General features: G+C 36.5%; 7 protein-coding genes and 1 long non-coding RNA gene across 8 annotated transcripts; all 8 read right to left on the bottom strand.

The window, feature by feature from the left end:
• Window positions 1-9,229: 9,229 nt before the first annotated feature.
• chga (chromogranin A) lies at window positions 9,230-22,039 on the bottom strand. Its single transcript, XM_023278806.3, has 8 exons — window positions 21,811-22,039; window positions 21,572-21,621; window positions 19,353-19,446; window positions 17,247-17,315; window positions 17,083-17,163; window positions 14,874-15,044; window positions 13,856-14,226; window positions 9,230-10,049 (listed from the first exon to the last, which is right to left on the bottom strand). Exons 1-8 carry the CDS (start codon window positions 21,863-21,865, stop codon window positions 9,966-9,968), a joined length of 975 nt encoding a protein of 324 aa, XP_023134574.2. The 5' UTR covers window positions 21,866-22,039; the 3' UTR covers window positions 9,230-9,965.
• Window positions 22,040-27,878: 5,839 nt separating this feature from the next.
• si:dkey-177p2.18 (phospholipase B1, membrane-associated) lies at window positions 27,879-39,468 on the bottom strand. Its single transcript, XM_035952165.2, has 16 exons — window positions 39,265-39,468; window positions 38,926-38,990; window positions 37,916-38,006; window positions 37,738-37,796; window positions 37,334-37,401; window positions 36,044-36,087; window positions 35,824-35,944; window positions 35,594-35,645; window positions 35,416-35,496; window positions 35,281-35,346; window positions 35,100-35,191; window positions 33,851-33,932; window positions 32,286-32,387; window positions 32,061-32,156; window positions 31,731-31,802; window positions 27,879-30,895 (listed from the first exon to the last, which is right to left on the bottom strand). The coding sequence occupies exons 1-16, from the start codon at window positions 39,320-39,322 to the stop codon at window positions 30,773-30,775; spliced, it is 1,272 nt and encodes a 423-aa protein (XP_035808058.1). The 5' UTR covers window positions 39,323-39,468; the 3' UTR covers window positions 27,879-30,772.
• A 59-nt stretch (window positions 39,469-39,527) lies between these two features.
• Window positions 39,528-58,394, bottom strand: sel1l (SEL1L adaptor subunit of ERAD E3 ubiquitin ligase). The gene is made up of 22 exons (XM_055016108.1): window positions 58,265-58,394; window positions 57,842-58,018; window positions 56,886-56,923; window positions 55,104-55,299; window positions 54,020-54,187; window positions 52,047-52,152; window positions 51,416-51,578; window positions 50,656-50,709; window positions 50,304-50,363; window positions 50,102-50,183; window positions 49,871-50,025; window positions 47,816-47,872; window positions 47,663-47,731; window positions 46,904-46,981; window positions 46,731-46,793; window positions 46,139-46,226; window positions 45,870-46,018; window positions 44,843-45,008; window positions 44,679-44,753; window positions 42,827-42,999; window positions 42,586-42,714; window positions 39,528-41,463 (listed from the first exon to the last, which is right to left on the bottom strand). The coding sequence occupies exons 2-22, from the start codon at window positions 57,927-57,929 to the stop codon at window positions 41,188-41,190; spliced, it is 2,433 nt and encodes an 810-aa protein (XP_054872083.1). The 5' UTR covers window positions 57,930-58,018; window positions 58,265-58,394; the 3' UTR covers window positions 39,528-41,187.
• Window positions 58,395-60,217: 1,823 nt separating this feature from the next.
• On the bottom strand, window positions 60,218-77,263 carry arhgap18 (Rho GTPase activating protein 18). The gene is made up of 17 exons (XM_055016087.1): window positions 77,012-77,263; window positions 75,253-75,391; window positions 72,965-73,047; window positions 72,661-72,801; window positions 71,652-71,715; window positions 69,457-69,575; window positions 67,657-67,728; window positions 67,469-67,562; window positions 67,214-67,305; window positions 66,635-66,712; window positions 65,630-65,789; window positions 65,474-65,556; window positions 65,186-65,392; window positions 64,089-64,223; window positions 62,440-62,561; window positions 62,287-62,342; window positions 60,218-61,400 (listed from the first exon to the last, which is right to left on the bottom strand). The coding sequence occupies exons 1-17, from the start codon at window positions 77,246-77,248 to the stop codon at window positions 61,309-61,311; spliced, it is 1,974 nt and encodes a 657-aa protein (XP_054872062.1). The 5' UTR covers window positions 77,249-77,263; the 3' UTR covers window positions 60,218-61,308.
• Window positions 77,264-80,703: 3,440 nt separating this feature from the next.
• LOC129350217 (rho GTPase-activating protein 18-like) lies at window positions 80,704-102,086 on the bottom strand. Its single transcript, XM_055016088.1, has 4 exons — window positions 101,779-102,086; window positions 89,049-89,256; window positions 87,999-88,137; window positions 80,704-80,803 (listed from the first exon to the last, which is right to left on the bottom strand). The coding sequence occupies exons 1-4, from the start codon at window positions 101,913-101,915 to the stop codon at window positions 80,715-80,717; spliced, it is 573 nt and encodes a 190-aa protein (XP_054872063.1). The 5' UTR covers window positions 101,916-102,086; the 3' UTR covers window positions 80,704-80,714.
• Window positions 85,796-87,984, bottom strand: LOC129350218 (uncharacterized). The gene is made up of 2 exons (XR_008603568.1): window positions 86,133-87,984; window positions 85,796-86,018 (listed from the first exon to the last, which is right to left on the bottom strand). It is a non-coding gene; the product is annotated as an uncharacterized LOC129350218 (long non-coding RNA).
• A 2,573-nt stretch (window positions 102,087-104,659) lies between the features above and the next one.
• Window positions 104,660-110,857, bottom strand: fkbp6 (FKBP prolyl isomerase 6). Its single transcript, XM_023278808.3, has 9 exons — window positions 110,617-110,857; window positions 109,138-109,255; window positions 108,967-109,056; window positions 108,680-108,882; window positions 106,396-106,515; window positions 106,106-106,303; window positions 105,872-105,981; window positions 105,670-105,760; window positions 104,660-104,879 (listed from the first exon to the last, which is right to left on the bottom strand). Exons 1-8 carry the CDS (start codon window positions 110,689-110,691, stop codon window positions 105,694-105,696), a joined length of 981 nt encoding a protein of 326 aa, XP_023134576.2. The 5' UTR covers window positions 110,692-110,857; the 3' UTR covers window positions 104,660-104,879; window positions 105,670-105,693.
• A 1,434-nt stretch (window positions 110,858-112,291) lies between these two features.
• tmem244 (transmembrane protein 244) lies at window positions 112,292-125,207 on the bottom strand. Its single transcript, XM_023278824.3, has 6 exons — window positions 125,080-125,207; window positions 117,926-118,011; window positions 117,746-117,822; window positions 115,725-115,850; window positions 115,406-115,450; window positions 112,292-112,898 (listed from the first exon to the last, which is right to left on the bottom strand). Exons 1-6 carry the CDS (start codon window positions 125,170-125,172, stop codon window positions 112,801-112,803), a joined length of 525 nt encoding a protein of 174 aa, XP_023134592.1. The 5' UTR covers window positions 125,173-125,207; the 3' UTR covers window positions 112,292-112,800.
• Window positions 125,208-129,259: the final 4,052 nt, after the last annotated feature.

A 129,259-nucleotide genomic window follows, 5' to 3' on the forward strand; every position in this document is an offset into this window, starting at 1 on the left:
ATTGTATCTTGAATTATCTAATTCAATATTTTGTCTGTTCAATATAATTTAATTGTATTTAATGTTTAACTCTATTAAACAGACAAAATATTGAATTAGATAATTCAACAAGATACAATACATGTCATTATGAAATTAAACAAAATTTTTAAAATACAAATATTAAAAATTACAGATAAAATATTTTCCATAGTTAAACATTTAAAAAATACAATTAAACAAGAAGAATATTAAACATTTTAAAAAATGCAAAACATTTAATTAGATTATTAAACCTTTAAAAAGACAAAACATTTAATTAAGAAATTTAATGTTTAATTAGAAAATTACATCTTAAAGACAATAAAACTTCAAATAGGAATAAAACAGAAAATACAATGAAGCATTTAAAAAGAAAATTAAACATTAAAAGGTGGTAAAACATTTAAAAAGAAAAACCTTAAAGATTTAATCGAAACATTAAATATTGGGAAAGAAAAAAAAACTCAAACAAGCCGACAAAACATTTGAAAAAACAAACATTAAAAAGACAAAACATTTGGAAATCAAATCAGACATTAGAAAAGAATAAAAGGTGAGAAAAGAGCAAAAGTAAACGTTTAAGAAGAATCAAACTAAAGACAAAACATTTGAAAAGACACCAGTTAGACTTTGGAAGATCAAATTAAACAGAAGAGACAATAAAACGATCAAAAAGAGCAAAAACAGATAAAGTTCTTAAAGCGTTTTCTAGTCTGAAACGAAAACATTAAGTTGTTTCTTCAAACATTTCCTCTTTCTATGTTCTTGGTTTGATTGTGGACAGATTAACTAAGAACTCATTTCAGAAAACTGCTTTCCAGATAAAGTCTACTAGTAGTTGAAGGCATTGATCAAACTAATGTTACCTTCTGATCTCCACAAACTTTACTGTTCAGTGAAGAGAATCAAAGTTTGTTGAGGATTTCTAAAAAACCCACAGGTGAAGGTCTGAGAAGAACTCAGATGGATGGTCTAAATGTGAAATCAAGACTCATGGTCACAAGTTTTAAGGCTTCTGTTAACCAGAAAGTTCAAACTAACAGAGAAGTACTGAGAAACTTTTAAAACTTCAGTCCTCAGACTGTCTGAAGGTTCAAACTAACAGAGAACTACTCAAGAACTTAGAAGATATCAGTCCTTGGGCTGTCTGAAAGTTAAATCTAACAGAGAACTACTGTGGGACTTAGAAAATTTCAGCCCTCAGACTGTCTGAAGGTTCAAACTAACAGAGAAGTACTCAGGAAATTAGAAGATATCAGTCCTTGGACTCTCTGAAAGTTCAATCTAACAGAGAACTACTGTGGGACTTAGAAAATTTCAGCCCTCAGACTGTGTGAAAGCTCAGGTCCTGAGGACTCGGGAGGTGTGGAGGCTTTGGAAAGTCTTGGAACTGAGGGTTCAACCCTCCAGCACAAAGGCTGAAGTCCAACCTCCTGAGAAAAACGGTCGAGTTGAGACCCGAGTTAAAAAAAAAACTCGAAAACGACAAAAAATAGATGATAAATGCGCAAAAAAAAGAAGAATTAGTATCTGAGCGAATAGCTCAGGGGAAAAGAAGACTGACTACCAAGTGGAAGGTCGCAGGTTCAAGACCCGCCAGCGGCAGTTTTCTTTCTTTGTCTTTGTCAGGATTTTGAGAAAATTTAAGAAGTGTCTGGTCTTGAACCAGCGACCTGCAGCTCCATAGGCAAATCCTTAACTCACTGAGCTACAGATCAGATAAAAAGAAATAAATTCGTCGTCCCTTTGACATCGTAGTTCCTGAAGTGACCACATGGGCAGGGCCAAGGCGGAGTCTGGGTGGAGTCAGGGCGGAGAGTAGGCGGGAAGGTGGGTGGCGGCCTCCCCCCTCTAGTCCCCCACCTCCCCCCACCACCCACCACACCTTCCCCCGCCCGACGAGTTCTTCGAGTCGCCACGAGTTCTTCGAGTCTCGACAGGTTTTCCCGAGTTTCTTGAGTTTCCACCAGGTCGGAGGCAGGACAGGTTGTCATGAAGAGGTGTTGAAGTCGATCAGGATGGAGTGACCTTTTACAGCAACTAGAAGGAAGACGACTAGAAGAGCAGGTCTTTAACCACCATCCATAAAATCCATGGAGTCGGCTCCAGAAAAATGAAGGGAGGTCAACTTTTATCAACCTCCATCCAGATGTTCAACTTGATATCTTTAGACATTTTTAGCACCACAAACCTTTAGTATCACACTTTTTTTTAAATCATTTATTAGGACTTTAATGGAATCCACCAGCAGATTTTCTTTTTGTTGACAAACTTTATTCTTGTCGTCGTGGGACTGCAGTATTTAAAACTGTTCCTTCTATTTGACCTCATGTTTATTAGTTTTAGTGGAGAAGGTTTTAATTGTCAATTAGTCTCTTAAAAACTAAATAATAAATTGGATTAGTCAAGAGGTTTAAATTTCTTACTTTGTCATATTTTAAATATGACAAAAAATATAAAAATAAAGTCTTGAGACAATTTGACCTGTAATTGGCGTTATATAAATAAAATTGAATTAAAATTGTATGTATCTTGTAATGTTGGAGTAATTCAGCCATATATGTTGGAAAATACATTTTCTTTGTCCATTAATCTGTTGTTTTCTCCAGTAATTCATTTCTTGTTTTGGTTTATAAAATGTCAAGCCCAAATATATTCAGTTTACTGTCATAAAAACCAAAAAGATTTACATTCATGATGCAGGAATCAGACAGTTTTTCACTTTTTATTTTAGTTTAGTCAGAAAGATAGTTGATAATGTGTGAATTGTTGCAGCTTGTGAGCCATAGAAGGTTTTAATCTTTGGGGCCGAGTGTCAAAAAACATTTAGAAACCAACATCAACAAAACACTCAACAAAGATTTGAACATCATTAAAGGGAAATCCAACTTTTGCATGACAATGTCTAATTAAAGGACATTTATTTCCAACGTAAATGTGTGATATTCATCCTCTGGAGCTTTCTCTTCACATCGTCTTCCACCTGGACTGGTTTGGTCGGGAGCATGTGCAACAAACATTTGAAAAACTGCACTTTAACATCAATGAATGACACTGAAGTTTAATCTCTACATAAATGAGACTGAGTCTGGATGTGCTGCTCTGTCATTAACTCCTAAGTTTAGGCAAAGTTCAAACAAAAGAGGACAGTTCAGATAAGACTTGAGAATGAGCTTATTTTGAACAAACATCTCAGACTTTCTGAGCTTCAGCACCTATAGCAAGATATTTTAACAACAAGCAACTCAAGAGATCCAGAAGTTGGAGAGAGTTAGCTTTAGCTGAGCCAAAGAACATGTGGGATGCTAACCTAGCAAACATTTCAGACTTTTCTCTGTGAATTCTGAGAAATAATTTCCTATTTAACGACAGAGCTACACATCTTAACTCAGTCTCATTAAAACAGACTCTAATTCAGTGTCATCCATCCATATTAAAGTGCAGTTACCCAAAATGTTTGTTGCATGAGCTCCAACAAAACCTGTCCAGGTAGAAGGCCACTTTGACAAACAGGAAGTGGAAGATTCCAAGCAGATTTATAGAAGGGGGAACCGGACTGTACTAAGTTTGGTTGAGTATAGAGGGGTGTTTTGTGGGTTTTTAAGGCTGATAATGATTATTAGTGAGACATTTGGAGTAGATATTCATTTGCAGTAAATGAAAGTATTTAAAAGCTTGGAGTTAAACTTAGAAGAACACAAACTCTAACAGAAAACTTTGTTGACAAGTTTTTGTTTTGTTTACAGATGTTAAAGGAGTTTTATTCGTGACGTATAACCAATCAAATCACTCCAGAAGACAGAGTGACCACAGGTAGATAAAGGTTCAGAGCCAAAGCAGCACCATTTTTAAATGTATTTATTACCGTAAATCAGTAAAAAATAAAATACTGATAATCAGTAAATCAGTCAGCCCACAATTACTACAATTCTACAATGTATGTCTCTTTGCTTTGACTTGTTATTTGTACAATATATGATGTATATTATGCCGTTTTTTCATCCCAAAGGCTGTACTATGATGTTTTCTAAGAGACATAATGTGCTACTCTGTTTGTTCTGGTCCTGCACTCCTCCTCTGTTGTTTTCTGTATTGTACTCAGCTGCATGCCTTCGTCCACCCGGCCTCCATTGACTCGTCCCGCCTGCCGTCTCTGGAGCTGAAGCTGGATTGGAACAGACCAAAGTACAGTCCAATCACGATGCCAGCTGCCTCTCAAAAGGCTCCTTCATCTGGCAGGTGGCAGCACTTCTTCTGAGGGGAAGCTGAGCTGGCCCGGCAGAACTTTGGAGATGTGTTCCAGTGGTTGGTGGATGTGTAGGGAGACAGAGAGGGACCTTTGAATTGTTCACAAAGGAAAACAGGGAACCCATTGGTAGTTTTAGTTTTGGGTGCTACTGCGGTGTGTTTTTGGGCTTGAAGAGGTGAACAGGAAGAGTTTTTTTTTCGTATTGATTATTTTTTACTTTGTTCCTGGTTGGAATGCCCATCAATGTCAACATGAAGTTCACTTTTAGTTCTGTTTATTTATTTTATTGTACTAACACCCATTTGTTTTTAACCCCCTCACATGTTGTGTTGTTGTAAACTTACTCTTTCAAATAAATTCTCGTCTAACCCTCTGGAAACCAGCGTTTGGACTGTTTTTGTGTTGCTCCTCACCTACTGACAGCTGTGGACTAAAGGCTATACTGTGACGTTTTTAGAGCGACATGCTATACTATGATGTTTGTTGGGCGACACGCTATGCTATAGGCTTTTTTAATTGACATATTACTGACCTTTTTTTGTTTTAGTTTTTTTTGTTGTTTTTTAGCAACATATTCTAAGAATTTGAACAGTTTTAAAACTTACTATACTTTTACTTGTGCAATGAAATATTATTCTATGGCATTTTTTAGATGACATATTATACTCTGATGTTTTCTTGAATTACATACTATTTTGACAATATACTGCACTATGACATTTTTTGAACCACATATCATACATGACAATTTTAGGCAACATCCTATCATTTTGCGCTTTTTGAACCACATAATAATCTATGTGTTTTTTTCTTGCCAACATGCTGTACTATGAACTACAGGCCATACTATGTTATTCTTGAGTAAAGCATACTATACTTTGACATTTTCTGAACTACATCCTATACTATGGCGTTATACACAGAGTGCTTTGGTTACATGTTGATTTATAATCTAGATTTTTTTCTGTTTTGTTTTTTGACGGGATTACCACAGACCTGACTGTGAACACCGTTGACACCCACCTCAGGGAGACGCTGCCTAAGATCTCAAGGCTGCTTGGTCGTGGTCTTTCTGGCACGTACTCTTCCAAGATGAGCCGGGAAGTTTAACACTGATGGAATGACACCAGGTCTAAGCCGACAAACTTCCAATTCCTCCTCAACCCATAGTCTCTGGGAAACCTACATGGAGTAAGAAAAGTAGACAGAGAAGTAAGTAAGTCTGTACACAACATATTAAAAAAGAAATCATGCTAATAAATTAAGTACAAATAACCGAATTCGCCAATATACTGGAGACCAGAGCTATTTAATTTGATAAATATAACCTTGTTTAGTAACATTTCAATTATTTGAGAGCAGTCCTAAAGAACTGCCTGTAATCCCAATCATAAAATGGGGTTGGTGAAAGAACATAGATGGTAATCTGGATATTTGAGTTAGGCTTTATAACTACTATTGGTAGTATTGGTGGTAGTAATAGCAATGTGACTACTACTAGTAGTAGTGGTGGTAGTAAACTACTGTTGCTGATACTGGCACTGCTACTACAACTTCTGATACTATTACAAATGCTGATACTACTTCTACGACTCTAACAGCTGTTTATACTACTACTGCTGCTTGTACTTTTAGTATTACTACTACTGCTTGTACAACTATACTACAGCTACTATTAATCGTCTGGTATTTGTTTGTCAAGCTGCTAGCTCGCCTTAGCGTTTTGCTAGTGGCTAACTAGTTAGCTCTCATAGACTGGAAGCTCTCAACAAGATTTCATAATGAAAAAAGAGCCAAAAACTATTCTTACCTACGAAAAGTCATTCCAAGTTTCCTTGTCTCAATCGTACGACGCAGTGTGTAACTGTATGCAGCACAGTGAGCCGGCATACTTGTTTCCGTTTTCACACCGTCTACATCAACGGAATGCACTGAAACTTTTCCCCCACTAGCTTAGCCTCGCTGTAGCACGCAGCTCAAAGGGGCGTGTCCTATCTACTCATTCATATCTATGAGAACAACGGTGGTGGCTGCACATAATGACGCCTGACATTGATTAGCTGTGTAAATACCATTATATACAGTCTATGGTAAATACGTATGTGAATCGCATCATTGGCTGCAGCAGCCAGTCACTGGTCACTCACTGACTCACATTGAAAAATAGCACAGAATGAATTGCTACGTGTTTATTTTATTTACAATTTAGGTTGGATTTTTTTTGTGTGTGCGCAGCGCAGATTCGCTGTGCGCGGAGACCGTGTCAGCAGTGTGCAATTGCGCACGCGCGCAGCTTAGAGGGAACAGTGGTTGCATCATTTTACACCTAAAAGCAGACATTTGAGGGCTTATTGTACGTGAAACCTGCATCATTTGTCCATGTTTTACTTCTTGCATCACCTAAATATGAACTAAAACATGCTTTCCATGAAGAAATCAGCCTCATTCAGTCATTACATCAGATCTGCAGCAGCTGGAGTGAATAAAACGGGATTTCTTATGCTTAAAACTTGCTTTAAAATGTTTGACAACCACAGTAGATTAACATGCAGTCCAATGACACTGCAGTCATATGATGGTCTTAAACATGTGGTTTGGTTCTTTTGCTTTGTTCTGAGGGTTTATGTAACATGATTTACTGCGACTGACTGGAAGCAGTAAAGAAAATCCTGACTTCTTATGCACATGTACACATGGGCGGAGAATTCCGAAGGGGTAAGACACAGGGGATACTCTTGCATTTGTTCTTTGCAATAGAAACAGAGAACTTTTTATGAAAACCTGCTGTAGCTCTACTTATAGACCTAACAGTACAGATACATGTAGGGAAAGCACAAATCAGTGCATAACAATCCACCAAAATACAGGAAATTTAGTGTTAAGGAGCACAGAATCCCTGCTTAATGTTCAGGGATTATGCAAAGTTCAAATTCTAAAGCCATGCTTGTATAACAGATGAATGACACATAAACCAAGAGTCTTTTTACAAAATATCTGTGATCTGAAAGAAGTTAATTTAAATTTAGTATTGTCCTAAAGCAGTTTTAATCAATTTTCTGCTATTTTTACATAAGACATTATGTGCTCATTAAAAAATGAGCACATAATGTCCCAAAATGAAAACTAAAAGCTGAAAGGGCCATAAATCATTGCTTTTAAACACATTTCTTTTTAAAATACCATAAAACATGGCGTACTCACTGTCAGGAAACAGTTTTTGACACCATGGATGGTTAAAAAGCGAAACTTTTTTAGCCAGTTTACTAGCAACAGAAAGAAATAGGTTTTACATGGTCATTATGTTGTCCTTGTTTGACAATAAACCTTGGAAAATAAAGCAGCGTTTTCGTAAATGGTAATTGTCCATGTGATTTGTTTTTCACAGACACAGAATTTGAACATTAGAGTAATTCATAACCAATGTCCTTTACTAAGTTTCCCTTTCTAAAGTGCTTTGAATTGTCGCATCTGCAGTACAAACTTATGTATGAATATATATTTGTCTTGAGTAATTCCTAGTGTTACATTTTGTTTATCAAAAAATGCTTTAGACATGATCTCATGAGTTGATGCTTCGCAAGAACAAACCACACATATGACTTGAAAAGGATGTTCAGTGCATTATATCATCCATAATGAACCATTTTAGTAAGTTTAGTTTAATTTTATGTTTGTGGGGTTTAAGGAAGTACAGTTGAAGTAAACTCCAGTTCAGCAATTGATAGAATAACTGGATATAGACAGTAAACTGCTGCTGAAGTCTGAATAAAATCATGAAATTAATCATTTGTTTCTATAGTAAAGCGCAAAACCTGAGAAAATGTGTTTTAAAGTACATTTTTTAACATCATTCTATAACTCCCTATGTAAAATGACATGATCAAAACAAATATCACATTAACTTTTTAACTGTTTCCAGTAATCACACATAGGAAAACTGTCAGAATTTAGTCTGGTGCAACTTCAGCACATTTAAAAATGTGTTTCAAATACTTGTAAATCAAAAATACTCTGTATATTGTCATTTTTTCTACATATAGAAAGATTTTGTGCTAAATTTGTATCTTAAGTTATCTTAAAGCACTGCTTCATAGGATTGAATTGGATTAGCTTAAGTAAAACCTACTTTACTTTATTTGTTTCATGGCACTTTTGGTTTTCCATACTTGAGTCTTTGAATTTACGCACCTTTGGGAGGAAGGTCTGAGTCTGTCTAATGCCGCCATCTGGTGCCCTTTACATTTCATCACGAGAAATATTTTACACACATTTCCATCATTAAAGTGCATTTCTCTCTTCTTTAAGTCCAGAATACAAATAATAAGTGAGTTAAAGCATCTACACAACCTCAAAATCCTCTGTGACCCAGAGTTATAACAGGTGGTTGAACTACATAAAGTTTTTCTGCACAATAAACATAATATATCCAGAATTAGAGCCCTTTAATGATGGTTAATAGCGTTTTTTCAAATCCTGAGCTGAATCTTCTGTTTGCAATTAACATGCAAAACAAAACAACCTCCACATAATTGGGATTTTTACCCATAATTTGCTTATTATTATGATCAGCAGTTTGAAACCCTCCCAGGATTCGGGTTGTATTTGCATTTGTTGCCGCCTGATTGCAGAGACTCTTCAGCTTTTAGCTCCTGCAGCTATATTTACTGAAGATGCCAAACAAAGAGGAATTTTTTGCATCTCAGTTCCTCCTCTGCCCACATTGTGTTCCTGCTGCACTGGGTGATTCAAATCCTTCTTCTTCTAGTAGTAACAAGCAGAGAATTTTAAAGCCAGTGCCAAAAAGCTGAGGTTTACAATGTGTGTTGGAAGTGAATATATTATGTTTCATGCTGAGCTTGTTTCACCCACGAACAAGTTTAATCTGCTTCGAGATGCTGATTCACTATTGAATATGTGAGTAAATCTAGACAGCGCATGAATAAGTCTTCACTCCTGAAATTCACTTTTTAACTGGATTATATTTAATTTGACATGAAAGTGACACACATAGAAATCTGTTAGTACAGTTAGTTACATGAAATATTTGATTTTACTGAAAGAAATCCCCCCCCCAGAAAACCTTTATTTTCGGATAAATGAATGTATTTTCTTACATAAACTCAGTATAGATTTAGATTACAATCCAGCCTCTTATCTGCTAAAAATGTTCACTTATTGCCTTGGCTTGATTAGCATCAACTGGTTTCTATGACAACAGATAAGCATCTACAGGAAATCTTTTCTCTTGAGAGCTTCTATACATGCCGTTACAACTGTACAACCTCGCCTTGTTGGTGTGTTTTTGCACCCGGATTTGCTCCAAACGTTTCACATGAAATAATCTAGAAAAAAGGCAAGAAACGAGGAGGCGATTGTCAGAGAAAATGAGAGAAGGAATCTGCGTTGTCAATGTTAAATGCATGTCTGGATGCGCAGTACTTTGTGCATTTGTGTGGTGTTAGTGTGCATGCCTGGCTGCAGTGTGTGTCTAATGTATGCTATTCTATGTGAGGGACGGGGAGGCTGCAGCAGCATGGCATCCGCAGGAGAAAGGAGGAAAAAAAAAAAGATAAAACCCTTGCCGCACATTCACTTCACTTGCTCTATGTGTGGAAACCAGGCAGCTGGTGAAGCGGAGGAGGAAGAGGACGAGGAGGCAGGAGGAGGTTCGCGGTGTCACACTTGTGTTCCAATCTCAGCCTCGTCGCAGCTCGTGGAGTTTCTGGGCGACGTTTTCCAGCTCCGACTCGATGGCCGCCAGACTCTCAATCTCAGGATCCTGCAGGTGATAATGAGAGGAGGCGACGTGAGGAAAGAACACAATCAGGAGGCCTGCTGCTCAGGCGATTAGAAAGAACACATCGCATCCAGAGCATCGTCTCGCAGCTTCACCTTTGCAACTACAAGAACAGTTTGCAGGCTTTCACACAGTAAATCGCCTGCTTTGAACATGCTGAGTGTTTTGTATCTTCACAGGAGTCAAGCTGGAGGAAGAATTTTTGTCTCACATAGTAAGACACATAAAAGACACTCCGTTTTGTGGTCTTGAGCTGCCAAAAAACAGTACTTGCATAAAAAAAATTACATAATCTGATAGTTCAACGTCTTTAATTCACTTTCTTGCATGGAGAATTAAATAAAAAGATTATTTTTTTCCTTACATCTAAATACGAAGCTAGCTTTGCTTAGCTTAGTGTAAAGATCTGGAGAAACAGCAGCCAACTATTGTCTAAATCATGTGCATTAGTAGCTCTTCTGTGTTCCTAGTAAAACACAGAAGAAATACTCCAGTGCTTAACATCTTGGGAAACCCTCTGTAATTCTCTGTCTTGCTGAGGATTAGATTAAAAGATAAATATCACTCTTATATTTAAACATTAAACTTGTTTAGCTTTGCGAGGAAAACCGCAGCTGGCTTCTGTCCAATGTAAGTCCACTAGCAGCTCTAAAACTGACCAGTTAGCAACTTAAATATTGTTTCTAAAAGACCTGACAACATTCAGTTTTAAGGAAGATTATGATCCATATTATTTCTTGTCTATAACTGTAACGATAAGTAAGAAAAAATATCTATCTTCACAGGAGTCAAGCTGCAGGAAGAATTCTGCTTTTTAAATTTCTCACATAGTGAAACAGAAAAAAATATCATTTTTTTGGGTCTTCAGTAGCGAAAAACAGCACTTGCATAAACAGTTACATAATGAGATAGTTTAACATCTTAGAAAAACCCTCTATGATTATCTTTCTTGCTGAAAGATAAGAAGATGAATTTTATTCTTATATTAAAATATGAAGGTAGCTTTGCTTAGCCGAGTGTAAAGATGTGGGGAAACAGCAGCCAATTTTTGCTCAAATTATGTCCACTAGCAGCTCTAAAACTCCCCAATTACCAAGTTAAATATTGTTTTTTTTTTTTTTTTTTAAAAACCTTGCAATATGCATTTTTAGGGAGAACTATGTTCCACATCATTTCTTGTCTTTACCACTAACAGTAAGTACTATATGGTATCCATCTTTACCAGAGTCAAGATAGTAAAACACAGAAAAACACTATTTTGGCCTTGAGCTGCCAAAAACCAATACTTGCATGAAATAACTGCATAATGCAATAGCTTAACAGCTTAGAAAAATGCTGTATAATTCTTCTTCTTGCTGAGAGTTAGATAAGAAAATGAATTTATTCTGATTTTTAAATATTAGCAAAACCACAGCCAGTTTCTATCCGATTTAAGTCCACTAGCAGCTGTACAACTCACCAATTAGCAAGTAAAATATTGTCTTTAAAAACCTTGCAATATGCAGTTTTAAGGAGGAATATGTTTTACATTATCTTTTGTCTTCACCAGCAGCAGTAAGAAAAAAATAAATTGCATGTATCTTCACAGGAGTCAAGCTGGAGGACGATTTTTTTGGTCTCACAGTGAAACAGAAAAATACTCTTTTAATACTTGTTTGGCCTTGAGCTGCGAAAAAAAACCCTGTGTTTTCAAAAAGTTATTACATAATAATTTAACATCTTAGAAAACCCTCTATAATTATCTTTCTTGCTGAGAATTAGATAAGAAGAATATCATCTTCTTTCTATAAATATGAAGCTAGTTTAGCTTAGCTTAGGAACAGCAGCTAGCATCAGTCCAATTAAAGTCCACTATCAGTTCTAAAGTTGTTTGTTCAATCTCTAGAGTTTGCAGTTTGAAGGGAGATTATGGCCTCCACTTTTTCTTGTTTTTTCACAGTAACAGTAAATAGGATACGGCATGCTAATTAAAGAGCTGTAGAGGTGCTGGTTGGTCGACTTTATGCAGTTTTGAGAATGTTCTGACTGCAAATATGTCCTTGTGGAACCTCCTTAAGGGCTGTTTTTAAGGGAGAAAGAGCACCTATTCCAGGGCAGGTAATGTTGAAAACTAGTTGGTTAAAGTCATAGAGGACAAAAATTATCATTAAAGGTCTTCACATCACCATCAGCAATGTAAAATTCACCATATATTCTTCACCTTCGTCCAGTATCTGCTATTTGCCTATGTGTTTTGAACGTTTTCAGCCAATTAAATTGCTTTTATCATCAGATATCAGTCCGATATGTATTGCATGAGCCTTTAGAGACCTTCTCCCCCTTCTAGTAGCTGAGTAGGCTGCTATCAACTCATTTAATGCTAGCAGAGCTGTGATTGTGCATTTACAAAGAGAGACAAATGTCCATATTTGGAAGTCAGAGAGGTTGGTGGTGAGGTAAGTCAGCAGACGTTCACCTAGAAGATCAAGAATCCTGACTTTTATGCTATTATGTTTGACTTAAAGCTCATTTTGACCTACACTTTGGTTGTTTTTAATTTACTGTTGGATTGTGTTTTCAGTTGATGTTTGGTTAAGTATAGGCACTACTTGATTAGACTTACAAATGCTATATAAGAAAAAAAAGGAAGAACATGTACAAAATAACATGCAAGGTAACGGGCCAAATGAGGTGCAAAATTCTGCTGGTATTTTACAATGAGGTTTTTTTAATTAAAAAGTCTAAATACAGTATAACAATAAAACAATATTAAGCATACAGTAGGGGTGCTTGGGTCCCAGTGGACTCAGGATTATTGGGTTTATGGGGTTTAAATGCACCCTGTAACTACACCGAGATGTAGGATCTTTGTTAATTTCACAGTCGTTTCCTGGTCTGAACTCCAAATATCTCCTACAAGTCTCTGTCCCAGAGTTAGTTTACTAGTTAAACTCTCACAACGCTCAGTAAGAACAATTGGGTACTCCAGCTAATTTAGAATACCTGAAGTGTGTGTTATCAAAGAAAATGGTAGTCGATATTAGCAGATACTAGATATTCAAAGAGCCAGGTCAGATCGAGATACTGATTTTCTGAGTTTATTCTCCTGCCCAAAATGTCAGCAAAGTGTAAAACATTCCTTTCAGCAATCAGATGTTTGAAAATTTATTCCGCAGTTCTTGTTAAACAAAAGTCTAAATCCCACTAGGTTGGTACTGGCACAAGCCTAAGCCTGATTCTTTGTTTACATCTTGGAAATTTTTAAAAAAGTTGTAAAATAGCTATGAGACATTTTACAAGGATATAGAATCATTGTCTTACTAACTGAATAATTTCACAGTGGTTTTTAGCTAGTCTGAAGTCAATAAGCCTCATTGAAGTCTCTGTCACAGTGCTCCTTTACCTGAGGAGCTAAACTCCCACAATGCTCAGTAAGAGTAGAATTAAATGGTATGAGGCTCCAACTGGTGGTGTAACCAGACACTACAGCTAATCTACTATACTTGAGGTGTGTATTATGTAGGAAAACAATATCAGCAATTACTAAATATTAAGTGACGTATTGGATACGGAACCAAAATAAATTTGAGCAGGACATCCCTTGTTTGGACAGAGCCATGCTAGCTGTTTCCGCTTATTACAGCTTTTATGCTAAGCTAAGCTAGCTGTATCTTGTTTGTAGCTTCTTTTTTCACAAATAGATATGATAGCAGCATCAATCCCGCCAAAAAACTGGAAATACTCCTTTAAGCATTCCGATGTTTGAAAATGTATTCCTCAGTTCTCGTTAAAAGACGTCTAAGTCTCACCTCTGACTTCCTGCTGGCGCTGCCCTCCTCCTCCATCGCCCTCCTCTCCTCTGGCGGCCTCCTAGCAATCATCTGCAGCTCCTTCTCTTCCGGACTCTTGTGATTTACTCCTCTTTTCTTCTTCTTCTGCTCCTCCTCCTCCTCTTCCTCTGTGAGCTCTTTGGAATGATGAGGCACCTCATGCTGCTGCACCGTCTTCTTCTTCACCTGTAACGCCTTCGTCCTCTTCGTCCACCTCCTCGGACTCTCTTCTCCCTTCTCTTGTTGTTTATGTGAGAAAACATCAGATCTCTTATTTTCCTCCTCCTCGTGTTCTTCATTAACCCTCTTTTCTTTTGATTTGTTTCTGGGTGCGTCTCTCCTTTCACCACCTGGGAGCATTAAAAACAAAGAATTTTTTTTATTATTTTCCTCCTGAAACACCTCCACATCCACTCCACGACCCTCAGCCTCCTCCATCAGCAAGATTCCACTTCTCGTAATGAAATAGTCCTTGCCAGCTGGCAGCGCTGCCCCCAGTGCTGCTAGTCGAGCTTTTATGGGAATTGACAGCATCAGATGACTTGGCCGAAGCTGCTTCTTGCAAGGAACGGATTCAATTCTTGTCAGAGATAAATAATGTTTTAAATGCAGCCGTGATGGAAGCATGATTTCAGAGATGATGCTGCATGATTCTGTGCACAGCAGCTCATTTCAGAAATCATTTCCATGCAGCCGAGTTGGCCTCGCTCCCCTGTGCTGGTGGGGGGGAGGCTGAAACTCATCATGTAGATGGAAGTGCTTTCATCAATCAGGAAGCTGAGTGGTGGCAGCGCTTTCATTTACAATGCTGTTCCTGCAGTTCTCAACCTTCAGTCTGCGTTACATTCTTTAATTTTCTTTATTTCTCGAGCAAAAAAAATAAATCTGACTCCACAGAGCCCTTGAAATGTCAGGTTGTTTCCTGTCGTATGTGTTCCCTTTCTTTTTTAGTATCAAACAGATGAATTACACGCAAAAGACAGAAATATCTGCTCGCCTTTGCTCTCCTCTTCCTCTGAAGCCTCCCCTGAGTTTGCTCGCTTCTCGTCAGATTCTTCTTCCATCCTCTTCACGTCATCTTCAGCCTCTTCCAGGCTCTCATCATTCTTCTTCTGGGCCAGGATGGATCTTTCGCCGGGGCCTCCCAAAGCCTCCAACATGGATCGATCTGGAAACAGGGCGGGGAAGGGATTTAATTTACGAGAGGGGATTGATTTTGCAGTGATGTTAAAAGGCGGCACTCGCAGTCAGAAGCACTGCAGTTTATCACAGGGGTCATTCTGTGTTGTAGCTGGTAAATTTGTGTGTTTTTGATTGATGGACTGGGTCAGTATGTCTACCATGCTGTGCCAACACGCCATAATCGATATCTTTCTGCTTGATATTACTGATATTTCTGATATTACTGTGCTTGTTCTTTCTTTGCCACAGGGGAGTCTGGTGCCGAGTTAGAGAAGCAACGTATGCCCCGATTCTGTCCAGACAAAGATTTACCAGACTTTAACCTCCTGAACACCAAAACTCAGGCTTGAAAAGCATGTTTTCGCTGGAAAAAATGCTAAAATTACACCATTTATCAACCAGAAACTGCAAAAAATAAAGAGAAACAATCTGCAGTATCTCTAGCTGGAGCTCTGACAATTTGGCTTTCAAATAGTAACTCGAATACCAGATTTTTTTCCTGCATACAGGATTTTTTGTTGCTTCCTAAGAGGTTTTAGTTGGGGAAAAAAATGATAAGAGTTTCGAATTTTATTCTCTGAGCCACAAAACCAGCTGGTGAATTTGAAAGGCATGTTTTCTTTCACACAAAACTGCCAAAATACATAATTTATCAAAGCCAGAAACTGTAAAACTGTTTGGATTTGCCAAATTTCAACTGTGTATGAAAGAATTAAATATGACTATGCTTTAGTTAAAAAAAAACAGACAAATCTAATCTCAAAATCGTCATATTTCCTCAAATACCTTCATTTTATGTGAATATATATAATATATATATATATATATATATATATATATATATATATATATATATATATATATATATATATATATATACTTGAATTTCCCGCTAGATTAATAAAGTATCTATCTATCTATCTATCTATCTATCTATCTATCTATCTATCTATCTATCTATCTATCTATCTATCTATCTATCTATCTATCTATCTATCTATCTATCTATCTATCTATCTATCTATCTATCTATCTATCTATCTATCTATATTATTTGAAAATTTGACAAAAATAGGCTGTATGCATTAAACAGACTCTGTAAAAAATGAAAAATTCTGCCCTCCTAAGATTAACTTTGAAGCCATGACTGACTCAGCTGTGACCAAAAATAATACGAAAAAAAAAGTTGAAAAGTCATAGAATTTTCAACTTTTCAACTTTCTTGATTGAATCCTGCATTTATGTCTGGAAAAACAACCAAAAATCCACTTGAAATTGTGACATTTTTATCAAAATAATATCATCCTTTATATTATCATTCGAAAACTCATCATAAATAAACATTTTGCAACAGATTCTGCAAAAAAAAACTATATTCTGCACTCCTCAGCTCAACCGTGAAGCCATGACTGACTGAGCTATAATTAAAAACTATGCAACAAAAATTCATGGACTTTCCGGTAGAACTGCAGGCAGTGTTTCCACAGACACAGTTAAACATATTGGATCTATAAAATAAATGCAGCATGGCTCAAAAACAGTGAACAGAGGAGCAAATTGTTGGAAGATACATTCAGGATGGTGAAACATCTTTCTATAGCTCATGTACAGTCATTTTTTGATATTTGCAAAAATAATTTGAAAAAATTTTAATTTTATTTTTGTCTTTTTTTATGATTTCTGTCATTCTAACTGTGTCCTACTGCATATAAAACATTTCTAAGCTCTCTGTACTTCTAGACAAGGTTGCTCTGTTTCCAAAAAGGTGTAGGACTTTATATTGCAATGGACAAAAAAAAGACCACAGCGAGTAGAAAAGTGTCAGGAGCAATAAAAACTGTTGAAGGTCAGAGGTTTAAGTGCACCTCTGCATCTTTTTTTTTTTTTAACCAGCTCTACTTTGCTGACCATATATAATGGGAAATAATGGAGGTAATGCATCATTTTGACAGCTTGAAGAGTTGATTCCTTGTTGAACTGTGATAAGGAACAAAAAAAACTCAGTATTCAGGACAGAAACTCACCAGCAGCTTCATCTGTGGTTTGCAAGCTTTGTGCTGTTGGTGTTTCGTCGTCTTTCTGCAGCTGAGCTCTCTCCTGATCACCTGGAATTGAGAAATTGTTCTTGTTTTCATGTGCACAGAAGCATATTTAATGCATGAACATATAACAGTAATGTGAGACTCACCTTGGACGGCGATCTCCTGCAGCTCCTTCAGGAAGTTGTGATGCCGGAGGATCGTAACCAGCCTGTCGTCTGCACAAAAACGGAAAGAAAAGGAGCCGTTTAAGAGGAGAATCCTGCGGGGTTTAAAACACAAGTGCATGTCATTCCCCTTCACTTTTTTTTTTTTTTTTTTTTTTTACAGGATTCAGCGATTTGCTTCATCAGAGTTAATTGCCCTGAAATTTAGTGCTTTCAATGCAGGAGCACAATTAATCATTTGGCCCAGAGAGACTCTCCCCAGTGAGTTACAGCAGCAGCAGTACGAGCTGCTGGACTTTCTGCTGACCCACAAACAGCAGCACTTCACTGCTCCACTGTTCTGTTGTATCATTCTGTGATCTTTTTTCCTCCCCCTCTTCCATCCCTCCAGTGGGGTACAGTTTCCCTTCCTCAGTAGCTCCATGAGTAATGCTCGGATTGATTTTTTTTCTTTTCTTTTCTTTTTACAAGGACGGCATCAAGGTAACTGGATGTAACCGAATAGTGCCGGTGACTCTGTTTGTATCTGCAGCAGCTCCTGCATCAATCCATTGACTTTACCACGAGGACGTCGTGCTCTTGTGGTGAAACAGACACAAGAGTGTGTGGTGTTTTTTTCTTGCAGAAATACTGCAGTGTGTGTTGTAGTTTCCATAGAAGAGTGGCAGAAGAAACACTGAGATGTTTTACGTGAGTGAAAATACAAGTACAGCACAGCAAGTTGTTTACATCATCAGCCTTGAGCATTCTCACGAGATTCATTTGCACATTTCTGCACATTTGAAGTATTTCTATTTCTTTATGTGACTCATTACTTATGTGATTGGATTACATTTTTTTAAAAAATTTGTCTTCTAACACTTACTGCCTCTGTTTGTTGCTGTTTTATGTAATGCACTAAAACATAAAGTCAAATTCCTATATGTGCAAACCTATGTGGCAAAAAAAACTTTCAGATCTGATTCTGTAAAATCCTGCTGAATAAAAAATCCTATTAGAAGTTAAAGTTTTGCAGTAAAAGTCCTGGTGTGGTCCCTCTGACTGATACATTATTATTAATATTATTAAAATTGAAGCATCAGTGTGTCAGCAGCAGGTTACTGTTGGAGCTGTTGCAGATTTGAACTACTTTATATCCAGTTTTACATTCAAGCTGATGCTCCAAACAGCAACAGGAAATTTATTTTAACCTGTAAGACCCAAACATAGAAAAAACAATGGGGAAAAATGCATAAAAATGTGAAAAAATTAAAAATGATGAAAAAATGAAAAAATGGGGAAAAAATTAATACAACAAAAAAACATTTTTTTTATATATATATATATAATCTTTTATGTTATATATGTAATCTTTTATATTATATATATAAATCTTTTATATTATATATATACACAAACAATATATGTATATAATAGAAAAGTCTATTAAAAAATAAAACAGAAAGAAATTTAAAAAATGTCAATTAGTTTTTAAATGTTTGTTGTTGCATATGTATGTGCAATTTTTGTAATTTTATTGTTGAAATCTTTAAAATAAAAATGTAAGTTTCATCCCCTCCAATATTGTGTTAATACATTATATATATTTATTATTATTATCACTCTACACTGTTGCCAGACTGACTGCAGCTCAGCACACCAGCTCACCTGCAGCTGTCCTCAAACATTAACTGCGGTTTCAATATGGACGCTGGCATTGGTGGTTAATTTCATCCATGGTGTCTCTTCTGGCACATAAAAAAACACCGTATTTACATGCTAACAAGGTCATAAACATGAATTTTCACCAGAGAGGGTCTTCAAGAAAATAGATTTTGATCATTATATTAAATTTGCTACCATAAATGCCTAAATAAACAGGCTGCATGACTCAGTGGAATTTATTGTTTGCAGGTTTTGCTGGTTTGCATTTGATTTTTGTTGAGCTTTGTGCTTTTGCTGCCACTTGTCCCCATAAAATTGAACATTAGATTAACATAAATACATTTTTAATCAAAATGCATGGTTAGTCACATTTATAAATCCATAAACTGTATGTAAATATGATTGAAATTAAATTATTTTGTCAAAATATGCAGCATTTCTTACCTGTTTTCAGTGTTTCCAAACAGTCCTGACTCACAGGAACGTGCTGTTGCCTCGACAGAACATCTGCCAGAGCTTCCACAATGCATTTCATCACCTGCAGACACAAAAACAGGCTTAAAAACCTTCAAAATGACCAAGTTGGAGACTAAATAAAAAACATAATGACTTCAACTGTTAGCCTGTATGATCAAGTGCTGCTGCTGCTGCTGCAATCAAACTGAATATTCATTACAGTCTCATAAATGCAAATTATCCTGCCTCTAATTCAAAGACTCTTTAGACGAGAGATCAAAATCATTTCAGCCTCCAGCGTCGAGCCAATAAAAGTTCATTTCACTCATTTTCCTTCTGCCTGCCAGACCTTTAAATTACTCCGTTATTTAATTTTCACAAATCTCTGGGTCTCACATCTGTGCTTTGTATTCTGTTTCTCTCCAGATTTAATTCCAGAAACGACTCTTTCTCTCTGAAATGGATCCTGCAGCTTCAGACTCTGGAGGTCAAGACTCTCCCTTACCCTCAAATTGGTATCTATTGATTTTAGCAAAGTCACAGTGAGGATGGCTTCAGTGCAGAAGCTGCTTACATGTTTTACATTGTCTGGATAAAGTATTCTCTACTCACTGTTTAGTAGAAGGATAGACATTTAACCGTAAAATTACAGTAAAATACAAGCATTTTACTGTAGTAAAATCTAAATTAAGTTAGTTTATTAGCAATTAGTTAGAAAGTAGAAAATAATGTTTACTGTTTAAAACTGTCTATAATTCACAATAATTTACGCTATTTATAGAGCTACCACTGTAATCAACATTAAGTATAACATTTTCTTCTTCCAAAATGTATAAACACTGATGTAAATATAGACAAATACCATAAATAACAATGCCAATGCAATGTTTATGATCCAGAATTGAGTTCTACCAACTTTGTTTAATAATTAAAAATCCAAATCACAACAACAAACCTAAAACAACACTGTAAAAAAAGATGTTAAAAAATGGGCGAAAACCTGAAAAAGGGGGAATATTTCAATGTTCACAATTTTTTAAAAAAAACAAAAATAACAGCTAATATAGGTGAATTTATAATTTCTTTGCATTGTCACTATTAAAAAATAGATTATGTGCAACTGTACAAATCCTTAGTGTTTTTAAAATAATTTTCTAAATAATTTTTTTTTAAATCCTTAAAATATGCATTTTTTCTCCTTTGAAATAAAAATAAATATATGCAAAATACAAATGAAATAAAAGTGTATAATTTTATGGTCAAACATTATTTAAAAAAATCCTATCCCTACAAATTTTGATACAGGCATTATGTACAGTTTCTTTTTTTTTTTTAAACCATCAACATATAAAAATTGATACATTTTCTGTGATTTTACTCAATATTATTTGTAATTTAACTAAGGAAAAAATCTGTAAAATAACAATTTTCAATAAATGATACTAAATAATTTTCCTTTCAAATAACAGTAAGTTTAAAAACATTTTTTTTTAAAAAAAGTGCTGTAAAAGAACAAAACACCATTTTTAAACAATACAGAATTTTTCATATTACGCTTTGGCCTGGATTTTTCATTTATTTTTCACAGTCAACATGTACATCAACACATTTTTCTGTGATTTGTCTGAGTTATTTGTATTTTCTTAGTAAAACTAACAATAAATTCTTCATTGGTTACCTGTAACTTACTACATTTTCTATATTTTCAATACATACAAACTGTGAATTGCAGACACATATACCATATATAGATAACAAGGTGTCTTTAACCTTTATGATCAATAAAGAGCTTTATTTAATATTTAAAAATGCATATGCAACTAAATAAACCTAAAAGATTTACAGATAAAGGATAAAGAAAGTTACATTTTTGATGATTATTTATTCAAAGTAAGCAATGTCTGACAAATTGTAGTCTAATAACTGTATTTTACAAACCAAGGAAAAATAACTGGACTGAAAATATTAATTAAAAATTACATATCTATAATAATCTTCTTTAGCTGCCTTAATCAAGTCTCTTTGTAAACTGCTGTGAGAAAGAAAAACTTCATTCACTTTTAAAGAATAAATGAATCAAATCAATAAAAGCAGCAAATGTGACCGTTTTTAACCATATTTTAGGAAAACAGAGCACCGATGTTAGAATTCCTGCTTTATTTTGCCAGTCATTCATTGCAGTGAATAGAATAAATCAGGCTCTTTACCTTTACGTCTTCATTCTCCAGCTGACTGGGAGTCACTGGCAATGACAGAACTGCAGGAGAAACAGGAAAAGACAAACATTTACCTTTCATTTCTCTATTAAATCCTCCATCTGTGCTGTTTAACCTCAGACTAAACCTCAGATTAAATCTGATTCATTCTGTCCTCGGTGCTGATTCTCCTCTGACTGCAGCTTTATTTATTTATTTTTTTTTTTCCTGCCATGACAATAACTTCTCACCGCAGCTGCTCAGCGCTGTGAGCATCATCAGTCCTCCGATCATGTTTGGAGACATTGAAGCTTTCCAGGAATAAAAACAAGAGTTTATCGACCGGAAGCTGTTTTCTTCTCCTCCAGGCGGAGATTCTACCGGAGCATCCTGACCCGAACCTGCCGGTGTTTCTGGAGAGCTCTCTGCGCCTCCTCCGTCCTTTCCCGTATCTCTCCGGTATCTCCGGTGTCTCTCCGCAGCAGCAGCACCATCGGCCCGTTTATAGGACGAGGGGGCGGGGCCAGCAGATGACGTCAGCCTTGAAGCAAATAACGAGTGCTGCACCTGAACGCACCTTCAGCGGTTGTTAGGGAGGAGACAGGTTTAGGTGCTCAGGTGTTTTTAAACTGTATTTATACAGATCAAAACTGAAGCTACACCGTCTCATGTCACTTTTTAATTACTGTCAGAGATCCATCTTCAAAAACAAAAGAAAAATAAAATCAAATAATTGACACACACACACACACACACGCACGCACGCACACACACACACACACACACACACACACACACACACACACACACACACACACACACACACACACACACACACACACACACACACACACAATTTTTCTTTCGTTTGTCATATTTGTGATGATAATTAAATAGGTGCAATGAAAACTTTTATTTTGACAGACTACCAGAACTTAATAATATTATAAACGGATGAAAACACGCTCAAATAACATTTTTGTTATAAAACGTTTGTAATTATACAAACTTTACTTTACAATTTTAGAAATATATACAACTTGAATTTCACAGTTCCACATACTAAATATAAAATAATACTTTAGAAACTATGGTAAATTATCTAACATTTTCTTAGTGTTTTTTTGTAAATAAAAATCTTTTTTTACTTTACAAAAATAGCAATTTGATGGTTATTCACAGTTTCAGTTTGTTTATTGGTTTTAAATTTTAAATTACATTAATTTTAAAAAGTCTGCTTTTGTAAATATTGTGATATTTTTCAGGAATTTTGTCAGTTTTTTGTTTTTTTTGATAATTTTTGTGAAATAAAAATGAAAATATGTAAAATAAACATTTAAAAAATTCTTAAATTACAGATTGTGTTTCCAGTATGAGGTTAATTCTCTACAATATTCTTTATCATGACCTGAATAGTTCAAATATTACATTTAAGATCCCTCATTATCACACAGAAAAGCCAACAAAGCCAAACCCCAGTGGAAAAAGTCTTTGTAATGTGACATAAAGGCTGATAGTGAATAAACACAGACTGAGTCTCTGACTGTAAAGAAAAGAGCTGCTTCATCATTATCATCATCATCATGTGTATTTACTGATCGTCTCTCCTGGATACCTGAATGTGTTGCTAGGTGACGGTTTATTGGAAATTACTGCTGTCATTGTGACACAGTGTTCGATTTAAACATGTCAGCAGGTTGAGAGAAAAGAAGATTAAACAGGAACAACACAGAATTTCCCCTCTTTATGGTGACAAAATTAAATATAGCATGTAAAATATTTAACAAATACCTGATACTGAGTTGGGAATAATTTAACTTCTTATGAAGAACAATTATTTCTCTGAGTGTACAAAATATAAAAATTAATCCATTATGATGCAATATTACAGATTGAGACAAAACTTTATTGAAACTTATAAACTTCTCTTGCAACACTGACCTGACAAACACATTAAAGCATCAATGATTATAATCCAGTTACATAATATAATAATATATCATTATTCTGAAGTAATCCATCCTCCATAATTAGTGCTTTTAAGTTAATATTTTTGTACTTAAGTGAAAATTTGAATGCAGGACTCTTAGTTGTAATGGATTATTTCTACACTGTGGTACAAGTATTTTTACTTTGGTATGTCAGTTCTTCCACTGTTGGTCCTGACGTCTCCCAATAAAGTCAAAACAGTTGATTTGACAAGTATAGCAATTTAAACTTTTCTAGAATCATCCAAACTGTTGATCAGTTGCTGCTGTTTAAAACAGTTTTGTTCTTTTCTTTTGTTTTCATCATGCAGTACAATTTTCAGTAACTTGTACTTTAATTTTTTTCAATATATAAGTTATTGGTGCAATAAAACCAGGGAAGGCCCCAGGACTGGATGGTTTGACTTTGGACCTCTGGACACTTCCAAAAGGAAGAATGGTCTTAAGGACATTCTGCATCCAGACATACGAGGGACAAAGACCAGATGAGTGGGAAATGTCAGTGACTGTTCCAGTTCCAAAGAAACCTTACTATATGTGACGACTACAGGGTTAGCCTCACCCAGGCTGTTGCAAAGAGCTGTAATGGAATGATCCTCAACAGAATTAGACCAGTCATTGATGATCTACTCCACCCTGGTCAAAATGGATTTAGGCAATCTCGCTCAACTACTGCGCACATCCTAGCTCTTAGAAGAATTGTTGAGGAGGTATTAAACCACAAGAACAAAGCAATACTGGTTTTCATTGACTTCAAGAAGGCATTCAACTCAACTGACAGAAACAAAATGCTCCAAATTCTACTGGCATATGGAATCCCTCCTCCTATTGTTGAAACAATTAAAGTTATTTTTGTCAACACTTCTGTGGGAGTCAAGACTCCTGAGGGCAACACAGATCTCTTCTCCATAGACACCACAGTAATTCAAGGAGACCCCCTAGCACCTTTCCTCTTCATCATCTGCTCAGACTATGCACTGAGGAACGCAGTCTTGCCCTCTGACTCTAAAAGGTCATCAAAGTAGAAGACACCCTGAAGAAGTCCTCCCAGAACTTTCCTTTGCAGACGACTTTGCCCTCATGGAAAACACCCTCAGTGAAGCAGAAGACCTTCTGCATTGGGTAAAGCGAGAAACAAGACAGATCGGACTCTTCCTGAATGCTGGAAAGATGACGTTCATGCACCTTAACCCAACATCTGAAGAGACGGTGCATGCACTCCTATATCTTGGAGGCTACACCAACAAAGAACATGATATAGAAACACAAACTGGTAAAGCTTGGGGAGCATTGCACTCTCTGTCCACAATATGGGTATCTCCAATTAAAACGGTAACCAAAGTGAGAGCATTCAAGGCGTCAGAGGAATCCATCTTACTTTATAGATCTGACTCCTGGTCACTGACGACGACACACTCAAAAAGAATTGATGGGACTTATACCAGAATACTACAGATGGTACAAAACATCTCCTGGAACTCACACCTCACCAACAAGTCACTATGTAGCTCACATCCATGCTTGTCAACCATTATTAGGCAACGTAGACTAGCCCTGGCTGGACACAATGAAGCAGCTGGTCGTTGTTATGGAAACCAGATACTATCAGAAGGGCTGGCAGGCCTGGCACAACGTTAAGGAAGGTGATAGAAGAAGACACTGGTATGGAAGGCAAAGAACTTTTGACTGCAATGCTGGACAGAAGGAGCTGGATGAAGAACTTTATGCATGTCGCTGATTCCGTCAGATACAATTGACTGACTGATTGTACTTTTCATTTTCTGCTACTTTATATTTTCACTACATTTATTCAATAACTAGTTTCTCTCAATATGTAAATTAATAACACGACATACAACCAACAAGTAAATTATGATGTATAATTATTAGATTAAATTAAACCTTTAACGATCTCCAGGGAGAAAATTTACAAACCAGCCAGCAGAAAATAAAGTCATTAAATCTGCTTTATCTGTACCAGCTGCAATGTTCAAGAGATGATTCATATTTTCAGCAATTATATTATATTATATTCAATAATAATATTATAATATTCAATAATGGATTATTCTATCTGATCATAATAAAAAATATATAATTATATTTTTAAAACTAGTTGAGTTAAACTATCTAAAAACTTGCTTGTTTTTGTGTTACAGCTTGTCATATCTGTTCAATCAATTTTAAAATTCCACAGAAAAATAAGGTTTTATTCATTTTTCTGACCAGGTATTTCCTATTAAAATTATTCTTTACGCTTAGTTTTGTATTAATGTGACATGCAGGTACACGTGGTTCCGAAAATATCACTAGTTTACGTCTTCTTTAACTGTTACTTTTCATTTCTTATGCCACTGAATCAACAATATTGACAAGTAGATCAAATAATCTCTGAGTGTGGATGAGCTGAATTATGAAAACAAATTGAAGCTGTCATAAAAAATTCTATCTTTGACTTAAAAAAAAACATAATACAGACAACACAGTCAACTAGTGATATTTTCTGAATCATACATAGTTGCACGTCACAATAATACAACAAAGTTGAATTTAAGAAACAAATTCACAACTTGAACTGAATAACTTCACTTATTGAATGAAAAAGAAATATTTGGGAAATTATGATACATTTTCAATGAAAAATAATGATTTTTTAAACATTAGATACATCGATTTTTGTATTCTTTTAAATACTTTTGTGTATTTTGACTGCCTGACATATAGAATACTTTTTAATATGAAATATTTAGTCACAAAAATGAAAAAATAAATTGTTCAGTTTAAATAAGTGAAAAACAAATCCATATTTTATAAAAGTTTCAGGCAAATCAAAGATGGCCGAGCATGAATTGTTCTAAAAATGTGATTATTTAAAATGGAGTGACTCTGATATAATTTATAAAACATGTCATATTTGCATTGCATTTGCAAACAAACCCACAGTTTGTTTTTTTGTCACATTTATGTTGAATCTGCAAACCTCAAGGAGAGAACAGCAGCAATTTAAAGTGTTATTTTATAATTTATATGTGTTCTGTGTCTTTATCATGAGCAAATATCAGGCTACAGTTTCATTAAAGCAAACATACTACTGTATTATAGCATCATTGTGTAAGAGTTTGTGTGTTTATGAGCAGCAGATGTTCACTCTGTTTGCTCTCTTAGATCTTCCAGGTGAACATGAGCCCATGGGGTCAGTTTCTCTTTTGTTTGGGACACATTCATTAAAACCAGCAGCAGAAAGGTTTCCAAGACCTCATTATGGTTCCAGAGGAACAAAAAAGGCTGATCTGCGTCAGAGATGATCCATATTTGAGCTGCTCAAACTGGCGGCGGCGGATTTGTTTAAACATGAGGAGGGTTTTTCTTTGAAAGCACTAATAAGGTCATTATGAAATCTGACGGCTACAAGGGCTAATTGAAATTCAGCCTCAAGGGACGGAAGGAAAAGATATTCAAAGTGGATGACAAAATTAATTCACTGTAAAAAAAAAAAAAAAAAAAAGTTAAACAGTTTTTGACTGTGATTTATTTTAATTGAAGAAATGTAAAATCGGAGAGAAAAAAAATCTAAGTTTACAGAGTTTTTTCAATCAGTTTATAAAAAAACAGACATTTGCTGTTTTTTGAAATAGAGTTATATATTTTTTGTATTGAAAAAGTATTTTTCTGCATCTTAACATTATGAAAATAAATAAATAGATAGATAAATAAATATGTCCACATCAAAAGCGTTCAATATTTTGTTCCTGTACAACATTCAACTGTAAAATTATTTTGAAATATATAAAATATAAAAAATATTTCATGAGATATTGTCTGCATATATATATATGTGTGTGTGTGTGTGTGTGTGTGTGTGTGTGTGTGTGTGTGTGTGTGTGTGTGTGTGTGTATTACACATTGAAAATAGTCAGTCATTTTTGAAATTGTTATTCTGCAGACAGTATCTCATGAAATCCACAAGGTGTTAATCTACATGTTAAGCATAAAATAAATCTAAACTTGAACAATGTCCACAATAAAATCTGCATTCCTATGAAAGAAACTGTGAAACTTTTTCTTTTCTTATTGTCTGTATACTGTATTTACATTTTTAATATATAGACATTTGCTGTTTTTTGGAAGATAGTTATATATATTTTAAGTATTATTAAATATTTTATACTTGAAATTCTTATTGTTTTTTTTTTTAAATGATGGTAATTTTACATTTTTTGTCCATTTTGTGAAATTATAGCTAACAGTAGTAAAATCACTTTTAAAAAGTCTTTTTCTGCATCTTAACTGCACAAAAAACTAAAAATTAAAAAACATATCCACATCAAAAATCTTGATTTTTTGAAAAATTATATTGTTCCTTCACAACATTCAATTGTAAAATGTGACCATTTTACTGCATGAAAATCAGCCAAAATATTCTTATTATACACATCTTATATATTATCATTATATTTCATAGAGTATATTATAAGGTATGAAAATGGTCAATCATTTTTACAATTGTTATTCTACAGAAAATATATAATAAAATCACTAAGGCTTTTACAATAAAAAATAATCGAAGTTGTCAATAATGTCCACATCAAAAATCAGTATTTCCCCAAATGGTAATTTGTTCTAGTACAATGTAGGACCACAGAATTACACAATTTTATTGTATTTAAATCAGAAAAAAAGATATATACATATAATATAATATAGCATAATATGTCATAATAGATATTTTTTTATTTGAAAGAAAAAAGGAGAAAAAAACAGCATTTAATTGTTAATTTCAAAGGTCTTCTTTGATTTATAAAATGTAGATAATATCTAGTAAAATCCCAGAAAAAGTAATAAATGCAAAAAAAAACTCTGCAAAAAGAAAAAGAGGAAAAAAACAGCTAAAACTATACATAATGTCTGCATGAATTAAAAGTCCGTATTTTAACAATTGATAATTCATTCTTTTGCATTGTTTCCTGAAATTTTTGCTTTTTAAAATTATTTTTATTTTTGCTCAAAATGTCATTATTATATTATTATATAGATTTCCTTTTTCACAGTTTCCCACAGTTTGGTTGTTTTTTTCAAAGCAAACTTTTTCTGTCAGATTTAATGCCAGATTTCACTGTATCTTTAAAATAATCTATTTTACAGTGCGGCTAATGAAATTTTCAGATACCGCTATGTTCATACTCATCTGGTCAGTGTGTTTATCTTAAAAACACATTAGAAAGAGGCCTCATTCATTTAAAGGCTCCACTTATGTTCTTTGAGTTTTTGTAAATCCCCTCATTCTGCTCAGTTGAACCGTGCTGAGAACAAACTACCTGCTTTTATCTGCCGTTTCTGAACAAACTCATGAAACCCGAGTCGAGCTTTAAATAGCCTCCACCTGCCGTCCAGTTAGACCAATTAAACAGAGTCAATACATTCTGAGCTGAATGCTGTTTAACCCGAGAGCTCGTGAATAGGAGCTGATTATACATCCTCATACAACAATGCTCAGCAGCTTGTACAATATTCAGTGTTTTCTTTCTTTCAATTTCCATCTGTGCAGAATAATGCAGGACGGAGCAGTAAACTGGGCCAACAGAACCGACAGAAGCACCATCAAACATTCTGAGTCTTCAGGGCCGTCGAGGGAAAGTCTGTGCTGGAGAGTCTGAATGACAAATTTCCATTTTTAAATCAGTGCTGATCAAAGCTCCACCAGCTGCTCTCAAACTGCATTTAGCTGCAAATCAGACGGCAAACTGAGCCTCAAAACTTTATCTGAATGGCTGAAACAATTAGTTTGTTAATTAACAGAAGATTAACTGGCAGCAATTTTGATAATTATTGTAGTAATTTCTAAAGTGAAAACATTTCATAGTTCCAGTTTCACAGAAGTGATGGTTTTCTGCTTTTAGTTTAATGAATTTGATCATTTTGAAGGTTTTTTAATTTGAATAATTTTGAGGTTTGGACAAAACAAGCACTGTGAAGGTGTCTCTGAGCTGTTCTTTAGTTATTTGAACAGCATTTTCCCCTGTTTTCAGATATTTTTACAAACCAAACAATCAGTTGATTAATGTACAAAGTAATCAGTAGAATAATCCATATTAAAAAAAATAACCATTAGCTAACAGTTTAAAATGAGCTCCACATCAATCAACTTCAACATGAGTAATAATAATCCAATAATTTTATATTTGACAGTAAAATATTTCCAGGAGATATTTTCTGCACCTTTACTTTTAATCCTGTAAGTACATTTTACAAAATAATGTTTAATTAAACTCCTCGACAGTTTATACAACTAAAATTAAAAGGTTAATTAATTACTCAAAAATAAATGGCCAACTTTTTTGATAATCATTTTATGTAAAAACTTTTCATGGTTCTAGTTTTGCAAATATGAAGATCTGCTGCTTTTCCTTTCAATCATTTTAATAATTTGAATGCATTTTTAATATTTTTGATGTATGGACAAAAAAAAATTCTAGTATATCTCACTATTTACTTTTTTTTTTTAAACAAATGACAATCATTTGATTAATCAGCAGACTGATCCAGAAAGAAAATAACCATTAGTTGCAGCCAATAGTTCCAGCTTAACCAGCTTCACCAATAAAATCCTGCTTTTACATTAATGCACGAGTAATAATAATGTTATAATATCATATCTAACAGTCTAACAGTCACAGGGGACATCTTTATGCACTGTACATCTACTTTTAAGACTTTAAGTACATTTTTCTGACTACCCCAACATACTTTTACTTAAGTCGGACTGTTCCTGTTACTACAGCCGACTTTAAATTAGTAGTTTTACTTGAGTAAAAGGACCCGAATACTTCCTCAGACTACACAAGAGAACAATGGTAGTTTAACAAACATCCACTGAGCTTCTGGGCAAAGTGTGAATACTTTAATATTTTATGTATGAATGTATAAATGTGATCTTCATGCTCGGCTAATTACAACATGTGCAGTTTGCATAAAGCAGCAGAGTTGCATTAAAAATGCATTTGGTGTTTGCTGTTAGCCTGAATCCCTGGAACATAAAGGATCGTCCCGTTGCTGCCAGTGTGGAGGGAAACTTAATTAAATCCCAGAAGATAAATACGAAACTTTCTGCTAAAGTGCAGCAGCCATGTTGTCACTGTCACTTTATCTCTGTGATGAAACTGCAGTCATTTCCTCCATTTTGGGGTCTCAGACAGTCAGAGTTGCAAAGTATCACCTGCTACATAAGCTATATGAATCCAAGACGAGCAAAACCCACGATGAGCAGCAGGAAGATGGTTTGAGAGTCCGTCTGAGGTTTAGGCTGCTTGGATCTGGCTGCAATCGGTCGGGTGAAGATGTACGGATGTTCCTGCAGAAGAAGGAAGGATGCAGGTAATGAGCGATTATCACAAAATACACGTAATGTATGCAACACTGCACAACATTTTCATGTAGTTTGATTTTAAACTTTTCAGACAGCTCCATCTGTTAAAGAAAACATGTTAAAGAGCCCATAATAAAAATGAGCACAATATTTTTCTTATTTTGTCCATTACTGCAGCATCAAAAAAAAAAAAAAAAAAACAATTAAAAAAAACAAACAAAAAAACCTCTCACATTATTATGTCTGAAACGCTCTCTTTTTGCTCCGGTCTCTTAAAGGGCCATTTTCTCAAAATCCCAATCTGCTCTGATTGGTCATTTGGTCTGACCAAAGATAGGTAATGTTGGTTAGTAACTCCAGATCTCTGAATGTATCCAGAGAGATAAAACTCTAGTGATGAAAAATCTGATGTTTTTTTTTTTGAGTCAAGCTAGCTGCTTTTTATAATTTATGCAAATATGTTACATGATGAGGTCATTAAGTAAGGAAAGAAAAGCCTGGACTTCATACAGGGTGTTTCATGCAGGTAAGAAGTAGTGAAGTTTTCTGTGGGAGAGAATAACTTACATTGATGTGGACTTCAACATGCACAAAAAAGCAGTATTATAACATAACTGAAGAAAATGAGGAACCAAAAAGGCATCAAAGGGGCTCTTTAATAGAATATAACAGTATTTTATATTTTGCAGCTGTCTACTTCTACTTCAGTAGGATTTTCCATATTTGTAATGGAGTATTTTTACTTTGCTATACTGGTTTTCATACTAAAATAAAGGATCTGAATATTTCTTTTTTCATAAAAATAAGTAAACTGTCTTACCATCGGTGGACAGATGAGTCCGATGGGATCAGAGAAACTGTTCACAATCATCTTTCCTCCTTCAGGCTGAAACTGAGACACACAGAAATGAAGAAATACTCATTGCTTTTGCTTTTAAGTGAAATTAGACAGTGAATTAATTAAAAAAAGTCACTTCTAGCAGGTAAAACTGGAAAAATACTACCATTTTTACACCTTTTTCTATCATATTAGTTATTATATTTCATTCTTTTGTGAGTCAGACGTCACCTTTTGCACAATAGCACCCTGTGACTCACCTGTTAGCCTTTAACCTGCTGTGGCTTTAATTTTTATGCCCTCATTGCTCACCATGTTGTTCCAGAGGCCCTTGGCCAGCTCCTCGTGGCCCTTCATGGTGAAGTGGAAGCAGTCGTGAGTGAAGAAGGTCATATCGATCTTCCCGTTCTGCTCAGAGACATAAAACACAATCACCGGTGGAGTTTGTTGTCAGTAGAATCTCAGCCTTGAGTCTCCACCTCCCACAGCAGGGATCCTCATGATTCACGCTGGTTTCCTCTGCAGTAGATAAATTACCTGGAGCCGAGGAGGGTCGGCCTGTTTCAGAAAAGGCTGAAGAACGACGGCGAAGTCGTCCCTGAAGAAGCGGTCGCTGTGCAGCAGCTGCTCCAGACGTTTCTGTGGAGGAAAATCACTTCATGTGACAGTTTTCTGATTTGTAACAACAAAAATACAAATTTCACAGAGAAACTTGAATGAATTTACAGTGTCAGAAGTAGAAGAGCGTCAAGGAAACTTCTGAGCTCAAAATGGAGCCTCGAGGAAGCCTTCAGAAAGATACCTTAAGGATGTTTTGTAGAGTTTTTTTATATTTAAGCAAATGGGGACTTTGGCATTAGTCTGGAAGGCCATTTACACGCACATCTGTCAGCAGAAACTCAGACAACATAACAATTTAACGCAAATATACACAACCAAACTTGCATTTTTATTTACTTTCATCTAGTGGCTCCAGTATTATTTCCTCAATTCTTGTGTTTTTAAGTCCTTAACCCATTTATAGCATTTTTCCGTAAAGCCCTCAGTGCTACATTTCATCTGAAAGGTGCAATATATAAAAACTTCTGATTGATTGATTGATGAAACTTGCATTTAGTAATACCTCTAAGACTGCTACCAAAAAGAGTAGAAATTAAAATAATTTCTTACGTTTTTTTTAATTGTTAGTGATGACAAAAATAACTTATTTTTAGGGCTGTCCGATAATATCGGCCAACTGATATTGGCATAAAAATGTAATATCATTCCATATCGTTATCATTTTTTTTTTTTTTTTTTTTTTTGCCCATCATGAAAACTGATAAAATAATGCCTGGATTTCGCCGGCATTTACCGGCTCACAAATGATGACATCATCAAACTGAGTCGTGAAGCGTGTAAACAAATGTGAGTGCAGGAACAAGCTTGCTGTGTCTGACTAACAATATGTCTGAGGTTTGGAATTATAAATGAGTTAAATAGCCCACATATGTCTGTATCGGTAGCGGTATCGATTGATATCAGAATCGGAAATTGAGAATTGGACAATATCGGCTTATCCGACATTCCTACTTATTTTATATTGGTCTAAAATAAAAGCGATAAATTTTCTCAATCTTACCGTTTTATCATAAAATGAAGCAAACTTACATTATACACATGTAGAAATACTGCAGTGCAAAGTAAGTTTTAAAAATTAAATACGTAAAATAAAGTGTAAATGCAGGTGTAAAGTTTGACACAAAAAGATGGTTCCTCCAGCAAACACATTCCCTGAATTGAGCTGTCAAAGGTTCCTTGAGGAACCTCCCAAATAAGCAGGGACTGATGGTGAGACATTTGCTAGAAGCAGGAGTCAACAATGTTCTTGTAATTACTCTCATTGCCAAAAGGGGGAGACAAAAGTTCTGCCCTGCTGGTTTAAATGCAGCAACACCAGCACAAGAAAATGTACATTATATACAATATGTAGTGCTGAAATAAAGAGTTTTTTAAAATATTTTTTGGGAGATAAAAACGAGTTATCATCTTGTAGGATACATGACAATACAACACCTTAAAGAACCGTCTTCCATTATAATCAAAATACACAGTTATAGCACCTGGAACTCCAGATTGACCTCCACCAGCTCCCTCAGCTCAGGAGATCTGGGTACCGGCTCAATGAGGCATGAACAGAAAGACCTAAATCAGAGGTAATAAAGAAAGAAAGGTTAAAGTGAAACACGGTCTGAAGAGTTAACCACAGCCCAATTATATGATTCTCTTCACAATGTCACACTTAAGCTATGGAGGCTCATAAAACTATATGGTTACTGCAATTTGTGCTGTCATTTAGTAAGAAAAATGTGACAAAACCGTCTTTTTTAAAAACCTTTTCTTTTGCACTACATAGAGTGTCCTGTCAGAAATAGTCCATCCAGTAAACAGTAGTTTGTGCTTTAATACTTCATCGACATTGTTGTTGGTCGTAATCTCATTTTCAGTGCATGTGTACTGGAGTTTTTTCAAGTTAAGTTTCACATTGGGTCATTCCACCTTAATTCACCGAATGCTGCACACCTGACCATCTTCATTTTGACAGATTTTTATTCAAAGTGTTGAATATTGATTGAGTTGATCATGTGTAAAATCTGGGTTCATAGGCAACATTGACTTTTGAGTTAAATATTCTTAAAGAAGGTGACGCTTTTGCATCCTTGTCTTTGTGGATCGATGTTTTAAGTTCCATAACTGGAGAAATGATGTAGCTGGAGTCCTGAAATTTTGCAGGTTCATTGATATATACATCTGGTCTTCAGTGGTACAACCCTGCTTTGATAGAACAACAAAACCAGTTATGGTGTAAATTTGGTCCAAAAACATCAATGTTTCTGTCTATTCTAATATTACACCACCTATAAAACCTTAATTTTTGACCATGAGAGGCAGATTTTTTCCCCCTTTGTTTGGCACCAATAGGAACTTTTAAAATGTAGCATATGGTGCCAGTGAGAAATATACTTTTGAGAAAAAATAATATTTTTTTTTTGCATTTATAGCCAATATTTGAACATGCATAGTGTCCCAACTGGAAGAGTTATATAATATTGTTACTAGGATAAAAGAAAAATCATAGTTTTCCAACTTCAAAAGGTTTTATAAAAAGTGATACCACAAGCAGTAATGGTTCAATGTTCAATTAGATTTATTTTATGTATGTAAAACTGGTGAACTGAAGTAGAGTGACCCAACTGCAACAAAGTCCAGCTGCACAAACTCAGATTTAGGGTAAATAAACTTGTGAAAACAACAACCAAAGCATATTTTTGAGTCTATTTTATGTGTTAACGTTGTGAAAAAGTGTCTCACCGTTGGAGCAAACACCCCGGCGTCGGCTTCTGAACCTCCCTCAGAGTCTGCATGGGCAGAATCTGAACCACGTTGACGATCATACGAGGAACCTGAAGCACAAAATTTAGATTCATGTTGCAGCGAAATTCTGAATCCTCGCTCTGAGCAAACAGTAAATCTGAAAATTCTCCTACTTTACCTCGTTCATGAGCATTTCCAGAGATACAGTCATGTAGTGAATGAAGTTATCCACCGAGAAAAGAGCCTGGAAAGAACAGAAAGATTCATCAGAGGAAAGTAAAGAGGCAACATTCTGTAGAAACAGAAGACAAACCTTGTCTTTGCAGTAATCACAGATGTCGTTCATGCCCATGAGGATCGTCAGAAGCTTCCAGTCCTCCTCAAAGTTCAGACCCTGCAGGAAAACACAAGTTTGATGGACAAAAACTCAACTCTGGTCACTCTACCATCACTGCGTTGCGTCATTTCAGAGAAAGTGAAGCTTCTTGTACCTCGTAAGCTCTCAGAGTGTCGATCAAATGTCTCGTCTGTCCGGGCAGGTTGCTGGAAAACAAAGAACAACATCTTTCTGCTCAGCAGTTCTGCATCAGAGTTCAGTTTTGTCAGCAGAAAGGAAGCCGCCTGAAGCCGAAACAGAACTCAGCTGCAGCAAACTGAAAGCTCTCAGCTCAAGATCCATCTGAATTTAAACAATTTCACTGCAAACGTGTCGAGGTCTTACAAGGTGTTGTGTCCAGTAACGGCCAGATTGAAACCCGTCTCACTGATATGAGCCTGCATCCCATGAACTGTCTTCCCAGGAGCAGCGCCGAGCAGGTTGGGATTGAATAACTTTATAATATCTAAAACAGATAAAAAGATATGAACAAAGAAAAAATATTGGCCTATTTATGAAATAACAGCGTTCAGAAATATCTGGGATATCACCAGTGACATCTTACTTGCCAAAGTAATGACATCTTGAAAAGTCCCGTAACCTCCGATGCTGCAAGTAGAGGAAAAATAATGTTAGTACCTTTAAGTTAACTTCAATTTAAGGTTCAAGGTTTAAGGTAATATTTAAAATAATAATAATTGAATTATTTATTGTCTATTATTTCTTAATTTAATAACATATCCTTGAGGTGCAATTTGTCCACAGTCAGCATTATAACACTCTCTAAAACCACAAAATAGACATTAAATAAATAAATAAATAAATAAGCAAGTACAAACAAAAGATGAACAAAATAAAATGTCACCAGCCATAGAAAAAAATATGAAATAAAACAAAATAGATAAATAGAATAAAATCATCAGTCATAGACAAAACAATATGATGATAAAATAAAATAGATTAAAATAATAAAATCATCATCACTCATAGACAAAAAATATGACAATAAAATGAAATAAAATAAAAAAGATTAAAATAATAAAATCATCTTCAGTCATAGACAAAAAAAATGTCAGGATAAAATAAAAAAAGATTAAAATAATAAAAACATCATCAATCACAGACAAAAGATATGATAAAGTTAAATAAAATAAAAAAGATTAAGGGTTGTCAAATGACATTTGAAAAATCTGTTTAACATTTAAAGGTAATCTTCAAACTGCTCTGTCTGTTATTATTCTGTCCAAAATCAAGCAAACAGCTCATAAACATGCTATTGATATGCAAATTATGCCATTACTTTACTGTTGTTTTACCTGCATAGGTACCACCACAATAACATCACACTGCATGTTTTCATTATTTAGTTCTATTTTTCTGTGTGCCTAGTTTTTATATCGACGTTATTATTGCACATCATGTCATGTAAGGGTGCATGAATTTTCCTCAGGAACAAAAGAATGTATTAATGCATTTATATCTCTCACTGGACATTTGCAAAACCCATAAAACATGTAAATTTGGATGCATTTGATAATTAAAGCGAGTGGAAAGTGCTACAAAATTACATATTTTATCAGTTTTGAAAATCATTGTGGTAAAATGGCTCCCTGTTAGACTTCCAGTTGATTTTAAATTCCATAGCTCACTTCTTAGACTTTAAACGACCTTGTTGCTAAATATATCTGAGTTATTGACCTGCGTTGTGGCCTTTAGATGACTGAGAAGTGCAGATGGAGTCCTGCTGGTTATTTCCAGCCCACGGTCTGTAGTCTGTTGCTAAAGTGTCTTGAACTCTGTGACAGTGAGATGAATCTGAAATATTATCTGGTTTCAAAAGATTCCTCTCTCTTACCTCCAGGACACGTGGCGAAACTCGATGGGAATCCCGAGGACAGTGGTGGCGTTTGCACCGATGGCCGTCTGCCGAAGAAGACAAGAAGAACACAACATCTGAGCATTTAAATTTAACACGTTGCATTTTACTTTCACACTTCAGAGATGTGTTGCATTGCAAAAAAGCACAAAAAAGAGACCAGTGATGGTAACAAAGGTGGCTGCACTAATGCTGCTGCAACATTCAGTGATCATGAATGTAGTTCTCCATCCATGTCTACATGTTAAGCTCACTTCACCTTCTTCTCAGCAGGATTTAGCAAGAACGCTAAACAAATGAATCTTCAAACTGCAGAATTTGGGGATTTTTTTATTTATTTTTTTTTAGATATTCTGAACCAATGCAGCAGAAACAACACCTACTGTCAGAGAATCCCCCAAAGCAGCGATGACTTTGATATCAGCCGCCTTCACAAACTCAACTGGACCACCAGGTGAAAGCAAAGACACAGAGAGAGAAAAGAAAAAGAAGAGGAGATCAATTGAATCCAGCTGAGTTTGTGCACAACAGATGGATTTTTGAGGTTTTTGGGTGACAGACCTGAAGACGGGACAGAAGGAGAAGGACTCATGTCCGGACACTGAAACTCTGGATGCTTAAAGCTCACCGGTCGAGTTTTCTCTGGAAACTCCTGAATTAATAAGAAGATTAAAAGCCTCAATGTCAGATCATAACAAACTAAATTCTTTTTTTTTGTTGCTGTGATTCGAAGCTCTGAAGGGACTGACAAGATTCAGTTTATTCCTTTATGTGTTGCCTTTGGTATGTTGTTCAAGGCCTCATTTACAAATTAGCCAAATAAGAAAATACCACATGCAGGTAAACAAACAAGAAACTTGAAATTATTAAAAGGCAAAGCAAACAAATAAAACCCTTAAGGACAATTAAAGCAGTTAAAGTTAAAAAATTAATTACAATAACTGAAGGTAAAACAGGACAAAATGAAAAACCTAAATTATCTTAAAGGACTAAAAATGAATTAATTATTAGATTTTCCTGCAGGTTATTTCAGATTGCAGGTGTTTTTTTGAGTAAAACTGGACTTTCAAAGCTCAGTAAAAAAAAAAAAAAACACAGTGAAAAACGGGCCCACAGTGAGGAAAAATGTGACAGGAGCAAATAAAAAATAAAATTCTTGGAGGTTTGAGAGTCAAAAGGCAACAGTACAGTAATATATGATGCTGAAAGAGACACTACAGGCCTCAGAAATAAATAAAACATCATGTGTCAGCATCTAAAGGCTTCAGAGCCAGCAGCTGATGCATGCATGTATAAAACATCTCCATAATTCAACAGTGACAGAACTCTGCTGGTTTGCTTTATGTCTTTAGCCTGATAGCTGTGCTTGTTCTGCACATACTCAGGATGCCTGCAAGTCCATGTGGCAGGGGATCGTCACGGCAACCTGCCTCTTAATCTTACAGGTAAGTTAACTATTGATATATATTCCCAATGTTGTGCCATAAGCACAATGTTCTGACACTGGATTTTTTTATTTATTTATTTTTTTAAAAACCATTTTCAGCCATGAAACCAGGTGTAAACGGTACCTTATTCAGCGCCTCCTTGCTGTATTGTCGTATCCCCTCCTCATACTCCCACCACCAGTCGTCGCCTTTAACAGAAGGAGTATCCTTTTAAAAATCATCATCTTTAATTGGTTAAACAACATTTCCTATTGCCACTTGGCACACAATACAAGCTCTCAGCCGTTGTTTACTTTGCTCCAGGTGTGAGTGTGTTGCTATATTAAAAGGTCACTCGGTTTCAATTCCACAATATCACATGAAGCACAAACACTCGGGGCCTGTTTCAGCGCCGGCCGGAACAATAAATACAGGCTCGCCGCCTCACGTGTGATCTGCCCTCCTGCTTGTTCCAGCACTTACCTTTGACAGAGCGGGACGCGAGCACACACGTTGCCACGGCGATCCAAAGCCACCCCATAGTAGTGCGTATGGAACCGGTCAATGGGTCACCCCTACAGACTGCACAATGGGATGCTCGGTTTTTTACAGCTCTGCCGGTTTGTGTCGCCCACCCTGAGCGGCTGAGTGACAACCTGCAGCTCCAATGGAAAGCTGTCGCATAATAACACAACAAATAACCACAACACGCAGCTTTAACACACAAGTATTCACAAAAACACCCCTTAAATATCCATATATCATTTATTAACTTCTTTATAAACGTGTATCGATGGTAAAAATGCTTCAACAATCTTGACCAGTGTTTGATTTTTTTTTTTTTGGGGACCAAACGTGAGTTTTTTTGGGATTAGGTGCAGGAAAGTTGTCCTGCAAATAAACATGTCCTGTTTGACACTTCATGCAGATGTAGCGGCAGATACACTCTCGACAATTCTTACAACAAGCACATTGTGGAACCGAACAAATGGGAGTTGAAAGTGGCAAAAAAGAAAGAAAAAAAAAAAAGTACTCCGGATGAATACTGTGCGGCTGAACCATGGCTTCATTTGTTTTCCCCGTTTCAGGGCTCAGATTTGTGGCCATCTGAGCTGAAAACTAAAGGCAGATCTCCAGCGTTTTGGTGGTGAGGGGGAGGAAATTCTCACAACAGCTGAAGTTGTGTAACCCAAATACAAGAATAAAAAAAAAAAAAAAAAAAAGTATCCACACGGCATCTAATGTAGAAACAATCCAGTCTGAGGTGCTACTCCATTTTCAACAGTTGGCTCAGCGAACTAGAACTATCGAGCGAGAAGTCAAAAAAATGTGCACACCGATGTACAGTGCAGCTTCAAAACAGACTCTCCTCCGCTTTTCTTTCACTGCACTGTCAATTTTCTTGCTCACTTGCTCTGTAAAATGAATTTTAAAAGCCTATGATCTCTGCTTTTACCATTTTCACACGGCACAAGACGGATATGGGATTCTGTGACGGCTCAGTTTTACCCAAACGAGTTAGAAACGAGGGGTCAACTGATTATTGGATGAGCATTTTTCCAATTTTATGTACGTTTTTACTGATTTCAATTCAAGTAAATTCGTTTAAAATATGCTACTTTGGCTTGAATGCAGCCACGAACATGAAAAAACAAAGACATGTCGACAAAATTTTGTATTATTCTTAATTTTGACAACAAAATTTTCATTTTCACTCCAAATATCAGTTCTTAATGCCCTTTACTACTAATAATTTGTTTCGGTCGACCCCTTTTTAGGAACAAAAACAAACGTCAACTTGCTTCTCTAGTGTCTTGTTCTGAAAGCGATGATAGAACATGGCTGCAGTATATTTTAGCACTGCTGAACTAAACAAATGGATGCGAAAAACGCAAAGCAAAAATGAAAATTTGTTCACTCAATGAAAAAAAAGGCGCCTAAACTGAAGAAAAAAAAAATCTGAGAAAACATGCAGAATCATGATTTCTAGAAAATTAAATTACTTTCGTTCACATTTTCCTTCCTTTTTTTTCTAAATACTGCACAAAGTTAAGGATTGAAGCAGTCCGACTGAGTGAGAAAATAAAATAAAAAGGGGGAGAGTGAGAAGAAACTAAAGCACATATCAGATTCCATCTTGCTAATGAGTCAAACTGCCTTTTGATCTGGCAGACTATTTCCATAGAGAGGACACGGGGGCTTCTGGAAGTATCCTGAGTCACAGACTAACAAGTCCGAAGCCTGTTTTATCCTCTCAACACTCTGTTCTGTAGTGTTAACACCCCCGCCGCCGACTCTCCAGCACATTTCAGATGGAGGAAGGAGACCGAGCAGTTGGGCAGCCAGTCGAGTCTATCTGAGCATGTGGAGAGGGTTTCGGCCTCTCGTCTGTCCTTTCCTGCTCCCTCACTGCTCCTCCTCTTCCGGAGCCGGGGTTTCGTCCCGTGGTTCTGCCGGGGCTGGCGGCTGCTCCTGAGGAGGTCGTGGAGGAGGCGCCGGGGCCGGGGCCGGGGCCGGGGCCGGGGCCGGGGCGGGAGGGCGAGGTGGCACTATGATTTGGTGCTGGCGCTGACGGTAGGCGATGACGGTGCCGAGCAGCAGGGCGATGACCGTCATGAGGTAGAGGTCCCACTCTGGGCCCAGGAGCTGGTCCAGGTCCACCTGAGAGATCAGCTCCTTCAGCTGACCGAAACCAGAAAACATAATATTAATATCAGTAGGGATGTCCGATACGCCGAGATTGTCCAACTCTCAATTTCCAATTCTGATCCGCTCACAATATACGTGGGCCATTCAACTAATTTTAAGTAACATCACCTATCTCTGCTCGTGGAATAAACACATTATGCTTAATTTTATTGTAAACTTGCTCTTGTATGGTCTTTTGTGTCTTTTTTTTGTAATGTGTCATTTTGTGTTTTGTTTGTGTCATTTTGGGCCTTGGTTTTGTTGCTTTCTGTGTTGTTCTTGTTTTGCTTCTCATTTTTGTATCTCTCATTGTTTTGTCTCCATGTACTATAGATATTAAACTACTTCTATGTTTCCAGCCTCTACAGACTTTTTCTCTCTACTCTGCTCATCAGCTGTAGAAAGATGTTTCACCATGCTGGATGTATCTTCCAACAACTTGCTCCTCTGTCTACTGTTTTTTGAGCCATGCTGCATTTATTTTATTGAAACAGAAGGTTTGATTTTCCTCTCAGTCTCTCTGTGGAAACACTGCCTGCAGTTCAACCTGAAAACTCTCACAGCTGAGCGATTGGTGGCTTTGCAGTTGTGCTGAAGAGCTCGATTTTTGTTCTTTTTTCTACAGAATCTGGTACAAACTGTTAATTTTTGGTGATGTTCTAAATCTTACACATCGAAATAGAGTGATTTGATAAAATATGACAATTTTAAAGTTATTTTTCCTGACAGAAATAATATCACACATAATTTGATCAAGGAAATGGTGATTTTTTTTTTTAAATATATTTTTAATTGGACATGTAGAATAAAGTGATTTTGATGAAATATCATGGTTTTAGGCTTAGATTTGGTTATTTTTCTCCAACAAAACTGCACATGATTCCTCCAAGGATGATCAGAAAGTTCAAATTTTTCTGTATTTACAGTTTCTATGGGATGGGCGGTGCGATTTTTGTTTCTCAAAAGTTAAGTTTGGGGTTTAGAGGGTTGAATTCTCATTTGTTATCATATTGGTGCCTGCTTGAATCTCCCAGAAATGTCTATATGCACTTCAATAACTAATTCAAAGCCAAATTGTCAGAGGTCCAGCTGGAGAACTTAGCAAGAAGCACTTACATTAAGATCCTGCAGGTACTGCAGAGTGTAAATCAGGCCCAGCTTGCAGAGCGCCAAGAAAACTGGCACCTGGGCATCGGGACTGGCTTCAGCCGCCATGTCATAGAAACGCTTGGCTAAATGTATGTCCTGCAGGAAACAACAGGGAAAATTCTCACTTATAACCAACTATACTCATAGCTGATTGTGCAGATAAGTGAAATGTTGATGTTTAAGTGTGAAAGTGATAGTTGGCACTCACCTGCTTGATGCCGAGGCCTTTCTCGTGCATGTAGCCCAGGTTGAACATGGCCTGGGCGCTGTGCTGCTGCTCTGATGCCAGTCTGTAGTGGATCACAGCTGTCTCATAGTCCACATCTGTTCCGTAGCCGTAGAAGTGGTAGTCCCCGAGCTTTATCCTCGCCACAGTGTAACCTTGGAAGGACAATCACACATACAGTATAACTCCCTGCAAACATTTGGTTTTGCATTAGCAGGGTCATAAAGGAGTTGCATTACCTCACAGAGTTTGGAAATCCCTGTGATTGATTGAGAAAGGCTGACCTGTATTAAAATACTGCATTATGTAGTAAAGTGGACTGCAGCTGAGTCTCTGAGCCGTGGCTGCTAAGGCATTACTCTGTAACCTTGCAGTGGAGCTAATTCAGCAGCTCCCTCGCTGACTGCCGTATCTGTGACTCGGACTGTTGCCATGGCTTTGGTAGTTAAGGTTGTGGCGGTGACACATTTGTGTATAAAGGGTGTAACGCCACCTACATGCAGTAGCGTACGAGTGTCTTGTTGACTATTCCTGACCTCTGATTAATCCACCTGTGAGGCACAAAATAATGCTTTCTTGGTAAACACAGTCAGAATCATCTATGGTGTCATAGATTCAACCACAAGCGCAGCCAGAATCTTAGTATTTACTGTATCCATACCCACAGTTACCGCCAACACCGCCAGGCAGAGCAGCTGCAGCTAAGCAGTGAGTAATATGTGTCACATCATCTCTGATTTGTGTAGCATCTGCAGAGCATTTAAAACTGGCAGCACATTAGAAGAGCACGCCAACTGTTCATATGGATGAGGGGGAAGGGAGGGTCTGCAGGTTTCAGCAGCCAAATTCATCTAGTTTACTCTATAGAAATGGAATTACTTCTTCGTGGTTGTCGGCCTCCGTCAACTAGTGAAGTTACCGTTTACATCCAGATCTGTCCACATTTGACCTTTTGGATGCAAAGTGTCGTTCATTTTTGGCAATTACTTATCTGTAGATGAACTAAATAGACCTAAACTTCACACCTGCTGACCATTTAGCTTAAATGCATTCAAAATCAAGATAAAAACCCAGCATTTGCAGAATATTAAATCATTTTAACCTGGTTATTTTATAGTGAAGCATGCAGTTTATTTGTATAATTTCTGAGAACAAAAACTTTATCAACTGGTGATTCCAGTACAAGAACTATTGAGGAATAATTCAGGCAAGTTAGCTGCTGTTTTTAGATGATCTGACATGTTGGTTATTGAGCCGCAATACATGTACTGTTTTTTGCAAAGTTTTCACTCGAGTTTTCTTCGACCATTTTGAACAAAATGCAGCTACACCAACTTTGACATGGTGTCAGTTAGTTTGGAGCCGAGTAAACGTTCAAGTTTTTTTTTAAAAAGTGAGATGTAGCAGTCTGCCCAAATTCATATTTTTAACAACTGATTAAATTGTGGGGGTGTTTCCAAATCCCATAAATTCCCGCCACTCGCTACATATTTAGGCCATGTGATTTGGTATCCGTACCCAACGTACACATGCATAACACACGCCTGTGCTCAGAGCAAGGTCATTTTTCATTAAAGATTTCATCATCTCCGACAATCTCAGATGAAATCTCTGAGTGCATTTCTTGTTTGTATTTGTACTGTCATATTTTTGATCAGTTGAAGCTGTTTTGTCTGACTTGAAATGTGCATTTTGACAATTTTATATACTTTTATTATAGGCTCTTTATTGGGACTTCATGGCTTGTGCAGTTATAGATTCAGAAGTGGGATGTTTGTCATCTTATGTTACTTTTTTCCCTTATTAAAGGAATAAAGAAAAGATATAGACTGACCTTGAGCTGCAGCTCTCGTCCAGTGCAGCAACGCTCGAGGATACGTCTCATTCTCACTGAAGATCTTTGCACCTTCTAGCATAAAAACAACACAAACATTACATTACTGCAGGTGGTGCAAATAAACTCCCTTGCAGAATTCCTGAGTGTAAAGTTGTTCTTACTCTGGTCCAGAACGAAGGCCACGTTGCTCTGAGCCACCTCGTATCCCTGTTCAGCCAGCAGCAGATACTGAATCAGAGCGGCGTCCATCTCGCCTTCCTTAAAGCTGCTGTACGCAGTCATCAGACGCTCCGACCAGCGACCACGCTCACACACGTTCTTAAAAAGCTGCAAACAAGATTCAGACACTCAATTATGTGAATATATCAAGGGATCGACCGATACCGATTATTGGAGATCAAGAAAGCTTGATATCTGATATTTGGAACCAATAAACATTAAATGTAATGTTTTAACTGCATGTGATAGTAGAGAACCTCTCATTCATAACTAGATTTCTTCATTAATATGGGTGATTATAACTGAATATGTAAAATAGAAACAGGAGTGCTTAAGTTAGGAGGCTCTCGAGTGAGATTAATCATAATCAATTTGCTTCTTCTCTATTTTCTTAGTCTTTCTCTGTTCTATCACTTTTATTGCCACTAAGGTTCATATTTTAAAGCATCATTAATTATAGTTTTCCAGACTCTGCTTGAGGTTAATCTGTGGCTGGCTTCTAACTTAGCCGCTATCCGTTAGCATAGCATTAGCCACTGTGAGAGAAGCTAATTTCCTGGTTTGTGCTTGTGGTTCTTGTTCAGTTTCTGCTGCTTGAGAGACATTTCTGAGACCACAGAGTGACGACAGACAGAGAGAGGTGCTGCATCAGAAACGCTGAGGAGCAATTAATCCATCAATAATTGGCTAATTTAAACACCAATACCAGTAATCGGACAAATGGCAAACATCGGACAGGCTGATGATATGTCTATCCCTAATTCTAACCACTTCTAAGGTCTGTTCACTGCATCACAAGTGTATTAAAAGTGTAAACAAAGACCTCTAGAAGACGACTAGGATAAAGATCACTGTGCACTCAAACGGGGAGATGGAGCAGTAACTGCTGAACAACAGCAGAGAGACGCTCTAAATGTCTCCTCATTTCACTGAAAATTCACTAGAAATATAAGCTTCACGTTGGCTTACCTCCACTGCAGTGTGGCAGGAGCGCATCACTCCGGTACCGGTAGCGTGCATCTGGGCCAGGTTGTAGAAGGCCAGGATGTGACCGGACTGTGAGGCCAGGTTGAAGAATTTCAGCGCCTGTTTGTAATCACGCTTCACCCCGATGCCATCTGGGGAATAAGAGGAAGAAAAACAGAAATGGGAAGATGTGAAGAAGGTAAAGATACAGAGATATAAAGCACACACTTCATTTCACAGGTGAGCACACACACTAAGCCCTGCACACTCACTGTAATACATGGTGCCCAGCTGCAGCTGTCCGTCCACCCAGCCCTGCTCTGCTGCCTTCTGGAAGTATTTCAGAGCCAGCTCGTAGTTCTGAAGACGGAAAATGCAATTTTCAAAAGGCTGCACATGTATTACATGCAAAATAAAAGCCTCATACACCAAACTGCTTTGATTGTATTCCATTTCATTTAAACTTCTAGCCTGAAAACCTGAGATAGCAACTAAGTCAGATAAACGTATTTTCTTTGTGTATATATTTATTTATTTAGCTCATTTTACCTCATCTGGTGTTACCTCATTTCATGTATTACATACAAGTCCTTTAATTATAATTTGACTGTGGGAATAGGAGTAGGGGTTGTTCGCACTGCTTTATTGCATTTTTATTTCTGCATTTTATTTCTGTAAATCACATTGTGTTGCATTTTATGTTACATAAATAAAGGCTGATTTAAGATAACTTCCTTCTTTTCCCCTTCAAACAATCAACTGGTTGAAAAGTTGGCACGATTTCAACCAATCAAGATTTCCTTTGTTCTGCTACAGCCCCGATAATTTAAAAAATGTTTGTAATGAGTGTAAAAGGTTTCTTACCACTGGGACGCCTCTTCCATACCGGTAGGCCATACCCAGGCCGCTCTGTCCCACTGGATTACCCTGAACAACCAATGAAAAATGAGTACCACGTGTCTTTGGTTAACACACATTATATTAACATAATAGTAAGAGAATTGTGTAAATTAACCAGTTCAGATTCATCTACTTACCAAGTCCGAAGCCTTCTTGAAGTACTGCAGCGCCGTCTCATTGTTCTGAGGTAGAAACTCACTGCCTTCTGAATACATCTGAGGCACAGAAGGTCACACAATAATAAAAAACCTTCAGCTAACTCCTCAAATAGAAAAAGGCTGCAGTGCTCTCTGTGGAAAAAGCCATGCGAAGTCATGACCTTTTTATTTAATCTTCAGACCCTCATTCATATTCAACTAGGCAGAAAAGCTAATTCAATTTAAATGTGTTTTTTTTTTTTTTTTTTTTAAAGTTTAGAGGTCCTCAGTGATAGAATTCATTGAATAAGGAGCTGAAATCTTCTCTGGCAGCTTTTATATTAAACAGATTTCCTACTATATCACGAATTTTAAGGTGTGATGCTTCTGTTGGCAGCATATTTTACTTATTCTGGGTTTATCTCTTTATTTAGTGGTTGTTTGTGTCATACAACTGTGTTGTAATAACATCCTTTTTGTTATTTTCTCAAGAGGAGGTCTCTAACTCTCTGGTGCTGGAATTCCTTTATTGTATGTATTTTATATTTTCTTCTTTTTGAGCAAATAAATAATACTAAAACTATTTCATATTCAATTTAGATATTTTCTCTGCGCTCCAACTAAACCACTGTGTCTCCTGAATACATAGTCATAATGGGAACACAAAGAAAACCGAATTCTTTTGTAGGGAAAGACATTCAGGGAGCTGCTTGGGGAAAAGAAAACAGAAAAGAAGTAAATCAACCACATCTCACTCACCTTGCCGAGGAAAGCCATTGCATTTGTGTTTCCTGCATTTGCAGCCTGGGTGAAGTAGTCATATGCCCTCTGTTGGACAACAGAAATACATCGGTTCGTTTAAAAAAAAAAAATAAAAATACAGTGAGTGAAAACAGTTTGAAGAAATGTTACCTGGTGGTTCTGTTCAACTCCACGTCCTCCATGCAGGTGCAGCTGTCCCAGTCCCACCTGTCAGGGGAAACAGAGGACCAGTTAACATCCAAGTTACTGTTATAATCATGACCTAAAATGAAAACTACAATGAGCTTTCAGATTTAGATTTTACATCCAAACAATAACAGACTATGCAACTATGTAAATGTGACCAGGCTGGAAAAATCTGCATGTCAAGTCAAAAATCTGTTTTTCATACAGTGTTTTAAAGTCAAGCTGTGTTTCCTTCAAGGGTTTTTGCTGCATATATGAATGTTTAGTGGCTTTTAAAGAGGATTTATTCAGCACCACAATGACAAGACTTAAGAAAGGAAAGATATACTCACTTTAAAATGTACATAAGCACTTTGTTTAAACAAATTTTCCCATTTGGAGTTTCAATTATTCAAGCAGAATAAATATATTTATTTATTAACTGATCAATAATAACAGAAAAATTGACAGATTTCTGACAAACATGGTAAAGCAGACTCATTGTTTTCACTTTATGCGGACTGACAGCTGATATATTGACCAGATAGAAACCCGAAAAAATGCTGCACACGTCATACTTGAAAACAAAATGCTGTGTGGAATCAGTGCATTTGACTATACTAGGTCTATTTCTATACAGATACACTATATTGCCAAAAGTATTCGCTCACCTGCCTTGACTCTCATAATGAATGTAAGTGACATCCCATTCCTAATCCATAGGGTTCAATATGACGTCGGTCCACCCTTTGCAGCTAGAACAGCTTCAACTCTTCTGGGAAGGCTGTGCACAAGGTTTAGGAGTGTGTTTATGGGAATTTTTGACCATTCTTCCAGAAGCACATTTGTGAGGTCACACACTGATGTTGAAGGAGAAGGCCTGGCTCTCAGTCTCCTCTCTAATTCATCCCAAAGGTGTTCTATCAGGTTGAGGTCAGGACTCTGTGCAGGCCAGTCAAGTTCATCCACACCAGACTCTGTCATCCATGTCTTTATGGACCTTGCTTTGTGCACTGGTGCACAGTCATGTTGGAAGAGGAAGGGGCCAGCTCCAAACTGTTCCCACAAAGTTGGGAGCATGGAATTGTCCAAAATGTCTTGGTATGCTGAAGCATTCAGAGTTCCTTTCACTGGAACTAAGGGGCCAAGCCCAGCTCCTGAAAAACAACCCCACACCATAATCCCCTCTCCACCAAACTTTACACTTGGCACAATGCAGTCCGACAAGTATGGTTCTCCTGGCAACCGCCAAACCCAGACTGGTCCATCAGATTGCCAGATGGGGAGAAGCACGATTCGTTACTCCAGAGAAGGTGTCTCCACTGCTCTACAGTCCAGTGGTGGCTGCTTTACACCACTGCATCCCACGGTTTGCATTGCACTTGGTGATGTATGGCTTGGATGCAGCTGCTCGGCCATGGAAACCCATTCCATGAAGCTCTCTGCTGAAGCACTGTTCTTGAGCTAATCTGAAGGCCACATGAAGTTTGAAGGTCTGTAGCGATTGACTCTGCAGAAAGTTGGCCACCTCTTGGCACTATGTGCCTCAGCATCTGCTGACCCCACTCCATCAGTTTACGTGGCCTACCACTTGGTGGCTGAGTTGCTGTCATTCCCACACACTTCCACTTTCTTATAATACAGCTGACAGTTGACTCTGGAATATTTAGGAGTGAGGAAATGTCACGACTGGATTTGTTGCACAGGTGGCATCCTATCACAGTTCCACGCTGGAATTCACTGAGCTCCTGAGAGCGACCCATTCTTTCACAAATGTTTGTAAAAGCAGTCTGCATGCCTAGGTGCTTGATTTTATACACCTGTGGCCATGGAAGTGATTGGAACACCTGATTCTGATTATTTGGATGGGTGAGCGAATACTTTTGGCAATATAGTGTATTTACAATTATTTATGTTCTATATTAAAGTTTATCAAGGTGACCATCCTCCTGATTCCAATAAATCTGTGGAAACACATCAGCTCCTAATACCAAAATGAAAACAGGTAGGAAAAAAAAATTTCACTGATGTTGGTTCTACCTGAGCTTGTACGTCTCCCTTCTCAGCTAGAAACTGGTAGTACTGGATGAGATCTTCCTCCAACATCCCGCTGGCAGAACCCGGGTTCTCCACCTCATCCAGCAGCCTGATCCTCTGCACCGCCGAGCCTCCTGTCAGGGAAACATCGCTGGCCACTGGAGGCGGTAAAAGAAGGTTAGAGCATGGAAAAAAAGCAAATATAAGAATATAATACGACCAAACTGCACTTACCGTGATTAGACACCAGCCTGTAATGCGTCAGCGCTGACTCACAGCTTTGGGGAACTCCGACACCTCCCCAGTATCTGTATCCCTATAAACAAAATAAAAAATGTCATTTTTATTATTAATTTTATTATATTTTGTTATTCTATTATACCTGAAGAAATAACATGAGGGTATCATTGCTTTAAGGACAAATAAATCAACTCACCAGAATCATATGAGCCACGAGGTTTCCACCCAGAGCACTGAAAGTGTAGTAAACCAGAGCCTGGAAAACACAGAATGTAGAGATTATGTGACAGATAATACATAACATTACATGTAATTTATAGAAATACAGAACAGAACACAAACTTAATAGAAGCTGAACATTGGGATGTGTCTCCCTTTGGTATTTCTGTTCCATTTGCCCTTTTTAAAAAGATTTTATGTGCATATTTATTTATTCTTTGAAAATTTGTTTAAGTTTTGTCTTTTGCAATTTTTAAATAATTTAAAATACATGCATTTACTACAAAACTTTTTTTAAATAAATTTTTTTACTGTGAGTAAAAAAGCACCTTTGCTTGACTCGAGTTAACTCCAAGTCCTGCTGCATACAGAAATCCAAGAGCCTATAGAGAAATAAAAAAGCAGAAATTGAAGTCAGCTTTTACCAAAACTCTGAGCTACATGGAGGTAGATTATTTAAAATACAGCCAAAAAATACACAAATAAATAGAAGATGCAGGTATACAAATAAAAGAAAAATCAGATTTACTTCGTAATAAACATATAATGAATGCAAATATATACGATGTTAAACCATTAATGTATAAATATAAAGCAAATATAAACAGTTGCAAGAAGAATAAAGTTAAAAACCCAAACTGTATTAGAGTATAGTAGTATTATAACTATAACTAGTGACAAATATTAGTGCAAGAGTTGCAGCTGATGTGTATAAAATGTCCCCGCAATGCAGAAATTCTAGAAAATTTGCCTCAAGAAGCAATTTTCTACAATGCAGCAGAAAACATGATTTATTTCCTGCAAAAGAAACCATTTTTTGTTGTAATTTAGACACAAATTAGATTACATTACATTTAAAGACTTTAAAAGACACCTTGTTATCAATCAAAATTATAAGAAATTTTCAATCTGTGATTATTTCAATATTTTCAGTAAATTACCAATTTATCATAATCAGTACTTTTGACTCTGGAGAAATAAATTCACGGTTTTTGAAGCAAATCAGCAAAGCATACTAGAATAATCTAAATATTCAAAAAGATGTCAGCTCAAAATCGATTTCAGGGCTTCTTTTATTCTTGTCTTTACCATCTGAGCTTTCGGCGAGCCTTCGATGGCGAGCTTCTCGAACATCTCCTTGGCCTTGGTGATGTTTTGGTTCATGTAGTCTCCGAAGAGCATCGCATACGCCACCTTCTCCATGGCCTTCTGGTGGCCTTTCACCGCCACTTTCAGCAGCTTCTCGTACAATCTGAGAGAAACCGGTTGAATAAGCAGAGATGAAGGTGGATTGAAATGATGAAAATAAATTTAAACAGGACTGCGGCATCTAAAGCAGATAAGGAGCAAAGAAATATAATGAACACATAAAACCAAAACCACATTATAACCAAGGTTAACAAGAAGATTTGGGTGATATAATAAGATGAATGTTCATAACAGAGGTTTGAGGGGGCTTAGTTTTAGCTTTAAACGAAACAAGACATGCTTTTTCAGTTTGTGTGATCTTGTGGAGCAAAGATCTGCCACCATCTTCACTAGAATTCCAATTTTCTGAGATAAAACGGTCACTTAGGTTCCACGTTTTTGCATTTCAAAGCTCTAGGCTAATTCTCAAGGCTGCCAAAGATACATCAGAATATCCAAAATACTTCTTACAGTCACTTTTTCTTCGAGACTGGAGATGAAATCCAGGTTGACAACAAAGGAAAAGACTCACTCTTTTTTCTGAGCCTTCCTGGTGGTGGCGTTGAGCATTCGTAGGATGGTTTGATATTGTTCCTCGGCCTCCTCGGCCTGCAGTCGCTGCTGCGCCTGTTCCTCCGCTGATACAAAGAGAGGAGACGCCAGTAAGAACATTTAGAGGAAATAAAGGGTTTCAAAATGTTGGCAGCGGTGGGCAGAAAACTAATTATGGAAATGAAACCGTGATGTGCTCTCAGGCTGGTTTCCATCTGTTTTAGTCATTGCTCAGGTTTAACAGAGACTTTTATTAAGAAGAGGAAACAATAATCTATCTGCTTGTTAGGATATGATTTATCGACCCTCTGATAATTCTGTTTCCAGCTCTTAACCTCTAATGCGTTGGCTGAGGCTCTCACTGCAGTGCAGAAACCAAAAATACTGTCCAACCTGCTCTACAGCCTTTCATTAGCACTATTTACACACAGCACACCTGTAAGATGAGCTGTTTAAAAATTATTTTGTACACTCCAGCCTCTACATGTCCCAGAAAAGTTGAATCGCTGTCTTATCAACCAAGATTTCAGTTTGGAATTTAGGTTTTTCAGTAGTAAATAACTAAAACTATGCATCAAAATTAGCATCTATTCATTCTACAGCTGGTATCGTTGATTCTCAGATGTTCTCTTGGCTGCAATTCTTTTGTTTTTGGTCTTACTGTTTTATCCTCAACATGCACCTTTATTTAAAAAAAAACTAAAAAATATTAAACCTAAGACTTCTAAAAATGCTGCCGGTGATGTGTTTAGATCAGCCCCAAAATATTAACTGAAGCTAAACAGAAGGTAGCAGATCATTGTACTAAGCCTCCAAAACCTTGCTGCTACATCTTTAGTTGCACATTTTAGTTTTACAAGTAATACCTCAGTTAGAAAATGGCAGATCCACAAGCTGACTTCTTACTGCTAACTTTTAACCTTGTTAATCCTCATTTTTTTAAAGGATGTCCGGGCTCTATGCTTCATTACATGACCTAGAAAAAAGCTACAATGATCAATTTTACACCTTTGTTGGCCCTTAATGTGGCTGCACAGTTTGTTTGCTTTTGGAATCAGAAAGCATTGTGATACTTTTAACTTTCTGACAGTCATTGATCAAATCGTCTTGGGGGAAGAAAAAGTACCAAATCTAAGCTTTGAAATGTGGTATTTCATCCAAAGCATTGTATCCTACATGTTTAATTTAAAAGTTCTGCAAAAATACATAATTTGCACCAGATTTTGTAAAAAGAAAAAAAAAATTTTGTGCTCCTTGGTGCAAACGTGAAGCCACTTGTGACTCAGCTGTGACTGACGTGACACAAATTCAGGGACTTTTTGGCTGAACTGCAGGTAATGTTTACACAACAACGAGAGGAGACAAGTGTGTAAACAGACAGAAAATGTCAGTAGTAAAATTTCACCTATTTTTCAGTCTTGGCAACATCTGTCGGACTCAGCAAATCTTGATACCAGTTCATTTTTATGAAATAAATAATGAAAGAAATGTAACTTTTGATTTTACGATTTATGACATTCTAACAGTGTCATACTACACAGAAGACATTTCTAAATTCTCTCTCCCTCGAGTCATGGTTGTGCTGTTTCCATAGAGTGTGCAGGACTTTATACTGCAGTGAAACATGAGATACAGTGAGGAAAAATGTGGCCCACAAATTACCTAGGGTTAACAAGTGGACAACAAAATCTTAAAATTTTGCACATTTTTTGCATTTTTATGTGAAACTTTAACCAAGGTTTCTACAAATTAACAAATTGTGTACCATTATGAGACAGATAAATGAGATTTCTGCATAAAATATGCAGTTAGATCCCATGCTTGTAGTCTTTAGCTACGAACGGAATGTTACATTTGTCATTATTTTGGCTTTAAACTTTAGTACACTTACGTTTGTCGCATTTGTTTTGGGAAAAGTGTACAGAAATAGCAAGTACTGAGGTGAAATCTTACTCTCACAGAAGCCCCACTTCTTATCCTGGTCATAGTCGTAGGTTGTGGCGCACCAAAGTCGCCCATCCCCTCGTCCGTCAGTGGTACAGTCCAGGTACTGTTTACCCTGGAAGAGGAAGGGGAAGATGCAGGGCTCTCCGTGGGCTGTTCCTCCATTTACTATAGGAACTGTATGAAATAAAAACATAGAAATAACATAGATAATTAATTGCACAAGACACATTGTGTCAGCACGTCAACTCTGATTTGTTTTTTCTTCTTCTATAAGTTAATCTGAATTATTCTCAATCCTCATACAGGCTCGGTTTTACTCTTGTGCAAAGAGCCAGAAGGAAAATTACAAACAGTCCTGCAGTAATATGATGTAACCGTATGCAAGAGGAGACACAGGTGCAAGACGCTGCTAATTTCTCAGGGGGTTTCACCGTTTATCCAATCTGGCAGCGAAACCACAGACGGTTTCATGCTCAGAGTCAGCAAAACCAAAAAAAAAAAAAAAAAAAAACAGGTTAACGTGTCAGGACTGAACAAAGCTCACATAAAACAAGAGGAGAAAGTCTTGGTTCTTTAAAGACAAGGTGAAAAGCTGAGACAGACAGCTACAGATCAGAGTGCTGCTACGACTGTTGTTTATAAAAAAGTTCCCATGCTTTTAAATTCCAGCCGAGACGTCCTTGGAATGTACTGCTGAAATTTCCAGCCACGTAACACACTGAAATCTTGCAGTATTCACTTCCAGAACTCATGAGGAGCTCAACTTTTTATATTTTCTGACACCAAACATTCAAATCATTTTAAGATAGTCAGCAGCAACTCAATTTTTCATTTTTTAAATGTTACAATCAGACAACCCGGGCTTTAAATGTCAGCAAAAACACTGCACTAAAAGGTCGGCCTGTTACAAATGACAGAAATGATACCATTCTTTTGAAACAATAACCAGAAATAAACAAAATTTCCAACATTTAAAACATTAAAATCAACTATAAGACACATTTAAGGGATTCAGTAACCTGACTAGACTGATTGCGTGCTCCTATGAATCTTTTTCCTGGTTGTATTGTATTGACAAATTAAATCTTACCTTCTTTAGGTTTCTCTTCAACAGGAGGAGGCTGGTCAGGAAGGTCCTCCTTTTCCTCCCCCTCCAGTCCTTCAGCAGGTGATTGCTTTTCCTCATCTGACTGAGAAACTTCATGTCCGGAGGTCACTGAAGCAGATGCAGCGATTTCTGACGCCAGACGAACATCTTCCTCCTCAGAGTCTGGATCGTGGTAGGACTGGAGGAAGAAATAGGAAGTTGTTGTAAAAGGGCAGCTGGAAGCGGGAACCCACAGTTTATATTAGAAGAAGTTGAATATATTTGCATAAGCAGGGTTTTTCTTGCATAGAGGAGCTTTGGGTGCCCTCCCTGAAAGGAAAAAAAGTACAATCCCCACTGACAAAATGATAAGAAATGAGAATAAAAATAGCAATTCAAAATTTTAACAAGTCTTGCTAATTGGGTTTTAATTTACTTGTACATAACAGACATTTCTGTTTATCAAACAATCAGAAATAATTGGAAAATTCAGAGATTTCTGTCTCATTGCCAGTACTTAGCAGATCAAACACCGTGACTGTACTGCGTAGTGTTACGGCCTCTTGAAAATTAACAAGGGTCAAACAAACAAAGAGACGGGCAACATATGAACTGGACAGACACGGCAGGTAAGGTGTGAAAGGGAAAAACCCAGGTTTATTTACAAATAACTCAACTAACCAAAGTAGGAATAATGGTGAAAGTAAAACGGCTGTCGCTGCTGGCCAAAAGAAACAAAAGAGGGGTGGTGAACATGGTTAACCCCGCGATGGGCCCTCGGACCAGTCACCACCCCCTACTAAACTGCCTAACCTCAAATAACTGCTACAAAAGAAAAACAGTGAAAATAGGACTACCAGCAACTACAGCCAAACTAAAACGACAAAACCCAGCAATCTAAACATGCAATGGGGAGAGAATGACCCAAGTACCTGAAAAGAAAGAACTCAATGTTAATCACAAAAGAAAAAAATTACAAACACAAACCAAAACCCCTCATGCGTTTGTCTGGGGAGGACATGTGTCTTTGTGGTGCTCAAATCTCTGCTCTCTCCTGCCTCCCTAAATACCCTCCTCCTCCCTAAGTGCTAACAGCACTCAGGGGTGCTGCAGTTGCACAGGTAAAGGGAGGAGGGAGATCAGAGAGAGCAAGGAGAGAGACAGCAGCCAGCCACACGTAACACATAGTCACCCCGAAAAGCCTATTCTGAAACTGGAAAAACCCCAATAACACAAAAGCTAATGGTTCCCAGCTTACAATACTTTACTGATTTACCAAATTGTAAAATTAGCAATGATTCTGTCATTCAAAAGACTTACAACACTGTTACCCGCTCACTTTATACTTAGTCTCATAAAAAAATAAAAAACAAAAGACAATGGAAAAGACAGTACCTTAGGAATGGTACTCTCCTTAATTCAAAAGAGAAGAATATTTGTTGGGAGCAGGTAAGAGCACTCGACGAATATCGATCAGGCTTTTACACTGACAGTTTAAAGTGAGGAGTGCCAGTTTGTCATTAAGTAGTTTCTCCTAAAGTATCTGGTTAACACGGAGGTGATATTTTAAAACAGATTTTAGGCAAACGATTGGATGCACTTCTAATAATCTACCTCTGATGCAGTGTCAATACATCATTTAAGCAGATTAAACTCTAAACTGGCACACAGGGTGGAACGTTCAACTCAAGCAAGAGCCTGAGCTGACAGAGTACAGCAATACATTGAGTCCATCTTCCTCAGAGTTTGATATTGTAACTTCAAAATTAACATTAACTATCTCACCTTTAACTGTGCTCCGTCGTTACGGTGCTGCTCTTCATCTGAAAAGTAATAACATTGAAGTGGTGTTATCTTGACAAAGACAAAGCTGAACAGAAACATCTGCTTGCTTCAGTTTAACAAACTGCTCCTAATTTAAGTGCAGCTATTAGTCAGTGATACAACATTTGAACTTATAGACTGCATTTTATTTTTACCACTCTTTATTTCCCCCTTTCCTCTTTACAATGCAATAAATTTTTACACTATGATTATTTTTTTTTGCAAGTAACAAAATAACACAGATTCAAGAATAAACTGCTAACAACAACAATAAATTAATAAATAAAATCAATTAAGAGACAGACTGAAAAGGTAGGTAGTAATTAAAAAAAATAAAAACAATGATCACAGTATTAATCGTATTAATACTACTACTACTACTGGTTATAATAATAATAAATAAATAATAAATAAAAACAACTTAAAACCAGACTAAGTTGGTCTTAAGTTTGCTTTTGAAAACAGACAAATAAAATTAACTCAAACCTAAAAATCTACAACAAAATTAAAAAGAAAAAAATAAATAAAAATAGTAAATACAATTTAAGTAGCCAGATTAAAATTCAAAGTCTTTATTTTTAAAATAGCCAAATAAATAAATACAAAGCTTAAAAATAAATAACAACAAAAATAGTAGTAATAATAATAAAATCAATTAAAAGCCTTGCTAACAGGGTAGGTGATAAGTTTATTTTTTTAAAAATATGACAAATAACCAAACAAATGAAATTGAAGAAAACATAAAAAATAAAAACAGTAGTGGTAATAATAATAAATAAATAACGGAAAATAAATTGAAAGGCAGGCTATTTAGGTCGGTCTTGAGTTTGCTTTTGAAAATATCTCTACTCTGTGTTGCCCTCAGGTCTTCAGGAAGGCTGTTACAGACAGGAAGGACTGTTTCATTTCATACTCACCAGCTGTTAATCCTTTAATGAAGACTATGAGGAGGATGGTGAGAAAACAAAACGTCCTCGTCCTCTTCGAACACCTTTTATAACCCATTGTTGTTATTGTTGTTGACAAGCTAACAGTGTGCTAGCTGCAGCTGCTGCTACTCCTGCCGCCAAACATCCAGTTCCAGAGGAGACACACTGTGATGAGCAGCAGAAACAAACCCAGACAGACACGATGAACGGAACCTAATTCTCTCTGGACACCAACTCGGTTAATTTTAGCTGCTGTGGCTGTCAGACAAGCTAACAAATTCCAATGCAAAGCTAAGCTAGCAGAGTGCTGAAATGACGTACAGCTAACAAGCTAGTTTTGCACACAAAAGACGCAGCAGGCGGCGCAATGTTTGCCCGAGACGTAACTCATCGGCTTTAAAAAGCAGTTACCTATTGCACAAAACATCCACGTTTAAAGACGAACTGCAAAAGCTTTCATCTATATCAGCCACATACTACTACACGTAGCTACCCATGTTAAGCCCTTACTACTGAGCGACACTTCCTATTCTCGGATTGCGACCAATCACAACGCGCCGAGTTTGACAGCAGCCAATGAGAAGGGGCTTCTGACGTGTCAGCCAATCAGGTGCGTACACAATTATGTTTCCAGTTGACGGGCTTGTCCACGACACCAAAACAGTGTTATGAAGATAATAATGGCCTGGGAGGTAGAGAAGGTTATTAGGATTACATCAGTTACACCAGAATGTGCAAAACTTTAAATTATGCGTATAATGTTCCCAAAAAAAAAGGCCATTTATTGTGAAAGAGCTTCAAAAATAGCTCTAAAATGGTGTCATAATCTCAGGTGAAACATATAAACCTGAAGAAAGAAATATTACTGCAAGTCATTTTATGTTTTTACCACTTGCTTTATCAGTGAGGTAATGGAATCTCCTGAGGGTTGTGTTTTATGCTAAATGCATGATGGAAGAAGTATTTAGATCCTTTACTAAAACTACCACTTGGCTACAGCAAAGTAAAAATACCAAAATACAAGTAAAGGTATTCCATTAAAAATCCCTCTTTAGTGAAAATACTTCAGTATTAGTAGTAAGATGTAATCAAAATGTGCAATATAACAAAACTACATTGGAACGTTTTGCATAATTGCATGCAGTGTTTCATATCTCTGGAAAAATAATCATTAAAAAGTTGCGTTGCTGGTAAAAGTGTTCAGATCCTTTAATTTTAAAGCAAAATGTTTAATGTATTTTAAAATGACAATACATTTTGCTGATTTAAATACAGTAAAAACTGGAATTTGACAGTGAAATATCATAATAGTGAAATGTATTATAAGAATTCAAATTTTGTTGTGCACATTTTTTTGTTTGTTTTTACAGTTTGGCCTGTTTTTTTTTTTTTTTTTAGTCAATTTATAAATTATTATTTTATCTGTGATTTCCTTAGTTACGATCTGTAATTTAGCAAAACATGTAAATGAAATCTGTAAAACTGTTTAAAAACATATTTCTTAAATTTTTTATTCTATGGCAACTTCTTTGTTAATTTTTGTGGCTTCATGACTTTTTTTATTTGCTCATAATTCATATAGGAGTGATAATTTTTCTATAAGCTTCTACTGGGGCTTAATCTCACCTGCAGAATTTGCTTAAGCTGTCTTTCTGCTGCTTTTACAAAATAAATTATTTTCTTACATAAGCACTTGTACCAGCAGATGTGGTAATTAATTACTGCATGTTTATTTACAGGCAGTTTTAGTGGTCATTTCACAGGCAGTTACATACAGACATCACAATCTGGAAAAAACAAAACATTCACAGTAAACAACATAATACAACATGGAGTGACAGACTGCTCACAAAAGTCTGAATATGCAAAATAATTCATTAATTATTACTAGTTAAAACTCTACAGCTTTCCACAGGAGAAGCATTAATGATTTGACTGTTGAAAGCAGAGAGAAGCACAAATATGTCCCAAAAAATATGAAATGAAGATGGAACTTTTGCTAATGTACGATATCAACTGATATCTAGATTGTGAAGAACTAATAATCAAAATAACAAATGCCAAAAGCATTAGTCCACATACTTTTGGAACCAATTATGTGCAAATTTATCATGTCATAAGGCCATTTATACAGTCAGCAGTTTATTTCTTTAAAATAGTCCAACATGTCTATTATAATCGGTATTTGGTACAAAACTTGACTTAATAGTTTCCCTGTCAACTTGCACACACACTTTTAATATATATATATATATATATATATATATATATATATATATATATATATATATACATATACATATATATATATATATATATATATATATATATATATATATATATATATATATATATATATATATATATATATAAAAAAATTAAAAAAAACGTATTTCTGTGTTTCTGTCCAGTGGTTTTTAAAAGATGGAGTCACACTTCAACACACTCAAACATCCGGAAATATTAATGTACCATAAAAACAGTGATGTCATCATCGCGTGCCTCTTGCTGAATAACAATGGCATGATCACAAAAACCCAGAAGAAGAAACGTTTTGATCTATTTTTTGCTGGACTCACAAAAAACTATTCACTTCGAAGCTTGTTCCTCCCTGGAGAAGCTCCGATAATCAACGACGATTCAATGAAGTGGCAATTTATTTACCTGTTATGGCTTTAAAAGAAAGTATAAATTTTATAAATGGATAAAAGATTTTCAGAATTAGCCAACAGAAAATGGATTCTGAATTATTCATGTTCCCGATGTGTGATTTTATGATTTAATGCACCAAACTATATATTTAATCTCATTTCTGCACACAGATTAAAGTCATTACTTGCAATAAATCACAGTTTATAAGGTCTCCAAATGAGTGGTTTTCTTTCGCCTGGACAACTGCCTTGCACTTCAGTCTAGTTGAACTTGAAGACCAAAAAAATCCTTTAAGCAGCATAATTTAAAATGTTCAGAATCCCAAGCTGTAATCTCCCTTTTTATCTTCGCATTCGGGAATTCTGGATATGCAACAAACTAGAAAAGAAATGTATTACCACATTTTTGTTAACCAAAATCATGCATTTTCAGGTAGATTTCAGGACCGATTGAACACACACTGGGAATCTGGGGAGTTTAAAGGCCAGGTCAACACTTCCAGGCTCATGGTCGTGTTCCTCGAGCCTTTCCTGAGCAGTTTTTAGAGTTTAGAGCATCTTGTCCTGCAGGGGGAGTGCTGTTGCTGTAGGAGGGCGCACTTGGTCTGCAGTATTGTTTAGGTAGATGTCAAAGTAACATCCACATGAATGCCACAATGAAGAATCTCCCAGCCTTTTTTGTTGTTGTTAACAGTTCATCCTGGAGCAGCAGAAGCCTCAGAGAGCCAGGTGACGTTTCCTCCCAGTAGGACACAGTGGTAAAGATTTGTAGCATGCAGCAGAACACGATCCTACAAAGTGTGTTTATCGCTGCATGGCTTTGATGACCCACTCTGCTGTAGGATTCAACTGGAAAAGGTCTTTCATGTAGGTTTCTCCATCCAGGCATCTCTCCTCTGAGAAACAAAGAAAAGAAACATTCGTAGGATCAAAACTTTTGCTCTAATTTAGTCATTTTAACCACCATAATTCATAAAATTGTGTGGTTGCAGCCTTAATATGCATTAAGTCAAATTAATTTTCATTTATTAAGCACATTTAAGACAACAGGATAGACAGGTTCTTGATGGGTTTAAGTCAGGACTTTGAGGAGATCAGTCTAAAACCATCATTCTAGCCTGATTTAACCATTTCTTTACCACTTTTGATTTGTGTTTGGGCTCATTGTCTGAAACATCCCACTGTTTTAGGTTTTCCTGAAGAACGTGGAGATCATTCTTGTTCTTCATTATTCAATTCATTTTGTGTAAATCTCCAAACAAGCCCCAGAGCATGATACTGCCACCACCATGCTTGGTCAACAGCTTTGTATTTATTGTTTACCAAATGTAGTTGCACTAAGCTTTGGTTCACTGTAATTTTGGATGCTCTTTTACACATTTTTGTACTTGTACATAGCAGTTTAACACTCAATTTCATTCCATAATCTGCTCCCCTGTTTAAATTTTTGTGTGTTGTATTATAAGTATTTGAAGGGGTAAGTAAACACCGGATTCAAAAGCTGATTTTAATACGTAAGTTGCTCAGGTGGAGTCACATCATAAATATTACTGTTGAGTCTTAGCCCCCATATTTCAATTTATTGGGTTCATTTCTAACACCTATCATGTTCCTTTTATTACTAGAAAGCACTTTGGGGCAGCAGCTGTGGATTTAAATGTTCTGTGCAAAAAATAGTGACATGACTACAATAAAGGGATTGAAGACATCGTGTCTGCTGGATTACAATGGATCTTTTGGCCTGTTCAGCTGGACTACTAGCAAGGAATTAGAGGGACTTACTGATGTTTCCACCAGTCTCATAGAGACACAACTCTTCTTTCTTCACCGCCACTGAGCTGCGAGGATGAAGACAGGAAAAGCAAAAGAAAAAAGTTATAAAGATGTGGCTAAAACAAGTGCTACACATCTGTTTCCAGTGTTGTACTACGTTACCTGTCCTGGCTGATGAAGCGAGTTAACACATCTGCAGCTTGTAGCTCTTCAGTCAGCTGAACTGCCATCGAAATTTTACTGAACTGCGGCGCCTGAACTCGAATGAAACCCTGTGAACTCTCCTGAACATAAACCGAGAACAGAAGAACACTAAGTCCATCAGAAAGATATAAATACTTCAGGAAAATTCATCCAACACACAAACACTCGCACAAGACTCGGACTTCAGACGACTAAAGAATGTGGACTTGAATAAATTACTGTTCTTCTGTTTTATAAACTAACATCACTTTACAGGCTGTTAGTGTTGCTGGAGTTTCATCAATTAAGGAGGAAAGAATTTTAACCTTCTGCTAAACTCTAAAACGAGCACAAAAAAAAAAAAACACCTTTAACCCAGAAAATACTGTTTGGCTCCACAATAATCCCAATAAAACTACTTTAAATGCTCAGACATATACTCATCACTATATATACAGTACAAGTTCTCTATCATATTCTTCTTCAGGACCACTAGATGTCAGCATTCCTCAGCAAACTGAACATACAACCACCAGTCACAACATTAAAACCAGACATTATTGTGCAGGTTCCTCTCTGACTGGTTCAGTTCTGGACTCTGAAGGTGTTCTGAAGTTTCAGGTACCAAGACTATACCACAAGATTCTTTCAGTCCTGGAGGTTGCAAGGTGGAGCTTTGTTTTTCCGGAACATCCGATTCTGATTCCACAGATGCCCCATCGGCTCGAGATCTGGTGAATCTTGAAGCTGGAACAAGGCCTTGAACTCTTTGTCATGTTCCTCAAATCATTCCTGAACAATATTTGTAGTGTTTCATGGAGCTTTATCCTTCGAATAGAGGCCCTCAGGGAATAACGCTGGTATTAGGAGGTTTGCAAGGTCTGCAGCTATGTTTAGCCGATGCGTAGCCACTGTGTTGAACCCTTTTAGTTGTATTTTCATATGTATGCAAAAGCAGCTGTGTGATCTCCTGCGCCAGATCCAGCTTAGCCTGTTCAGCTTCCAAAATGATGCAAATTGGTTCTAATGAAACTGATCCGTAAGTTAAATAAGGAAGATCTGTTTTCTCTGAATATGGGTTATTCCTGCTGCTCTTTTCTCTCTGTCATTTCTGTTTTGCTAGACTGTCAAAATCACCTCATTTCAATGTCGGTACCCTCATCTGATGATTATCTGAACACGCTCTGCAATCTGATTAGCCCTGATTCCAACTGTTTTCTCTGCTGCGACAGCTTTACTAGTTGTTTACTGGTTAATGGGAGTTAAAGTTCTACATGTAAAAATCACATTAAAGTCACGTCATACATCAACAAGTTACACAACCAACACAACAAGGAGGACACCAACATAAAGGAAACACGTGTTCATACTGCTGTCAGTCAGAAGGGATTCAAACTGATTAAAAGGTCATCTAATTTTAGCACATTACTCCACTTATGTAGACAATAATGATTAGTTTAACAATGTCAGCATTACTCTGATGAAATGTGAAGATGAAGTAGTTCAGTATGTTATATTCCAGAATTAATAATATATTTGCATAAACAACATTTTCAGTACATGTTCAGTTGCAAAACAATTAAAAGTAAGTCCCTGTCACTACACAGGCAGTAAAGTAAATGTGGCACCTCAGGAATGGGTCTTTCAGGTGGTTTCTCAGTTGTGATCTTCTTCAGCAGCTTCCGTACAGCTCTCTCTTTATGCTGTTTCCTCTGACTCTCCATGTTTTGCTGTCTGACCTGAGTCACAATGAACTTTGGGATCTAGATGAGAGAAAAAGATTTTTACAAACTGTTCCATCCTCCATCCTCCTGCTGAGTTACTTCTTCTAACCAGGACACACTTAGAAACAGTGCTGTTCGATATTAAATCATCAGGTTCCTTCTGCTTGACCATCTCTAATTTGCTTGAAACTATATTCTCATAAACTCTGGATATTTTAAATGGTATCTGTGAAGTTTTACAACGATATTATCAAACACTTTGAGAGATGATTTGCTTATAAAAACTCTCCGTCAACTCACTTTCAGCAGTTTTTTACTCACACTGGAATGTAGAGGCTGTTTGAACCACAATATTTCAGAACTATTAAAGACCTACTCATATCTCATTTTCTTGCTCTTAGGACAAAGCAGTGTTTTTTTGCAGATACACAACCCTTTAGACCAGCCTTTCTCAAATGTCTTTTCACAGTTGTCAGGGATATGGGTTTTGACCTTGTCATATTGATTTCCTCCCTTATTCGTGGTGCTGCTTTCCGCCAGTCTCTCTTCCTGCTGACAACAATATGTTTATCCTCTGCTTTTCTTCCAGACTTTTTCCAATCATCATAACTTCCAGTTTCTTCTAGTGTCTTCAGGGTGTAGTGAACGCCTTTGTTGGACACCATTAGGTGTTTTGTAATGTCTGTTTCAGTGTATCCTTCTTTTCATCAATGTACAAATCTGTACGCTTGTTTTTTTACTCAGCTGTTTCTTTCTAGACATTTCTGTGGTAGTTTGTCAGAGATATGGACACAGTTGAGATTTATTGGGATTTTTGTTTGCAAACTCTCAAAAGCCAAAGAGCTAATGTGAATAATGCAAACTGTGATTTGGTTTTTACATTTGCAGTGAAGCTGAGAAAATTTCACCAGTATCTTTATAAATTTGATCATGTGAGAAGAAATAATCCACAAGAGTTTAGATCAATACAAATGCAGTCAATTTCTAATTTTAGATCTTACTGTCCAGAGGAGATTCTGGTATCGGATGAGCAGCCGGACGATGTTGGCTGTTCTGGTCGCCATGGAGAACTCCTGCTGCTCTGTAACTTTAGAACGAAAGCCTTTGAACATGAAGATGTTGGGCGCCATGATGACGGACACGTTGTTCAGAGTCATTTTGTTCTTGGCCTGATGGTCGATCACACGCTGGAAAAACTCCACCAGCGCCTGCAGGACAGAGAGTTAACCAAGAGTCAAAATATTCTCAGAAACTTAAATGAAATCTTTAAAAAGTGAGCGTTCATCCACCTTCAGAGTGTCCCGGTTGGCTTCTGGCAGCAGAAGAACCAGCAGGTTTAACGCCTGCAGCTGCTGCTTCTTTGTAGGAAGTTCTGCAGAAACAATAACAAAAAGTTTCTCAGATCATCGTCTCAGAACACTTTAAAGGATCGAACAGAAACTCACTGTTGACGGCGATGAAGGCATTGAGGTACTCGACAGTCAGCAGCGGATGAGGAAGCTCCCTGATGAACAGCTTCAACAGGCTCGCAGCGTCGTGTTGTTTCAGCTGTTGCCACTGAAACATCCCATCATAGAAGGAGGACTCGAGCTCCTGACACAGAGACTGGATGTAAAAAAAGAAACACACACAGTTAGTTCACTATCTCAATAAATTCAATCAATTACACTTTATTTCTAGAGCACCTTTCCTGAAAATGAAATGTAACGTAGATGATTTACAGATGGAAGGAATAAAAAAGTAATAAAACACTGCAAACAGCTCATAATGTAAGTTTATAAATGAAGTTCTCAAAAACACAAAGAATGAAGACCTGAGGAAATGCTGCCCTAAATAACACATGCAACAGCAGATGAGATCAAATAATAGAAAATAAATAAAACAAGATAAAATATAACAAAATAAAACATAGCAAAATTAAATTTAATAAGTATCTATTATCAAAATACATAGATAGACATAGAGGTGAAAGGGGAAAACAGAAGTAAGAAGAAAATAGAATAAGAAAATAATAAAAAAATGAAATAAAAAGTGATGCATTGAATAGATTAAAAACTGAAAATAAATGAATAAATAGTGAAACACTAGTTAAAATAAATAAAATTTCATAAGATCAAATAAAATAAAATAACATAAAATAAAATTAAACTGAATTTAATTAAATTCCATTGAATAGAATCAAATTATACTTTCGGTTTAATTAAATTCTGCTACCAGGAGATAAAAGCAAATCTGATAAATACGAAGAATCGAGACCAATAACAACTTTATAAACCAATAAAATGATCCTAAAATCAGTTCTTAAGGCAACAGGTAACCAGTGCAGAGACTTTAAAATCTGTGTAATGTGAGGTCTCCTTCTAGTGAGAACTCGTGCTGCCGAGTTTTGAAGTGGAAACGTAGTTTTCTTAGGGAAACCAGATGTAAGTCAGTGAAATATTCTGACCAACCTTGACTCTGGTTGCAGCTCCAGGGATCCTCAGCAGCCCCTCAGTGTCCAAACCCTCGTCCTCGATGTGACTAATGAGCTAATGACAAGAAAAAAAAACAGATTAAAACAGCAAAAACAGGGCACCAAAGCGAGGATGTCTTATTTCATAAAATGCCTTTTGGCTCACATCTTTGGTGGGAAAGACTTCGACATCAATAAAGGAATTGATCATAAAAAACTAAAAAATGAGAACAGCAGCAGTTGTTTGCCAGCTGTTAAGGACACTTGAAGAACAAAAAGAAACAAAAGAAAACAGTCATCCTGCCAAATTTTCAGGACTTTTGTTCAGTTTTAAACATTAATTCATGCCAGTTGATATAGAACTTGTTTAACTACATCAGAACCTATTGAGAAAAGGTGTTTCCATCTTCCATGAAGTAAATAAACGCTTCAAAAAGTCAAAAACCAACTCAAGTGGGCGGCAAAACTTTTATGCATAACTGAGGATGTTCCATTTGAAATTCTGCGGTTTCTTTTTTGTAACACGATACTTCAAAATGTGCATAAAATACACCACGCAAACACAGATAAAGCTCACCCTCTGCAGAATAAATGGCACTTTGGTTCCAGAAACTCTCCTCTGGTCCTGATCCAGTAAAGTGTGCAGCGGGACGCCAAACAGACCAGTTTCTGCAAACACACAAACGCACATTTCTCAGTGTGCAAACGTGTTATTTTTACATTTTGCTTCTCTTTGTGGCACTGTGCATGTCTAAAATTGCAATTTCTGTGTGTAAAGAGGCACAGTTTTGCTCAGTTTCCCCTAATGCATTAGCATGTGGTGAACTTGTACCTTTAGTCTTGACTTTGACAGCTTTGTGCGCCTTCACGTCGATTCCTGCGGTGTCGAAAAGCGCCGTCATCTCCACCAGCACCAGCCGGCGAACCTGCAGCCCAATAAAACCCGACAAAAACATTAAGCAGGAAGGATTTTAAACAGCTTAACTGATCTCTTGTAGGCTTATCGTTAAATAAACTGACCTTTTTCATATCCAGAGGAGACAGATCTCCGATTCTGGTCTGACCTGTTTTATCTCGAAGCAGCTTAAAGTTCTACAGAAGGAAAACAAACCAGAGGAAAGGTGTCAAAAAAACCCAGTACAAATGAATAAACGCTGTGCAAAATAACTTCAGCTGTGCACAATGTGACTGTTGAAAACATTGTTTATTTGATCTGTAATACGAGTTTCAACCAGCAGGTGTCACTAAAGAGCAACACAGTGTGTCCAAGTTTAAATTATATTACGTTATTGCTTTACATTACATTATAACTGTAAGAAAATCATTCGCTTGTCTGCTTAAGAGGCTACAATGTCCTTAAGAAACACAACACACTGATTTTTAGGTTCTATTAAGTTTACTTTTCAATTTTTTTATGTTTTTTCATTTGTTTTGTCATTTTGTTAGTATTTTTTTATATCATTTTAATGGTCCTTTAATGCATTTGTGCTCATTTAAAGTCTTCATTATAGCTTTTTGTTACAATTCTATTTTGCAAAATTCCTTTTAAGTTCTTGTCTGATACAAAAATCTAAAAAAAAAAAAAAAAAAAAGTTCAACTAACAGCTATGACATTAAACACGTCGAAAAAATCTATTTTCCAGTACAGGCTGCACAGCTTAAACATCTATATCGCGTACCAGGGCTGTAATTGATTATTATTGATTATTTCCTTGATTGATTGATTAGTTTTTTGGTCTATAAAACGATCAGAAAACGATGAAAAAATGTCGATTAGTGTTTTCCAACACCCAAGATGACAAATATTCAATTTACTGTCATAGAGGAGGAAAGAAATCAGGATATTCATGTTTAAGAAGCTGGAATCGCATAACTTAGACTTTTGTTTTCGTCCATAAGAAACTACAGAAACAAAAGAATCGATTATCAAAATAGTAAATATGACACTTTAAAATACTTCAGGTTCTAAAACTGCAAGATGATGCTACAGTTCCATAACTGACCTGATTGTAAGAACTTGTGATTCAATAAAGACAAACATCTTGCTAAACCTAAAAATGCTCAAACACAGTCCTGTGCAGGAAATGCTTATTCTGATGCAGCTATTTGTTCAGTTTATGTTGGAAACATCTTTATTTATACTAAATCGAGGCACAAGGTGACGGTTATAAAACAAAATCCAAAATAATGCAGCAAGAGTCTCTTACATTCTGTACCGAATAAATATTTATTCTAATGTAAATAAACTTTTATTATTTTGACATCATCATCACACACACATTAACATGATCCATTCTTCTGTTCTCTTTTGTGTCTCTCTTTATTTGGGGAATTAATCTCTTAAAATGTGCATGTGGCACCGCTTTGCATCAATAAAAGTTTCATTAATTTTTATTAATTTTCAAACATCTGGTTTATAATAGCTCAGATGTGTTTAAGCTCATGCTTAAAACTTCCTGCACATTCTGAGAATACACACATATCTATTTTTTCACATGCTAAATGAAAATACCTGTTGAATTTGAGGCATTGCTGCGTCTATGAGGTAACTCTACAGTGTCTTTTTAAATAAATGCACTCTTCTTCCATCATGTTTGCACTGGAGGAGACAAACGTAGGTGTTCTGCTAGTTTCTGACTCACAGAAGTGAACAAAGAGCAACTAAAGCATTTTGAATAAACTGAACATGACAGTGTATAAAGTCAGTACATCCAGTTTGTTACATCAGAGCCACGACACACAGAATAAATAATCCCACAGCTGTTGATGTTCACACTCGTGCAGTTTTTGTGTCCGTCAGCGTCCAGGTGTGAGACTCACCGGCAGTTTGTCATCAGGTGAGCTGGGGCTGGCCGTGACCTTTAAACGCTGATGGTTGTCCCGGTAGGACAGCGCCTGCTCTGAAAACGCTACTTCAACGTTCAGCTCCGTCTCCATTTCTGTCGATTTACACAAAAGTAATGAAAGATTCGACCACACAAGCGGGACAAAGGTGTTCATAGAAGCAAAGTGGACGAGAACATACAAAGAGACGCACAGTTAAACGTGTTTTACAGCTATTTAATCCCACTTAGTGACGGCAGAAGAAGGAAAAAGTAAAAGGTCTGCAACTAACTACTATTATCATTGCTGATTAATTTATTTTCTTGATTAATTAATTAGCTATTAGATATCTAAAATGTCAGTAAATGGTAAAAAAAAATTTTTTTGAAAGTGTTTCCCAAAACCAAAGATGTCTTTGTCCAAAGATATTCAGTTTCCTTTCATAGAAAACAAAGAAAATAGGAAATATTTACATTTAAGAAACAGGAAATAGTAGATTTTTAAGTTTTTTGGTTTTCTAAATGTATTGTTTCACTTATTCATTTACAACTACTCCACTAAGTAATGAAATTTTCCAAACTGCTATAACATGTAACCAACCTCAAATCCACCGTTTAGGAAGCTAGCTTCAGAAAATTTAGACTTTTATCTGTAAAAATTCCTCAAACAAACTAATCAATTATCAAAATAGATATCTAAATTTGTCAGAAAAAGTAATGGAAGCCCTTCTACTAGTGAGTGAATCCACAATAAAGCTGCAACTAACTACTATTTTCACTGCTGATCAATCTGTCAGTTACTTTCTCGAATTGATTAATTGATTGGTTGTTTGGTCTCTAAAAATGTCAGAAAATAGTGAAAAATGTCCAAAAGTGTTGACAAAGATATTTAGTCATAGACAAGAAACAAAACCAAAATATTCACATTTAAGAAGCTGCAATTAGAAGAGTTTGACTTTTTTAAACTGTATTAGTCCACAACTGCTAAAATATAGATAACATTTTCCAAACTCCCATCACAGTAAACCAACCTCAAATCCACATTTATGTAGGAAGCTGGAATCAGAGAATTTAGACTTTCATCCTTAAAAATTATTCAAACAAATTAATTGATTATCAAAAAAGATAAAAGAAAAAAGTAAAGGAAGCTCTGTTGAATTTTCTGTTGCTTCAACTTTTCTATTAGTGAATAAACCCCAATTAGGCTGCAAATAACTGCTATTTTCACTGCTGATTGATCTGTTGATTATTCTTTTGATTAATTAATTAGCTGTTTGGTCTTGGAAAATAGTAAAAAAAAATTTAAAAAGTCCAAAAGCGTTTCCCAAAAACCAAGATGACAAACGTCTTGTTTTGACCAAAGATTTTCAGTCAAAAAAAAGGAAAGAAACTGGAAAATATTCACCTTTAAGAACCGGGAATTAGAAGATTTAGACTTTTCTTTTTCTTTAAGCAGTCACTCAAACTGATTAATCGATTCATTCTAGAAATCGCTGGAAAATTAATATTCCTCTCAGTATTTCTGTTCATGAAAGAATCTATGCAGTACTACTGATAGGTGCAATACTTCTAGAACTAATACATTTGAGTATTTTTGTTTGTTTACCCACTGTGGGATTAATAAAGTATTATCTTATCAGAAAATAGTTGGTGATTAATTTAATAATTGACAACTGACTGGTGCACTTCTAATGTGTACTCTGGAAATTTCTAAACTGGCATCACAGAGCAAATAACCTCAAATTTACACTGAAAAAGCAGGAATCTAGAGAATTTAGACTTTTTTTTACCCAAATAATTACTCACAAATCAATTGATTATTTTTTAAAAAATTCAATGCAGATACATTGAATTGCTGACAATTAATTAATTAATTATTGGAGTTCTGATATGTATCTGAATGTATAAATCAGTAGTTATGAATCGGTTCCTATGATATGAATTAAAGGAAGCATATATTTCCATTCAGTTCAAATTCAACAGAATTTGGTCTGACATTCTATGGAATTTCAAAAAGAAAAAAACGGTGTTGCTGAGTTGTGGTGTTACTTCCTCTATCACATTTATATTTGTGCCTCATGTTTTCTGCTCTAATATTATCACCATGTCTGTGTCTGTACGTGTTGCTAGGCGAACTTTTATTTGCGTTTCATCCTCCACACTGACTCACGCCGTTTGTCATGTTGCACATACCGGCTGAAGATGAGTCGTTTTGTCCGTTCTCACTTCCCCCTTTGAGCTTGTGAGGCTCCTCGTTCTGCAGACAACATGAACACACAACTGTACAACAAGCAGCGTTCAACAGTTCAACAAGTCACAGATTGACAGACAAACCCCGTTACACATTATCTACTCTGTTAATTAGTGGACAAAGTGTGTTTTTCAAGTGAAAAACGTGAGAATCTTTGTTGAGTAGTTTGGATGAGCAGCAGTTCAAGTAAATCTACCTAAATAATAAAATCGAGTCTATATATTTATCACTTATTGAATACAAATCCAGTAAAATCTATTGGTGGAACTTGATTTTGCAGTTTTGGCACAGAATATGAAGGCGTAACATAAAAACATGGTATTAGTTAGTGAATACAGCCCGACTGGTCCTGAAGTAAAACTGTGACCACTTCCTTTGTGGTGAGGAAAAACAGAAATGCTCTGTATTGTTGTGGGATGTTCACTTCATGCAATGAAAAAAGGGAAACAGATTATAAAAATCAGTCCTTTTTATGTCCAATATAACTACAACTGTACTGCTTACTGAGATACTATGACAGACTGCAGTTAAAAGTAATAAAAGGACTGATAAAAATAGCAATATTAACATAATAATAATTAAATAAATGATGAGAAATACAGGAAACAAAATCAATACAACTACCATGTCTACTCTGTAAATTTCAGTAAAACTAATTAAAAACTTTCTGCCCTTCATTTTATTATATTTGCAGATTGTTTATCTTAGAAATCTGAGTTTTAATTTCTATGCAAGTCAAAATTTTGAAAGTAAATATGTCTATTCCCAAAATGTAGAACAATTTCTTTAATAAATTCCTACATTTTTGATTAATCCTGAAAAAATGGTTGATTCTAAAAGTTAGTTTGACAAATGACAGCATGAAGTGAAGCAACAGAGCAGCTGTACAGGTAATTTACTCTTTCGTGTTGATTAAACATGATTAGTTTGCGTTTATGAGCATCTCCTGACCTTTTCTGGAGGTCTGAATATGTCCCGAACATCGGGGAGGTGTTGCCGGTTGCGTCGCCGTAGCGTCTGCTGGACGCGACGTTCAACTGCTGCCGCCTGAGTTCTGGTGAGCGTCGACAGAAACACTGCGCTGTCTACTTCCTGCAATTCATCAATACATCAGATGGAGTTATTAAGTCCAGCTTCCATCATTATCTTTCTATTAGTCGGTCATTTGAAGCTCATTCAAAGATCTGACCTGGACCCTGATACGCTATGACTCAACCTGGACTCAGTAATTAAATAAAGGATCAGTGATTGTTACCTGATCCTGATCAGCTGCCAATGAGTCATCGAACAGCCGCTGTAGCCCCGCCTCCATTAGCCACGCCTCCTCCTGCTCGCCTTCTGGAAGACACAAAAAGAGGAAGATGATGGGTGTTCGGACGATGAGGTGATCCATCACTGGCACCAATTTAAAATGAGGACGGATACAATGGAGAACAATTTAAACCAGGAGTGTCAAACTCATTATAGTTGAGGCGCCACATCAAGTAAAATAACCAGTAACCCAGCATAATAACATATTAATAACAATAACTTAACGACAACAGATTTTCCTCTTTGTTTGTGTGCAACAGAGTACATTCTGAAAATGTTCAAATTTATTAAACTATCTTTTTCCAAAACATTCTTAAGAAAAACAGGTGCAATTTTAACAATCAGTTTATCATTTACACATTACATCTGACAGATCCCAGTGTGTCTACAAAGGCACAAGACTTTTAGTCCTGGGTATCTGGAACTCAACAAAATACCATTTTACTTTATGATCAAAACAACTTGTCAAGATCTAGAAATCATTTACAATTTACAATTTGCAGTTAATGTGAGGAAGTTAGAAGCAGATTGGTGGAACCCACAGAAAATCCAAACTGAGTTTCATATCATTTCTGTCATATTTTATGGTTTAGATTTTAGTGGCAAAGTGGTCTAACACACAACGCAAATGTAGCGTTACAGTGGCACTTCCAATGTTAGACCATTCGTGAAAACACAAACCTTGGAACCCATTTTTCTCAAAAACTACAGAAAGTGGGTTAGACCACTCTGCTTCCAAACCCTTTGTGTCTTGTGTCGTCGGACTGGATGCTCTGGTGGGCCGACGTTGGCCTGCGAGCCGTATGTTTGACACCCCTGATTTTGTTGTCTCATGAAAAACACTTAAAACACCCCTACAGGTGCAGGAAAAAGGAAAAAGGAGCGACCACAGACAGAAGTAAACACAGATTATACAGGAAAAGTGTGTTTACGCCAAAGAACAATGGTCCTCCGGAAAAGCCAAAATATCTCCTGTGCAAAACGCATCAGAACCAGTTCACACAAATATGAGATGACAGTAGATGTTTGCATGTCTGAACAGCTCTGTGTCACAGTATGTGGCATCAAATGTCTTGCGAACAAATCAAAACGACTATGAGCGACATCTTTGAAGCTGAGGAGTCGCACGGTTTGGTGTCCACCGCTAGAAAAGACCTCCTGTGGTGTTTCCTGTGGTGGACCTCGGTGGTTTCAGTCCACAGCTGAAGGTTCTCTGCTGTGACACCAGTGTGGCTGCAGGAGAAGATAAAAATCACTGCACCCAAAACCTTTATCTAGGGCACTTTGGTTTCATTCTGTGGCCACTTTTAGTTGAATATCGAAACTTTTAAGAAAGAAGCTGGAGTCGTCACCGTCGCTTCGTATTCGTATTCTTCATATCTATCATACAACAGTGGTTAATATGGTGATGTGTTTATTTATTTGATTTATTCTGACATTGCCACAGTATCATGAAGGCAAAATAGAAAAGAGAAAATACACAAAACGAAAAACAAAACAAGCCAAATTCAACCGAACCGATCCAGAATGTAAAATAATATCTCAAAACGAGTACGATGAACTTGCTAATTACTGTTTCCTGTTTGCAGGAAATATTTATACCTCTTTAGAAACCCCAAGCTTTTCAACACTCTTCTATTTTTCGAGCAATCTTTTTCTTGTATTCTTTCTAAAATTGTTTTATAGCTGTACTCATTTTGAGATCCAGACTGTGCCATAAATTTACCCCACAAACTGCTCAACATTTGCTCTTCACGATGATACGAGCAAATGGTTTTTGAATTAAAATTTCTTCATTAATTCATAGGTAGCAATGTTGCTTCTGAACTGTTGTATGCTGTTAGGGAGGAACTTGTTGCTTGCTTTGAACATTATTTGCACAATTCTATGTTTAACTAAATCAATAATTTTCCAAGTGTTTGTTGTGGTATAAAATATATTAGTGTGTTTATTCTAGCCCACATTATGTACTATCCTTATAGCTTTTTTTGCAGCATGATTATTGGATATAATGTGGTATTTTAGGTGTTACCCAACATTTGCAGTGTGTTAGTGCAAAAACTCTACATGGACACATCCCGTTGTTATAGATGCTAGATGTTATTTAAGCTGCAAATATACTTTTTCTGCAGGGGAAATGTGCGTTCTAAGGTCTAGACCAACCGACAGCAGTCTTCCACACACACCATCTGTACTTAAACACCACTGAGGAGAGGATTGTGTGTTTCCTACCTTCAGGAGTTTTCTGCTGCTCCTCCTCTTGAACCTCTCCGTCTCCTCCACCTTCTCCTCTGGGTGCTCCTCCTCCTGACCGGTTAATGTTCTCCACCTCCTTCCAGTAGTCGTCCATCTCCAGCTCGTCCAGAGAGTCCTGACAAAGTGACGACGCTTTCAGTTCATGCTCAGAAATCTGATTTACTTGTGCAGAAAAAATATTTATAAAAAACCATTCCGGATGTGATGCAAGGAGACGACAAACTACACGTCTGAACAAGTTTCAAAGTGGTAACAAGGGGTCGAAAATCTCAGATTACATACACACCAAATGCCAAAACACACATAGATGCACACAGTTTTCATAGATGAGAGGTTTTGAAAGTGGGACTCCAAACAGTTTCAGAGGAAACTCAGCGAATGGAAGTGAAAATTATTAGGTTGGTTATCAAAAGAAGACCATACAGAACAGCCTAACTATGGAATTTAGTACAAGAGTTTGGGGGAATTTTACAGATTCTTTCACTTTTCCAGAGTCAGAAACTGATAAATGCTTCAGGACATTCCCTTTTATATTTTATAAAGTTATATTAAACAGAAAATGAGCTGACAGTTTCAGGGGAACCTCAGCAAATAAAAAAATATTACATTAGTTATATAAAGAGGATCACATTGAACAGCCTAAATATGCAATGATTAGTAGTTTTTGGGAATTTTACAGTTTCTTCTACTTTTCCACAGTTCGAAACTAACGACTGCTTTGGAACAGATCCTTTTTATGTATTTTGTGAGTCATCTAAAGTTATATTAAACAGCAATACTAGGTTTTTTGGCAGGTTGATAAGCCTTTAGTATCAAATAACATAATCATGATACCATGGGCATACAGGTATTTTAGGCTAAAAGGCCAGGCTTATATCAAAATGAGTCTGCAGAGAGTCTTAACTGTAGCTTCAACGGTCACTTGGACAAAAAAAAACTGCATTTAAAAATCACATACAATATCAAAAAACACTTCAAAAGTTTGGTGATTTGAGCAAAATAAGGGTTAAGAGCAACAACGTGATTGGTTGGTTGGCTGATATAAAGCAGACTAGGCTGAACCCCAGTGATATTACATTTAAAAATTAAAGAAATTTGAATATTAGGTGTTTTTCTCAGGGCTGATTCTGGATATTAGTATTTAAGGAGACTGGTAACATATATTTGGAACTGAAATAAATGAATAGAATGATTTAAAATTTTCAAATGTATTTTTATTCATCCTATTTGAACTACCACATGGGAGCTACTATTATCGTACAGTTGTTGCTACCATTATGCACCTTGAATTGCTCCCAGAGGACAAATAAAGTTGTTTTTTTTTTTTTTTTTTTTTTTTTTTAACTGAACTGAATTGAACTGAATAAACACCTGCAGTAAAAATGAAAATCTTGGTGCCAAAAGTGTTGGAATAATTTTGCATATTTCTGTTTTACATGCTAAATTAAAAGAGAAATGTTCAACATTTATTCTTTGGTGTTTGATTGATTGTTACTCGTGATGTGTAACTAACCAGATTCATCAGACAAGACTTTATTTTACTCGGAAAAAACGACGATATGACGGGAAAAACGCTAAATATCAGATCTGATATTCAGTTAGGCCAATAATCAGTCGATCCCTCTTTCATTTTGCATCATCATCAGTGCAATCACAATAGCTAAACATCATACAGCAGCAGCTTGTTGGAATAAATAAGCTCTTTGCACAGCTGAGTTAATCACATTATTTCTACCTGAGAGTTGTAGCGCTGATAGGTGGGTGGGGGTCTGGGCCTGGAGTTGGGACTCTGTCGGGGGCTTGAACCCAGCTTTGGGCTGGAGGACGGCTGAGATCTGGGATGCGGTGCAGAGCTGGAACTGGGATCTGAAGGTCCATACCTGTCTCCATGCTGGGTGTTCTGGTTCTGGTTCTGCTGTAGCGTGTAGTGGCCGGTCCTGCGACTGCAGACAAACACAGGAACAGCAGACATTTAGCAAAATTCCTCTAAAACACTGAAACCGCTGCTGAAAACAACAACAAAAAATCTGATTCTTGGAGTGAATCCAGGCAACAGTTTGACTTGTAGCTGCACTTTGCACCGTGTTTAACGCTGACGTCATATTAAAGGCATTATACGATCGTAAAAACGCCAAATGGCCTGATAGTGTTTGTTGCGCTCTGTGAAGAGATGCAGCCATGTTTCCTTTAATGGCAGCAGAAGTGAGAGAAAAACTCTGACACGAGCCTGAGAATGAGTCAGACGGACAAAGTCGGTCAAAGACTGCAACTAAAGACGAGCCAGCAGAGTGTTGAATTCACAACCAGGCCACTAATGAGGTCAACATCTGCTGCTGCAGCTCCAGAACACCTTGAACTTTGCTTATATAGATAAAAAAGCAGCAGTTAACAGACTGAAAATCAGTGTTTATTCTAGTCCAGAAAAGGATGAAACAAATATTCTGGCGGTTGAGGCTAAAAAACGATGGAAAACCAAACATAACGTGAGAAACATGGAGGAAAAACAAGCAGGACTGTGATTTTTGTAGATAATTTGATTAAAGTGGTGTTTTTATGGCAATTCTTTTGATTCTTCTTGTATATTTTGAAGACTTTACATTGAGTTAATGAGGTCAGCGTCTGCTGGGACTGAAAAGCTCTTGGATCTTGACAAAAAAAAAAAACAGTAAACCACCAAAAAAAAGTTGAGTGGATGGTGCATTTAATCAAAAACACTGACTGTCATTGTGTTTTTTGACACAGAAATAGAATTTATTAATGTTTTCCGTTGCTTTTGAACTCTTCACATTCCTGAATGACATGAGTTTTCTGAACCGTTTCATGGTTGACCTTTAGCATGTTTTCTAACTCATTCATTCTACTTGAGCCCACAAAACCAGGGTGGCACTACTACTGCTGGTAACACTGCAATATGTGGTACTGCTAGTACAGTGCAGTAATATGTATAATATTTATAATGTGTAATTACAACATACCAAAGAGCTACAGCAAACAAACAAGTTACAACATGTCATCAAAATGCTGGAGAACATCTGGAGGATTTCTCCGTAAATGACATGTTTAAACATGATAATATGTGATAATATGTCTCTCAGTCTTTCACTTTAAACTGCAGTTTTATTACAGTTGTGGTGACAGATATAGTAGCTGACAGGTCTGTAGTTCCTGAACAGCTGCTCCCAACCATCTGTCAGCAAATCATCAGCGTAATCTCACCTCCTCAAACACTGTCAGAGGTAAGCATAGAGCTGTAGCCATGAATGTGGGGCTGTTGTAAAGGAAAAGAGCTGAGAGCTGACCCAGAAACTAATGAAACTGGACAAATCAGCAAGACTTAAGACAATAAGAGAAACACCAACTAGATACAAGATACTCTTGGTCCTGTTCCAATAAACCCTGATCGGAATATAGACTTATTTGTTGCTCCTGTTGCATTTTTCCTCACCGTGGTTCATTTTTCACTGTAATATAAAGTCCAGTACCTCTATGGAAACTGAAAAGCCACGAAGAAGTAGAGAGAACTCAGAAATGTCTCCTGTTCAGTATGACACAGAACCAATGCAGATGTTCATTAAAACTTCCCCTGTTGTGCCTCTTTTCACCAAATTAATGACAATTTATTTCACGTCTGTACAGTGTTTCTTTCAATATTTCAGCTTAAACTACTGCAAAGATAATTCATTTTACCATAACTGTTTAAATTCTGGTTTTGGTCATGTTCTAAACTGGCTGTTTCACTGTGAAAACCAATGAGCTGCTGCTGTTCCCGCCCCCTTCAGGAAGAAAACTCTCTCTGCATGTGCGATCGACAGCGCAGAGAAAAAAACATCATCATCATTCACTTCCACCTTTCTCTGTGAGGATCATTTGAAATGGACAACACACTAACACTGAGGATTTTCCTATAGTTACGGAGACATTTCCATTAATAAAAGATGCTGGCAGTGCATGAAGACTGCTGTGTTCACTCTTACTGCCAACAGCAGAACATTTGGTGAGTTTTTTTGAGACATTTTAGAGTTTATACAATCAGAAACGAAGGTAAATAAACCTGGTGGACTGTGAGGCAGCTGCTGATTGGTTTACATGGAAACAGTGAGGGGGCAGGGCTATACAAAGCTGGACAACTATTGGTCAGTTAGTTGTGAGGTATAGGATGCTATATAATTAACGGTTTTGTTTTTACCTTGAAGTCCAACAAAACACTTCAGAAATTTTTTTTTTAACCATATTTACAGTCTTATTTGTTGTTAATGTTTTTTTTTGTATTTTATAAAATGCAAAAATGGAGACAACATGATATCAGGATCATATATCAGCACTTGACTATTAATAAATCTGTATTGGTTGACCACTATTTCAGATGTTCAGCCATCAAATATAGTCACTTTTAAATGACAGACTGCAGAAACATGAGAATAAGAAAGTAAAAACACCTACCAAAGCTAATAAACGAGCCTGTGAGTAAATACCTTCACTGAGGTAACGTAGTGCATTAATTAATTCGGTATTATCAGCAAATTCTCTGTTCATGCTGAGCCAAGGCCACATTCCACAGCAGACTTCCTGCCTCACACACTGAGATCATCAAAGTAATAAAAGCAGCTAAATACAGACTCACGCTCACTTTGATCTGCTTTTAACCAGCTGCTGACCTCCTCTTCTTCTTCTTCCTGACATTTCTTATTTCCCACTTCATCCTCCTCCTGTCCTCCTACACTTCACCAAGGACTTTGGTTTTCCGCTATTTTCTCAGTCGTTTCCTGTCTTCTCTGCACCATCTCCTGGGATTTATTCTCAACTCTGTCCTATAACGCTGATTACTTCATCAACTGAAACGTTTATATTTGTGACAAATGGGGGGGGGGGGGGTATGTATTTTGATATTTACGACACCAAAACAATCAAATCTAAACGTGACAAGAAACAGCTGCTGATTAGACCGACGCTCATTCTTGATTATCTGATTGGCTGAAACACTAAACTGCAGTTCTGTGCTGCCAGAAAATATGTTTACAACCTTGTTAAAAATTAAACTTCAGTGATAAGTTTTTCATTGTTGCTGACCACTTTGTGTAACTTGTTAATCTACAAAAAAAAAAAAAAAAAAATTCAGTGGAGAAACAGCAGCCTCCCTCCCTCCTGTAAGTCAAGGCCACAAATACACACACAAACCACAATAATGCACACAGTTTGGACAAAGCTTCACACACAATGTCACTTCTCGGGCTATCAGAGGTCAGGTGAGCTGCCCTTGCAGGTAAAACAAACATATTCTCATTTTCTGGCACACTTTCAAATACAAACGACCTTTAAATAAAGCAGAGCTGCAGCTGTGTGTGCGATTGTTCTGCTCTTTGTACTTTTGTGTCCACACACCTTTTATCAGCCAACAAAGACGGAGCGTATGAAGGAGTCGCACGGTTTGGTGTCCACCGCTAGAAAAGACCTCCTGTGGTGTTTCCTGTGGTGGACCTCGGTGGTTTCAGTCCACAGCTGAAGGTTCTCTGCTGTGACACCAGTGTGGCTGCAGGAGAAGGTAAAAATCACTGCACCCAAAACCTTTATCTAGGGCACTTTGGTTTCATTCTGTGGCCACTTTTAGTTGAATATCGAAACTTTTAAGAAAGAAGCTGGAGTCGTCACCGTCGCTTCGTATTCGTATTCTTCATATCTATCATACAACAGTGGTTAATATGGTGATGTGTTTATTTATTTGATTTATTCTGACATTGCCACAGTATCATGAAGGCAAAACAGAAAAGAGAAAATACACAAAACGAAAAACAAAACAAGCCAAATTCAACCGAACCGATCCAGAATGTAAAATAATGTCTCAAAACGAGTACAATGAACTTGCTAATTACTGTTTCCTGTTTGCAGGAAATTTCTATACCTCTTTAGAAACCCCAAGCTTTTCAACACTTATATTTTTCGAGCAATCTTTTTCTTGTATCCTTTCTAAAATTGTTTTATAGCTGTACTCATTTTGAGATCCAGACTGTGCCATAAATTTACCCCACAAACTGCTCAACATTTGCTCTTCACGATGATACGAGCAAATGGTTTTTTGAATTAAAATTTCTTCATTAATTCATAGGTAGCAATGTTGCTTCTGAACTGTTGTTGTGTGCTGTTAGGGAGGAACTTGTTGCTTGCTTTGAACATTATTTGCACAATTCTATGTTTAACTAAATCAATAATTTTCCAAGTGTTTGTTGTGGTATAAAATATATTAGTGTGTTTATTCTAGCCCACATTATGTACTATCCTTATAGCTTTTTTTGCAGCATGATTATTGGATATAATGTGGTATTTTAGGTGTTACCCAACATTTGCAGTGTGTTAGTGCAAAAACTCTACATGGACACATCCCTGAGTTGTTTTTGTGTTAAAGTTCTGCATAAAGGTACTAAAAGAGGCACAATATTATGGAGGACTAAAAGTGCCAAAATTAAATAAATAAATACATCATTAAATAATTAATTAAATATGTCATTAATTAATTAAAATTGGAATTAAATATTTCATTAATTAATTAAAATTGGAATTAAATATGTCATTAATTAATTAAAATTGGAATTAAATACTTAAATGTGTTATTAAATAAATATATCATTAAATAATTAAATATGTCATTAATTAGTTAAAATTGGAATTAAATATGTCATTAATTAATTAAAATTGGAATTAAATACATAAATGTGTTATTAAATATGTCATTAATTTATTAAAATAACAATTATTTTAAGTAAAAAACATATTTCATTATTTCACGATTTAATTAATTATTTCATGGTCCTTGTGTTGCAGTGGATCATGAATTAATTTTATCTGTCAACCTCGCCCGTCAAAGTCCGTGGGCGGGACTAACGTGAATCTAGTCTAATCCACTGCTTTTGTCTGCCTTGAAACCGGAAGTAGAAGTCTTTCTAAACATGGTGGCTGTGTAGAGGGAGAGTCGCTGTGAACTTTCTAGAGAGTTGGTGAGAGATCTTTTAGACCTTGCAGAGTATGTGGAAGCAGGACCTGCTGACCGCGAGCATGTAGCGTGTAAAGCAGAGGAATTTATTGAAGTTGTTGAAGTTATTTCCGCACTTTCCGACCAAGATGTTGACCGTAGAGTGACTGCAAATTTAGAGGAAGTACTCCGCCGGTTTTCTGGTACCAGGGTGCAACAGGAGCACACACAGGGACCAGGGCGTTTGGCATACCGAGGGAAGTTCTGGAACATCACGTTCTTTGTGGATTACCAGCCTGTCAAATTGCAGCGATGCTCGGAGTGTCGAGCGCTTTTCCTTTAGGACCTACTCGGCGCGGCACGGCTCCGCTCGTCTTTGTTTAGCCGCGATTCCACAAGCATCTACTCGGCACGGTACGGCTCGTCTCATCTTTGTTAGCGAGCGTTTCCATACGGACTAATTTTCAGCACCTTCTCGGCTGAGGTTCCCAGCGAGCTGAGATGAGCCGATAATGTGGCGTTTACATAGTGCAGGCCACTGATTGGACAGGGAGTGACGACACAGAGCAACTTCAGCACGAAAACAAAATCCTGCATTAAAAAATGACTGTAAACAGCGACGGTGTGCATTGCTCTTCACGAAACTCTCTGTTCTTCATAATTTTAATGTGACAGCCAGACCTGTACCGTGGGTGAATGAAGAGGTCGAGACTTTGTCTTTGGTGGTGGACCAAAGAATACAGAGAGAGCTGGACGGAGAAAGTTTATCAGGAGGTCTCTGAGCGGATGGCCGCTCACATATACAGTAGACTGTATATAAAGAGGACAGAAGCAGTGTAGGGAGAAGCTGAAAAAGCTCAAAAGTGACTATCGGTCCACCCAGGACCACAACGGCCGGCGTGGGTCAACCAGGAGGTGTTGGAAGAGGTTTAATGGAAGCTATTTACTGGCACCGCACCGGCGAGCAACAGGAGGGAGACTCAGCCGCTGCATTGTTGGAGACGTTCGAGAACGGTGAGTGTTTTGTGACTTCAAGAAACTTATACATCATTTATTCCATTGGTGGCAAGCTTCTTTTAAGCAAACAAGTATTTTTAGAAAGTAACGTCGTTGTCTCCTGGAGCAGACAATAAGATAGCTAGTTAGCCATCGGCGCTAACTCCGTGCTCTGCTTGTATTTCGTGCTGCTGTTTCTAACGTTTAGCTCTCAGAAGCTAATACTTCAGTCAGCATGCCGTGTTTTTCTTGTACTTAGAGTGAGTGTTTATTTCTGTTCAAGAATCCCTTTCCACATGCGAAGCCTACTCCACCTCCGTCGCGGAGCCCCCGGCTGCCCTGTCTCCTCTCCACCACCAGCAGCAGCTCCTCTCCAGCACCAGCTTCGACACCGACCCTGTCAACAGCACCGTCTTATCACCGGTAAGACACGGTAAACAGAGAGCATGGTTGATTTTCGCATTATTATTATTACTACAGGTGTAAATGCCTGCAAGCATGATCAGAACAGTGAGACCAACGACCAAGAATTCAGGCAGGTGTAAATGCAAACTGTGCAGCAGCCAGCTCAGGAACGCCTGATGAAAGCTACATGTAGCTGCAGTGACACATAAACAGAACACATGCAGCTGCATTTATTTTCCATTGACTTAACAAGTAAGTCACTCTAATTAATTTACGTTCTGGTGCGGTGTAGTATTGCAACCATTCTTCTTATAGTCACTAGGTAGCTGTGAAACTGAATGAAAATATACATAAAAATGAGAAAACACAGCTCTTCTTAGCAACTCCAAAATGTGCACAGGATGAAATGAAGTTCACACCACGTCGTTTTTGTTTGTGGTGGAGGAGTTACTGCTTGTGCTTTGGTTAAAGCGAAGAGTGCCAGAAGTTTATTAAAGTATCAAAGACATGATCATGATTGAAAATGGATGGACGGGTGGCTAAACACATCACATCATAGCTGTGGAGTCCTTCCAGCTCCTGGGGACTACAATCTCTCAGGACCTCCTGAAAAAGGCTCAGCAGAGGATGTATTTCCTACAACAGCTGAGGAGACATGGCCTGCCACATGAGCTGTTGATCCAGTTCTACACTGCAGTCATCCGATCTGTCCTGTGCACCTCTGGATCAACCACACAGCAGGACAGAAACAGACTACAGCCCATAGTACGGACTGCAGAAAACATCATCAGAGACCCCACTCACCCTGGACATTTGGACTACAGAGCCCTGTACACAAAAATCACCACTACTGTGTTTATAGCAATTACCATTTTGCTAATGTGTTCATACATTCCAGTCTAGCTGTACATTTCTGTTTATATTGTGTTCTATTTTACTACTATTTCTTTTTCCTCCCTGTTCCTTTCTATAGTTTATTTTTTATTATTCTCTTCCATATTCCTAGGATGACACCAACAGCCGAAACCAAATTCCGTGTATATTGTGTACTTACTTGGCCATTAAAGCTGACTCTGATCACTTTTCTGTCTTTGGTCTAGGCAAGAGGAAAGGGGGCCACAGAAAACTGGACCTTCCTAGCGTACTTGTGGAGATGCAGGCTGAGGAGGAGTGGAGTCATGCCCAGCATGATGAGAACATCTGGTTGCTCCTCAGCGAGGCAAGAGAGAATGAAGCGGCCTTGCAGCGGGAGGAGATGGCCCAGAATACTGCCTTCAACCAGTCATTCCTGGGTGTGCTGGGGTAGCTGGGTAGGCAGTGGGCAGCCGGCGAGTGTGAGCGAGTCCACCTCCCATAGACTTGAGATTTACAAGTGCTGGTCATATAATTAGAATATCATGAAAAAGCTTGTCTTTTGGACAACTGTCAGGTCAGCAGTCTTCCCCATGATTGTGTAGCCTACAGAACTAGGCTGAGAGACCATATAAAGGCCTTTGCAGGTGTTTTGAGTTAATTAGCTGATTAGAGGTGTCTTCAATATTGAACCTTTCTACAATATTCTAATTTTCAGAGATACCAAATTTGAGATTTTTGTTAGTATTCAGGTATAATCATCAAAGTTAAGAGAAATAAACATTTGAAATATATCAGTCTGTGTAATGAATGAGTATAATATACAAGTTTCACTTTTTGAATGGAATTACTGAAATAATGAACAACTTTTTTCATGATATTCTAATTATATGACCAGCACCTGTAGTTGTATATAGTTTTACTTTTAGTCCTCCACTGTAGGAGAGGCCCACCACAGTTTGTACTTTGCACATTGTAAATAGTTTTGATTTTGCTGCTGACTAATAAACTATTTTGTGACTTATGTGATTGCATCATAACTTCTCATTTTGTCTGTTAAGACACTGGTAGAAAAAGAGTCAACAGTCTGAACCAAACAATTCTATATTCCCTAATAATGTATTTGTGTTTAATGGGATTTAACATGTTTTAACACAAACTCCTTTATGGTTCATAATTCTGGTGACTGAATTACACCAAAGCAATACTGATTTATCAAACTGGAATTTTCTTAAAACAGCTGTTTTAATGTTTTGGCGTTTAATTTTTTATTTAATCTTGCTAACCTTCACAAACAAACAATAGTATAGACACATCTACAAAAGTTTATTGTCAGAATTGCATTAAAGAAAACAATAGCGGTCCGGGGACCGAAAAACAGAAGTATAACAAGAAGAATAACTTTGCATGACACGTAGTGCATCAGTGCATCCTGTACATCTCTGTCCTCCTCCTCTACACCTTGTGCCACTGCAGGCTCATGTGCTGCTGCTTCAGGTAAATCCCATGAAGTCTCATCAGAGAGCATCTGAAACACATACACAGCATACATATTTTAATACCTAATAGCGACAAACTGCAGCCATTACAGGGTCGTTCACAGGACTGATACACGATAGCTAGCGAACTAGCATTAGCTTACCCTCATATGTCGTCTCGTTCATATCCTCTTGTCTTCGGCTTGATACTGCTGCATCGCCTCCCAAACTCTCCTGTGTGTCTCCTCAGTGTTTCGACTCGTCGCTCTCAGCTTTCTCCGACTCTTCTATTACTCTGAATCTGACAGAAAGCCACAGACCGAGCAGCAGGTGTACTATCGCCTCCATGTACATTGTTGCATTGCGTTTGTGTCGCACAGAAATGACGGTAAGGGACTTTCGGACCGCCGTGCTATGACGACTCCACCCACGATGAGGTGGTTCTCAATGTAATGGAAAAACAACTAAACCGAGACGAGCCGTGGCGCGCCGAGTAGATGCTAAAGGAAATGCTAAAGGAAAATTTGTCTTGCACCGCATGTATCAACATTTGGGAAAGAGGACCGAGTCTTTAGCGGTTGCTAATAAAGTTTTGTTTTATTGAGTATCCAAACCAACGTAGAGGTGAATAGCGCCACCCAGTGTATCGGAATGTGTTCACAAGCTCTGCGTCAATCCATTATCTGGAATCGATTTGCCTTGACTTGATGTGCAGGGTAACCAATCAGGTGTTAGGATCCGCCCACCGACTTTGACGGGCGAGGTTGACAGATAAAATTAATTCATGATCCACTGCAACACAAGGACCATGAAATAATTAATTAAATCGTGAAATAATGAAATATGTTTTTTACTTAAAATAATTGTTATTTTAATAAATTAATGACATATTTAATAACACATTTATGTATTTAATTCCAATTTTAATTAATTAATGACATATTTAATTCCAATTTTAACTAATTAATGACATATTTAATTATTTAATGATATATTTATTTAATAACACATTTAAGTATTTAATTCCAATTTTAATTAATTAATGACATATTTAATTAATTATTTAATGATGTATTTATTTATTTAATTTTGGCACTTTTAGTCCTCCATACAATATGACCACAAAAGATGCAAATGGCAAAAGCCATCAGCTAGACGCTCTGAAAATTGACAGACCTCACAGAGGTCCGGCTCAAAGGCTCGTTCATTCTGGCTACATACTGCTCTGCACCTCAGTAGTTACACAGCGTAATGGAATAATACTGGGAAAAAAACAGAAGACAGAGAGAGTCTAAACGAGAAAATGTTCTAGAAAGACTGAAATAATTAGTCTTTTTTACACTTCACTGACAACTGGAAGTGAGATTTTTAAACTTTTCACTCAGGATTGATATTATAATCACAGCCTCAAGTGAGCAGTTCAGAAGACTTCAAACCAAATCTACAAACTTCTTAAGTTACTAGATTATCTGAGCCCATTATCAGTTCAGACTAAGATCCAAGACCAGATTTCTCTCTAGAATCCTCCAATAAAACGGGTTTAAATGGGCCCAAAAACTCTTGCAAAGAGAACTTGGCAGAAGCAGAACGCTCCAAATCAAGATTAACACCAGCAAAGGTAAGAAAAGTGAACAATTGATATGTTTTCTACAGCTGATTGTTATCCAGAAACTCCAGGCACCTTGTTCAGACCTCACAATAAAGTAGAAAGACTAGCTTGCTGTTGCATTTTACCAGAACCAGATTCTAATTATGAAATAAAGTCTGAAGTGAAGGAGAATCGTCTTTCTTCCTATTAACTAGCATCCTCACTGGCTAAATCATGGGATGCTTTAAGAAAATACTTTGGTTCATGATAGTTCCCTTCGATTTGCAGCTGTTGTTATAGATGCTAGATGTTATTTAAGCTGCAAATATACTTTTTCTGCAAGAGAAATGTGCGTTTTAAGGTCTAGACCAACCGACAGCAGTCTTCCACACACACCATCCGTACTTAAACACCACTGAGGAGAGGATTGTGTGTTTCCTACCTTCAGGAGTTTTCTGCTGCTCCTCCTCTTGAACCTCTCCGTCTCCTCCACCTTCTCCTCTGGGTGCTCCTCCTCCTGACCGGTTAATGTTCTCCACCTCCTTCCAGTAGTCGTCCATCTCCAGCTCGTCCAGAGAGTCCTGACAAAGTGACGACGCTTTCACTTCATGCTCAGAAATCTGATTTACTTGTGCAGAAAAAATATTTATAAAAAACCATTCCGGATGTGATGCAAGGAGACGACAAACTACACGTCTGAACAAGTTTCAAAGTGGTAACAAGGGGTCGAAAATCTCAGATTACATACACACCAAATGCCAAAACACACATAGATGCACACAGTTTTCATAGATGAGAGGTTTTGAAAGTGGGACTCCAAACAGTTTCAGAGGAAACTCAGCGAATGGAAGTGAAAATTATTAGGTTGGTTATCCAAGAAGACCATACAGAACAGCCTAACTATGGAATTTAGTACAAGAGTTTGGGGGAATTTTACAGATTCTTTCACTTTTCCAGAGTCAGAAACTGATAAATGCTTCAGGACATTCCCTTTTATATTTTATAAAGTTATATCAAACAGAAAATGAGCTGACAGTTTCAGGGGAACCTCAGCAAATAAAAAAATATTACATTAGTTATATAAAGAGGATCACATTGAACAGCCAAAATATGCAATGATTAGTAGTTTTTGGGAATTTTACAGTTTCTTCTACTTTTCCACAGTTCGAAACTAACTACTGCTTTGGAACAGATCCTTTTTATGTATTTTGTGAGTCATCCAAAGTTATATTAAACAGCAATACTAGGTTTTTTTGGCAGGTTGATAAGCCTTTAGTATCAAATAACATAATCATGATACCATAATCATGATACATATGACGGGAAAAACGCTAAATATCAGATCTGATATTCAGTTAGGCCAATAATCAGTCGATCCCTCTTTCATTTTGCATCATCATCAGTGCAATCACAATAGCTAAACATCATACAGCAGCAGCTTGTTGGAATAAATAAGCTCTTTGCACAGCTGAGTTAATCACATTATTTCTACCTGAGAGTTGTAGCGCTGATAGGTGGGTGGGGGTCTGGGCCTGGAGTTGGGACTCTGTCGGGGGCTTGAACCCAGCTTTGGGCTGGAGGACGGCTGAGATCTGGGATGCGGTGCAGAGCTGGAACTGGGATCTGAAGGTCCATACCTGTCTCCATGCTGGGTGTTCTGGTTCTGGTTCTGCTGTAGCGTGTAGTGGCCGGTCCTGCGACTGCAGACAAACACAGGAACAACAGACATTTAGCAAAATCCCTCTAAAACACTGAAACCGCTGCTGAAAACAACAACAAAAAATCTGATTCTTGAAGTGAATCCAGGCAACAGTTTGACTTGTAGCTGCACTTTGCACCGTGTTTAACGCTGACGTCATATTAAAGGCATTATACGATCGTAAAAACGCCAAATGGCCTGATAGTGTTTGTTGCGCTCTGTGAAGAGATGCAGCCATGTTTCCTTTAATGGCAGCAGAAGTGAGAGAAAAACTCTGACACGAGCCTGAGAATGAGTCAGACGGACAAAGTCGGTCAAAGACTGCAACTAAAGACGAGCCAGCAGAGTGTTGAATTCACAACCAGGCCACTAATGAGGTCAACATCTGCTGCTGCAGCTCCAGAACACCTTGAACTTTGCTTATATAGATAAAAAAGCAGCAGTTAACAGACTGAAAATCAGTGTTTATTCTAGTCCAGAAAAGGATGAAACAAATATTCTGGCGGTTGAGGCTAAAAAACGATGGAAAACCAAACATAACGTGAGAAACATGGAGGAAAAACAAGCAGGACTGTGATTTTTGTAGATAATTTGATTAAAGTGGTGTTTTTATGGCAATTCTTTTGATTCTTCTTGTATATTTTGAAGACTTTACATTGAGTTAATGAGGTCAGTGTCTGCTGGGACTGAAAAGCTCTTGGATCTTGACAAAAAAAAAAAACAGTAAACCACCAAAAAAAAGTTGAGTGGATGGTGCATTTAATCAAAAACACTGACTGTCATTGTGTTTTTTGACACAGAAATAGAATTTATTAATGTTTTCCGTTGCTTCTGAACTCTTCACATTCCTGAATGACATGAGTTTTCTGAACCGTTTCATGGTTGACCTTTAGCATGTTTTCTAACTCATTCATTCTACTTGAGTCCACAACACCAGGGTGGCACTACTACTGCTGGTAACACTGCAATATGTGGTACTGCTAGTACAGTGCAGTAATATGTATAATATTTATAATGTGTAATTACAACATACCAAAGAGCTACAGCAAACAAACAAGTTACAACATGTCATCAAAATGCTGGAGAACATCTGGAGGATTTCTCCGTAAATGACATGTTTAAACATGATAATATGTGATAATATGTCTCTCAGTCTTTCACTTTAAACTGCAGTTTTATTACAGTTGTGGTGACAGATATAGTAGCTGACAGGTCTGTAGTTCCTGAACAGCTGCTCCCAACCATCTGTCAGCAAATCATCAGCGTAATCTCACCTCCTCAAACACTGTCAGAGGTAAGCATAGAGCTGTAGCCATGAATGTGGGGCTGTTGTAAAGGAAAAGAGCCGAGAGCTGACCCAGAAACTAATGAAACTGGACAAATCAGCAAGACTTAAGACAATAAGAGAAACACCAACTAGATACAAGATACTCTTGGTCCTGTTCCAATAAACCCTGATCGGAATATAGACTTATTTGTTGCTCCTGTTGCATTTTTCCTCACCGTGGTTCATTTTTCACTGTAATATAAAGTCCAGTACCTCTATGGAAACTGAAAAGCCATGAAGAAGTAGAGAGAACTCAGAAATGTCTCCTGTTCAGTATGACACAGAACCAATGCAGATGTTCATTAAAACTTCCCCTGTTGTGCCTCTTTTCACCAAATTAATGACAATTTATTTCACGTCTGTACAGTGTTTCTTTCAATATTTCAGCTTAAACTACTGCAAAGATAATTCATTTTACCATAACTGTTTAAATTCTGGTTTTGGTCATGTTCTAAACTGGCTGTTTCACTGTGAAAACCAATGAGCTGCTGCTGTTCCCGCCCCCTTCAGGAAGAAAACTCTCTCTGCATGTGCGATCGACAGCGCAGAGAAAAAAACATCATCATCATTCACTTCCACCTTTCTCTGTGAGGATCATTTGAAATGGACAACACACTAACACCGAGGATTTTCCTATAGTTACGGAGACATTTCCATTAATAAAAGATGCTGGCAGTGCATGAAGACTGCTGTGTTCACTCTTACTGCCAACAGCAGAACATTTGGTGAGTTTTTTTGAGACATTTTAGAGTTTATACAATCAGAAACGAAGGTAAATAAACCTGGTGGACTGTGAGGCAGCTGCTGATTGGTTTACATGGAAACAGTGAGGGGGCAGGGCTATACAAAGCTGGACAACTATTGGTCAGTTAGTTGTGAGGTATAGGATGCTATATAATTAACGGTTTTGTTTTTACCTTGAAGTCCAACAAAACACTTCATAAATTTTTTTTTAACCATATTTACAGTCTTATTTGTTGTTAATGTTATTTTTTTGTATTTTATAAAATGCAAAAATGGAGACAACATGATATCAGGATCATATATCAGCACTTGACTATTAATAAATCTGTATTGGTTGACCACTATTTCAGATGTTCAGCCATCAAATATAGTCACTTTTAAATGACAGACTGCAGAAACATGAGAATAAGAAAGTAAAAACACCTACCAAAGCTAATAAACGAGCCTGTGAGTGAATACCTTCACTGAGGTAACGTTGTGCATTAATTAATTCGGTATTATCAGCAAATTCTCTGTTCATGCTGAGCCAAGGCCACATTCCACAGCAGACTTCCTGCCTCACACACTGAGATCATCAAAGTAATAAAAGCAGCTAAATACAGACTCACGCTCACTTTGATCTGCTTTTAACCAGCTGCTGACCTCCTCTTCTTCTTCTTCCTGACATTTCTTATTTCCCACTTCATCCTCCTCCTGTCCTCCTACACTTCACCAAGGACTTTGGTTTTCCACTATTTTCTCAGTCGTTTCCTGTCTTCTCTGCACTATCTCCTGGGATTTATTCTCAACTCTGTCCTATAACGCTGATTACTTCATCAACTGAAACGTTTATATTTGTGACAAATGGGGGGGGGGGGGGGGGGGATTGTATTTTGATATTTACGACACCAAAACAATCAAATCTAAACGTGACAAGAAACAGCTGCTGATTAGACCGACGCTCATTCTTGATTATCTGATTGGCTGAAACACTAAACTGCAGTTCTGTGCTGCCAGAAAATATGTTTACAACCTTGTTAAAAATTAAACTTCAGTGATAAGTTTTTCATTGTTGCTGACCACTTTGTGTAACTTGTTAATCTACAAAAAAAAAAAAAAAAAAAATTCAGTGGAGAAACAGCAGCCTCCCTCCCTCCTGTAAGTCAAGGCCACAAATACACACACAAACCACAATAATGCACACAGTTTGAACAAAGCTTCACACACAATGTCACTTCTCGGGCTATCAGAGGTCAGGTGAGCTGCCCTTGCAGGTAAAACAAACATATTCTCATTTTCTGGCACACTTTCAAATACAAACGACCTTTAAATAAAGCAGAGCTGCAGCTGTGTGTGCGATTGTTCTGCTCTTTGTACTTTTGTGTCCACACACCTTTTATCAGCCAACAAAGACGGAGCGTATGAAGTGTGTGTGTGTGTGTGTGTGTGTGTGTGTGTGTGTGTGTGTGTGTGTGTGTGTGTGTGTGTGTGTGTGTGTGTGTGTGTGTGTGTGTGTGTGTGTGTGTGTGTGTGTGTGTGTGTGTGTGCATTAACCAGCCTTTAAAAATAAATCCTGCTGCATGAGGTGCAAACAGGAAGCGGAGGAAACCGTATCAGGCAAAAAAGAGCAACTTCAGCACTGAGGAGCTGAACATGAGTAAAGATCTGAGGAAGTCAGTCGACTGAGTCCACAAAGTCTGTGTGTGTTTATAAGGTAACACTAGAGCTACAAAAAGATGTCTTTCACAGCATGAAACATGACAAAAAACATTTTAAAAAATCTTACAGTTGAGTGTTTTACATACAGTTAGGACTGGACCTGAATTTCCAAATATTCGGTCCCGAAGGTGGTGTCCGGATATTAATTTTGAGATCCGAATATTCGGGTTAGGGTTATTCCTGAAAAATACTACATGTAATATGAACTTAAAGTGACTACACAACAACTATATAATTATTATTATTTTGCAGAAATCGGTGTTAACTGTGACATTAAAGAGTCTTTCTTTTTGTAAATTGTTGTCAAAACAGCCTAAATAAATTAAATCAACCATGATTTAATATAGAAAGCATTAAAAAACTTCCAAGTGAGGTGAATACTTTTTATGTGCAACGTGAAACATAGGTTTGTGTTGTGCTTGTATTTTACATGAGCATTCCTATTTTCTGTTGCACTACATTTCGGGGTAACTTTGTACTTTTTAATTGATCTGCCAAGGAACACAGCAGAGTTATGTGATGATCGGCATTGGTTTGTCCGTCCGTCTGTCTCTGTTCACATTACTGAAAAACAGACCAACGGATTTAGATGGAATTTTCAGGGAAGCTCAGAAATGACACAAGGACCAAGTGATTAGATTTTGGCAGTGATGTGGCTTATAGTCTGGATCCACGGATTTGTTAAAGATTCCTGTATCACTGCCAGATAGCAGCACAGCAGCACTGTAACTATGACAACAAGTGAACACCACGTTAGCTGCCTGCTGACAATCACATGATTATGATCCTACTACAAATCGACCGCTGCGGACCACAAATTGTTTAAAGATTTCATCCATCGGAAATCACATGCCTGAGCAGCCTTGGCGGAGTACTGCGCTCTCTGAGAGCTATTCTTGTTAAGTTTTGACAAGCAGAAAACACTTCGAAGATGGAGAATTTACACTATAAACAAAGAGAACATGCAGAATATGTTATATTTTAACGACCAAACAGCGCTTGAAAGCAGTTTATCTTTTTAAAATATAAGTCTTCTCATGAATCTTCACTCAAATAAAAAGGCATATAACAAAAGAACTGTTACTTTAAAATGCATAAAACATGTAAGACTTCATATGCGTGTTTAGCATGTGGCTAAAACCCAACCCAAATTACATTAGTTTAAATATGGTTCAAAATAGGTTACATAACTCATATTTAAATAATAATAACTACGACACAGCTTCTGTCAGAACTATACAAATCACAACATAGTTTCTACATCTTGTCAACAAAACCTGTATTAAATTTCAGTGTTCTAATTAGAACTTCATGGGAGTTATGGACATTTTTAGACCAGTGCGGTGTCCTTGAAATTCCACCAAAACGTCTATTGGTACTATTCATATTAAAATAGCTTTGCTCAAATGCAACCATTTATATCTTTATTTATGTCTTCATATCTTTATGTAACTGTGAAATCAACCAGCAACAGCAACCCTTTGATGCGCAGTGTGGGTCAGTAGATACCCATTTTCCATTGGATTTGGGTCACTTTTGACCCATGTTGCGCATCAAAGGGTTAAAATGCTTCTATGATGTTAAATCATCAATAAAACTCCTGGGTGATCAGAAATAGAATGTAAGAACTAACTCTGAAGTCATTTTGCTCTAAATAAATCTCGTGAAATCTCTAACGCAGGGCTTGTATTTATTGCTACTTCTATTTAAACAAGCTGTTTGCATTCTTACTGACAGTGAGATAAGAAAACCGACAACACGCTCAAGTCTGAACATGTTGAAAACAGCAGCTACAGCCAGAAGCCAGTTTGTTAATCTGTATTTAAAGAGTGTATATTCTGCTTTTTTGTTCCTCCTTTCCTTCACTGGGTTATAAAGCTGCTTTTATGCACGTATAAAGTCTGCAGACGTACAAACTACATGACAGAATCTGCTCCCTACCTGCCTGAAACGCTTGGTTTGTAGCCCAGGCTTCTCTTTCTTTACTAATCTATGTCATCATATAACACATTTCATAACATCTGATAGCAGCAAGTTTGGCCTCAAACAAAAAATAAGCAGCTCGGTTCAATATTATTTCCTCTCTCCATCTTCTTCTTCTGAAGCTTGTTCCTGTTACATGCCCGAGGTCTTTGACTTTCTGCAGCTATTGTTCTGCAGACTTTACTGAGGGGTTTTCCCAAAGTTCATACAGAAATTGATGACGTATGAAGACATCCACGAGGAAGTTTATCCATCAGTGACAACATCTGGCAGCTGGTGCTGTTTGTATTTTCAGTCAAATGGAGGATTTACTGATGTTTTCATGGCTTTTCTGAGTTTTGCTAGTTTGCTAAAATGCATAAACTCTGAAATGCCGCACACAGGAAGTTGAGCAGCAGATGATGAAACTGTGAATTAAAATTCAGCTTGTTTGTAATGCCAGTGTTGTTTCCATGCAACATTGCTGCATAGTGCATATCATTCCTCCATGTCTGATACCATTTAAGCTCTTGTAAAGTATCTTTGAACAGAGCGTTTCAGTCAGAAAAGATGCTGCAAGAAGTGTTTCTGAACATTAAAGCATGTAAACATACACAAGTAGACCCCAAGATAAACGTATAAACCTCTAAATGTGCAGAATATAAGTTCTTTTAACAACCTGTAAAGCAGACAAAGTGCAAAAATTACACATTGTGTTTTGATTTTCACACATATTTATGCTGCTTTGGCTTCTTACGTACAAAACAGACATGATCCTGATCAATTTATCAATAATTCTCAGGCAGAAGATGACAAACTGTATTTCCCAAAGTGTACAATAATGACCTGAGTGATTGTTCTGCAGACGGATCTACAGTCAGATTTATTTTCATGGTTTTGGTCATTTAAACTATAAAGCGAACAGCTGAGGAAGTCGGCAGCCAAAATGAGAAAGAGGAAGAGGATGACGAGTGAGTGTGTGTGTGTGTGTGTGTGTGTGTGTGTGTGTGTGTGTGTGTGTGTGTGTGTGTGTGTGTGTGTGTGTGTGTGTGTGGGTGTGTGTGTATGTGTGTGTGAGTGGTTTTCCCATTCAGATGAACAGATGCCAGCTGCCATCTGTGCACACAGAGGCTGCCTCTGTTTCCCTCTATGACACTGTAAAAATGGATCCAGTTAAGGAAAAAAGAAAAAAACGGTTAAAATCTGGCAGCAGAGAGTGCCAGAAAAATATGTTAAAAACGGTGGAACACCACGTTGTTCCTTAACTGTTAAAAAATAAATAAATAAATAAACAACAACAAATATGTGTAAAATTATGTTTTCTAGTTTAAAAAACAAAACTGAACAATTTTAAAGATCGAATTATTGTTTGCAAAGTAGAGATTTTTTATGGGGACAATGCTGGCCTGTTTTTTTGTGTGTGTTTTGTTTTTACAGTCAATATATAAATTAATACCTTTTTTTGTGATTTCACTAGATATTTTCTGTAATTTAACAGAACAGGCAAAACAGTTCAAAAACAATATTTATCCTTTTCCAGTCCTTAATATGCATAGGATTTTCTTTAAAATAGCAAATATCATTTTCAGATTTTTTTTCCTTTAAAATAAAGAGAATATCTGTAAAATAGTGACAATTCTTGCTGTTTTAAATACAGTAAAATAGCGTAATGTTATCATGCAATTAATACGTTTTTGTGTTTTTACTCTATTTTTTCTGTAATTTAACAAAACTGGGGAAATCTGTAAAATAATGTTTTAATAACTTATTTACCATTTTCCAATGCCTGATATACATTTTTTTTCTTTCAAATAAAGACAAATATCTTTAAAACAATGGCATTTTTAGATTTTACACACAGTAAAAATAGAGTCATTTTACAGTCAAATGTTGTAAAAGAACAAATTCACATTTATTTATTTATTTATACAGATTTTAGTTACAGTTCTGGCTTATTTTTTTGTTTATTATTGTTTGTTTTTTATAGGGTGAGCATGTAAATTAATACTTTCTGTGATTTTAGTAGACATTATCTGTAATTTAGCAAGAGAAGGAAACTCCATAAAATAATGTTAAGATACTTTTTTAAAAAAATTTCAAATAATGACATATACTTGCACAATAGTTTTTCTGTTGTAAATACAGTAAAAATAGTGTAATCTTACACGCAAATATTGTAAAAGAACAAATTACTATCTGTAAAAATACTGATTTCTGATGTGGACATTATTTATAGTTTTGCCCTATTTTATTAATGGTTCAAGTGTAAATTTGTATTTTTTTCTGTAATTTAACTAAATATTATCTGTAATTTAACAAAAGAAGGAAACTCAACACATAAAATAACATTAACATACAATAATATATTTTTGATTTCAAATAATGACAAATACCTTCACAATAACATTTTTTGTCAATTTACAGTTAAATACAGTAAAAAATGTGTAATCTTGCAGACGAACATTGTAAAAGAACAAATTACCATTTATAGAAATATCAATTGATTGATTGAATTGATTAATTTGATTTCTTATTTACAGTTTTAGCCTGTTTTTTTTAGGTTAACATGTAAATTCATACTTTTTTCTGTGATTTTATTGTTTCTTATGTATAATTTAACAAAACTGAGGAGAGAACATCTAAAAAATATCACTAAATTGTTCCAAAAACTCTATTTATACTATTTCTTACAGTGCAGTCAGTGGTCTGAGCAGTGACCCTCTGGTTTGAATGAATCATCGACCTCCAGTTGTGATGAATCCACTCAGTTTAGCTCAGCTTTCTGTTACATCACTGTAGAATAATGTGAACCATGTGTCCACTGACCGAGTTCCTCTCTGGGAAGCACCGGATTCTGAACTACGACTCCTTCCCTTTGAAATAAACCAAATAAAACCGTGCAGGACTCCCAGCAGACAGTAACTTAAAGCTGCTCGGCTCGGATGTCCTCCGCTGGTCCGACACCAGCTTCTCTCTGTCCGTTTGTCTGTCTGCGTCTCATTTCCTGACTGAAGGAAACCACAAAACTACGGCTGCAAACCTAGACAGGAGGTGAGACAAAGGCGGCTGTAACGTGATGCCGCTTTTCTGCCTCGCTGGACGAACCATCTGGAAACTAACTGCGTGTACCGAAGGGGCAGGTGTGTCCCAACGGGTTGTTTACCTCCACACGGTTGTTGACGGCAGCTGTTTGTTGATGTAAACACAAACAGGCAGCAGCAATAAACAGCCCGGTTCTGGTATAAATAAAAGAGTGTGGCTGTTTCCATTCATTTCTGCTGCTGCTGAGACTGGATCCCTTCAATTACTATCAAGTGTAAGAAGCTGACGAGGAGACCGTCACGATGTCAAGACGGCAAACTGGGAACTAAAGCAGCGATGAGATCCACGTAAGACAAGTAGAACAGTGACAAATTAAAGGAAAAGAGAGCAGGAACTTCATAAATGCAGCTCAGTGTATACTTCGAGAAGTGCAAACATCACCAGATCTTTGCACTAATATGTGAAAAATCTCAAAAATCCTTAATTGAAAGCAGCAGAATTCCAGATTTGTACAATCTGTCCTGCCATACACCTTAGATAACTCCTGTTTCTTTTAACTTTTTACTAAAGCTGTGACAATTCATAGACCAGCTGTCGATATTAACTTCTAAATTACCAACCATTTTGACAAACAGTTAATCATTTGGGCTCCTGTTGTAAAGAGGTTTACTACGAACTGTAAAGTGTCAATGCACCACTGTGAGTTATACTCTTGGGTGGGATGGCCAGCTTTAGCCACCAGAAGGATCCGTCATTGGTATACTTTCATACACAAGGCAATACTGGGACTAATGCCCACCTACATTTGCTCCTTAACTGCACAGAAAAGTTCTCATTTTCACTCGCTCCATTCACAAGATCATTTGTTGCTTTCTGTTCCATATGATTGTACTGAACTGGGTAAAAAGACTTCTGTTTACTCTGCATATTTTTTATGGAATATTTTGCAGAAAAACTGGAAATTAAGCGAGTTAATCTCATTGAGTGCTTTAAAATCTAAACTGCGAGTTCTTGAGGCCGATACCACAACATGCACTTGTTTTTCATACTTTTTTTGTAATTTTATTTTATTTTATTTTATATTTATTTTTTATTTTATTTCTTAATTTTTTTACATTTTTTTACATTTTATTTTTTGGGGTTTTTTTTGCTGTTTTTATTGGATTTTTTTGTTTCGTTTTTTTTTCGTATTTGAATTATGCTTTAACTGTGTTATTTTCTAACTGTGTTTTGTATTTGCTGCTGCCTATCTTGGCCAAGACTCCCTTGAAAAGTGGTTCTTAATCTCAACGGGATTTCTCCTGGTTAAATAAAGGTTAAAAAAATGGTCTAAATTCTGTGATTGCAGATTCTTAGATGTGAATATTTCTGGTTTCTTTCCTCCTCTATGACTGTAAACTGAACATCTTTAGACAAAACAAAACATTTGCTCAGAAAATGACTAAAATCAAAAGCTGCTGATTAATCTTTTGTCAGTCGACGAATCGTTGTAGCTCTAAAATGAGCCTTCCTAGTTCACGACACTGGCAGTAAACACTAGCGCTGCAGTGGATAATGGGAGAGTTGACAACTATGATATTATTCAGCGACTGTTTCTAGAGTGGCAACAACCAGTCAATTAGGTGTCAGTTGTTAAATCAGAAATTCACTGCACACTTTTCTGATAAACAATTATTCAGTTTCAGTGTTTTTTCAAGTGAAAAAAGTTGAAATTCTCTGATTCCAGCCTCCTAAATGGTGATGCTCAGACCTACAGCTTCAGTTCCCAGTCATGGATTAAGTGTAGGCCTATGACTTAATGACTTAAAATGACTTAAAATTTGTCCTGAATGATACAAACGTAACCAAAGTGACTCAAAAATCTCTTCAAAACTGACCTATTGAACCAGAATCTGTTACATAAAAAAGCTTGTGATACTGTAAGTTCTGCTTGCTCTAATGACTGCTTGGACTAAGAACTCGTCCAAAATGACTCAAGAATTATCAGAACTCAAACTGAATCTGCAACTACAAAACCAAAAACGGATTCATTTTGGACTTGAAATCGCCCCAGTAGGAGTTAAAAACTGTCCAAAATACTTCAAAAATTGTCTAAAGGGACCAACATGTTCAAAGGGCCCAAAAATTTACAACTCAAACTGGTCCAGAAAGTACAAGATACAAAAAATACAAAAATGCCCAACTGAAGCAAAACCTGAGTTATGTAAAAAAGTTAATTATACTTTATTATACTGATAAGAGTGACTGACGATAAAACAACTATTTGGCCTAAAACAAGCATCCAAAATGACCCAAACTGCACCAAAAGTTGCTCAAAATGAGCAAAATGACCAAAAATACTTGAAACGTGTCGAAAACAAGTGTCCAAAATGACCTAAATGTTCTAAAACTGTTCGTTTTGCCCACAACTTTTTTATAAAGTGTCCAAACCAACTCATTTTGGACTCACAATTGTCCAAAATGCATTTAAAACTGCCTGAATTGACTTCAAATTTGTCTAAAATAACTTTAAATGGACTACAATATGTCCAAAAGGACAAAAAATGGCCCTAAATGACTTTAATTTGTCCAAAAATGATTCAAAATACAAGAATGATCCATTGAACCAGAGCCTGGGTTATGTAAAAAAGCTCATTATACTGTGTATTCTACATGCCAGTGTTGCCTGTGTATAGAAATAATAAGACTGAGTGACCAAAGTAAAAGGACTATTTGACCCACAGCAATAAATAACATTGTCCAAAGTGAGTCCTTTAGCCCCGAAATAGTTTAAAGTGTCAAAATGGCATTTCTTTGCCCAAAGGGACTAAAATTTGTTCAAAATGAGGTAAACTCTGTCCAATAAATACTAGCAACTTGTCCAAAATTACTCAGAAACTGTCTAAAGGGACTTTAAATGTGTCCAAAAGGACTAAAAGAGTGTCCTAAATGACTGAAAATGCAAGAATGACCAACAACTCAACCTGAACCTGTTACATAAAAAGCTTATTATACTGTATATGGGGTCTACAAGGTAGTCTTGCTTGCAAAATTAAATGACTATTTGACCTGCAGCAACTGCAAAAAGTGTCCAAAGTGGTTGTTTACGCCAAAATTAGTTTGAAAACACTCCATACTGACTCACTTTGGACTCAACGTTGTCCAAAAATGGTTTTCTCTTGCTCAGAAGGGCTAAAATTTGTTCAAAATAAGTGAAACATTGTTCATAAAGCACATGAAACCTGTCCAAAAATGACTCAAAATACAAGACTGACTCACTGAACCAGAACTGGGTTACATAAAAACCTTATTATACTGTTTATGAGTCAAGTCATGGTGGACTTCTACACCAGTCTTGCCTGCATATACAAATGATAAGCGGGACAGACCAAGAAATGCCTATCTGGACTAAAACAAGCGCCCAACATCTAACAAAACTTGTCCAGAATTAATTAAATGTGTCTAAAAAGAGTTCAAAACTGTTCAAAATGACTGTTTGACCTACAGCAGCCTCAACAAAATTGTCCATAATGATTGTTTTTGCTCAAAGTGAGTTTAAAAAGTGTCCAAACTGGACTCAGATTTGTCCAGAAACTGCCTGGAATTAAAAGCAATGTGTCCAAAATGACCCAAACTTGATCCAAATGAGTTCAGCTGAAAACGGTTCCAGTGCGACCTTTGCTCTCTGACACTCATACAGAGTCCTGCAGCTGCTCCAGTCTCTCCTTGTTTTTACTCTAAATAATGTCTCCCTGCCTCTATTAAACCCACCTGGGCTCTGCGGTCTGAGGGACGTGCGGGACTTGCGGGCAGCTGGACGCGCACAGCCTCGTTTGCGGCACCAGTTCCGCGTTGCTGTGGTAACCCGTTAGAACCACTCCCTGGATCTGCTGCTGCTGCCGACTCATGTTTCCCCTCCGGTTCTTCTCTCTCCCGGTCCGCTCCTGGCTGACATCCGATCACTGATCGATAGTTGATCTATCGGTTTGTCGGTTTTTACGCACCGTCCATCTCCGGGCCGCTGCGCCTCGGATTCATGTTGATTCTCCTCCGCCGCTGCTGCTGCTGGTTTTAGTGGAGGTCCGGACGGAGGCTGGACTACAAGCTGCTCTCTGATTGGCTGAAAGTGCAGGTCAAAGTCTGATAGATGACAGCGCCACCGGGTGTCCTCAGAGGGTACTGCGCATGACTAACCACAGCGCATTTTTATTAATAAAATGCAATTATTTTTAAATTAAATTTACACCTTGTGCATGAGCTGCTGCATTCAGAGGCTTTTATTCATATGTGCAATTTTTCATCTTCAGTTTCTCAGGTGCAATGTTTCATCTTTGACTCCATTAGTGTCTAAAGGTATTCAGATGTGTCCAAAGGGAGTTAAAAACTGTCCAACAATGACTCAAAATACAAGAATGACTCACTGAACCAGAAACTGGATCATTTAAACATATATTATATTGTTAGAATCCTCATGGTGGATTTCTATGCCGGTCTTGCCTGAAAAAGCAAATGATAAGCAAGATTGACCAAGAAATTACTATTTGGCCTAAAACAAGCATCCAAAATGAACAAAACTTGTCCAGAATGGCTCATATTCGTCCAAAATGAATTCAGTGTGTCTAAAAAGAGTTCAAAATTGTTCAAAATGACTTAAAGCATGAAAAAAAAAAACCCACAACAAATGAAACAACTGAAACAACTTGAAACAACTTGTCATGGTCTAGAAATTATTTTAAATTTATAGTTTCACAAATTCACAAACTGCAGTCAATGTCTTCTCATTTTTACAGTTTACAAAGTCGTTCTGCAGGCCTGATTCGACCCTCTGGAAGGCCGCTTTTGGCCCGTGGGCCGCTTGTTTGACACCCGTTAAAAATGCTCAGATAAATGTAGCTAAGTAGGAAATAGAATATCTCCCCTTGAAACAAAATAGAAATACTGAATTAAAGTACAAAATTGTACTCAAAACTGTACTTCAGTGCGGTATTTGCATGAACATTCACTACGGAAAATTCCTATTGAAATGAGTTTTAAAAAAAAGAAGAATGCTGGTACTAATCTTTATGCAGCTTTAAAAATTGTGCATGACTATATTTTACCAATGCATTTGCCTGGTGTTTCCTCTGACAGCATAAATTCAATAACTTTACTGCAGACAAGAACACAAGTATAAAAAAACTACAACAAATTATGCAAACATTTCACCAGAGTTGATAAAAATTAGTTCATGAATGCAGCTAAAATGTTTGCAAATTAAGCCTGGAGAGTGCAGTAAAGCTGACAAAACTATTTATTTTCACGTACAGAAGCATCAAGTGAGATTTAAAATCTTCTTAACTGCGGTATTAATGCAAATCAGCAGCTTCAGATACTGCAAAATTCCAATACTCAGCACTTCGAAGCTGCATTTGCACAAATTAAGGATCATTTGCATGATTCTGCAAGCATGAATAACAAAAGCAAAGCTCAGGATAGTGCAGTATCTTAGATAATCCTAAAAATCTGACCACAAACATCAGTTAGAGCAAATAAATATACGTATTTTACACACACACCTCACCTGAGATGAAGGTACTGAGTGATTCTGGAGAGCATCGTGTCCATCGTTCACACAGCATGACTTCCTGATGGTGAAACACTCGCACACTGTGACAAGTGGATTAACCTCCTCCCCACCTCTGATCCCTCGTCATCCCACCTCCCCCAGTCATCCCATCTCTCCCTCGTTTTATCCCCCAGCAGCCTCCGTCTTCCTCCACCTTGACATTGCAGAGACACCTGGGAGCTCAGCAGCAGAGCTCACAAAGCAGAAAAGCAGGTTTTAATATGAGAATAATACAGAAGAAGCAGAGAAATTACTTATCATGTTGCACACAGGGGAAGGCTGACGTCTGGTTTCACAATTTCTGCAAAAATCTCACATTTATTCTCAAAACGTTCATGTTTTTATGCTTATTTTAATCGTGTTGTATCTCATATCTCGTGCATGCAGAGTGTTGCTGCTGCAGCTTGAGGGATGCAGGTTATTCACACCTTTCTTTGGTGTCTGAAGTGCAGAAAAACAGCCCCCAGCGCTTCAAAACAAACTTTAAATAATCTCCTAGTGCACCCCCTGCTGTCACCATCCTCAGATAATTAGTCCGAGTGAAACTTCAGCCCCCAACTCCTCCCATCTCCTCTGACCGGATTAAATGAACTCTGTCTGAACCGTTGTGAGCGAAAACACAAAGTTTATCAGCAGCTCTAATGCTAAATCACACACATTTCATCCTCCAGCGTAATTTACACCTCTAATATTTACTGATATCATGAATTTTTAATCTTTCACCACAACTAATGACACTTAAAACAATCTAACTGACCACAAAACATCATTTTCTACCTGAAAAGCTGCACCTCACAAAAAAAACCCATCCATGCTAGCATGTTAAATGCACAGATGAATGCTAATTTAGTGATTTATCCTTTTAATATTCTTCATTAACATGAGTTGAACATTGCAGTTTACACTTAAAATCACAATTGGTACAACTGTGGTAATCAATCGGCACAAAAAATCAGTTGTGCAGGAATTATAATCAACTTTTCGTCTAAATTAAACATCAACTTTAAGAAAAAAGATCACAAAGAACAAATAGACAAACTAGATGTGTTAGAGGTGAAAAGCCATATTTAATTTTTATTATCACCTTAAGAGTGATCAGAGTCCATGAAAAAAACAAGAGATTCTTTTACAAAAAATATCTCAGGAAACAAACAGCTGCATTATTAGTGAACATGTAAAGAAGAAAATTAAATTCCTGAAGAAATAAAAAACACAACTTGCAAATCTGGAAATAACAGAAAGGAAATCTGCAGCGGAATCTTGAAACCTGCAACACAAAAATTTTAATGAAGCCGTCAGTCTCCTTTTAAGGCTAAAATGACGCTACAGTTTGAGTATCTGGTCATATTTTTCAGCTTAACTTAAAGTCTAATGAGGATTTCATACAGTGTGAATGATAAAGACTCATGGGAGATGTAGTTGTGTGAGGCAGACAAAATAAATCCTTCTTGTCCTGCTCAGAATGAGTCTGTGTTGCAGAAATCTCTTAATTTTCCTGGTATTTCTGAGAAGGACTGATTGATTTTGTATGGAATTACATCTATATGTATTTTTTTTATTCTCAGTTTTAGTACAACAGCTCTGCAATAAATTTGAATTTAACAAAGCTTCTATATTTGAAGCTTCTGTTGATGATGTTAAAAAGGTGATAATTCCACTTCATGTTTATTATTGACATCAGTGTTTAATATTTATAGTAAAATCTTTGATATGAACTAGGAGAGTTTGATGGGTTAGCATTGAAAGATCCTAAAATTTCTTTGGCGAGGTACTAAAAAATCCTTGATGCAGGAAAAAATAAACCCTTGGTATAGTAGCAAAGTCCTTATATTTTTACCATCCACTGCAGGAGTAAGCAGTAACAACTATTCAAATTTTGAAGTCATTTCTTTTGGCCTGATTGCACACAGTTTTGATAGGATATAAGAACATTTAGCTGTGGGTTGTAGGCTTACAAATAGTGGAAAAATGTCAGCACAGTGTTCAGAGCTTATTATAAAATGTTAACCTTCTCAGACAGACAGAGAGATGAAGAATTAATGAAGAGGATTTCTCACCTTCTACTGCTGACTCTCACATTTTCACTTCAGAGATTTGAACATCTTTGAGTACAAGTCTTTCTGGTGGTCCAAACTCTCTTTATAGCTTCTGGAACATTAAAAAAAACACACAAATATTTTCACATTAACAGACAGAAAAAACAGCTGATCCCGACTGCCCTGACTCCAGATTTTATTCTAAATCATTAAATTATCTTACATCACCACTTTCCTTAGTAGGGTGTTGATGTCGCTGTCAAAGGGCTTCTTTGCTTGAGCAGCTATGAGGCAGCTCTGAGCGTTTTCATAGTCTTGTAGCTCCAGATAAGCCTAAGAGAGACAAAAACAAATGTCAAACTGCTCTACAGTTATAATTAAAGCTAAAATGGAGCTAATCTACCGTGTGAAACATGAAAAACATCCGTTTTAATCTCACACAGAAGCTCAGTCTGACCTGTCCACAGCGGAAAAGAGCCTTTGTGTTGGCAGAGTCGATCTCTAAAGCTTTGTTTCCGTATTTCAGGGCTTTATTCGGACTCTCCAGACGGAGCTCAGTGAGCGAGAGGTTCAGATAAAGAGGAAGCAGAGCTGATTTGATCTTCTCTTTCTCTGAATCGCTTTGGGTTTCCCTGTTTCTCAGCAGCGTCATTGCCTGTCCACAAAGCATAGTCGCAAAATACACTTTAACCTTCACCAGTGAGCACGTGTGAAAGAAGCTGTGTAAAAATTGCTTAAAGTTTAAACCTGTTTATAGCGATCTTTGGCGTTGTAGTAGCGACTCTGCTTGAAGCAACGGTTGCCGAAGCTGCGCAACGTGTCGACAACTTCCAGAAGTGTTGAAAGAGGAGCGACGTTCTGCTCCTCCTGAAGACACAAAAGTCAAACAGCTTGAAAGCAGCAACACAAAGAAAATCATCCAGGCAGTTTCTGATAGAACTACTTTGGCAGTTAAAAATGTTTCATCAAGAACCAATCAGAAAGCTCCACGACTGCTTCTGTTGCATGTGCACGGAGGAGCCATATTAGTCAGCATCCGGACCCGAGTTACACGTGATTTTTTACACAAACATCTCGTTCTGTGTTTGTCAGCAGCTGGATGACTTCATGTAGCAGATCGTGATGGTGCCCAGAGGAGGGTCTGCAGCTACCATCAGGAGAAGAAGCAGCAGCTGAACGGTGGAAGAGCTCCAGTGCTGTCATGCCATGGCCTTCTTTTAACTTATTTTCCAACGTGCCGCATTAACCGAGCTCCACTTCTTCACTCACATACGGCAAACAGTCCAAATCATATCACTGCAGCAACCGATTCTGCTGCTTTCATTTGAATGATTTACTCCCACTTTAAACAACATAACAAGCCATTTCCAAGTCTAACATGAGGTCAAACACTGCTCTGATGCCTCATTCTACATTTTATCCTTCATGTTTTTTGTAAAAAGCAACACTCACTCCATCTTTCTTTCTTCTTAGAGTAAATCCCAAACTATTTACCCGGAATATTATTATTTTCCATTATTTCTTAGGGCAAAATAAAAGATTTCCATCACCTCAATAAATAAGCAAATTTGTGAGAAAATAATTTGAAATCAACACATAAGTCAATGAAATTCAAACTGAAGAATCGCTTAGTTTAGGGAGAAATTCAGCGCTCACTGTAGGTGTTGTCTGATGTGTATACTTAACAGGACTTCAAAGAGCTACTTTGAAGTAGAAAGTGGCCAAACTTCAACTGTTTTTGATTTATTTAGTTGCTAGAGCTTCAACAATTCATCGATTGGTAATCAACTAATAAATGAATCACCAACTATTCTGATGAGACCAGCAGGTCACCACTCTTAGGCATCCTCATCAAACCACCAAATGTGGAAATTTCTTTGGGAATAATGAAGCTTTTTCAATATGTAGAGTTCCAGACATGGACTATCTGTCCTGCTGGACACCTTACAACACCTCAGATGCTTAACGTCTCCTTTAATTTGTCTCTAGACTGCTAATAAATTAATTGAAAACACATTTTGAAAATCGATTAATAAGTTGGAGTAATGCTTTGGAGAAAAAAAAGTCAAAACTCTGTGATTGCAGTTTCTTAAATGTAAACATTTTCTCTTTTCTTTCCTTCTCTGTGACAGCAAACTGAATATCTTTCGGTTTGTGGACAAAGACGCTTGTCATCTTTGACTTTTGGAAACACTGATCAACATTATTCACCATTTTCTCACATTTTAAGACCAAACAACTAACTGATGAATCCAGAAAAACAACCAACAGATTAATCAATAGAAATAATTGCTAGCTGCAGCCCTATTTATCACAAAAAACAAACAACATTATAGATTTATTATTGTTTGGTCTCATATTCCCACTAGAGGTCGACCTGTCCAAAATTCAGCATCTTTCCAATTATCTGTATCATTATATTTGTTTTAACATACAACATAATTCACATATTAATAAACAATGAAAACATTCATTGGCTGCAGCCCTAATAGATAAAGTCTCAGAACTTTTTTTAATAGCACCTGATAAAGAAAAGGTTCAGTTTCACAGTCCACATTCAATTATTGAGCTGTGCTTCCTTTGTTTTGTTCAAAAATTACAAAAATGAAAAAGCCTGCAAGGATGAAAACATGTATAAATCATGCTTGGGTTGATAGCATAACAGTAGCATGCATTTGTTAATCCTCAAGTTGGTAAACTTTGAGTGATTTCATGATGCTAACTCAAGGTTTCTCGCATCCTTTCCACACCCAAGATCGGAAAATTATTCCTTGTGCAACATCATGAAGGATTTTCCAGTGACTTAACAGCACCTCAAGGAGACGAGGAGGCTTCAGGAGGAGCTTCGAGCGAGAAAACTTACAATATGCATCATCAACTGGAATAAATGTTGCACCTTTGTCAGAGTCATTTAGCAGCTTTAGCTCCTCCATTTAGAGCTCCATTTTTTTTCACATATTTTTACACGTTAGCATCAAGAAAATCACTCACAATCGTGTGTAATTTCAGGATTCATCTGCAGCCTCCCTACCGGACTCATAGCAATAAACTCATCCACTTGTCCCGAGTCGAGGTAGTCGAGGATGTGGACCTCGTACAGAACCACGGCAGCCGCAGGGATCAGCGGAGGACATCCCATATCTCCATAAGCATACTGAGGCTGGAGGAGGAAACGACAAAACTCTCCCTTCTTCATGGTGAGCAGACCAAGCTCCAGGCCGGCCAGTGTCATATCTGTTTCAAGAATCACGTTTAAAAAAACATCTTTCAAACAAGAGCAGGAAAGTTACTGTTCAACCTGCGTGAAGAATCTCGTACCTCTTCCTAATTTCATCATTACAGGGTATCTAAAGTTGGTGGTGGTTTCAAAAGGCTGGTCCGAGTACTCCAGGAAACCAGAGTAATGGACTGTGGAAGATTAAAAATGCTGTTGTAATAAACTGTGATCATAATGAGAGGTTTTAGAAATTAATTTGCATTTATAAATACTTAAAACTGAAGCATTTTGGGGCACTGGGGGACCCTCTCCTGGTTGGACAACCTCCTTCAGGATCCCTCCATCTCCCAGAACATCACTCATCTGATGACGGAGCAGATCAAAAGGACTCTACAATGAGAGAAATGTGATTTTAATAATATGAGTGACACAAAATCTGTGTTTTTTCCGATCATTCCAAAAGGAAACAGAACAAGGAAATTTAAATCACAAAATGTAACATTTTTATTCAACTGAAAGACATAAAAAGTGAAAATAAACAAAATAATGCATTAAACAGAAACCCGATCTTCTTCAGCCAGTTTGTATTAATGATTTGTTTCGCTTCTGTTGGAGATTTGTTTGGTCTCTGTGACACAAGATTGATGATTTATGCTAGAATTTTCTGATAAATCCTAATAAATTTATTCACGAATTTGATACACAAGTATAACATGTGCACTTCAGCAGCTTTATATAAAGGTTTATGGGGTTTGTATGTATGTGTGAACCTTCAGTTTCATGTTTTTAAAGATACTTATAGTATGTGTAGTGCAGAATTCACTGGCTTGTAAAATGAATTTGCTGATAAATTGATTTATGCAGGGTTCCTACACAGTCTGGAAAAATACAGAATCAATTTTAGTCATTTTCAGTTCTGGATATATATGGAAAAAGGAGAAAATGCATAAAAGAAAATAAATAAATTGCGTTCCTTGAATATTATTCCTGTTCTGTGCAACAAGTGCCTCATAATTGAACCAAATCCAGACATCTGTAACAAACAAAATTGAAAGAAAATACAGGAATATTTTTTGATCTTATATATATATATATATATATATATATATATATATATATATATATATATATATATATATATATATATATATATATATATATATATATATATATATATATATATATATCCATCACAGATAACCAAATATGAGTTGGTCTACATTTTCTGCATTGAGGCAACTTTTATGGCAGTGCTCAGTGTTATTTCCACATTCCACAGAATATAGATAAGAAGAAAACAATGGAGAGTTTGGTGTTTTAAGAAAAGTCTTAAAGACATGTATTGCAAAATTACATCTATTTTTATTGCAGACTATTTAAACTAACAGATATAAGCAAGAAACGTCCCCACCTGACTATATACAAAAAGACAATGATTTATATATTTATTCACCTATTTATTTTACTTTATTTTATTTTTGGGTGGTACAAGATTCCTACAATTTTAGGTTTTAATATGCAAATGAGTAATCATCTCATCAAATATGCACAAACTTGCACAAATATACAATAAAATAGCAAAATGGCCCAAAAATGTCAACATTGCTCAGTAAAAAGCAAACAGTGTTTCAGTCTGAAATCTTTCTCTCGTTTTATATGAAGCATGTAATGTTTTCCTTTTGGTTAGCATGTTAGCAGCTAACTGAGCAGCTAACTGAGCGGCTAACGGAGCTAACACCGTTTAAACTCACCGGAGAGCTGCTGGTCAGCGGCCCGTCAGATTCCATCATCCTGCGGATGCTCGATATCAAACCGTTCCTGGACATTTAGCAGCTGGAAGGTAAGTTACTGCCTTTATCTGAGAAATATTAAACAGCTTAGTCTTAGCTAAGAGAGCTTCTGTGTTTCGTGGCTCAGGTTTGGTTCTGTTCAGGTTCTGGTGAAACTAAGTGACTCTTCAACAAACAGGTCAAAAAGTGAAGGTGCGTTTGATTAAAGTTTCCAGTCGGACATTTTATCTGAAACACTCCTGTGTGGTAATGTAACTCTGTATTCTGTAAGTCTGACAAAAATGTTAAATATTACAAATAAAAGAAATAAAAATAATGCAAAATATTAAGGTTAAGATTCTGCACTGCTGTTTATTGTGTGGATACTTCAGAGTCCTTTAGATTTTTAAATTAAAATCCTACAATATTATTTACTTGTTTAAAAACTAAGGCTAAAACCGTAGAAACTAAGTAACACAAAATGTATTGTTTGGATTTATTTGAGTCAGTTAAATGTTTTTGTTATGACTTTACATTAATATGTAAAATATAAATATGTCTGTCTAATTTAAATAATAAGGTTAAGACCATAAAATGTTATTTATTTGTGAATTTATGTAACTCATTTAAATATTAGTTTAATTAAGACTCTGCAATATTATATAAAATGCAAATTTACCCGTCTGCTTTAAATATTAAAGTTAAAACCATACAATGTTCTATACCATACCAAATAACCACAGTAATTTAAATATTAAAATGACAACCCTTTATGTTTATATATTTTATCAAATAACCTAATTGGTGTATATACCAAAATTAGAACCCTGCAGTATTATACATGTAAATCTCAATAAATTCAAGGATCCCTATGAGCAGCACTTTCTCTGCTGCTACCAGAGAATCAGGTCCTACTTCATGAAAGAAAAAAATGATATGAAGAACTGACTTTTTTTTAAATTGTATTTTATTTTAGAGAATGTATGTATACTAAGAATATGTACAAAGGAAAGTGTTCATACCAGGGACACATATACCAAAATATTTCAAGAAAAGAGAAAATACTGAATTCTTGATGAATTAAGAACATCATGGGTCAAGAAGCAATTTGTTGAACATATAATTAGTTTTAGCTGCCTTCTTGTTTTTAAGGTCTTTTATCAAGGTGTCATATTTATACAGTTCTTGATAAAAATGTTTAAAATCTGTTTTGGAGTGAGTCTGGCTGTCTGTTCTTATAGATGTGCAATTTTACAGCTACTTTGTGCTTGTCTTTACTTTAAAAACATCAAAATGCCACAGTCTTCCTTTTAAATAGGCCAACACTCTGAATCCATCCACAATATGTCAGAGCACATATTGAGAATAAAAAATGTAAATATCCAAGATCTTTAGGGTGAACAAATAAAGTCTACATAATGTGCTACAATTATTTGAATTGCCATAAATGGCGCAGGTAGCTTAAGGCTATTACACTGATTTATTAAATATAAAAAGTGCATGTATGCCAATTATTTGAACTGTATATATGTACATGTTAATTATATTCCTGCTTCCTCGTATTACATGTTGAGCTCATTTGTTTGAGTCAACTTCCACAGTAGTTGGGATCTCTGTAGATTGAAGATATGCATGGACAGACACACACAAAACAATCTTCATGCATAAAATCTTTAATGTAAATACATTTTAACTAACATAACTGACCAGCATTAAAATGATTATTTGCGGTGTGGATCTGAACTTTTCTTGGTAACTTAGCATAAAATAAACAGCACTGACATTTTCTTACTGTCTAGTAATTGGCTGCTAAGCTACATACAAATCTGTCGTGTGACTTAACTCATCACTGCAGAAAGCTTCCAGCTGTAAAATCTTTTCTATTGCTCAGTTTCCAATATTTTGAGGATAAAGAAAGAATACAAAAAGTATTTAAACTGTACAGAATATGTTACAAAAACAGTATTAGACAAAGGAGGGTGATTTGTACAAGGTGGGATCAGCTAATGAACCGAGTTATCTGGTGAAAAGTCAAAGTCTTCCTCATGGTTGCTTTATAGAAAATATGAATATATGTCTGTATATAACCTAGATAGACATGATTTAGTGGTTTTTACCAGAAACAAAGACCTGAGATTAACCAGCTAAAAGATTTTGTCGTTGTCGTTAGAAGTTCTGTAGTTCAGCTGGATACACAAAGTTGCTCCTGAAGAGTTTGTAGGCGAGAAGTTGTCCTCCAATTATCATCATCACCAGGCCTGAACCTGCAGGGAGAGGAAGTAAATAAATGCACAAGGAAAAAGGAGAAATTAACAAAGGTTTGCAGGCTACCAACTTTTGTTTTCCTCACATCCTTATTCGCTGACCAATTAGGAAGCAGTTTCTACATTAATGTCAATGATTTTTCACCCAACCGTCCTCCAACAAGACAATCTGTCTGCAGCACCAGAGGCTACATCCACATTAACACATACTTATTATAAAACACATAACTTCTGCTGCATTTACACCCAAACAGAGATTTTTCCGCAAAAATCCAATTTCAGCTGCAAATAATGATTATTTTCATTGCTAGTGAATCTGCTGATTATCTCCCCAGTTAAACAATTAGCTGTTTGGTCTATATAAATCAGAAAATGGTGTCTTGTTTTGTCCACAACCCAAAGATATTCAATTTACTGTCATAGAGGAGCAAAGACATCAGAAAATGTTTACATTTAAGAAGCTAGAAGCAGACAAATGACAAAAATTGGTCAGCTACAATTGATTTTAGTCATTTTCTGAAAAAAAATCATTTGTGGTGTCCAGCACCTTAGATTTGAGGATATGACTCTTTTTCTTCTTTGCCACAAACCAAATTTCCTTTAGTTTTAGTCTACTGAAACACATCACCTCAGACACAATGAACATTTCCTGTGGGTGTGATCCCCAGGAAATGTTGAGCATCAAACACTTCATTTCCTGAATTCTGGTGATTTTTAAGCACTAATTTGTTCCTTGTCTGCAACACTTTACAGGGGAAATGTCTTTACTTATGTAAAGAAAAACACTAAACACAGGCACTAGATACCAATTCAGTACATAATGGAATATACACTACCTTTGAAAAGTTTGGGGTCACTTAGGAATGTCCTTATTTTTGAAAGAAAAGCAGTTTTTTCAATGAAGATAACACTAAACTGATCCAAAATTTCCAGCAACCATCACTCCTGTGTTCTAATGCTACATTGTGTTAGCTAATGGTGTTGAAAGGCTCATTGATGATTAGAAAACCCTTGTGCAGTTATGTTAGCACATGAATAAAAGTATGAGTTTTTATGGAAAACATGAAATTGCCCAAACTTTTGAACGGTAGTGCATATTGGATATAAATATGGTTTTTGGAGAGTGATATGCAGCCAAGTCCTTAATAAAAGGCTCATCCTGTCTTTTATTAAAAATGCAAGTCTTTTACTTGTTTCTTTCATGTTTTTAAAGGTGGAGACTAATACATGTTCCATTCATTCACCCTAAAATTTATGCCTATACATCCCATTGCTTCATGCTTACACCAACACCTACATGCCCAAGAAATGATCATGTGGAATATATTGTCAGACGTGTTGTTATGTGTGTAGAGTGGTCCTAAAACAGACCTAAAATGCTTGTCAGGATGGAAATTGTTTTCATTGTTTTCATTCATAAAACCATAGATTCTATAAAATAGACAGACATAGCCTCCAAGTTTAAAAAACAAATCCTTAAACCTGTATTCTCACTAACCGCCAGCAGGGGGCGACTCATCTTGCTGCAAAATGAAGTCTGATTATCAGAAATCTATGAGAAAATGAAACTACTTCTTACTTGAGTTGTTACCTCAGTAAACATTTTCCCAATGAGTTTGTGGTCTCAATTGCTAGTTCCAAATCCCTTTAATTGTTAATTTTGTAAAAAACAATAGGATTTGTTTTTAGTGCTACTAAAAACAAGGATACTTCGTGATTGACAGCTTGCAGCCATACAACAATGCACGTTCTAGGGTTCTCAAATCAGATCTAACCATTGCTCATCGTGTCAGGTTTTAAGATAGCAACAGCCAAAATTTCAAACTTGAAGCTTCAAAACAGTCATCATGATCCCTACATCCATCTTTCATATATAAAGTCTTTGTACAAATCACTGTTTAAGGCAAGGCAAGGCAAGGCAGCTGTGTTGTGCTTCACATTAAAACATTAAAAACATTGGAAACATTCAGACAAGCATAAAAAGCACAATTAAAATTATAAATCTAATAAAACACAGAAAAGAACAGGAATATTAGAAATATATTTTTAAAAATGAGATTACAATTTGCATTTAAAATAAGCTATAATAGGAAACAGAAAAATCTTGAGCTGTGATATAAAAGAAGTGAGAGTTGGAGCAGCTTTCAGGGAGTTTGTTCCAGATATGTGGAGCATAATAAGTAAACGCTGCTTCACCATGTTTTGTTCTAACTCTAGGGACTGAAAGCAGACCAGGACCTGATGACCTCAGAGGTCCAGATGGTTCATAAAGTGACAGCAGATCAGCTATGGATTTTAGGCCTAAACCATTCAGGGTTTAAAATGAAAATGTATTCGTGTGGATGTAGCCTGAATCTGAAGGCATGTAGGAAGTGAGTTACAGTAAGTCTGGGAGGAGGAAAAGGAATAAATTGATCAGATATTGAGAAAAAGGAGTGATTTTTAATGCTCTGCAAATAAAGACAGATAAGAAAGCACATTTATAAAGAGAAAAATAAAAACCTTACCCAGAGCCATCCACCATTCCTCAGCTGAAGGCAATTCTGACATCACTGCAAAAATGCACATTGATACTGTGATTAAAATGTGACAGACACTTGCATTTTACTTTAATTAAAAATAAAAACAGATATTTTTATGTGTGCAAACTTTAATTCAGCTGAGTGAACGTCCAGATGGACCGCAGTTGAGTGTTTATACATATTTGAACTGCAGCCACCAGATCCAGTTACATAAGCAGCAAACTCTAATCCCATCAGCTGTTCCGCTCTATTGATCCACTTTGTGTATGTGTGCATGTGTGTGTGTGCGTGTGTGTTTGTTTACCTGCCACCGTCATGGCGATGTGCAGCAGTGTGACAGTTATGGCATAATCCCAAACCCACTCCTCCACGATCCAGGCGAACACCAGGCCGCCCAGAACGTAGGTCACTTCTGTGGAGATCACTCCAACTGGACGCATGGACAGGAAGAAGAAGAATATTCTGCTTGTTTGTCATGAGCAGGGGGATATTTAATTAAATAGAAGAAATTTGTCAGTCTTTCAGTTTATGTCAAAACGTGGAATCTGAAGAATCAGCAGTGATAAGTTTTTATTTCTTCATCTTCTACCAAATATCCATCACTATTTATTGTATATTTGCCTTGAACGCAGCTGATTCAGGTTATTAGTGGTGCTGCACATGCTGTTGTTGTCTAATTGGTTTAAATTAAATTATTATATTAGAACTGAAGTCTAGATCTGAAGCACATAAATGGTAAAGAGTCATCCCTAATTAATTTTTAAAAGCTTTTTAGAGCAAATGGGAATGATAGGAGTGATTTGACAGAAAAATTGCATCAAGTATTGACTCAAAGAAATCTAAATCCAACTATAAAAGAAGAAAATGACAAACATTACAGTCATATCTCTTCAGTCATTTAGCAGCTCAAAGTGCAGCTTCATATTCCTGGTTATTCCTGCTTAAAAGGGCCTTTGAGGTGTCAGTAAAGCCAATGAATCTGTTTTACTGTATTTGACAGAAATCAAAATTATTTTCTTGTCATTTCTGCCCTATGAATAAATTTAAATGCCTGTTAAAATGTCATTCGCTTTTTTATTATCAGTCCTTATTTATTTAAATTTTAAGTTAACTGTACTGTATTTAAATGGTTTCATTTCTCTCAAATGTACTGTTTGTGCTGCATCATGTCAGGGAAAGTCAACTTAAATCTTTGCTCTGCCCAAACTTAAACATAGAACATGATTTTGCCATTAGACTTAGCGTCCTTTCTGTTTCTTTACCCTGTAATTCACAGTGATGGTGGTGGAGCAGAAAAAAATGCACAACACTAAAGAAGTAGTAAATCTGATTTTTGCACTTTTACCAAAATTATTTTAAAAAGTTTAAAGGGAAAAATGAAATTTCAAGTTGATGTTATCCTGAAAAGTTGATAAATGAGATTCTTTTGGAGAGGTACGTTATTTCAAACACAACTTGAACACACTTTTTACAGTGTGTAGGGAGTAGTTTGAGAATGGCTTAGAGACAACCAAAATCTGTTGAAAAAAGATATTTACCTTTTTTAAATCCTTAATATGAAAAATATTTATTTGAAATAACAGCACATATTTTTGCTAATTTAAACAGAGTAAAAATAGTCACATATTAAAGAACAAGTGATCATTTTTACTCTACAAAATAAGAAAATATTTTGGTTTTGGTGTTTTTCAGTGAAAACAGGTAAACAAATAATTTTTCCTGTAATTTTACCAGATATCTGTAATTAAACAGAGGATAGAACATCTGTTAAATAACAGCTTAGGAATGTTCACCATTTTCAATCATTATTATGCTTAGGTTTCTTTCAATTAACGGCAAATATCTGTGAAATATTTTTTGTTGCTGATACAATAAATAAAGACAGTAAAATATATTGTGTAAGTTTACAGAACAATTTATCATTTGTAAAAATTTAGACTTGCAATGTGTACTTTATTTACAGTTTTGGCTTGATTCATTTTAGTAAATTTCTATTATTTTCTATTATATTTCTATTATTTTCTATTATTTTCTGTGACTGTTATTATTTTATTTTATTTTATTATTTTTGTAATTTTCTTCATATTTTTTATTATATTTACCAAAATATGGAAAATTTGTAAAAAATCTGTAAAATAAAAAAAACTATTGAAGAATGTAGATTTTTTTAACAGTATAACCAGTAATTATAATATCAAATGAAAGTATTGGAGTGCAATATTTGCCTTCAAAATCAAGCAATAGGAGCGTAAAACAATGCATGTTCTTATATAACTTCACGTTCTTGAGGAAACATTCCTGACTGTGTTCCACTGCTGGACTCACCAAGGTATTTTGGGTTCTGCCATGATGGTTGAGTCGTGTAGTCGAATGGAGCCAACAAACTGTTGATCTCATGAACCCTGAAGATGGAAGAAAATATGGTGAAGTGATCAAACACTGACTGAGCTCTTCTGTCTGACACCAAGTTATGTTTATCAGCAGGTGTTTTTACTGTGGTTTTACCTGAGCAGGCCGATGCAGACGCTGACCACGATGTAGTAGAGAGAGTAGAAGCAGATCATGCACATCAACAGATTCTGCAGGACAACCTGAGGAGACGACAGCACCACACCTTAAACTGATAGAAATAAAACCTGCAGAGCTTTTTGAACTAGTAAATACATTATGTTTCTCTTGGAGCATGAAGAAACTTTCTCAAGTATAATTTTGTTTGCTGGCATTAACTTAAAAAAAAAAAAAAAAAAAAAAAAAAAAAAAAAAAAAAAAATATATATATATATATATATATATATATATATATATATATATATATATATATATATATATATATATAATAATTACTATATAATTGATCATGTACTTTAGCTGTACACGCTCAAAAGTCAGTAAAGGAACCTATTCCCACCACTAAATGAAATTAGATTTTGCCAACTTAAATACTTGTGTTCATGATTATGTAAACTGAATGTGTACCATACAAAAATTACATTCAAGAAACGTGGAAAATCTAGTTGGAGCAATTTATTTTTAGGATTTTTTTAAAAATGAATTTAAATGAATTTCTTAAAAGCTACCATTTGAAGAAAGACATGGAAAAGCCAATAGCTACTGAGGAAAATCTAATTGTATTAATTTAATTTTTGAAATGTTTATCAACTTACAAAATTGAGCTCATAGTTATGAAAACTAAGTACATGCCACACAAAAATTCTGTTTAACACGGTAAAACTAGTCGTAGCAAATTAATTTGTCGTGTAATCAGCTTAAAGTTCATGCTATCGATCATCAAGTACGTGGTAATTAAAAACACCTTTGTGAATTTCCCCTGCAGGGATCAATAAAGTTAATCTTATCTCAACTTTGATTGTAGAGAAAAAGCTAATTCCCTTAATTTAATGCAGTTTGCTGGTTGAAAATAATTTCATTAGAAGTTTTCATCCCTTAAAAACACTGATGCAAATGTTGTTGAATTAGATCATTTCTTGAGCGCTACCACATGAAGAAGGAAAAAAAGCCAAAAACTTTTGCTGTGTTCACGAATACTGCAATTAAGTATGTAACACACAAAAAAATCCCCTTAAATAACTTAGAAGAACTAGTTGGAACAACTTATTTTTTCAATTAATTAACTTAAAGGCTTATATGCAAACCAATGAATATTAACAATACTTTGGTTAAAGAGGAAAAGCTAGCCATCACAAATCAAAAAGATTGATACAAACTGATGCATTAATGTTTTTTGTTGAGCCAAGAAAGTAGGGATTTTTGTTTGTTTGTTTTTTTAGCTTGTTTATCTTACTGGTATTGATTTTTTACTTTTCCTTCATTTGACTTCTGTAAAAAACTGAAATTGCCAACCTTAGTGGGCCAAAACATCAAATTCAACAACATGTATGACTCATAACTAAAGGAGTGTAGTATGTGCATTATTCTATATCTAACTGTTGAAAAGCACAAAATCTCTGCTTCATTTTCTCTTTTCCTTCACAACCCAGACCCAGCAGACGGCTTCACTAAAGTCATGTTTCACAGCCGATTGACTGCAGCTTTCACCTGAATGAGCTACATGACACCTTTTAGCTCTCAGATAAAGACCTTTTCCTCAGCGCTGACATTTAAACCTGTCAAACGCGACTCTAACTAATTATATTAATAACGAGCTCCGTTCCAGTCAGCTGTCACTGCTGGATCTCTGGTTTACCTGCTCGAATCTTAATGGAACTAGGTCATCTTCAGGACAAAACCTTTTTTCATGCCTTTGTGTCATCTGAAGTTATATCAAAAAGCAACATTAAGCTTCATTATCTTGACTTATTTCTGAAGTGTATTTGGGGCCAAATAACAGAATTATGAATCCAGCCAGGAAATAAAAATTAAAGAGTAAAAGAAGCAGGAGTGAGGAGGTGATTAAACTTTGCCTGAGGGTAAAACAACATTATTGGACTTAAAAATGTCTGCTTTAGTGTATAAATAGTAAAAATGCTCATTATAGTTTCCCAGAGATCCAATTTGCACATTCCTGTCCACCATAAACATTTGCTTACATTTGCACCACTCCCTGTTCATCTGACTTGCAACATTTGCTTTTTAAACTCATTTTATGCTTCTTTAATCCTTTTCTACTCATCAGCATTTAATGTTCCGCATCAAAACCTAGTCAAATTATTCAGATGTGAAAACCTACTTGGCAATAAAACTGATTCTAAAGTGATGTCTTAAAAAAATTGTCAGAAACTCAAAGATAACTAAACTAGGGTTCTGTAAAATAAATGTAGTATTAATGACTGTTGCTCGGTCTTAAATGCTAATTAAATGCTAAATTGCTAACAAGCTTAGATGGTGAATATCTACACTAACGTTCAAAAGTTTGGCAATTTCATGTTTTCCATGAACACTCACACTTTTATTCATGTGCCAACATAATTGTACGAGGGTTTTCTAATAATCAATTAGCCTTTCAACACCATTAGCTAACACAATGTAGCATTAGAACACAGGAGTGATGGTTGCTGGAAATGTTCCTCTGTAATCCTATGTAGATATTCCATGAAAAATCAGCTGTTTGCAGCTAGAATAGTCATTTACCACATTAACAATGTCTAGACTGTATTTCTGATTAATGTTATCTTCATAGAAAAAAATGCTTTTCTTTCAAAATAAGGACATTTCTAAGTGACGGCAATGTATATTTACTGTCTTCAAATGGAAGTCTTGTGCTTGTGGCTACAACAATGCATCAATGCTGAAAAATAAAGCCAGTGCCAGAAAACTGCTGTTCCTCAAATGTCCACTTGAGACCGCCTCCAAAAGTGAGTCAGCCTCCATAGACCTTCATGTAAAAATGTCCAACTTTACATCAGAAATAAACATGTGTCCAGCCTGGTACAGAAAACAGTTATGGTCCCCATAGCTAATTTCCCTGTTCATTACAACTGTACTAGGGGTGAATTTTTATATATTTCACCTGTCTAAATTGTATTAAAACTTAAAGTATAATAAATTTTATAGTATAATAAATGTCGTGACTGCTTTGAATTTCACAGAACCGTACATCGCCCGCCTCAGCTTTGCTCACATTTCACCTCTTAGATCATTTTTGGATTAGCTGTGAGTTAGAATGAGCCACTGCCAAGATAGAGTTCATGAGCTTTGAAACTACTCTTCAGGAAACCTATGGGTCACGTCACCTTTATAAACAGTCTGTGGTTATGACATGGGTCGTGTACAACAAATGTTTGGTGTTTAAGTAGTAACATTGGTCACAAGTCTTGAGAACACTGTTGAGAAAATGGATGCTGCTGTTCTAATGTAGAAGCAACCAGTGCTAACAAGCAAATATCAACATTGTCCTCAGACATTCTAAAAGTATGAAGAAAACCTCCAGATACATCCACAGTGCTGTTTCAGAGCTAGAAAATGGTCCGCTGCCCCTCATTATCATTCTGCTATCTGGCTGGTTTGTATCACTTTACACCAATCACAGTTGTCTTGGGTGGAGCAAAGCCCGGGATACAGTGATGGTGGCCCGCAAAACAGTGTTTTGATTGAACTTTGGCAGGTCTACCTTATTGCAGGAGTCGAATCTTCATCAAAACTGTTTGGAGGTTGTTGTTGCTGTTTCCCTTAGTCAAGGTAGCAGTAACATGCAGAAATCACAAGTAAGCTAACAACATGTGAAATGCGTGGCAATAAACAGTAGACTTATACCCGAAGTCTGCGTTCTACTGCATTAACAAAATATTCACTGGGGCCTCTGACATTTCAGCAAACGTCGACAAATAAGGCGCAACCTGTGAACTCTGAGGTTTCACAAAACATTCACAAAAATCAGGGGAGGAGGACTTTTCTCATGAACACGAGCATCTTTAAAGGCAATAATTATACAGCATGTTAGCACTGTCATCTTACATTAACATTTTGGTCAAAGCAGAGCTGTTAGCAGCTTCACAAAGATGCTGATATGGAGTTAAGGAAGTTGTGTTGTTGTTCATTAGACCCCTAAAAACTGTTTTTGTTTTGTGTTTTGTCCATGAAAATAATCCATTCCTGCCTTAACATGCCATACGTTTAACTCTACGCTGTCATTTCTCTAGAAAGTGCAGCCTCTCCGCTCACCCCTCCATCAATCGCTGCACCTCGAGCACACCAGCTCACCTACTGCTCTGCTAAAACACTGTAAAACTATTGTATCCTACACAATGGACAGTTAGAACATCAGAACCAGAAGCTAATTCTGAAGAACAATAGTGATACAGAAAGTTCCACCCTGCAAACCGACAGAATTGGTACTAATTAACTTTACACTTCATCCTCAAGGTGAAAATATTAATATCTTGTGTTTACCGCTTATTACACTCATGATGTGTCTTCCAGCATTTAAAAATACCATAAGGACAGCTAAACAAATGTTGATTTTCATCGTAGGGGGTCTTTAAGCACTTAAAATAACATTTAATCTACATTCCAGGACGCCCTGCTGACAGCTCATTGCCGGTGTTAAGATGCATTAACCTCTTGCACCCTGGGGAAGTCTTTGTACCAGGACCAGGTCAGATCTGTTTAAAAGATGATAACGGCTCCATTCCTGGAAGATCGCCAGGCGGAGAACATCCAGTAAAGAGGATGTTTGGTTCTGACTGCTATGGCAGGTGCATAAATACTGTTGCAACAGATTTAGTAGAGCTGCAGCTGAGAATATTTAAAGTTTTAAGGTTGTTATTTAGCCGACTAATAGACTAGACTGGTCCTAATTAAGACAGAGTCTCTTTGTATTGGCATAGAGCTCAAGATTCAGCTTCTCTTTAAGGTTTTGCTGCAATTACCAAGACAGTTTTAGGATGTTAATTCAGGTGTGAACTTCACCTAAATATCACAGGACTTAAGGTGCATTACCTGCTGTGGTTTCAATCTATTCGCGTGTTGCTGATTTGAAAGTTTTGGGATTTAGAGGCTGAAATGGAGCCTGAACTGTGACCCACATTTCATCTTGTTGTGGCCTCTTCAGCGGGGAGGGATGTGTAATCTGTTTTCTCCCAGCCACATACTGTGAGTGTCTGAAAGCAGGAAAGTAGCGGAGCTCATGCTAATACCTCCAGAGACGGCTAAACACCTCCACTAACACTCTGGATTGTTTGCAGTCTCTGGGCCAGACGAGCTTTAAAAACTCGTCCTAGAAACCTGCTTTCACACCTTTAGTGTGACCAACTGAGCACGTGTGTGCAGCCACAGGAAAGTAAAGAGGTTTTTACAATTAATAATAGTGAAACGACAGCAGGATTATGACATTAAACACATTATATCATCATTATATATCAAACTACTCAGATAAATGTTGTTTTTAAGTGCTGTGAGGATCCATAATTCAAATGGCAGTCAGTCAATGTGAATAAATTGTCTGTTAAAGTTTCCAAATTGCATGCACGTTATTGCATAATCTTCTGTTACTGCAGAATATTGTGCAACTAATATTACTACTGTGCAGAAAATAGGGTTGAAACTCATTATTTTCATGAATCTGCTGATCTTTTCCTTGATTAATTGGTTAGTTTGTTTAATAAAATGCCAGAAAATGACGAAAAAAATGAATGTTTCCCAAATTCCAAAATGACAAATGTCTTGTTTCAAATGCAAACCAAAGATAATCAGTTTACTGTCATAGAGGAGAAAAGAAACCAGAAAATATCCACATTTTAAAAGCTGCAATCAGATGATTTAGAAATTCTCTCTTAACTAATTATTCAGTTATAAAAAATAGTTGCCAGTTAATTTAATAGTTGTCAACTAATTGATTAATCCAAACAATTTTACATCTATTCAAACTTTTGAGCCTCATAGCTTATCTCCCTGTTATGTCCATGAAAGAAAGAAATCACATTTATACACAAATAGTTTCCTATATGTTTCAAAGCAAAAGTGCTATAAAGAAACAGTTTTCATAATAGATTAACAATCTTCTTACATAATGATGAAAATGATTTTTCTTGCTGTGATATGATTGTTTTTAAATCTGTCAATAACTTTCTTAAACAATTAATTACCTGTGTGGGTCCAAAAATGGTCAAAAATGTCTAAAAAGTTCAAATGATGGCCTCAAATGTCAAAAAAAATATTCTGTTTACTGTCATAGAGCAGAACAGAAAACTGAAAATATTCTCATTTAAGAAGCTGCAGTCACAGAATTTAGATATTTTTCTCTTGAAAAAAATGGCTAAATCTGATTGATCAGTCATCAAAAATAGTTACAGATTATGTTTTGAATTAATTAATCTGTTTTTTGACCAATAAAAAAACAGAAAATGATGAAAAATATCAGTGCTTTGTAAAATCTAAGGTGATAAATGTCTTTTTTGTCAAAAGATATTCAGTTTACTGTCATAAAGGAGGAAAGAAATCAGAAAATACTCAGTGAAGAAGCTGCAATTGCTTTTTTTCTTTAAAAAAATGACTGAAACTGACTAATCAATCATGAAAATAATTGAAAATCTAATTTTTAACAACAGATAAAGAACAAAATTATTATTCCCATTGCTCATTTATGTGTCAATTAAGTTTTCAATAAATATGATGGGTTTTTTGTTTGTTAAAATTCCACAAAATTATGAAAAATGTCAATATTTCCCAAAATCCAAGGTGACAAATGTCTTGCTTTGTCCACAAAATAAGAAAATATTCACATTTAAGAAGCTGTAATCAGATAAATTTGACTGTTTCTCTCTTAAAACATGACTCAAACTGAATCTAAACCAGTCAAAATAGTTGTGCATTTATTTACTATAGTTGACAACTAATCAGTTTATTTTGTTTTTCGCAGCTCTAGCAAAACGTAAAATTTCTTGAAATGATTTGACTTTATCAATGCTTTTCTGGACCAAGAACAAAGCTAGAGGAGAAAAGAAACCAGCAAATATTCACATTTAAGAAGCTGCAATCAGAGAATTTAAACTTTTTTTATCTTAAAAAATGATGAAATGATCATTAAAATTGATAATATGGCAACAGGGCTTCACTGTATGAATCACAAACTTGGAATAAAAATGTGGTTTCTACCAGAAAACAGAGCATTTGATTATGATCACCAACAAGCTTTTGATAACGTGCAGTATTACTTCTCCGAGGTTTTAAATCTCGTCTAAAACTTTCCCTACTGGCATCCTTACGCAGGTATCGCTGGGCGTCGTCTTGAGGGAAAAGGGTCCATGGCGTTTTATGAGCGTGAATCCACAGCAGCGACAGCAGTAGTCCAACAACATGAATGGTTGCTGCTCTAAATGGCAGAATGCGGTGCTATTTGAGAGCATGTTGGAGGATTAGATGAAATGAGATTACTACTAAGAAGTCGGAGTAAATCCCAAAAGGGATAAAGGCAGCAGGCCGTAGTAGAGATGTGCACACTTAGACAAAACCAGGAGAAGGAGCTTTGTTTGGATGCTTAGTGCTGCAGGAAGTGACAAACATTTATGTTCTAGAGCAACTTATTCATTCATTCATTCAACCTTTATTTAAATTTGGAATACAATGACATTCGGAGGCCTCATTTTAAAATACAACTAAGTAAGAAACAGACAATAGGAAACTTAGAAAACACCTTAATTTATTTATTGGTCTGCAGAATTTTAAAGTGTGAATCACACATTAAAGTCCAATTTTAAAAATTCTTCAGCAAAAACATCTTAAGAAAGATCATTTCAATAACTTTAGAGAGAGAATTTTGGGACAAATAATCTGCAGATCATTAATGAAAATCTATGAAGACAGTTTCACAATAAAAGCAACTAATTTCAACGTGAATCATTCGACAAACCCATTTTAAAAGAAAATCTACAGGAATAAACAGGTGATTCCAATCTTGTCAGGCTGTTTGTAATATATATAATATTACAAAAACCACATATTTAAATAATTTTCTACTGAGAAAGATCATGTCAGGCCGTCTGTACTATCATAGCAATAACTTTATTTATGCAGAACTTTTAAAAAGACGATTTACAGAGTGTTTTGACAGAAAATGCAAATTAATTCACTGATAACTGGACAAACAACAGAAATTTTCACAATAAAATCAACTAACTTTAATGTGTGACTCATCCTCAAAGTCCAACTTAAAAATGTTTTTTTTACCAAAACATCCTAAGAAAGATCATGTCAGCTAATCAGTAATATTATAAATAACTTTAGAGGGAGAACAAATTATCTGCAGATTATTAATGAAAATCTATAAAGGAATTTTCACAAGTCTCATCTTTGAGCTCATATTCGCACAAAAAATTAACGCAGACGTCAACTTGGGATACAAAATAAATACAAAACATATTTAAATCTTATTTAATATCCTCTAAAATAGTTGATACATTGATTGAATCAGAGATGGTTGAGCAGAAATTGTTGTAAAAATGTGATGATTTGAGCTGTAATGACTACAATTTAAATAATAAATAAACCTGTAAAAGTTATAATTCTGAACACAGGGTGGCAGCAGAGCCTCAGACTGAACTGAATCCACCAACACAAGCAGCAGAGACCATAAGAAAAACATCCACAGGCGACTGGCAGCAGCAGATAAGAGACTGACCATTCATAGGAGCCACTAATCACTTCCCTCCATGTTTATTTTTAAAATCAGACTCTGTGGATGTGAGCAGAGCAGAGAAGGAGAGCGAGAGGGGGAATCTGGAGGGCAAAGAGAAGCTGCCAGCTGCTGCTCATCCATCATCTGTTTGTAAAAAAAAAAAAAAAAAAACGGAAGAGTAAACAGAATCAGAGAGAGACTGCGTCCCCGGAAATAGCTTAAAGAAGTCTAAATACGACTCCTCGGCGTCACCGCCTGCGTACGTCTGCAGCTGAACACATGCACGTGCGCCTTTGTGTGGTTGACTTGGCTGCCACGGTAACCTGCATCATTGTCGCCATGGTGATGGAGAGCAGGAAGGAGAGAGGAGGGGGTTGGGGGTATCCATGAAGAGGGAGGTAGGCGTCATGACTACCATCCCTCTGTGTGAGTTTGTTCTGGTACATTTTATTACTCGGAAGCTCGCAGGAATCTAATCACACTTTCTTCTTTTCTGGACACTCAGATGCAGAACATTCAGTTTCTGCCTTCATGATGAGGTGCTTTTTAGCATCTGAGCAGGAACATTGTGGTTATTTTTCATTGGGAAGTCTGTACGACGGTCTCCTTTCACCTTATGGAGGCCTCATTTATTATATAGCTGAGTAAGAAAATAAAAGATATGGGAGCATGAATGAGAAACTTATAATAACATGTAAATCCAAGTTCCACACATATTGAACACCTTATTATTGTTATTGGCCTGAAGGTGTTTTTCTTACTTTCCTCACATTTTACAGACAAAATAATATCACTGGTACATCATTAAAAATCTTTAAATCTGAAATGTATCTCAGAGGTGTGGTTGTTTGTATTACCTGAGTTTTAATGTGTCAATCATCCTCAAAGCCAATTAAAAAATTAAAATAAGCATTTCAATCTTGTCAGGCCACCTGTAATGTTATAAAAACAAATTTATTCATGTTGAAATTTTGGTGGAACCTTGGAGTTATTTTTGATCCTTTAAAATAAATATAAAGCAAGTTTGTAATACGGCGTTCTTTCATTTACATAATATCCTAAAAATCAGGAACATCTTGTCTCAGAGTGATGCTGAAAAACTAGTCCATGCATTTAAAAGAGATCATATTAGCTCCTCTTCATTGGCTCCCTGTAAAATCCAGGATAGAATTTAAAATCCTTCTTCTCACATATAAAACTCTTCATGATCGAGCTCCATCTTATCTTATTTTAAAGACCTTAATGTAGGATATCATCCTAACAGAGGCCTTCGCTCTCAGACTGCTGGTTTATTTGTGGAGTTGAATAGTTATTGATTACTTTCACAATAACTGATTAGTTGTTTGATCATGAAAAATGCCAAGTGGTTTCCAAGTCCTGTCTTGTTTTGTCTACAACTCAAAGATACTCAGTTTGCTGTCATACTTGAGGAAAAAACTGAAAATATTCACATTTAAGAAGCTGCAAATACAGAATTTATGACTCAAACCGATCAGTTGATTAGCAAAGTAGTTGCCGATTAATTTAATCATTTAGCTTCCCAGAATAAACTCAACTTGTTTGCAGTTTTACAGTTCTTCTATGATGGAGTAAACCATGTTGGTGGAGATTTTCTGTGTGGTGATGACTTTGAATTTGTGGAAAAACAGGAAATATTCACATTTAAGAAGCTCAAAACAGAGATTGTAGACATGTTTTCTTTAGTTGGCGATTCATTTAGTCATTGGCAGCTAATTGATTAGTTGTTGCAGCTCCAGTGAAAAAAACTTTTGATATTATTGGTGCTTTGCTGTAATTTAGGTAATTTAAGTTGAAGGAGGAAAGAAACTAGAAATTATTCACACTTAAGAAGCTGCAATCGGAGGCTTCAGACTTTTTTCTCTTTAAAAAATGACCAAAACTGATAAAATGATCATTAAAATTGACGGTATTTAAGTTAATAGTTGACAATTAATCAATTAATAGTTGCAACTTAAAGAAATATAAAGTGTAACAGAACATTTGCCTTTTTTCAGGAAACTGACTCCATTAGTTGTTGTTTTTATACCTATGTTGTTAAACAAATGAGATTTAGACGTGATAATTAATGATCTTCAGAGGCGCTGCTTGGTTGGTTTAGTTAATTATCTCATATAATGTTCCAGAATATGGAGAATGTTTATCAAAATGTTAAATGATTTCTTTTAGCAGTAGTTATTTGCCTTCAGCTGCAAGTTCTGTGTGACAAACAAAAGTAATAATAATACTATGACCTTCATAAATCCTCAGTATCAGTCCAGTGAATTTAATCAGTCAATTTATAAAACCTGTCATCTGCAAGTTGACCGTAAATCCCTGTTTGAGCCCGACTCGCCTGCAATTTAGCACTGAAATACCAAGAAGAAGAAAATCTTTGACGCTTAAAGGCATTTCAGATGCATTTCAAGGCACCCATGAATTATTAAACTCCCACTAAAGCTCAAACTGAACCTCAAAAGGCAAACAAGAGGAGCTTTTTTTTCCTGCAAGGAGCACAAACTGTATTTCTGCATCTGTAAACAAATAACACAGCAGCAGAATATTTAGAGTCTGAAGCTCTGGACCTAATGAGGATGAAACACTGAACACAGAAACTGGTATTTTATGGGCAACAAACCTTAATCACGGTAAATACTTGGACAGAAAGTACTATTTGGGTAAGAATAAAACTTTAAAACCATTCGTACTTTGATCAAAAGTAGTATTCCATGAAGAATTAACCTTTAAAACCACAGTTTGTGCTCTTTTGTCAT

The sequence above is a fragment of the Amphiprion ocellaris genome, chromosome 12 (assembly GCF_022539595.1).
Source record: "Amphiprion ocellaris isolate individual 3 ecotype Okinawa chromosome 12, ASM2253959v1, whole genome shotgun sequence".
Lineage (NCBI taxonomy): Eukaryota > Metazoa > Chordata > Actinopteri > Pomacentridae > Amphiprion > Amphiprion ocellaris.

Coding starts and splice junctions, on each gene's coding strand:
- si:dkey-177p2.18 (XM_035952165.2), bottom strand. CDS start 39,322: ATGGGGTGGCTTTGGATCGCCGTGGCAACGTGTGTGCTCGCGTCCCGC. Junction 38,991..39,264: donor CGCGTCCCGCTCTGTCAAAG/GTAAGTGCTGGA, acceptor CTTCTGTTAAAG/GCGACGACTGGTGGTGGGAG. Junction 36,088..37,333: donor TTTCGCCACGTGTCCTGGAG/GTAAGAGAGAGG, acceptor CTCTACTTGCAG/CATCGGAGGTTACGGGACTT.
- chga (XM_023278806.3), bottom strand. CDS start 21,865: ATGTCTCCAAACATGATCGGAGGACTGATGATGCTCACAGCGCTGAGC. Junction 19,447..21,571: donor TGGAGAATGAAGACGTAAAG/GTAAAGAGCCTG, acceptor TTGTGTCTGCAG/GTGATGAAATGCATTGTGGA. Junction 10,050..13,855: donor GCGCCAGCAGGAAGTCAGAG/GTGAGACTTAGA, acceptor TATCACCTGCAG/GATCCTGAGATTGAGAGTCT.
- sel1l (XM_055016108.1), bottom strand. CDS start 57,929: ATGGGTTATAAAAGGTGTTCGAAGAGGACGAGGACGTTTTGTTTTCTC. Junction 52,153..54,019: donor GAAGTGGGGCTTCTGTGAGA/GTAAGATTTCAC, acceptor TCTTTGTATCAG/CGGAGGAACAGGCGCAGCAG. Junction 46,227..46,730: donor ATGGAAGAGGCGTCCCAGTG/GTAAGAAACCTT, acceptor TTCCGTCTTCAG/AACTACGAGCTGGCTCTGAA.
- fkbp6 (XM_023278808.3), bottom strand. CDS start 110,691: ATGTCCAGGAACGGTTTGATATCGAGCATCCGCAGGATGATGGAATCT. Junction 108,883..108,966: donor AATGATGAAATTAGGAAGAG/GTACGAGATTCT, acceptor TTCTTGAAACAG/ATATGACACTGGCCGGCCTG. Junction 106,304..106,395: donor CCAAAGATCGCTATAAACAG/GTTTAAACTTTA, acceptor CTTTGTGGACAG/GCAATGACGCTGCTGAGAAA.
- arhgap18 (XM_055016087.1), bottom strand. CDS start 77,248: ATGTCTGCTGTTCCTGTGTTTGTCTGCAGTCGCAGGACCGGCCACTAC. Junction 65,393..65,473: donor CCAACCGGGACACTCTGAAG/GTGGATGAACGC, acceptor TCTGTCCTGCAG/GCGCTGGTGGAGTTTTTCCA. Junction 61,401..62,286: donor TGAGACTGGTGGAAACATCA/GTAAGTCCCTCT, acceptor TTTGTTTCTCAG/AGGAGAGATGCCTGGATGGA.
- LOC129350217 (XM_055016088.1), bottom strand. CDS start 101,915: ATGAGTCGGCAGCAGCAGCAGATCCAGGGAGTGGTTCTAACGGGTTAC. Junction 88,138..89,048: donor ATCAGCGCTACAACTCTCAG/GTAGAAATAATG, acceptor TCACTTTGTCAG/GACTCTCTGGACGAGCTGGA. Junction 80,804..87,998: donor GCAGCAGAAAACTCCTGAAG/GTAGGAAACACA, acceptor CTTCTCCTGCAG/CCACACTGGTGTCACAGCAG.
- tmem244 (XM_023278824.3), bottom strand. CDS start 125,172: ATGTTGTTGGACTACTGCTGTCGCTGCTGTGGATTCACGCTCATAAAA. Junction 115,851..117,745: donor GCAGAACCCAAAATACCTTG/GTGAGTCCAGCA, acceptor CCATGCGTCCAG/TTGGAGTGATCTCCACAGAA. Junction 115,451..115,724: donor CATCGCCATGACGGTGGCAG/GTAAACAAACAC, acceptor GCATTTTTGCAG/TGATGTCAGAATTGCCTTCA.